Genomic DNA, 144,179 nt, shown 5'->3' on the forward strand with positions numbered 1-144,179 from the left:
GGTAACCTGGTTATTCAATGTAATTTTCTCCTTTTTCTCTAAAGATTTTCCCAAGCACAGACACTAGCTCATGAAACCTGGCCCTTGTTATTTTTATCCAGGAGAAGCTGACAGTAAAAAGTGACGAACGAATTGCTGGGGGAAGTGGTCCAGAGCGTGTAAAATCCGGTCGTAAAAGCCAGTGTGTTTGCAATAAAATATCTATACATAAAGGGAGGGAGGGAGAAGCAAGGCTGGACACAAAGCAGAACAAGTAACGTCTGGACCAGATAAAGAAAGCGTAAATCCAGCTTTCAGTGCAATAATATCCCTTGTCACCTCGGTCTTGGTTCCCTCGGGAGGAGCTCACACCCACACCAGTGACGAACGTGGGACTGGGGTTTGACCCAGAGGGATGATAAGGTGCTGTTGGGTGAAGAGACATTACTTGGAGCCTCCCAGGGCCATGGGCAGAGCTGGCAAAACTCTATATTGCTGTCTACAATGCTAGGAAGGGTTTTTCCCCTTTGATGATGAAGAACAGTGGTTGCTGCAGGGATTTGGGTTTGGGAAGATGGTCTGCAGCATGATCCGTGGGCTACCAGGGCAGGGTAGCCAACTACATTGCAGGGTCAGCAAAAGAAGGTGAGGAAGAAAAGGCTAAGTTAGCTAAATGCATGAAGCAAGAGTATTGTTAAGTTACTCCCAGCTTTTTGTGGCTACTTTGAGCCCTTTGCTGGGTGCAAGGCTCAGGAGAAACAAAGTTTGCTCCAGTTCTGTTGGGGGACAGGGAAAAGGCCAAGAACTAGGAGCAGGAGTAGATGGAGGACATACCAGCACAGAGAGAGGTGAAGGACTTTTTTACTTACATCCAAGAACAATGGCATTAGAGAGCAATGAGCAAACTGCTGGTGAGGTTTCTTTTTGTCCAAGGAATGAAATTGATACTGAAAACAAAACTGAGTGCCAGGACACCTGAGACCCCTCCCTAGGCTTGACCAAATGCTTACCTCTTCTATTTCAGAGGCAGAGGAGAGCTCCAAAGCAAGCCTAGGAAATAATGTCCTCTCATAGGGCACAGTGGTGCTGTCTTGAAGTTTCAAAACGGGAGTGAATCTTCCATAAGCACGCAGCCATGAACATCAGAGCTGGCACTGGGGACAAAGGATGGTGATTCCTGGTGTCAGGCGTTGTTCTTTTGGGGTCCAAATACTTGTAGTCCTGGCCTGTGCTAGATCAGAGAAGTATCCATCCAGTACGGACAAGGAAGAGAAGACTAATGAACAATAGTAAGACTCTGGGATGACTCCAGCTGTAAAAAGCCCAGAGAATCTAAAGCAAGGAAGGAAATACTTTCTTTCCTTTGGCAGCCCCTTCTGAACTGCAGGATGTTTAACTTCTAAATATGTCTCTGCTACACTCCAGCTCATGGAGTAGCCTTGGGTGGCTGGAGATGATGAGGGTGTGTGAAGGATGGGAGGAGAGTTTATGGTGTCTGCAGTATTGCTGCCTGCATTTGGGCTCTGCAGGCTGGTGCATGTGGCCAGGTGGGATGGGATTCACTGGTCTGGAGGCAGAAAGGCCTCAGGACGGGGCAGAATATGAGATGCAGAATAAAAGCTGAAATGCAGGACAGTGTAGAACATGCTCTCGAGGTGGCTACTATGTTTGTTACTATGCCTCAATCTTACCCAGGTCACAGCTGCTGGCAAAAAAATGTGAAAACACAGAGGACATCAGATAGAGAGAGAAGATACTGCCTGGAACCAGGGATTTTAATTTGCTGTTTGAGGACCTTTCTGGAGCTCCATACAATGTGAGATGGAGCATGGATGATTCATTCTCTGCATGAATGCATGTGCATGTAAAACTAATCTTTTACATAAAACTGACACGATTTCTCTACATCAAGAGCTGGGAGGCCTCTGCTTCTGGAACCAGCAGGATCTGCTTCATGTTTAAAGCGGTCTTGGTTGCAGCTGTTTTCTCAGCAAGTGCGCAGCTCATTGTGGATCTCCCGATCACAGAGTCTTGTGAATGCAGATAAGGATTCTTATGACTGGAGAAATTCACAGAAGAAAATATAATGAGGTTTATTAGGGGGAAATAAAACTCTTCTGACTAAAGTGGTAATATTTTGGAGAAGATTTACTGCAGTCCAGCCTTGTTTTCATGCTCTTTCCTGGGCAAGTGCTCACTCTGGTGTGAAACAGAAGTCTGATGGAGCTAGACCTTTCGTGTCCTCTGTAGGACAGACCTCTGAGAAGATCCCTATGAGACTAATTGATGTCAGTTCTGCAGGGTGCCCATGATCATCAAACCAGCAGAGAAAGGGCCGAGGTCACCTGTTCTCTCCATGGGCTGCCACCATCCCAGGCTGAGTCTGTGTCAACCAGCAAGAACTCCAAAACTTGCTAGCTGCATTATTGCAATTTGGAGGCAACATTTCATAGAATCATAGAGTAGTTTGGGTTGGAAAGGACCTTCAAAGCTCATCCAGTCCAACCCCTGCAATGAGCAGGGACATATTTACCAGCTCAGGTTGCTCAGAGCCCTGTCCAGCCTGGCCTGGGATGTCTCCAGGGATGGTTCATCCACCACCTCTCTGGGCAACCTGGGCCAGTGTTTTATCACCCTCATTGTAAAAAACAATCTCTGTAGCTGCCTACAGAAACTCAGCTGGTATAAACCCTTCAGAGCAGGAGAATGTCGCCTCTCTACATATCATTTCTAGCCTCTGAGCTGCTGGCTGAGGATTGCTAATGATTACTCTTGTGAAATACAGTATCACAAGGGGCTGGAAGCGAGGAACTCAAAGCTCTTCAGTGTTAACGTCAGTATCTGACATTGACCTGCGATACAGCCATCTGTCTTCGGAGCAGCTGGGATCAGTTCACATTACATGTATTAGAAGAGTTTATTTAGGGACTTCCAGGCAAAGAAACCTTACAATGTTATGAGATGGTGGCAAATCCTGTAGGACCAGACAGAGTGATCCCTTGGGAATCATAGAATGTCCTGAACTGGAAGGGACCCACAAGGATCATTGAGTTCAACTCCTGTCCCTGCACAGCACAACCCCACAGTTCACACCATGTGTCTGAGGATGTTGTCCAGTCTCTTCTTGAACACTGTCAGGCTTGGGGCTGTGACACCTCCCTGGGGAGCCTGTTCAGTGTCCAGCACCCTCTGGGTGAAGAACCGTTTCCTAATGTCCAACCTGAACCTCCCCTGGCACATCTTCCTGCCATTCCCTTGCGTCCTATCATTGCTAATTGGATAGCCAATGATAGGAGTAATTTATGTTTATTTTAGCCTATCTTTATCCAATTAATAAATAACACTGGGAGGAAGGAAGTCTTTATTAAGGAATAAACCTCCTTTCCTTGTTCAGCTGAAGAATTTAGAGATTGCAATAAATATGCTTTTGAATCCAGAAATGGTTTTTCAACAGAAGTAAGGCGGGCCAACACTAACACTTCAAATCTAGTAAAGACAGGCACACTAATATCATCAAGCCAAACCCTTTCATGTCATGTTTCTACATCAGATCGAAGATTGCTGGGTATAACCTGAAAGCCCAGAGCCTTACCCAATCACCTTGGCAATGAAATGAAAGTCTGCCGTGAAGGTCTCTTTTGAGGTAGATAGTAGTAAAATTGTCTAGAACAGACTGGAATGCTTTCTGATATTTTTTTTTTTCCATCAAAAAATGCTGATTTAATTGAAACTGACACTTTCCATGGGAACATACCAACCTTACTTGAGAAAAGTTTCTCAGGTCCCACATTGAACTTGCGGTCAAAACCAGAGAGGAAGGGAGTTTGTGCACAGTTTTATCTGACCCTGGCGGATATGGAAATCCCATAGCAGGGGGATGACAGAGGTTCAGATCCCTGCTGCAGTGAATACTGGCTTTTACAAAGAGGAGCAACTCAACACAGGCATGACAGCAACATGTCCTTGCAGTGAGGAAGACTAACCATGTACTGGGCTGTGTTAGTCTGACTGGGCAAGGCTCTGAGCAACCTGCTCTGGCTCAGCTCAGCTTTGGGCAGGGTTGGTTGCCTTCTAGTTGGGATGATTCTGCAACAACGGGGATAATTATGGGCTTACTTGTGGCAGTGGTTGGAAGTTGGGTAGTTGAGTTGGATGAGGCTGAAAACAAAGATGTGAACTATGGTAGGCCAAGTGACCTGTCTACGGACTGGCTGAGTAAAAGTAACTACATCTGTCCCTGTCGTGGTTTAACCCAAATTAGCAATACAACCACGACAGCTGCTCACCCACCCTCTCTCCACCACACCCCCCCCCCCACAGGAGAGAGAATCAAAAGGGAAGGGAGAAAATTGGGTTGAAATAAACACAGTTTAATAAAATAACAAAATACTGATACACTACTAGTAAATACATATATAAAATAGAAATAAAAGATACTCAAGGCAATTCCTCAAGAACATGCTGAGCAGCTAGTCCCAGGAAATGGCACCTGGTTCCACAGCTGATTCCAGAGAGAGAAAAGAGAGGAAAAGGGCAGAAAGGCTCAGAAGCCTCTGCAAAAAATGGCAAAAGGCCAGACTAAATGTCCCAGCTAAAACTGCCCTGGCTCCAAGAAAAAGATCAAAGAAGAAGAGACAACAGAACAGCCAACCAGAAGGTCCCAGCTCCCAGCTCTCCTTAAATAATTATCATGATGCTAATGGGATGGGATACTCTCATTGATCAATTTGGATGTCAGTCAAGCTCTGCCCCATCCATGTCTCACACCTGTGGGCAGAGCGCTCAGAATGTCCTTGGCTCTCAGACCAGAGCAATTAAAAACAGGAGGTCTGTGCTGGGGTATTATCTGCTTGTTCTCAAACTAAGTCCAAATAACGAGCATGCTAGCTATGAAAAAGAAAGTTTTCTAACTACACGAAAAAAATTAATTCGTTTTCAGCCAAACCAACACAGTCCCGTTCTCTCTGATTTTCTGTGGAAAACCTGATGAGTTCATATTTTTTTCTCAGTCAGATGTTATTCAGAAGTTGTGAGAATAAGGAAACCTTTTTATTAAAGATGATTAAAGGAGTGGAGCATCTCCCGTGTGAGGAAAGGCTGAGGGAGCTGGGGCTCTGGAGCTTGGAGAAGAGGAGACTGAGGGGTGACCTCATTCATGGTTACAGATATATAAAGGGTGAGTGTCAGGAGGATGGAGCCAGGCTCTTCTCGGTGACAACCAATGATAGGACAAGGGGTAATGGTTTCAAACTGGAACACAGGAGGTTCCACTTAAATATGAGAAGAAACTTGTTCCTGGTGAGGGTGGCAGAGCCTGGCCCAGGCTGCCCAGGGAGGTTGTGGAGTCTCCTTCTCTGCAGACATTCCAACCCGCCTGGACACCTTCCTGTGTAACCTCATCTGGGTGTTCCTGCTCCGGCGGGGGGATTGCACTGGGTGGGCTTTTGAGGTCCCTTCCAATCCCTGACATTCTGTGGTTACCCATTCTATTGAATAGAGAGGGAGAGACGACCCTGGGCAGCTACCTACCTCCATGCTGCCTGCATCCTGCCCTCCATGGTCCTTCACTGAACTCTTCCCCTGGACAGATGGTGTTCACCCTGTCATGCAGGGGATTGGCACCACCTGCAAACACATCCACCTGTCTGGCTGGGGAGATCAGCAGGGTTGTTAGACATGTCATGCCTAAATTCCTTGAGAGTTTCCAGAAGAGTAAGGTGGACGAATTCCCAGCGTAGTCCATCATCAATTTATGTAGCTTGGATCCATAACTGCTAAACAGTGAGTGACCAGGGTTTGTTTGACAGCCTGGTCTAAACCTTTGCACATGTTAATGTTATAACATATTTTTGTTGTGAGGCAGAATCCCCCTGGAATTCGGCTGTGCTTGCAAGGGGCAAATGGGGGATAGAAATTTCTGCTGGCTGTGACCAGGCCTTTCAAATCACCATGGCAGTTGCTTATTGTTGCAGCAGGCAATGGCAAATGCCATGTCATACTGAGGCCAGACTGGTTTTCCCAACCCAGACATCTTCTCCCTGCCTCCTCCCAGGGCCATCCTTCACCTCTGGGTCGGAGGGAGGCCAGTCTCTTATCTGACCAGATAAATCACATTCTCTGTCTGGTTCAAATGGAAATAATATGCCTAAAATGCTGGACAGAGGAGGGCCAGGCTGGAAAGTTGCGTATTTCAAAGAACACAGTTCAATTTGTGTGCCCCCAGCGTTACAACGGGGCCAACCCCAGTTGGCTGGCTGCTGCTTTACAGGTCAGCGTGTTGGAGACTCGTACAGAGAAAGTTTAGTTTTCTCAACTAATGTCTCGTCAGGCCTGTTTTGTGTCCGGCTCTGCTCATCACGCCGCCTGTGTCCACACAGGAGGTGTTTCCATACACAGCCCTGCTCATGCTGCATCGCAATCCAAGCTAATATATGGGCAGGACATGAGTCAGGGCTCACGACACGAGCTGTACCTCCCACCCACAACAACGGGACAACCTCTTCGGGTTGCATGGCTGTGATTCCACGTGGCCATGGGGAACCTGGTATGTGCAGGATCTGGATTGTCTAGCCACCAGTTCTTCCTGTCCAGGAATGAGCTCTGTAAATTCAATTGCTGTTTACTGAGCAGCTCTCTGACAGGTTCTGGGAGCACTGGGAGTATATATCAGGGTGACGACAGGCTGATTGGGGTGGCTGCAGCCTTTCCCCCAGAAACAGGCCCCTGGCAGCTGCTGGAGGGGAGCACCAAAGCACTCAGAGACAATGAAATTTTAGCATCACTGCAGGGTTGGTGCTGCAGCATGTTGGGGCAGAGATCAGTGACCAGAGACACTTGCATTTGTCAGGGCTCTGTACAAGCTGCCTTTAACCCACTGAGGTGGGGCATATGAAATGATAGGATCATAGAATTGCAGAATTATAGAGTAGTTTGTGTCGGCAGGGACCTTCAAAGGTCATCTAGTTCAAACCCTCTGCAATTAGCAGGGGTGCTGGATGAGCAGTGGTGCCCGTCTCATTTTTTACAATGAGTGTGGTGAGAGCCTGTCCCAGCTGGAGAGTCTGTGCATCCAGCTTCACAGGAGAGGTTAGCTGGTCTTTCCAGTCCCCAAAGTCCTTCAGATGCCACCATCAGCTGGAGTTCAGGGGAAGTCCTGCTGTGTTTCTAGTAAATGCCAGCCCAGGGACAGCTAATGATGGCAGAGAGGATGTTCTCCATCTGTTTGACGCTTTACGATAGATGTGGGAACGAGGTGGGAAGTGTTTTATCGACCAGCTGATAAAAGAAAATTGACAGGGGAAATTCCCTCCTGGGAATGTCCAGTGGGGGAGTTTCGCACCGTAGCTCGGCATTTAATTACAGCGTTCATTTAGCAGCCCTTGGCTGCCCGTCCCTGTCCATGTGCCGTCCCAGTACAGCTGCCTGTTTGCAGGGAGATGGGGTGGGAATGGATCTAGATGAAAATCAACCTTTTTTTAAGTTATCTATAATTCTCCCCCAAGGTGGGGTCAGTTCCTGGTGCCTTCTCCGAAGTAGCCATTGACATCTCAGTGTCCTCGGGCTGAAAGGACTGAGCCCAAGCCAGGGATGGTGGCTGGAGGGGACATGCTTGGGGACATCTCTCTGCTCCCTCAGGCTGAACAGTGGTGGGACAGCCCATCCTTGGGCTGGTTTTGCTGTTGGTTGTCATGTGCAATGCCAAATTTAAATAATTTGTAAAATGGCAAAGCATCCTTTGTGCTGGCTGCTGTGTGTACTCTGTGCACTGCTCCTGTAGGGTGCTGTAGCGTGTTTTTTCTCTGTAGTTAAAATAGTACAAATTTCAGCGTGGAGCCAGGTATATTAATAGGAATGCCCTCATTGTAGCTGCTTCTCCATACAGCAGGAGCTTATAATGGGGGAATTGATCCACCACTGAGTCAGCGCTGGGTGTTTCTGCAGTTCTGCAAGGTCTCTGCCGATTTTCCTCGATGCTGCGTTTTCTGTTTGCTGCAGCCCGGCTCTTTAGGAGCAGCATGAAAAAGGAGATGGAGAAAATCCCTCCCCAGGGTGCAGCTGTGACGGTCGGGGTTGGGAATGGCTGGCTGCCTCCCTCCCAGGCTGAAACCAGCTCGAGTGCCCCTGGGAGCGGGGAGGCTGGGACCACCGTGGCCTCCTCTGGCCGCATCTCAAAGCAAGAATTTAACCCGGTCAGCCGAGTCATTTCTGACAACCTCTGTTTCCAGCAGACCAGGGACACACAAGATATGTCCCACGGCTCTCCTATAGAGCCTTTATGTGTCCCTCATATGTGTGGACAGACTTTTTGGCAGGGCCTGTTGCGATAGGACAAGGGGTGATGGTTTTAAACTAAAGGAGGGGAGATTCAGGATGGACATGAGGAAGAAATTTTTTACACTGAGGGTGGTGAGAGCCTGGCCCAGATTGCCCAGAGAGGTGGTGGATGAACCATCCCTGGAGACATCCCAGGCCAGGCTGGACGGGGCTCTGAGCAACCTGAGCTGGTGAAGATGTCCCTGCTCATGGCAGGGGTGGCACTGGATGAGCTTTGAAGGTCTCTTCCAACCCAAACTATTCTATGATATGATAATCTTCAACTAATCAGTTTGCCCACAGTCCTGTCCAGCCTGGCCTGGGATGTCTCCAGGGATGGTTCATCTACCACCTCTCTGGGCAACCTGGGCCAGTGTTTCACCACTCTCACTGTAAAAATTTCTTCCTCATGTCTGGCCTGAATCTCCCATCCTTTAGTTTAAAGCCATCACCCCTTGTCCTAGCACTACAGGCCCTGTTTAGAAGTCTGTCCCCATCTTTCTTTACCCCCCTTTTAAGTACTGAAAGGCTGCAGTAAGGTGTCCATGGTGCCTAGGGTAGGCCAATGGACAGGACAGTTGATGGTTTGTGCTGTTCATCCCTGATCCTGCTTTGTCACCCTCCATCCCCACTCTGTTCTGACCCCTTATATCCAGCTGTGCTTTCACCTCTATAAATGGTTCCTTGTTCTGAACACAGTGATAGCTATTTTCTCTCCTGTTGATTCCTCCCAGGATATTGGCAAGAAAGAGCAGAGGGTGCCTAAGGAGTCATTGACCGTTCCACTGGGATATATCTACATGGCTCAGGCGCTCCCACAGGCATCAGCCACTAACACAAAAAAATTCAAATTCAGAGACGCTTCAGAACTTGCCTTTTCAGCTATTTCAGAGATTAAGATGTGCTGGCACCGCCATCTGGTGCAAGTTTCCAGGAATAACTGGCTGTGAGCAGCTCAGGCATGAAATACCTGGGATTCTATAGCTGGTCAAAGCAAAGCTCATATTGCTGGCCCCAGCCCAGCACTGGCAGGCTGCATGGCTCAAGGAGAGATCACCTTGCACTTTTGCATTTTCCAGCCTGATTCTCTTCTCAGAAATATTTGGGACATTGAACAGCAAATTGCTGAGTGGGATGGAGGAAAGAAATAAAAGTGATTTGCAATGGAGGTCAGATCCCTATTTTCACAGGGAGCATCTGAATCTGTGGATCTGCAAAAAATTGGCTAATTCTTGTCTTTAAGATGGATGATCATTTAACTCTTGTATTTAAGACACAGAGCTGAGTGTTGCCCTGGAAAGAAACAGTTTCGCTTCCTATTTATGGAGGAAAATGACTACAGAGGTTCCCATATCAGACTCAATGGCCAAATTTTAATTTTCCTCAATCTCAGTATTTTAATCTGCTTCTTGTCTGGCTAAGGGGGAAGGAGAGCCATGTTCACAGGCACCCCCAGCACAGCCCAGCTGAAGCAAGGAGTTTGCTGGAGCTCTGTGTGTCATGGCACAAAATTAAAAGCAAATGTCTGGCACTAAATGAAGTGATTTGATTTGAGTTTTCCGGGAAGAAAAACAAACAGACGAAAAAAAAAAATGGAATTGCTTGAGCAAAACCACAGCTTTTTCTCACAGTGAAGCCTGATTTTGCAAAACTTGCCTTTCCTGCTGAGCAATTGTTCCTGCAGACAATTCCCACAGCCTTTTCGGAATGGCAGGGGGTCAGCAGCTGGCGTCTTCTGGGCTGTTATGTAGTCAATTAGTTCAAACCAATTAGGCAATTATTGAGTGTTACTAAACTGGAGTTAATTTCAATAAATTGAAAACAGCTGAGGCATTTGGCATCAAAAAGTAAATCAAAAGGATTCCCCAAATCAGGTGCTTCCCTCTCTGCACTCCTTTCCAGAAACCCTATGCATGATCTTGGCCTTGGCCTTGTGAAGAACCTCATGACTCTCCTAGGCAGTGGCACATAGAATTGTCTGACCTTATCATAAAATGAAGATGAAAAGCCTGTGCTGAATCCTTTCTGCAAGAGGAAATCCAGCTGTCCAGATTGTTCCAGCAGGGAGGCACAAACAGCCAAGTTATTTGGTGGGTGAACTGAGAACCCAAGAATGGCCACCCATGTGACCATTGCGCTAAGAACATTTGTCCTTTACCTCAAAAGCCCCCTCCCCTGATGTAGCATCATTTGCAAACAAGACCTGGAGCAATTAAAGCCAGAAATCAGACACAGAAATGGGGCTATCCCTAGCTTTACAGTGCAATGCACTTATGGGACAAGTTTCCTCCAAATTGTCCCCAAGTTTCTAGGACATACAGAATAATGCAGTTGCCTAAACATCTGGCACTGTTTGAGATCCATCACAACGCCTGAGATACATATAGGGAGGGCCAGATAGACCCATAGGACATCCATGCTGTTATGGAAGTTGGAGGTCAGCAGAAATACCACGTAAGATATGATATATGTTAGGACACTAGATTGCACCCCTAGCATGCCGTAAACACCTACACGTGGACAACTCTACAGCAAATCTTCAACTGAAATCCTCTTCTGTGCAGTCCTGGATATGCTGTTTTGTGCTGGACTTGGGCTGGACCCCGGCTCTGGGAAGGTACAAAGTCATGCTGTTGGCACGGGAGCAGAAGGCATTCGAGAAGTTCTCCTGTGCCCATGCCACTCTAAGGAGCGATCTGAAGTGCAGAGAGGTTGAGCTGGCAGCAGCAGACTGAGATGTGGCTGAATGTGGGTCTGAATGTGAAGAACGGGTTGCCAGAAAATGCAGTATTTCTGTGTCTTAGGTGGACCAAACCCTAATTTTTCTTCTAGCTGCTCGACAAGCTGTGGGCCCAGCCCTCAAAGTGAAGGAGCTGGCTTTTAGATTGAGCCTTCCTCTCACCTCCATTGCTCCTGTGGCTTGCCTTGGTTCCCAGAGTCCAACATCCCAGAGACCAGAGGCAGCAGAGTCAACTACTACTGTCATTTTCACAGATTACTCACATTCTATTTAGTTGGATTGCAGGGTTTTCAATCAGTCATATGAACAAGCCTCACAAGATCCCAAATATCCTCATCTTCCTTTTGACCAGCTGAGAAGTAATCCCTCAGATTTATTTGAACTGAAGTTCACAGTGGTAGAAGTTGATGACCTCTGCACTAAATAGTCTGTCTCAAAAAAAAAGTGTTGGCTCAAACAAACCTGGTCTTGAACAGGGTCCTTCATCATTCTGTAAGACACTGGGCAGCAAAATATCTGTTGAACACAGCGGCAAGGATTTGATTGCTTCTGAAGGGTCTGAGCTGGTCAATATGTGACCGAAGACGGGAACTGGTGCCTGGTCTCAATGTATTAATTTTCAAAGGGGAATCCCTAGGGAAAAAGCAGAGAGGGTTTGGAAGATAACAGGCTGCTAAATATATTCCAGCACAAAGCTGACAACAGCTAGAGCCACATTTGATATGCCTCTGGAATCCTAGCAGGGCTGATTTATCTTGGTGTTAGGCCTAATATACTTAAAAGCCCTTTATAAATAACCCAGGACCTTTTGCACTTGCTGTTCTACAGACTTGCTTTGTTTATTTGACTGGTTGAGCTGGGCCTGTCATTTTAAATGAAAATAAACTCCTTGTGAGAGACCTTTTCCTTTTGGGACCTTCTAAGGGACACACAGAGCAATTCTCTGCTTCTCCCCCGCTTCCCAGCAGCCCCATTAGTTCTCATCTTTTTGGATTATGAAAGGCGAAGAGGTTTGGGGAAAGGTTAACCGGGCCCCTATGGGTTATGTTTCTTCTGGCCTACAGAGCTTGCCTCCAAAGATGAACAATGAAGCTGCTTATTTTGGGTTTGAGTTTTTGAGGGGTAGGCACCCAAAGTCCTCCTAGTGCTGAAATTCACCCCAAAGGACCAAGAGGCATCCAGAGAAGACGGTTGGTGACAAACAGACAGACACATGGCCTTGGCCATGGTTTGGAGAGGGTGTAGGAAGGTGAATCCCACCTGATCCCTTGCTACCTCATCTCCTCATGGTTATTTGGGGCTGCAGGGAACCATCATGACCTGAGCTGTCACCACAAGACTGGGGAAGGAAAAGGGAGCAGGGGACAGCAGATTTGGTCTGTGAAGAGAGAGATGGAGAAGTGGAGAGCTGCCTTCTGCCCTTCCAACCCTGGTCACCACATCTCACCCTATCTGACGACTGGGAGCAACCCCACCTCTGTCTGGTATCACAGCAGGAGGGGATTTGGGGGATGAAATACAACAGGCGCAAGTGTAGAGTCTTGAATCTGGGCAGGAACAATCCCAGTTTCCAGTATAAGTTGGGGAACGACCTGTTGGAGAGCAGTGTAGGGGAAAGGGACCTGGGGGTCCTGGGGACAGCAGGGTGACCATGAGCCAGCACTGGGCCCTTGTGGCCAGGAAGGCCAATGGTACCTGGGGTGGATTAGAAGGGGGGTGGTCAGTAGGTCAGAGAGGTTCTCCTGACCCTCTACTCTGCCCTGGTGAGACCACACCTGGAATATTGTGTCCGGTTGTGGCCCCTCAGTTCCAGCAGGACAGGGAACTGCTGGAGAGAGTCCAGCGCAGGGCAACAAAGATGCTGAAGGGAGTGGAGCATCTCCTGTGTGAGGAAAGGCTGAGGGAGCTGGGGCTCTGGAGCTGGACAAGAGGAGACTGAGGGATGACCTCATTCATGGTTATCAATATGTAAAGGGTGAATGTCACAAGGATGGAGCCAGGCTCTTCTCGGTGACAATCAATAACAGGACAAGGGGCAATGGGTACAAACTGGAACACAAGAGGTTCCACTTAAATATGAGAAGAAACTTCTTCATGGTGAGGGTGATGGAACACTGGCCCAGGCTGCCCAGGGAGGTTGTGGAGTCTCCTTCTGTGCAGACATTCCAACCCGCCTGGACACCTTCCTGTGTAACCTCATCTGGGTGTTCCTGTTCCGGCGGGGATATTGGACTGGATGAGCTTTCCAGGTCCCTTCCAACCCCTGGCATTCTGTGATTCTGTTGATTCCGTGATGTTGCCATGTAAAGGGTCCCCAAATGCTGATGCTCCTCAAGGTGTAAGCTGAACGGGAAAGCTGCTGGCACTGCTCTAAGCCCTTTCCTCCTTTCTGCGCTGATGGTAAATCTATCAGCGACGGGAAATGGGTCCCACGGGCCTGATCTGCTAAGGTGAGACTGTGCCAGCCATGGCCAAAGAATGACTTGCCTTTAACCACTGGAGGCCTGGTTATCCAGCTCTGGAGACTACTGCTTTGGTGTGTGAGTGCACAGCTGAGGAGCTGAGAGGGAAGCACATGAAAAAACAAATAGATAGATCTTATAATTAAATTATGAATTCTATGCCTTTTGAACAGGGATCGAGCTCCTCTTGTGCTAACATCAGATGTGGCTTATGTCATTAATGGTGGTGAAAAACCCACTATTCGCTTTCGGTTGTTTGTGGATCTCTGTTGTCAAGCTTACAATTTGATAAGAAAACATGCAAGCCTCTTCTTAACCTGCTTTCATTGGTACTAATTTTATTAATTTCCATTGAAACTTGATAGATCTGTCGTGTTGGGTTGTATTAAATGCTATGCTTTTTATGCTGCAGAAACCCTTAATTCATGCTTTTAAAAATCAGAAACATCAGTGGTACTTTTTAGGAAGGTTCTATTTGGATTTTATTAAGCTTTTGTTTCTGCCTACCTGTTTCCTGAAAATTTAAAACTAAGATGATAAGCTGAGCTTCTCTTCTGTTCCCAGAAGGACTTCGTTTTAGTGATGACAAAGGCAGATGTGCAGGAGTGTCTTCACCCTGATACAACTTTGGCTGTGCCAGCTTAAGACCTTGGTGCTGTCTTAGAGAGGGACTGAAGCAGATCTTGCTGGATCATGGAGATGTCAAACACTGGGACAGGTTTTATGGTCTGCATCCTTGGAGGTTTTTGGGACCAAAGAGAAGAAAGCCCTGAGCAACCTGGGCTGATTGCTAAATCTGACTGTGCTTTGAGCAAGAGATTGGACTAGAAACCTTCTGAGGTCCCTCCCAGCCTGAATTATCCCATGAATCAGATGACTTCTGCAATGGTCACTGCTGGAAAGGAGAGCTCAGCTCTACCTCAGACAACTCTGCAGATAGGCTCTTACCCCCATTGAAGAAGCTGCCACCATTTTTGAGCTTGTCGAGAGATGGCAGCTTCAATGGGGAGGAATTTGGGGTTTTGAAGAATGACAAGGCAACCAAGATGATTAAGGGAGTGGAGCACCTCCCTTACGAGGAAAGACTGAGGGAGCTGGGTCCCTTTAGTTTGGAGAAGAGCAGACTGAGGGGTGACCTCTTTAATGTTTATAAATATATAAAGGGTTAGTGTCAGGAGGATGGAGCCAGGCTCTTCTCAGTGACAACCAATGATAGGACAAGGGGTAATTGGTTTAAACTGGAACACAAGAGGTTCCACTTAAATTTGAGAAGAAACTTCTTCTCAGTGAGGGTAACAGAGCCCGGCCCAGGCTGCCCAGGGAGGTTGTGGAGTCTCCTTCTGTGCAGACATTCAAACCCGCCTGGACACCTTCCTGTGTAACCTCATCTGGGTGTCCCTGCTCCAGCGGGGGAATTGGACTAGATGATCTTTCGAGGTCCCTTCCAATCCCTAGCATTCTATGATTCTATGATTCTATGATAGAATGGTTGCGGTTGGGAGGGACCTCTGGAGATCATTTAGTCCAACCCACCTGCTAAAGCAGGTTCACCAGAGCTGAAGAAGTTCATCCTCAGGCTGGGACTCCTGGGAGCCCCCTGTTTTGGGAATATATTTACCACATCTCCGTTTCTCACTATGTGTTTTTTTTCCGTTCCACCCCCTGAACTTCAGGTAAACTCCATCTGGAATGAGCTGGCTCATTTTTCGCTATAAGGCTGTTTTTCCCTGCACTTGGCTTATCTCTGGCACCAGCATTTCTGTGTTCTAATAGATCATTTCGATCAGCAGAGGGGGTGCAAGAGCAAGGAAAAAGATGCACACACTGAATATAAGGGAGGTTTGATCTCCTGAGCTGCTCTATAAGCCTCAGGTATGAACTAGCTCTGCAGAGAAGGGACTCTCCTGGCCACCTTCTGAGTGGCTCTTTCTGCGTTTTCACTCATGAAAGAGACATCAGAGTTTCTCATCAAACTTTCTTTTGTCTGGTGGATGCGAGAAACAAAAAAAAGGCAAATAGAAAAACTCTCCAAACTCAAAATCCAGGTTAAAGATTTTCATGTGGGTTATTTAGAAATCAAAAACGTTATGAGAAAAAAGTAAAAAACGTGAAAATCTCCAGTCAGCTGTTGTTTCACCATTTAAGAGAGAACAAAAGGGATGATGGGCCTTGTGCTAGCCAGCAATGTGACTTGGTGATCCTTCATTTGGCAATGACACATGTTGTCTCTGTTATCAAAAAAATCCAGGGTCCTCACATTTAGCAAGTTGCACAAGGTTGAATTTATGTGCCACCGAGGTCGAGGAGATTTAAGAACACAGCTGAGCACTTTGCTGGATCAGTGCCTCAGTCTGTAAATATTTGTTAACTTAGTCCAGTAACTCAGGGAACACAAATCTTATGGATCCGATGAATGGCTAGTGCACCAGTCAAGGCACTTGACCCTTTCTTTTGTTTAACCAAAAAAACTTGACTTCAAACAATTATTCAAATGTCTGTTCTTTGTTAATCTTTTCCCAGTAATTATTAGCCCAATAAGCAAGCACATCATATGGCTACCTATAAACAGGAGGCATTATTACCCATTCAATTTGCAAAGGAAAAAGCAGAGAAAAACCCCATGAGCATTTGCATTATATAATTAAGATAAAAGCCAAAAACTCAAAGGTCTTTACTCACATCTATCTCCCTCACCATGTGGTGGGACCATTTTTCAGTGTCCGGGCACCCATGAAAATCCATCTGGATTTACGGTGCTGGAGCTGGATAAACCACAGTTGTTATTCCCTCTCTGAGGGTTGGATCTGTTTTACCATTCTCACAGTTCATGACAGCACAGGATGATGAAAGTTCTCAACAACGATTATTCGGTGTATTCAATTGGCCTGCAATTTATGCCCTCATTTTTCTTTTTAAAGAAACTCATGAAAGAGAGCTTCCAACTTTGCCAATGTACTTGCCATTCACTTGGCCCACTTGGGTGGTGGTCAAGTTGTCCTTGTCCAAGTGTTATAGGGTCTGCTCAGGGACAGTCCACTCCAACTGCAGCTGCAAACACCTGCTCCCAGGTGCTCTCAGTCTTTTTTATTCCATTTACCCTTTTATTTTCCCCACTGTTTGCTGGCAGGGAGGCCAGGGGGGAGGAAAGAAAGGGAAATGAGTCTGCCTTGTCATGAATTACGTCCATTCTGCCTTGCTCTCTTAACTCAGCCTCTTTCAGTCCAGGGAGCTTTGCCTTAGGACCATGCCCTGGCTATCTTGCGTGGGGAAGCCCAGTGGTCCACAGTCCCTTCTGTGCAGGGTGTGATGGTGCCTGCACAGTTCCTGAAGAGGGCATTGATGCACCATGCACGGTTGGGTTGAGCTAACTACAGCTAGACCTGCAGTTTTCCCATCCCAGCCCTACACCCCAGCCATCCCTACCATTCCATGTGCTGCCCCACCACAGCCAGGTCAAAATTGTGCCCCCAAAAAAGGGCTCAGGCTGCTCCAAAAGAGGAGAACTGATTGGCCAGCAGATCAGTGGTTGTGTTGAGGTTACACCTCAAACCTCCAGGCTTCGCTTACTCTGCATCCGTACCCTCACCTGCCGACTCCTCCTCCAACTAAAAGTGACTTTTGCCTCCTCAGGTTGCTGAAAGGATCTGAGATGCCTCCACAAACCTTCAGCCCTGAATGAGATGTTCCTACATGTAACTCTGCCTCACTTTGAAACCATGTCTTGTAGCTCCTCCTTTCCTCCCGTCTCCAGCATGCATCCCACCCCAGCCTGAGCCCAAACCCAAGGCTTGCATCTTCCTACATCCACTTCTACTTTTTATTTCCCCCTGGTGCAAGGGGAAATGCATCATAAACCAAAGCATGGCTGTCCAACACTGTGAGGAAATTCCCCAGTGAGGTGCACGCTTTCCTCATGGGGGGCAGGGCTGAGAAACCGTCCTGAGTCCATTTTTTTCTTGGAGGGGGTTGAATTCCCATCTTGTCCATCCCAGCCAACAGCAGGGCTGGGCTCAGAGCAGTTCGTGTAGGTCTGCAGAGCAGACGCTGGTCTCCATCACCCCCAGGGCTGGCGGTCCCCAAAACCATGCCAGTCCCAGTGATGGTTTATGGTCTTCCAAAAGCTCTGATCACAAGGCAGGACTGCAAGCCACCAGGGAAAGCTTTCCAAACCCAGCAGTGATGCTCTTGGCACACCAAGCTTCTTTTGTACCACACCCCAGCATTTTTTCCCTTGTTTTCCTAAAGAAACAAGATTTATGTGAATCATCCTGGGCAGTTTCGACCCAAACGATGTTGAGCTGAAGAGCCCTCGAGGAGATCTTTTTCCTTCCAGATTTGCAGGGGAAAAGCAGCCACTGCCCCTGAGGAGCCTGGCACCAAGGGGGCCCTCCCTGTGCTTGGCAGAACCTCACTGAAACCACACAAAAAAAAATGGGGGGAGCTGTGCCCCTCCATCCACAGGAGCCCCTCAACCCTGGCATTCACCTCTGCCTGGCCACTGCAGCAGCCTCAGGTGTGAAAGGTGTTGTTTGGAAGCCTGTCCAACACCAGCTGATCTCCCAGCTGGAAACACACCGAGGTGGCTTTTCAGGAGAGCAGGGTCCTGCCCTGGCTGAAGAGAGTGGAGGCTGGTGGGGAGGCACGGATATATGGTGAGCAGGAGACATTGGGGTGTGTTGGGAGTGGGGCAGGTGGCAACATGGAATTGTGGCTTTGGGGTGAGGTGCCACTCAGACAATGCATCAATCTGTTGGCATGGACCGTCCCTTCCTGTTGTGGAGGAGAGGGCTTGTAGAAACCCCATACAACCCCATATTGCAATTGTCCTGCTTCCAGCTTTTGTCTCCTACCTCTTAGGGGTGTTTGGTGTAGGGTTCCAGGCCAGCTTGGCACTGCCTGTCCATGCTGGATGCAGCTGAGCCCCTCTGTGGTCTCACAGAGGAGACCTCATGGCACCTCCTTCCACCACCAGTGGGACAGGGAGGCTGGGATGGCCTCTGCTTCCCAATAGGAAGGCACAAAGCAAATGCCCCATTCGGTTAGTCCATCAGATGGGGCTGCACACACAAGTACTGAATTCCTCTCCCTGGGGTGATGGCTTATTGCCACAGGAGACGATAGGACCAGGCAAGCCCAGCTGTGTGTGACAGGAGGAAGAGAACTGAAAGGGCACGATGCTTGGATTCATCCCGACACGTTGTCATCTCCCCCCTGGATTTATCACCCGCTGCTAATTAGAGGCAGCCGGCTCCGTCTAATGTGGACAAGCCTTGGCTGGGTGCTCGCAGTCAGGGAGAGCACGGCTTACCACATCCAGGAGAAGGGCTCTCAGACGCTTGAGCTCAGCTTGTGTCCTCAGGAGCTCGCGAGCTGAGCTGGGGTGTGGTGGTGGGGGAATGTGGAGGGCAGCAAAAGTGAGGCGGGCTCTGCCGGGGCAAGTGCAGCCCAGAGTTAAGCTTTTCTTCTGGCAGCCAGCACCAGACATTTGCAGCGGGGTTATTCTTTCTTTTTCTTCTTTTTCCTCCCCAAAGTGTCCCAAATAGGCCCTGGAGGGGAGAAGATTATTTAAACCTGACATGTTCCCTTCTGTCTTTCCAATGTGGTCAACCCCGAAAGGCTGCAGATGTTCTTCCACCTTTGCTTGCTGTCCCACCTGCCAGGAACTGCAGAACCCACCTTCCACCGACTCATCCTCCCCAGGACCACCCCCACTGGATGGAGGCAGAGTAAACCGCCCACCCCACCCCGAGGAGACCCCCATTGTCTTCCTCTCTCCTGGGGAGACCTGATGACACAGCTGGGGCTGTGGCTGTGTGAGCTGTGGCAGGGCGGGGAGGAATCTTGGATGAGATGCAAGGAGTGGGATGCACCAGTGGCGGGGTTTGGTTTGGCAGCCTCTTCCAGACAATAAAAGGTCAGGCTGCGGAGAAGCTTGGTGTTTTTTAATTTCCCTGGCTTTTGTTCAAGGCTGCGTCCTTAAGGACGGGGATTCTCTACCCTGGTGGCAGGCTGAGAGCATGGGTGGGCGGCTGGCTGCTTGTGCTGGTTGTTTTTTTAGCGTGCAAAGGATTTTGCTCAAGCACAGCCTGCAACAGAAGGCTGGGGTGCGTGTGAGCTCAGGGTGAGATGGTGGTGGAACTGCGCTTTGGGTCTGTCTTGAGCCCAGGTCCAAAATATGAGGCATTTTTTCTTTTCACTGAGGTTTTGGGGACTACCAGGGAACCTGGTGGAGCAGGAATTTGTGGAAGAAGACACATATTGTGGAGGAAGCTGCACATGTGGAATAAAATGAGGGCAGGTTCTTGCCAAACAGCCCAAAGCAGAGCCTGAGATGAAGCAACAGGAGGGTCCTTCTGGAAATGGTCAAGTGGGGTTCTCTGCTGTGGTCTCAGTGAGTCAGCTGCTGGATTTGAGGTTTTAGAAATGGTGCTGTTGCTTCCTAAACTTCTCAGGGCAGAGACAGCTTCCTACAGCTGTGTATCACATCCAGCCTGATCTCTGCCATCCTGAGGGTCAGAGACCACCACACACAGAGGGGGCTTTGCAGATCACCCTGGCCTCACATCTTCAACAGCTCAGAGAGGTCAGTTAAGCTCTCACCAGGGGTATCCTACCAGGCTCCACACAAACACCTCCTCTTCATGGACACTTTACAAGGCCACAGCAAGATGCCCTGTGAGCTTAGATGATGCCATTACACCTATCTTATAACTGAGCTTTCCTAAAATCTTCAGGATGCAATAAAGAAACCAGTTCTTGGATGAGGAGCAGCTGTTTCAAGCTCAACTCAAGCAAGACTGGAGCTTGGCTCCTTGGAAGATGCAAAGGCTTTGATGCATGGGCCAATATCTTCTCCCTGTCTCCAGTACCTGTACTAAGGTGGTGCTGAGCCTCAGGAGCCTGCTGAGCAGCTCAACTGCCTTTATGGGTCAGTCACATCCAGGAGTGATGTCAGGCTCATAATAACAGGTTGATTGTTAATAATAAGTGTCTGAACTAGAATTTGATTCATGAAAACAGAAAGAATAGAAACATAATAAATGCCAGTCAATGTGGTTTTATGGAAAAGGGGTCTTGTATAAATTTGATTTCATTCTTTTAGGTCATAAGGTTGATTCATAAACATAACTGTATATGCAAGATGCTTGCAAAATTTCGGATTTGTACAGTGTGGCATTCCAGTGAGGGAAAAAAGCACCAGACATCAGTAGAGTACGTGTTAAATGACCCAAGCACTGGCTAACTGATAGATCTGAAAAAGCAGTGATCAGTGGTGAATCACTAGCGACTGGATCCATTTCTTTGGAGGAAAATCCTAGGCCCAAAGCCATGCAGCCTTCTCCAACAGTGAGCTGGAAACAAAGGCAAAATTACTCCTGAGGAAGCTGAGGGGGAAGAAAAATTACTGGAATGAAGTGGATGAGGACAGACAGCCATAGGGACAGCCCTGGTCAGCCCCTCTTGGTCAGCAGCTGTTTCCAAGGCCAGGCTCGATAAAGCTCTGAGCAACCTGATCTGGGTGAAGATGTCCCTGCTCATGGCAGGGGGTTGCACTAGATGAGCTTTCAAGGTCCCTTCCAACCCAAATTATTCTATGATTCTAAGAAATTTGCTTCCCAGGTGTGTCACTTGGCTACAGCTGGGGTAGTTACAGACAGGTGTCTCTACATTACAAGCTGTGTTGTCCCAGCCTAGCAGGTCTGCAACACAGGAAGAGCACAATATATTTGGCCCTGGTATTTGGCAGCACCAGGCGAATTTTCATGATAGCCCTTTACCACAGCCCTGGTTTTGAGTGCTGAGCATCCACCCATTGAAAACAAATGCCTTGAACCAGGCACCCCGAAACCTGCCCATCCTTCTCTGTCACCCACGACTGCCTGAGCGCTGCAAAACAAGCTGGTGCTGTTTGCCTTGAAGCTCAGAGCTCATTTAAATGCATTGCTTCCCCTGTCTCCACCTGATATCCAGACGAGATGCCCTGGCACAGGTGAGTCAGCCCCTGGCTGAAGTCAGCAGCGCTGTCATCCTCACAGTTATCTCTGCGAGGCGGAGGCAGCTCTTGCGTCTGTCGTGCTTCTCCCAGCGCTGAGCCATCAGGTCTCTAATCATCTCCCGCCCACGGTCCTTGGACTCAGCCCCGGCTTGGCCGTGACACGTCCCCGGAGGCTGCCCGGTTGCTGTGGGAGAACCACGCAGCTCCGTGAGCCCCAAGGGAGATGTTGCAACAGAAACCAGCACCTGCAGGCATTTTCCACAGCCGCTGATTTTGCAGGGAACTCCCTGGCTGCGTGCAGCGCACGTAGCTCTCTGTTGGGATGCAGGAGAGACCATCAATTGAGCTTCATTCCTTTTTTAAAAAATTATTATTATTTTTTTAATTAAGGATGCGCTGACGAAGCTCCAGGTGTCTGTTTGGCAGCCGCGCTTTCTCCTTGGCTGCTGACGCCAACAGCGGGTGACTCAGCCCTTTCCAGGCTCTGTGCAAGCCTTTTCCTCTCCTGCCACTCAAACGTTTGCTCTCTCCGACAGTTAAAACCAGTTCTGCCCCGAGGTGCTGCCCGGTGAGCTGCTCAGGCAGGGCAGCACAGCTCCCTGCTGCGGTCAGGGCACGGAGCAGTGATTTGCAGAACCCCCTTTCTGAGCCATGTGGGTGGTTGTGTATGTCTGGGCAGAGAGTTTCTCCTTCCCCTGCTTGCTCTGTTCACAGGAAAAGCTCCCAGGGCAAAACGCACCCTTAGCGATCCACGTTCCTGTACCTGTGCCAAGCAGTGCCTAATTCTCCACTTGACTTTTAAGCTACAATTGCTGTGAACAGCTTAATTTTCTTCCCAAGCTCTGCCCTACATTTTCATACCTACGAGCACAGGAGTTCCCAGATACCGCAGTGCAAGCACAGCAGCACCTCCCAGCCTCCTGTGCCTCGTGCCCAGACCCACAGGGTCCCCCAGGTCCTGGGAAGAGGTAAGATCTTCACCCCTGCAGCCTCCCATCACTGCACAGGCTCTACCTGATGGTGCATAGAATGGTAGAATGTTTTGGGTTGGAAGGGACCTTCAAAGCTCACCCAGTCCCACCCCTGCCATGAGCAGAGACATCTTCACCCAGATCAGGTTGCTCAGAGCCCTGGCCAGCCTGGCCTGGGATGTCTCCAAGGATGGAACATCTATCATGGACATCTCCCTGGGCACAGAGGGAAGTTGGTAGAACCCTTTCAGATCACACAATGTCCTCAGCTGGAGATGTTGCAAAAGGGTTGATCTCAAGCAGGATGACAGGAGCAGTGATGAGAGCCATGCTGTGCCCAAGAAGAGACAGTGTTTGCTCTGGCAGCCAGCAGGAGTCCAAAACAAGCAAGGAGACATTTCATCATGGCTCAGCAAGTAGCAAACAGGGAGAATGGTGGCCCTCACAGAACATTTTTTACCCAGTCTCGTAAGCCTGGGCCATGCCTCGTCTAAAACTTCACTGAACACTCTGCAACCTTTGCCTCCATGGCTCTGCATAGAGCTGACTTTCTTAGGTGGTTTAGTAACACTGACATCATGTTAACATCTGAGACATGGGTCTTCTCCCAAGGCTTTGGGTGTCTCCAGTGTGGATGTCTCTGTGTGAGCTGGACATTTGAGGACCCTTTGCATTGGTGGAGCTCTGAAAGAATTGTCCATGCCAGCATGAGATCAGTCCCTCCTGAATCTCCAGTATTGACCCTTGCCTTGATCTCTGTTGAGTGGAAAGTCAACCGGGGATGAGACCACACTATGGACACCCACCTTGATCTGGGTGGATCTAACTAATTCTGGTGTTGGCAAGACTGAAGTCACTGAAATACGTGCCTGTGATGGGGATGTGGGTACCCATGTCCTCTTCTGAGAAGGGGGCTAAGGCACTGCAGACCTTATCATGTAATTATTCACAGAAATATTATTATGGCCTTGCAGTACTTAAAAGGGGCTGGTAAGAAAGATGGTGACAGACTTTTAACAAGGGTCTGTAGCGACAGGACAAGGGATAATGGTTTAAAACTAAAGAAGAGGAGATTGAGGCTAGGTGTAAGGAAGAAATTTTTGACACTGAGGGTAGTGAGACCCTGGCCCAGGTTGCCCAGACAGGTGGTTGATGAACCATCTCTGGAGACATACCAGGCCAGGCTGGACGGGGCTCTGAGCAACCTGAGCTGGTGAAGATGTCCCTGCTCATGGCAGGGGTGGCACTGGATGAGCTTGGAAAGTCCCTTCCAACACAAACTATTCTGTGATTCTAAGATCCTAGGACCTGTGAGTGACCAATTCAGACCTTTCCAGACAACCCCAATTCGATCGGCTTCCATACTGCTCCTCTTGGGCAGGGCAGGAACCTGTGCATGGAGCGTTAACAGCCCAGCACAGAGAGTCGGGGCCTGGTCTGCAATGGGGTGCACATTTTTAGGTGATGGAGGGTGAGGAGGAATGCAGGCAGGTGGGAGACAGCGTGTATGGGCAGGAGCGCGGGCAGATGTTTCTTCAGCACACGCGACCGCGTTCAGAAGTCCCCCTGGCCCTCCTGGTTGGGAGGCGAGGCAGTAATTAACCTGATTGAAGGCCCAGTTGCTTGTTGCACAACCCTGCAGGCAGTGACCCTTGCAGACATGTGGTTCAAAGCCTTCCAGGAGATAAAGATCTGCCTTGCAGAGCACTTAAGAAGTGCTGGGACAATCCAAGGACAGCTCTGGCTGTGCTACCCCGCTGTGATCTGACCTGCAGCCATCTCCTCTTCTGAGCCGGCATCTTGACAAAAAGTCTTCCTGAGCCTACAGCAGCACAAGGGGAGTTTCCTCTCCCTTTCTCCACCCAGCCCCTTGTAATTACTCAGGAGCTCACACAATTAGTGTCAGCTTCCCTTGCTAACCAGCCTGTTCATGCAGGCTCCTGCTCCTCAGCCTCCATGGAGCCTCTGGTCTTTGCCTTCCTGCCTTGGTCATGGAGGCCAGAGTTAAAAACCCAACCAGTTTCATGCACAAAGACTGTTTTCATGCCCTATGGGTGGTCTGTGCCAGTGGTGAAGCACTGAGCAGATCTTCAACGGGTGAGGTGTGTGTGATGTCTCCTCTGGGTGGACTCTTGGGTGTCTAACCAAAGTTAAGCCATGCTCTGCTGGACATACCACGTAAGTCTGCTATTTTTGTGGGTCTTGTAGGAATCTTTGTAGGTGTCTTTAGGAGCTCTCATGCCCTGTGGAATTAAATCAGTCCTTGGATTTAAATTCTTGGGATAGAGAGATGGACAAATGGGCCTTACAGAACCTCTTGCAAATTTTTTCATCATCGAGACTAATATTGAACCATCACTCTGGCAGTGGAAGCATAAGGAAAGCTGACCATACTCTTGAATTAGAAGCTGAAATGTCAGTGCCCACCTTGCAGCATCCTTGCAGCAGCTTCCCATGCAGCAAAAAACTGGCCTGTGCCCCCCTGGCCTAACCCGGAGCTGAGCTGGTTGAATGTTTTCCCATAGAAGAGCTTTGCTATGGACAACACTCACTCACTGGAAGAGGGTCACAAGCTCCCCCAGATCTGCTGGCTCTGTTGAGTTGTGGTGGTTCCCAAGGGCTTACCTCTTCAGCAGCCTGGCTGGTACCTCATAGTGCCTGGTTCCTCCAGGAGTCTCAGCTACAGGGCAGGACTGAGGGGTCTGAAGTTGGAACTAGATGGTCAGAATGGGTAATTAAGCCATCTCATGTCTTCCAGATCAGACTTCTTTTCCTAGCAGGCCCTTCCTGCAGAAAATATTGAGTCCAGGTAATTTCAGCCTTCATCCTCATCCAGACAAGGGAAGGTATTTTCCCGTAGATAACATATGCCAGTTACTGCAGAAATACTGTGATATCTGCCATGTCTTTGAGTGTCCCATGTCCAGCCCAGCTCAGTTGTCTCCACTGTTTTAACTTGCTCAGTTGGTCCTGAGCCTGGAGAAGAGTTAGGCTGGACCACAGCTGACCACAAAGCATCAGTGGGGTTTGGGATGAAAAATACATTACAGAAGCCATCCATTCTGACTTTGGATGGAACAAAATATCTGTCCTGTTCCTAGAAGTCCTTCAAGGGCTTGAACACCATGTCCTTCCTTTAAAAGTCCACTTTGCCAGCAGAAAGTGTATCCTAATATTGATCCTCCTATCCTATCCTATCCTATCCTATCCTATCCTATCCTATCCTATCCTATCCTATCCTATCCTAATCCTCCTCCTCGCTGGTATGCTGACCAGTCCACCCAGTCTTTACATGTCATGCGTCGCTCAACTGGGAGATGCTTCCCCAAGACCTCCATCACTGAGCAGCTGCTCTCCACCCAGTAGATTTAACTTTTAAACTGGTCAATAATAGAAGAAGCAGCAAGGGAGGAAGAACCAGCCATCAGAACCTCAACTGCAAGGTCTTCCTAACCCAGCTGACCCTGGCAGGTGTGTTCACACTGGTGGATCATGAATATTTAGGAGCTGGTTCCTCACACTGTTGCTTCATTCCAAAGCCCAGACCTGCTGGTCACAGTCGATCCAGGAATTTGGTGTGTTTCTGGTGCAAGCGCTGCCCACTGTACAAATGTCCCAGAGTGGTCAGGCTCTTACATGTTGTGATTTATTAGCCATGGCCCCTTGGGGACCCAACTGGGACCCTCAGTTGAGCAGGTTGTCCAACGGCACCCTACAGCCTTGCTATGGGGTCAGCTCTTTCCATGCAGGATAAAAGGCATCTCTGAGCCTTACAACACCTCGAACTGCGTTGGTTGAGACATGCTAGACACAGGATCAGGGTGTGTGTGGGCTCTGCTTGCACCAACGATTTCATGATGAAGTGGGTACTTAAAAACCATGACGCACTTTGGTAAGTGAGCAATGCAATTAGTTTGCTCAACCAAGGAAAGTTTGCTGCTGCAAATCAGCTCTGGGGTCCCTTTGCTGCCAGACCCTACTCTGGACATGACCTTGCTTGGACTGTTGTTGGTTGGACTTTCTCTGGCAAAGCGCTGGCTCCTGACCCTGCTGTGATTAGACTATGCTGGAGGGATGCTAGAAGTGAGGGATGCCTGGCCTGGCAATCACTACTGAAGATCTGCACGATGTTTTGCTAAGGAAGAGCTGGAGATGGATCGTGAAGTGATTATGTTGGATGGGGCAAAGAGCAGCCCACGGGGAATAGGGCTTTATGTGAATACATGGAGCCCTGGGTGCAACCCTAGCACCTGCCTTGGCACTGGGCTAATCAATTCTCTCTGCCTTGGGCTCCACTTTATATAACTTGGCTGTAGCCCATCATCATAGACTGGATATTAGGAAAAATTTCTTCATGGAAAGGGTTGTCAGGCATTGGAACATGCTGCCCAGGGCAGTGGTGGAGTCACCGTCCCTGGAGGGGTTTAAAATATGCATAGATGAGGTTCTTAGGGACATGATTTAGTGCCGGTGTTGGGCTAATGGTTGGACTCAACGATCTTGAGGGTCTCTTCCAGCAAAAATGATTCTGTGATTCTATCTAAATGCAGTAGGTCCAGCCCTTTCCCAGCCACTTCTGTTGTCTGTCCTGGGAGTTCCCAGGAAAGAGGAATGCAATGAGAGGAGGAAAACAGAATCCCAGAATGGTTGGGGTTGGAAGGGACCTCTGGAGATCATCCAGTCCAACCCACCTGCTAAAGCAGGTTCACCAGAGCAGATCACACAGGAATGTGTCCAGGTGGATTTGAATGTCTCCAGAGAAGGAGACTCCACAACCTCTCTGGGCAGCCTGTTCCAGGCTCTGGCACCTCAGAGGCAAGAAGTTTCTCCTCATATTCAGATGGAACCTCCTGTGCTTCAGTCTGTGCCCGTTGCCCCTCATCCTGTCATTGGGCACCACTGAACAGAGTCTGGTCCATCCTCTTGACACCCACCCTGGAGATATTTATAAACACTGATGAGATCCCCTCTCAGCTTCTCTTCTCCAGCTGAACAGCCCCAGCTCTCAATCTCTCCTCATAAAGATGCTCCAGAACCCTCATCATCTTTGTAGTCACTGGACTCCCTCCAGTAATTCCTTGTCCTTCTTAAACTGGGGAGCCCAGAACTGGATGCAGTTCTCCCAGGGAATGGGTGGGAAATGTGGCCAGGACACATTTGGGATGGGACCCGAGTGGGCTGCGGTCTCCAGCCAAGGGGAGGCAGCAGGACCCTGACCGCCCCCCCATGCACCCTCCACTGTCCCTTGGCCTGAATTTGGCTCTGCCATTGTCACCTTCATCTGATTAACTCCCCCATTAGCAGCACCGCAGCACACAGGCATGTACAAAACAGTGAACGCTTTTTATTTCGCTGCTGGAGTGAAACTGCCATAATTTCTCATAAAACTAAAAAAAAAAAAAAGTGATTACTAAAAGGCATACATTTTTTTTTCCTTTTTACACAAGATGTAAGTAAACAGACAAGTTTCTTTTTTTAAAAAGGTTATAAAGTGTCAAGATCCTATACCTCATCTGCATATTCAAAGTGATGCCATCTGATACAAAAAGCATTGGGTATAATAACTTAGCTATGGCTCAGACCAAAAAAAAACAACAACAAAAAGTAATCTGGGCTTAATCTACATACTACGATGAGTTAAAAAGGAAAATACGCAATGCTTTGTTGCACAGAAAGGAACAGAAGGGAAGTCAAGAGTTCATTGGGAGATCAGCATCTAAAGGGAAGCCCAACGCAGCAAAACAACCCAAAACAACCCCCCCAAGCAGAGAAACCAGCTACGTTTTGATTCCACCAGCCAGAATTCCATCAAAATCCACCCATCGAACTGCACCTGCCCAGCCCGCGGGAAGCAAATGAGATATAAGATCCTGGAAACTGCATGGAAGTCACAAATCTCCCCGTGTGCTTTCCCACTGGGACTAATGAAAAATGAACAAAACGAATGAAAATTTAAAAATAAAGAAAAAAAAAGAAAGAAAGAAAGAAAGAAGAAAGCGACTTGTTCTATTGCAGATCGAGCAAGACTCTCAGCATCCTCGGGAAATCTGTTACTCGTAATCCTCCTCATCTGCAGCTCTCAGCCCAAGCACCACAGTGTCAGCCTTATTGCAAGACTCCTCATGTGAAGTTAAAAATGTAAAGTCTTTAAATACGCATCACCAGACCTTTCTTCAATAAAAAGCTGGCCATTTGTAATGGCCACATTGCCTTCCTCCCACCGCTGTCCCCACCACGCGCCCCATCCGACTGGCAAACATGGATAACAGAAGGGACACAAAAGCCTCCTAAGGGTGTGAGGACACAACTATGAGTTCCTGCTCAGATTTATTCCCCCACATGAGGTTCAGCCATGATTGATTCCCGGGCAAAACCTACAAGCTCTTGGTTGGATGGTTAGGGCATCTCTCTTTGCCATCTCTTGGGTCTCCAAAGCTCTTTCTACCAGTTTGGAGCGCTGTCCCTGCGAACTATGGAGGGATGGTGGGTTTCCATAGAGGGGGTGAGTGAGATGGATAGGGGTGAGAAGGTATAAAACACAGTTTGTACCTCTGCTTCTGCAGATAAGGTGGTTGGTTTGTAGCCAAAGCCATGGGGGTGTCTGTTCCCTATGACCCAATGGAGACAACTGGAGCAGTAAGAGTCAGCAAATACATCTGATTTATAAGGCTCTCCTTTCAACATCTTGGCATCCAAGGTGAAATGAGGATTACTGTACAAGGAGAGACCCCCAAACCATGAGCCCTTGGCTGGTTAGGCCTTGCTCTGGTGCTATGTGCCTACTGGGTTCCAACCTTCCCTCTTCCCCAACTGTCCCAAGATTTTTGTGATGGAACTGGGCTCTTTTTTGAAATTCCCAACCCCAAACCCAGTTGGATAACCCCAGCCCATTATGTTTCCATAAACTTCTCTAGGTTGAAACATCAAGGAGCTGGTACTTCAGACAGAAGAGTCCAAGTCTATATAAAAAAAAATCCCAAATATTCGGCAGTCCAACCCAGATAAACTTTGGAGTGGGTTCAAACCCTCCATGCAAGGACAGGAGCTCCTGGGCTGCTGAGGTGTCCTGTCCATGGAGCAGCGCATGAGAGATGACAGCAAATTCTAGAGAGTGGAAAGACATAGATAAAAACAAGAAAAAAGAAAGAAATTGAGGACAAGCAGCATGATTTGGGTTTGTTTTTTTTGCAGTGACTCACAAAACTGAAGAGTATCAAGATGCTGCTCTGCCAGCCCGAGGCACTCAGGATTTGGCCACGTGGACTGTACCAGGTCAAGAAGTTCTCTTACACTAGAAGTTCTATTTTTAAGGTGGTTGGGTTGATGCTACATAAAGTGAAGGAGCACCGCAAACTCCTCGTGTTCCCCCCAAACAAGCCCAGCAAGCTGAGATTTGAGTGTACTCTCAGCAGAGCGCAGCACCGAGCACTTCCATGAGCACTTCCACCATCAAACCCTACACGGAGGAGGTGACGAGTTCCTGTGGCCGAAGGAGGCTTGAATTCAAGCCCTAATGTCCCCATCCTGATCTCAGCTCCAAAACATCGTGGCTGAAGCCCTGGACCCCTTGCCCTGGGCAATCTGCTAATGTGACGCTCCCACAAGCATGGGCAAGGAAAATATTTCTCTTCTTGCCAGGGCAGAAACATCTCCAAGCCTACAAAGTAACAATTCCCACTGCTTTATCCTGAACTCTCTGCAAGTTGTGGCACAACGTGTTGTGACTGGAGAGCACATGGGATGAGGTCTCCTGGCTAAGAGAGATGAGGGTTGTCCCCATTGCAATGCTGAGCCACCTCCTACCACCCCTGGGGATGAAGCAGCACCTGTCTGAGCAGCAGCAGGACACAACAGGACAGGATGGGGATGGTGAACACACCCAAGAGAACTGCTGCAATACAGGATCAGGTCTTTTTATCAACCCAGTTTCTCACTGTTCCCAAACCAATGCAGAACCTTCAACCACTGCCACCTTCCCCATGAGGCATAGGAACCAACAGCCTGGAATGGGGAAGGAGAAACTCAAGGAATTGAAGGCCGTGTCGTCATGTGGGGGCTTGGACAAGCACGAGGTATGCAGTATGGCAGCTCCAGGGCCATGCGTGGAGGGTCTCCACTTTGCTTGGAGCCACAGCGCATCCCATGGGATGGCCATCCCTGCTGTGCAGCAGGGCTGGCTCCCATCAGGAGCGGAGGAATGGCGCTGCAAATGGCTCCGAGCTCCTCTTCTGCCTGTGCGTGGTGGTATGAAGCCACCCCCTACCATTCTGCCGGTAACGAAGGTGTCTAACCAGCCTTCCTCACCATTTATCCTAAGAGATGAATCCTCTGAAGCAAATATCTCTGGACACTATGTTTTGGAAGGCACACAAACCTCTGGAGATACCTAACACAGCGCTCTGAAGGCATCTCAAGTGGGGTAGCCTAAGACCATGAGATGCTGGATGACTATTTTTCCTTGTGCCACCATCTGTGATCCTCTGCAGCTGAGGAGGTGAGCAGCAGCGAGCCCAAAGGATACCTGGAGCATCCCTTGGGCCACATGTTCGCCCTGGTGACAATGGATGGCAACCAACTACGACCCAGTGCTGGAGATCGGTCTGGGGTCCACGGGTCATCTCCCCGGCTCCACTGGGCAGGGATAGGAGAAAGAAAGTTCAGAGGACGTGCAGAAGACAAACAGGTTTGTGGGGTTTTTTAAGTTTTTTTTTTTCTTTAATTAGCAAATTTCTTCTTATCCTTGTCAAAAGAAAAAAACACCCCCACACCCCCTACGTGCCCACCGCTCCAGCTGCTGCAAGCGTTCAAAAGGCAGAAAGTTGAGAGATGTTTAATGTCCTGGCTTGGGGGCAGCTCTGAGTCCACCCCACCAGGGCACGCGCCGGGGGGGTCCTGGGGTGACAGGTGCCATGTTAAGATTTGGGAAAGGCAGGTGCAAAATTTGGTGATGTGCTCTTGCCATGAGCATCCAAAATCCCCCAGGAAAGCTGCAGCCCAGCCCCTTTGCCAGCAAAAGCGGTGGTGGAGGACATGGACGTGCCCCAAGATGCACATTGCATTCCCAGGGTGCTGCAGCCAGAACTGGGGGTTGTGCCACGGCTTGGTGATGGGGACACGGCAGGAAAGAACCCACCAGCCTGTGCATTGAATTTGGAAGCTATAAATAAAGAGTACCCCACACTCTGGGGGACCACGTGCTGTCCCTGCACCCTGGCAAAGCTGGGTGCCCCAAAGCTCCACCATGGTCCCCAAATTTCCCAGCGCCTCTGCCTTTGCTGCAGGGAGCCCCCAATGAGCCCCACCTGTAGCATCCCAGTTGGCATCAAGGCAACGGGGAGATGGGGAGGTGGGAGAGGAGCCAGGAGAAAGGGAATGGTGCTGGGGAGAGAATTAGCTCAGCCCTTTCCATGGCCACAGGACCAGCACCAAGCTACAAGCCTCCTTCACCTCTCCCTACCATCACCATCCTCCCCCCGGAGGCCACTGTACCATCCCCACCTTCGTTCCCGTTGCTGCAGCCCTTATTTATAGGGAAGAGGTGGGAAAGGGTTTTTCTGGGGGTGCTCCAGCCCTCCTGCTCCCCATCCCTTCTCAGCTGGCACAGCCCTGCCTGCATCACCCCAAAACAAGCACCATCTCTCTCAGTGCAACGAGACAGGAAAGGGAGGAGGAGGAAGGCGATGAAGAACCATCACGTGAGCTCACTGCCTGCTAACACCTCATGGATGTAGCTGGAGAGAGCAGCGTTTTTTTGGGGATCCGGTATGACCGTGCTGTGGGTGCTGGAACACTCTGGTGGTGCTCCATGTCCCCCCACCCCAGCCCTGTCAGTGGGGTGACACGTGGGGTGCACGGGGCTGGCCGAGGGGGTGGAGGGGGTGGGATGCGCGTGAGTGCCCGGGGTGTCTGTGTGCACGGATTTTGGCAAGAGGTCATTGAGGTTACATGATGCAGCATTTGTTCTTGTGGTTATGAGGGTCCTTAAATCGGAGTCTCTGCTTTGGTCGGTATTTTTCCAAGTACGTCAGCTGCTTGCTGTTGATGGCTCCTCTGCGCTTCCTATAGGAACAGAGAAGAGCCAGTAGAGTCAGTGGTGTGGCAGAAGACCTCCCCACCCCAAAACCACCCTTGTTGGGGTGCTGAACACCCCTGCCTAGAGCAAGAAGGAATTTTGGATGCTGCAGCTGTGTGCATCCTCTGGGAGTGGAGAGAAGCACCAACCCCAGCAACTTTTCTTGCTTATCCACCCCACAAGTCTTAGAACATGGAGAGAAAGGGAAGAAACACATGGAGAGGTTGCCCAAAGTGGGGTGTTTGCCAAAATCTCCCCAAGGATGTTCCCAGATGCCTCCCCAGCATCCCACAGCCCTGATGCAAAGGCACAGGGTGCTTGGTGCTGCCCCCCTTTTTTTCGGTGCCATAATGAGAGAAAAGCAACGCTGGTGCCCCAAAACACACCCAGAGGCACAGCAGATCCCTCCGTTTCAGATCCCCCAACACCGATACACTGCTCGACTTACTGTCGGATGAACTGGATGGCATCTTCGTACTTCATCCCGCTCTCGATCAAGGCCAGCGCGACGAGGACAGGAGCACTGAAAGGCAACAGAAGCAGTGGTCACTCCCCAGGCATGTGGCCCAGGGGCTGACACTCCATTGTGGGGCAGAGGGGACATGTCGTGGGGCTGTATGGGTGGCATTGTGGGCAATCACCAGCCCTGGCTTTTCATTTGTAATTTCTTGCCATTTGGCTGCAAGCGCTGTCCCAAGGAGCGGCTGATTTTAGGGGAGAAACCCTCAGGATGGGACTGGAAGCTGTTTATTATGTAGAATGTCCTGAGTTGGAAGGGAACGACAAGGTTCATCGAGTCCAACTAGTGGATCATCGAGTCCAACTCCTGAGCTGTTTGCTGCTCTTCTAATGAGCATGAGGACATTGGAGGCAAATCTATGGGAAAAGTGGATGTAAATCCACATGCAAAACTTGACCTGCAGTGGGGGGAGCAGTGAAATGCAGCAGCTCTCAAAAAGCATTGGCTCCCAGTTGTAGCAGGAGGCATCCTGTATCCAAAATAGCGTGGTCAGCAGGACAAGGGCAGTGATGCTTCCCCTGTACTCTGCATTGGGGAGGCCACACCTGGAGTATTGTGTTCAGTTCTGGGCCCCTCAGCTCAGGAAAGAGATTGAAGTGCTGGAGCGGGTCCAGAGAAGAGCAACAAGACTGGGGAAGGGACTTGAACATAAGACCTATGGGGAGAGGCTGAGGGAGCTGGGCTTGTTTAGTCTGGAGAAGAGGAGGCTTAGAGGTGAGCTCCTCACTCTCTGGAACTACCTGAAGGGCAGTTCTAGCCAGGTGGGGATTGGTCTCTTCTCCCAGGCAGTCAGCAATAGGACAAGGGGCCATGGGCTTCAACTCTGCCAGGGGAAATGTAGGCTGGCTATTAGAAAGCAATTATTTGCAGAGAGAGTGGTCAGGCATTGGAATGGCTGTCCCAGGGAGGTGATTTTGCAGTATTTCCACAATGAGCTCCTAGCAAAAGCAAAATCCCCATGTGACACGGGTAGGACAGCACCAAGCAACCTTGGTCCGCCCCACAGTGCCCAGGATTTGGCCATGAGAAGAGAAAGGAGGAGCTCATAGAATCATAGAACTATTTTGCTGGAAAAGATCCTCAAGATCATCAAGCCCAACTGTTAACCTAACACTGGCACTAAACTATGTCTCTAAGAACCTTGTCTATGCATTTTTTAAACCCCTCCAGGGATGGTGACTCCACCACTGCCCTGGGCAGCCTGTTCCAGTGCCTGACAACCCTTTCCATGAAGAAATTTCTCCTAAAAAATTTTCAGGAAAATTTTAGGGGCAACAGCTCCCCACCCCATCAACGCCTATTCCTGCTCATGTCTCTACTGCATGTAAAACCCCGCTCTAAGGTGGAAGGAGAGCAGGAGTGGTTTACAAGGTCTTCCCACTTCTCCCTTTCCAGGTGGGGTGCCAGGCTCTGACTTACCGCCCCAGCCCAGCCACGCAGTGCACGGCCACGCAGCAACCGGGGTCTTCGCAGAACTTGGTCTTCAGCAAGTTGAGCCAATCTTCCACTATCTTGCTGGGAGGAGGCGCTCCATCATCGAACGGCCAATCCTGCAAGGTGGAAGAAAATACTGTCAGACCCTGGGGAAAAACTCATGGGGATTGTTTGTTGCTCAAGGTGATGGCGTTTGGGACAAGGGTGGCTATTGCCTGTCTTCTCCCCATTTGGATGGCAACACCCCATCCTCCCCCGCAGCAGGTTCTGTCTAAAAACAGAGTTGGGAGCACAAAGCCACTTCATAAGAAGTTTGAGCAAAAGTGGCTTGGAGAGATGGCTGAAAGCTCAGGGCCTGAGGTGGTGCCAAATTTCACAGAACCACAGAACGGTTGGGGTTGGAAGGGACCTCTGGAGATCATCCAGTCCAACCCACCTGCCAAAGCAGGTTCACCAGAGCAGATCACACAGGAAGGTGTCCAGGTGGGTTTGAATGTCTCCAGAGAAGGAGACTCCACAACCTCTCTGGGCAGCCTGTTCCAGGCTCTGGCACCTCAAAGGAAAGAAGTTTCTCTTCATGTTTAGATGGAACCTCCTGTGCTTCAGTCTGTGCCCATTGCCCCTCATCCTGACGTTGGGCACCACTGAAAAGAATCTGGTCCATCCTCTTGACACCCATCCTGGAGATATTGATAGACATTGATGAAAAGCACTCTCAGCTTCTCTTCTCCAGGCTGAAGAGACCCAGCTCTCTCAGTCTCTCCTCATAAGGAAGATGCTCCAGACCGCTCATCATCTTCATAGCCCTCCATTGGACTCCCTCCAGTAATTCCTTGTCCTTCTTAAGCTGGGGAGCCCAGAACTGGACACAGAACTCCAGATGTGGCCTCACCAGGGCAGAGCAGAGGGGGAGGAACAACCTCCTTCGACCTGCTGCTCACACTCCTCCTAATACACCCCAGGTACCTTTGGCCTCTTGGCCACACGGGCACATTGTTGGCTCATGGTCAACCTGTTGTCCATCAGAACTCCCAGGTCCTTCTCCACACAGCTACTTTCAAGCTTTCTAGCCTTCTGCAACACATAGTATGGAAGGTGAATGAACAAGTCCTGAAAGGATGCTCTGGGAAAGCCCAAACACCACCCTAGAGAGAGTTGAAGGGATGGAGACCCCTCCAAATGGGTCACTTAAACAGCATCCTTCAGGAAAGGCTCTTAAGAGACAAAGAAACAAGGCCCATCTTCTGAGCTTCATCCTCAAGCTGTAGGGACTCAGCGTTGGAGCTCGGTGATGAAGTGGGTAAAACGGGTGCTGCATTAAGCACCCCCCAGCCCTGCGACCTGCTAAGGGGGAAAAGTGACACCCACTCCTTGCTTGCGATTGCTGCAGCATTTTGGGGAAAGGATGGTCTCTCCCCATGGGCACTTGCAGCCAGTTGAAGCTGCACGTCTCTCCCAAAATGAGGATTTCTCTCCCAAAAATATATTCAGCAGGAGAAGGGTGGCCACTGGCAGGGCAGCAGTGGGAGAGAGGGACAGGCAGGAGAGGGGACATGGCATGGTGAGTTGCGGTGGTAGGAAACACGGGGCCATAATCCTTGTGTTTGTGGAGTGAGTCACTGGGCTGCTCTGCTGAAATCATCCTTGGTGTGAGATGGTGAAAGAAGCTGCTGAGAGTCACTTCAGTGTTTGAACAGGTAATGTGATGATGGGGCATCCACAACATGCCCTCTTTCAGTTTAAAACTGTTTCCCCTTTTCCTGTGGTAACAGACCCCGGTAAAAAGTCTGTCCCCATCTTTCTTATTGGCCCCTTTTAAGCACTGAAAGGCTGCAATAAGGTCTCCCTGGAGCCTTCTCTCCTCCAGGCTGAACACCCCAGCCCTCTCAGCCTGATCTCCCAGCAGAGTTGTTCCAGCCTCAGGTCATTTCTGTGGTTCCTCTGGCCCCTCTCCAGCAGGTCCATGTGTGTCCTGTGCTGAGGACCCCAGAGCTGGACCAGCACTGCAGGGGGTCTCACCAGAGCGGAGCAGAGGGGCAGAATCACCTCCCTGACCTGCTGCCCACGCTCCTTGTGATGCAGCCCAGGACATAAGTGGCTTCTGGGCTGCAAGTTCACATTGCTGGCTCATGTCCAACCTTTCACCCACCAGTGTCCCCACATCCTCTCCACAGGGCTGCTCTCCAGCCCTTCATCACCAGCCTGGGTTGATACCGGGGGTTGCCCTGACCCAGGTGCAGGACCTTATGCTTGCCCTTCTTGAACCTCATGAGGTTTGCATGAGCCCACTTCTTGAGCTTGTCCAGGTCCCTCTGGATGGTGATATGATATGATATGATACATACAGATATGATATCCTACATACTATTCTATATGTAGGATACAGCTGTCTTTCCCTAAAATATACAGCCTACAGACACATAGCATCTATACCTAGAGAGAGCTGCATCAGGAGGATCTGTACCTAGAGAGACATAGGATCTATTATGTACCTACATCCCTATATCTAGGATATAGCGCTCTCTCTAGGATATACATTATGCACAGAGAGCTATACAGAGAGGATTCACAAGCAGAGGACCACCCAGGAGACACGAGGCGCTTCCAAACCCTTTTCTAAATAATGAGCAGAGCCCCACTTTCCAGCTGGAGCCCAGCTCCCTGGCAGGGCAATCACGCCTGACATCATCTCCAATTACTTATCAGCCAAGATGCAGCGCAGGCAGCTGCCTGCTCTGCCCTCTTGCCTTCTCCTGCTCGCTGCCTGCTCCCTTTCATCCCCCACAGCTGCACCAGCCGGCTGCTGGAAGAGCAAAACCACCACTTATTCCCCAAGATAATGTCGGGGGTAACAGGAACCATGAGCATCTTTCACGTGGCATGAGGCGCTCTCATCCCCTGGATGCTTTAAAACCCGAGTGACAGGCAGGGGAGGCAGCTGCCGAATCAACCGTGTGAGTCACAGTTTCGGGTGCGTGGGCAGCGCTTTCCTTTTTTAAAGCACAGCCCCAGCTCAGCACGGGGAGCTCTCCTGCCTCGCCCCCTGGGATGAAGTTTGGCTTCAAACCCTGCTCCCACGCAAGAGCAATGTCGCTTTGGTTTATCTGAAATGAAGCTGTTTAACAGACCCCAGGGATGGGGGTATTTAAGCCCCCACCTCTGCCCACCCTGCTGCCCACCTACCATGACGGTGATGCCGTCCTTCTCCAGGGGGGTCTTGTCGTAGGTCACTTCGCACACTCGCACAACCGTGGTGGCACCGTATTTCTTCAGGTCCTGGAGAGGGAAGGAGAACGAGTGGGCTGAAAAAACCCTGCCAATAGCAGCCTAGTTAACCCCAACATATCCAAACCCTGCTACAACCACACTGCCCCCTATTGACCCTCAAACAGAACTGCAGCCCATCTCTGGACCCTTTAGCAAACCCCAATGTGGTCCACACAGACTGGGAAGCACAAAGAAATGTCAAATCCAAGGGCACCAAAGCTGCGTGGCCACAGTAGGACTTTTACCGAGCATCTTCTTGACTCCTTGGAGTTGCAAGCACCATAGAATCACAGATTCATAGAATAGTTTGGGCTGGAAGGGACCTTCAAAGCTCATCCAGTGCCACCCCTGCCATGAGCAAGGACATCTTCACCAGCTCAGGTTGCTCAGAGCCCTGTTCAGCCTGGCCTGGGATGTCTCCAGGGATGGTTCATCCACCACCTCTGTGGGCAACGTGGGCCAGCATTTCACCACCATCATTGTAAAAATTTCTTCCTCGTGTTTAGCCTGAATCTCCCCTTTTAGTTTAAAACCATCACCCCTTGTCCTGCTGCAACAGGCCCTGCTAAAAGGTCCATCCCCAGTGTGGCCCTTTATTTTTAAGCCCCGACGGCTCCACCAGTAGAGATTTTACACCCCAGGCAAAGAAACATCCCTGACACAGGTGCTAATCCCCCAAAAAGAGAAATTATTTGTGCCCTGTGAGGGTGTAGCTCCCGTTGCAGAAATGCACAGAGGTGGCTGGGGGGTTCATAGCAGACCCTGCTGACCACACTCAGCATCCTGCAGATTGCTCAGGGGCTCATTCTTGACCTCATTGCCGTATCCCATCATCACTCCAATGCGCTGCAGGCTTGGGTGTGGGATTTGGGCTGTTTCCAGTGCGGCTTATCGCCCACCGCACAGATTGCCCCTGGATTATGTGCCGGCGTTACGGCCCCGCCGGGCACTGTGTGAGGTCGTCTCCTTCCATGATCCACCTCCTTCCTTCCTCGTGTGCTCTTGTCAGACCACGGCAAAACCCCTGTACACGAGACAGCTCAGCCAAAAATCCAGGAAGCCAAAGGAAAGGCGAATTTTCCCTCTTTCCACTGTGCTGTCCCCATTGCCTTGTGTGCAGCATGCAGACTATAGGGTGGCCGTTCCCAAATCCCAATCACCCTCTTGCAGCTCTCACTTTCTTTTTTCCGGTATGCATTGGGAGGGTTTCCTTGAGCTCAGAAGACACCTTTGGTGCCAGCACATCAGACCTCAAAGAGGTTTAGGTCTAAGGCCAAAAACTCCTTGCCAGGCTCATGCGTAGCCCCAGGTCCCCCCATGAATGCAGCATCATCCCCAAATCCCTCCTTTAAAGCACAACCTGCTTGTGCCAGCTCAACAGAACCTGCAGGATGATGCCTTTCCCCCAAGCACTGATAAAAAGAGCAAGTCAAAGCCTTTCACCCCGTACCATGGACATGCATCCATTAAATCCCCTCCTAACACCCAGGCAAGGCACCGTTGCTGGTTCACACAACACCGAGTCCTCCGGCTCCTTGTGTGTCACCCAACACCCTGCAGGCATTGGAAAGACTCTGGGATATTTGGGATGAAAAGTCCTTGTTAAGGAGATGCAGGGGAGGTTGCATGTGCAGCCCTGTGCATTGCTGCAAAGCCCCTTGATGTGCTGGTGGAGCTGGATGCAAGAGAAATTAGGCAATTCTGCTCCATCTCCACCACACTTGGGGTCCTCCAAAACATCCCATCCTGAAAAGCTAGCAGTGATTGGACCCATCGCCCTGGGATGCCACAGGGGGCCGTGGTACCAAAGGGGACGTTCTGCTGCCTCATCCTACAGAGGACCGATCCCTGTTGCATCACGACACCAGCTTTTAGCCCCAAAATGTGCAGCTGGGCCATGGTCTCCCCCTTCCAGCCTCCCCTCCTTACCTCCAAGAAGGTGTTGAGCGTGGCGTTGGTGGGGTTGTGCGTGATTAGGAACCTCATGTTTTTGTAGCAGACCTCCACTGGCGCGGGGCGGTTCATTCGGGCCATGGTGGGACGGGAGGAGTGAGGTGGTGCTGATGGCGAGGGGGGAAAAAAATCCAAGACAAGTGTGGCGTGGAGGGGGAAACAAAAGAAGCAATAACCCCTCTGTACTTAAAAAATAAAACAGGATTGAGAACTCAATATACAGACGTTGTGCAAATAATCCCAGCTCCTGGGTGCGTGCTGGCTTGCTTGACACACCGCGAGCCCTCCCAGGGAAAAAGCCAGAAGGGAAAACAAAATAATATTAATGATGATAATAATAATAATTAAAAAAAAAATAAAAATCCCTTTGCTGTAGTGTTGGCGTCCTCGGTGTGTGTGCGACGGCGAGCGGCTGCCGCCTCCGGTGCCGTGCGCTCCCTGGCACTCTAGAAAGGCCTCTGCATGTGTGGGGTGGCGGTGGCGGGAGGGTGACCCCCGTCACGTTACCCCATCGGGGTATGTGGAGTACTTGGGGGTGGCACGGGGGGCCGGGAGTCTACGGGGCGGCGTCGGCGGCGTTGGGCAGCGGTCCCTCGCTCGGGCGATCCATGCACGGAAGCCTTGAATGGTTGAGTCGGAGGGTCGGGGTGCCGGGCGAGACGAGGCGAGGCGGGCGGGCGCTGCTTTAGGGGACGGGCTGCCGGGGGCTGCGGGGCTCAGAGCTGCTCCTCAGCACCTCCATAAATCCCAACAGAGAGCGAGGCTGTTGGGGAGAGAAAGGAAAAGGCGGTGGTGAGGGTGTTCTCCCTCCCCAGGCTGGCTCTGAGGAAAAGCGCCTGGCCGGTGCGGGGTAGGGAGGACACGGTGCCCGTGAACGCACCAGCACCCGCAGCATCACAGACTCATAGAATGGTTGGGGTTGGAAGTGACCTCTGGAGATCATCCAGCCCAACCCACCTGCTAAAGCAGGTTCACCAGAGCAGATCACACAGGAATGTGTCCAGGCGGGTTTGAATGTCTGCAGAGAAGGAGACTCCACAGCCTCTCTGGGCAGCCTGTTCCAGCGCTCTGGCACCTCAAAGGAAAGAAGTTTCTCCTCATATTCAGATGGAACCTCCTGTGCTTCAGTCTGTGCCCGTTGCCCCTCATCCTGTCATTGGGCACCACTGAACAGAGTCTGGTCCATCCTCTTGACACCCACCCTTGAGATATTTACAAGTATAAATAAGCTCCCCATGACCTTAAGCATCCCACATGAGCATCCCTGATCATGCTCATCTTTGCAGAAGGCAGCAGATTAGAAAGCAAGGCAGTATTTAAAGAATCACAGAATAGCTTTAGTTGGATGGGACCTCCAAAGCTCATCCAGTGCCACCCCTGCCATGAGCAGGGACATCTTTACCAGCTCAGGTTGCTCAGAGCCCTGTCCAGCCTGGCCTGGGATGTCTCCAGGGATGGTTCATCAACCACCTCTCTGGGCAACCTGGGCCAGTGTTTTAAAAAAGAACTGAAAAATCTGAAATACTGTCTGAAAAGCTGCAATGGCACTGTGAAGTAGTGGGGGTAACACGCACTTCCCCCATTGAAAGAGAAAAGCACATGAACAGGGAAGGAGCTTTACTCTCACGCCACCCAATACCAGCACCTGGCTGGTGTATTTAAGCACCACAAGCTGACTCCCCCCGCACCCATCCCTTCCCCCTGGACCTCACCTTTGTGTCCCCAAAACGCATGAGGTGGCAGGGCGAATATTTCCAGCCTGAATGCCGTGTTCTGCCTGAAAACAGCCGTTGCTGCTCCTAATCAGCCACATGCTCCCGGCGCTGCTCGAGCAGCTCATGTCCACCAAATGCACCTCTAATGCTCTTAGGCCAACTAAGCCACCCACAAATAAGCTTTCTTGTGGCGCGGGAGGAGCAGAGGAGGGGGCCAGGGTCATTTTGCCAATGCTGATGATGGATGTGTCCCCCTGATCGCTCAGCCACATCCCCACTGCTGCCAGCGCATCACTCTGCATAAAGCTCACAGCACCTTTGCCTTCAAGGATGGTGATGGGAAGAATTAAAAATCAATTCCCACTGTGGAAATGCCAAAACCTAGCAGAAGATGGGCCTGGGTGGGGAGGTGAGGGTGCTGCCAGCCCTGCTCAGGGAACCCATCGCATGCCTGGGTCGTCACCTGCCAGACTCTTGTTTTGAAACTGGTGCCTTCCCTGGGTCAGCGGCTGCTTAGCGCCATGTGGTCAGAGCCTCAAAATAGACCATAAGCACATAAGTAACCCGAGCCGGGCCAGCATGCACCCCCTCGCCTCTCCTCCTGAGGCTCCAGAACCCAGAAACCTTCCCCTCTGGGTTGTTTTTACCCCGATGCAATGAGACAAAGTGGGAGCAGGGAGGTGTGCTGAGCACCGACCAGCTCATCACAGCACCCAGGTGCTTACAACGGGCTGCTCCATGGCTGAGCACCATTTACAACCCACTCCCTGGCTCCTGCTTCACCAGCAGTCCCCAGAAATGAAAAAATCAAATAGCAAAAAGTCAAACAGCAAAGGAGAAAAAACGCCAGTGGGACATGGGGCTGTGCTCTCCTCAACGTGCCCAGTTTGGCTGCTAAAATAGTGAATTTCCCCACTGGCAGGGCACTGATTATTTATTATTGGCAGCATGTGCAAGCCCTGGCACTGCCTTGGTGCACTGTGCATCCCTATGCCCACGGGTTTCCAGCTGGGATTTTTGGAAAGGAACTCAGAGGGGGCTATGAGAAGGAAAAGGGACAAAACTCAAAGAGATCTTGGTACTGAGCTCCTCTGCAGACCCTTTTATGTCCCTGTCCCTGAGCTGCCTCAAACCCCCTTGTCAATCACATCTCATCACTCCTGACTCTTTTTTCCTGTAAAATATCAGGTAATGCTACCCCAGAGCCAGAAGGACATGGGACAGAACCAGCTCTGTGGTTTGTGACAGTGACTCGTGGTCAAACAGCACTGAGCTGGAAAGCTGATATTGCCCGAAATCACCTCCTTGCAAATCCAATTTCTCTGAAGCAAAGGACCCAAGGGCCTGCTGCTTTTCCTTTTAACACCTTTGGTTCTTGGCTCTTTCAGTTTCCACAGCATTTAACAACGTCTTGCCTTCTGCCCCTTCAGCCTTGATGCACCACTGTGAGAGGTGTTTGCAGTGCACAAGGAAAAGCAGCAAAATATCACTTTTTCCCCACCCCAAACAACCTCATACCCCATTGTAATGGACCGCAGGGTCGTGTTACTAAAAACCATGTCTACATTTAATTGTGCCTTGGATTAAACCCACCCACTGTGCAACCCCACGGGACCGGGAGCTGCTGTGAGCCCCAACCCCAGCATCACACACTGGAAGCGGTATCTTAGAGAATCATTTTGGTAGGAAAAGATCCTCAAGATCACCGAGTCCAGTGCCTAAAGTAACGCTGGCACTAGACCATGTCCCTAAGAACATCATCAATCTCATCTACTTGCTCCCCATCATTATCCAACACACGGCCCAAGCTCCATTGGTGCTCTGCATCCCATGTAATATTTTATTCCTTTGGGTATTCTTGCTGCCAGTAACAGAGGTTCAGTGGGAATAGCCTGTGTATGAGAACAGCGAGTGCTCCCTTTCCACAAGGTCTCCTCTCCAGTGGAGGCATTATAAATATTTTGGCAATTGCACATCCCAGCAATTCAGCCCCAAAGCCCATAAATCCCTAATGGATATTCAATTGCAAATCATCCCCAGCTCTAGAGGCTGCAATGTTGATCATCATATTAAACATGGCAGAAAAAAATGTAGAAAAGGGTGTTTCAGCTAATATTAAGAACCTGTCAAGTGAATAAATATCCTTCTGACTGCAGTACTACAGGGGATCTGGATGAAGCATGTGTGGATGCAACAAGCAAGCCCTGGATGAGGATGCTCAGCACCGGCCTTTCAGGCTCTAACCCATTGGGATGAAGCCCAAGGAAGGAAATCCAGCACGGATGACCGGCAGAGCTGGGTATCCTGCTGTCACTGTCCCCCTGCCATGCCCAAGGCTGGGGAGGGATGGTTTTAAACTAAAAAAGGGGAGATTCAGGTTGGACATGAGGAAGAAATTTTTGACGCTGAGAGTGGTGAGAGCCTGGGCCCAGGTTGGCCAGGGGGTGGATGCCCCATCCCTGGAGACATCCCAGGCCAGGCTGGACGGGGCTCTGAGCAACCTGATCTGGTGAAGATGTCCCTGCTCATGGCAAGGGGTTGGATTAGATGAGTTTGAATACCCCTTCCAACCCAAACTATTCTATGATTTACCTTTGAATTTCCACAAGGATAATACGACATGGTAGGCTGCTTCCTTGAGAAGCCCCCAAATAACACACACACTATGTGAGCCACAGTGATATTTTTCACCATGATTGTGGAAGTTCCTCTGAATGCACTCTGGTGTGGCAAGAGGGCAAAAGAGGATCCTGCTCTGGGGGATGGGAACTACTGAGCCACCACCTTCCTGACTGCGCCCCAAAGCACAGGGGATCATGGGATTCTCCTAATTATTCCTTTGCAACGCAGCAGCTCCATTACAGAATCACAGAATGGTTGGGGTTAGAAGGGACCTCTGGAGATCCAACTTCCCTGCTAAAGCAGGTCCATCCAGAGTAAATTGCACAGGAATGTGTCCAGGTGGGTTTGAATGTCTGCAGGGAAGGAGACTCCACAACCTCTCTGGGCAGCCTGTTCCAGGGCTCTGGCACCTCAAAGGAAAGAAGTTTCTCCTCATATTCAGATGGAACCTCCTGTGCTTCAGTCTGTGCCCGTTGCCCCTCATCCTGTCATTGGGCACCGCTGAACAGAGTCTGGTCCATCCTCTTGACACTCACCCTGGAGATATTTATAAACATTGATGAGATCCCCTCTCAGCTTCTCTTCTCCAGGCTGAACAGCCTCAGCTCTCTCAGTCTCTCCTCATAAGAAAGATGCTCCAGACCCCTCAGCATCTTCATAGCCACTGGACTCCCTCCAGTAATTCCTTGTCTTTCTTAAACTGGGGAGCCCAGAACTGGACACAGAACTCCAGGTGTGGCCTCACCAGGGCACAGCAGAGGGGGAGGAACAACCTCCCTCCACCTGCTGCTCACACTCCTCCTAATGCATACCAGGTACCATTGGCCTCTTGGCCACAAGGGCACATTGCTGGCTCGTGGTCAACCTGTTGTCCACCAGAACTCTCAGGTCCTTCTCTGCAGAGCTGCTTTCCAGCAGGTCCACCCCAATCTGTACTGGTGCCTGGGGTTGTTCCTCCCCAGGTGCAGGACCCTGCACTTGCCTTTGTATAATTATCGCACCCTTTGGCCTCAGCCATCCAGGGATAGACTTTGCAACATCAGGGATGGGGCTGCTCTTCCTCCCAGCACCTCCAGTCAAAAAAAAGGCCAGGTCTTCCTTGCTGGGGCCAATGACAGGTCTTGGCTCAACCCATGAGCAGCTGCCAGACCTGACAGCTACACTGCTGATACTCAGGATAGTAGGACGCAGCTGGTGAATTCAGCTTTTCCTGCGCACAGCAAAGGAAAAGGAAGCTCTGCAGAGCCAAATTGTCGCTCCATGGGGGCTTTAGCAGCGGGACTCAGAACAAAGGCTCTTACTCACCCAAACAATATGTATCTCACCCGTATATAAATATAGCTATCTCCCGAGTGAGCACATCTCCCGTTCAAAGTTCACCTTCAGAAAAATCTAAAAACACACTCATCTGTGTTACATTTGCTCGACCTCTCTCCTGGTTTCAGCCCACGTATCAAGACACCGACTGACCTTTTCCCCTCATGGCTGAAAAAGTCCTCATCCTGCTCCTAATCCCACCTGCATGACGAGCATTTCTATCACCTTGATGAAAACCACGAGTTCCTGAGGAGTCCCAGTTATTTCCATGTAGGAGTTTTGTGCACATCTACCAGTTCTGTGTGTGACCACAGCAAGCAGGTCTATGGGGCCTGGTCACACACAAGGACACCTACCACCAGCAGCACCACCACTGCCACCACCTTCACTTAGGGAGATGAAGCTGGTGAAGGGTCTGGAGCACAAGTCTTATGAGGAACAGCTGAAGGACCTGGGGGGTTCAGCCTGGAGAACAGGAGCTGAGGGGAGACCTGATCTCTGAACTGTCTGAAAGGAGCTTGGAGGGGATTAGTCTCTTCTACCAAGTAGCAAGTGACAAGAAATGGCCTCTAGTTGTGCCAGGGAAGGTTTAGATTGGATATTAGGAAAAAATTCTTCACAGAAAGTCTTGTCAGGTGTTGGTAAAGGCTGTGGTGGAGTCACCATCCCTGGAGGGGTTTAAAAGGCGTTTAGACGAGGTTTTTAGGGACATGGTATAGTGCCAGAGTTAGGTTATGGTTGGACTCCATTATCATGAGGGTGTCTTCCAACCACACTGATTCTACAATTCTGTGATTCACCAGAACGAGCAGCACCACTACCACCACCACCACCAGCACCAGCAGCACCATCACTGCAACCATGACAAGCAGCACAACCATTGTCACCACCACCACCAGCACAAGCAGCACACTGCTGCCACCAGCATCACCATCAACACTGTCGCCACCACCAGCATGAGCAACACCACCACTGCCACCACTAGTAGTAAAACCATTGCCACCAGCACCACCACCAGGGAGCAGAGGTCCCTAGAGGCACAGACCCACGGCGCCATCCCCAGCCCATGACCGCAGCCGGGGTCCAGCCAGAGGAAAGCCAACACACCAAGACTTCCTCCGGCCGCATCCGCGCGGAAGGAAACAGGAAAGATCCAGGAGGAGAGTGACGGAAACAAAACACCCCGCAGGAGCTGGTGTCTGGGGACAGAGGTCTAAGTGGCCACTGGCACATCCTGCTCCAGGTGCAGGGTGGAAGGAGCAGATGAGGATGTCCTGGGAAAACACCGTGGGGAGGCTGAGGGGCATCTGCCACCAGGGACAGAGCAGTACCCAGCACCACCTACGAGGATGCGCTGCAGGGTTTTTCCTCTGCGGGGTTATTTTTCTGTTCTGCTTCTTTTGCCACAGGGGATGTTTTTGGAACAAAACAGCGAGAAGGGTTAAAATCGCACGGGTGCAAAGGGAGAGCGATGGGGAGCTCTCGGCAGCCCACCGAAACGCACCTGCAAGAGAAACCAGTTCAAGCAACTTCCTCCACGTCTTTTTTGCTGTGTGGTAAACACTGGCTCACATGTAAATTCACGGAAAATTGCTGTATGCCTCCTGATTTTATAGCCCTGGTCAGATTTAAGGAGTTTGGTGGTTAGGCAGTGAAGAAACAAGCCGGCATGATGTTGGCATGGAGATTCACAAGCAGGAGGCACTTGGGAGACTGGGCAAGAAGAAGAAATGGGGATCACGAGGCAGCCAGCCAGCCAGATAACAAAGAGCAGAATCTTCCTAGTGCTGTGTAAGCTGGGAATGCACCAGAAATCCCCGTAAACACGATCAACCTCTTTTATCTTTTATTCACACCTTTTTTCTTCGAAGAAAGGCTGAGGCACAGCGTGGGAAGTGCCTAAAACAGCCCTTTGGGAGTTGTTTTTCTGGCTTTGGAGCTGGCCCTCAATCCTGATGCAATGTGGACCCCATGTCGGTGATGGCCATGGGCGCTGGGGCTGTGTCTCCCATCACATGCGTGTGGGGCAGCACAAGATGCTCCAGCCATCCCTCAAGGGACCCTTTAGCTGTGATTTTGGGTTTTATCCCCACATGCAACCCCTCCCAAGCAGCCTGAATTTGGAACTTCTTTGCACTGTAGGACATTTAGCTGCTAGGAAAAGCTCATAAAAAAAAAAAACACAACAAGGCACCAAACGTTCAGCACTGGGGGGGAAAAGACCCTCCCCAGCCAAACGCAGGCCCCTGCCCATCCTTCCCACCCGTCCCCAGCAGCGGAAGATCATGGGCAGCCGATGGCAGCCCCGCTTGCAGCCAGATCTCGGTTATATGACCCGGGATATCCCCTCTGCTGCCTTCCCCCAGCAGCCCTGAGGAGCTCACAGCATCCGCGCCAACGTCAGAGGGTCTTCCTGGCTGCGATTTGAAGGGAAAGGAGGAAAAAAAAAAGAAGAGGGGGGTAGAAAAGAGGCAAACTCCATAGGGCAAAGTAATAGGATGGTTTGGGATGGCTGTCTCGCAAATCTGCAGAGGGTGCGCCTTTGAGGGGCTTTTTTGGGGTAGGGTGAAAGGCTCGAGCTCCCCATGCTCCAGCACCCAATGCAGAGGGAAGTAAGGCACCCCAAATACTGGGGGTCAGCTCCCCCCCATCCTTCATGGATTTCTTTTGTTGAGAGGAATAAGGAAAAAAAAAGCAATTCTGCCTCTGATGGGGCATTTCCAGGCTTCTCCCTGCCCAAGAGCATCCTTGGAAAGATATAAATGCCCAAGTAGCATCCTTGCCCCAAAACACATGTAGGGGGTGAGTCAAACCCAGTGGTCCCCCCCACAAGAGAACTGCCACCACCACATGCTGCTTCCACCCCAAATCTCCAGCGTGGCTGAACATCTGTTTGTCTTTTCTTGTGGTTTCTCAAAGCATTTTGAGTGAATTTAATACTTGTGGCCACTTATGGGGTAACCACCAGGACCCCTCCGGGAAGGGCACAGAGGGGTTGTCATGACCTCTCCTTCAAAACAGAGCTTGAGTCCATGTTGGAGATGCTATTTTTGGGAGAGGTGCAGCCCGCATTTAGTTTTTCCACTGCTCCAGCCACTGGTGTTTTGGCCCCTGGCCTTCAACCATCCCATTTTCTACTGGACCTGAACTTTGCTATTTGGCATGTCCCTGCTCAGCAGTGGCCACCTGATGCAAAGATGTCCCTATGTCACCTGGTCCTACCTCCTCATCAAGCCAACGGCAGGCCTGACCAAAGGGCAGCCCTTTTTGTGTCATCAGCGTGTCTTGCACAACGCCCAGCGCCAAGTGGCCGCAGTGGCTTTGATGGGACATTTGTTGACGAAGAAGGGGGCTCCAAGGGACTCAATCTACCCAACAGGTGGATATCGACCTGCAGATAGTGCTCCATGACATGCTGGGGACGGCAACAGGGAAGACAAGAAAAAAATGCTCTGCCTGCGATGAGCTTCATAGAATCATTTTGGTTGGAAGAGACCCTCAAGATCATCGAGTTCAACCATAACCTAACTCTAGCACTGGACCATGTCCATAAGAACCTTGTCTATGTGCCTTTTAAACGCCTACAGGGATGGTGACTCCACCACTGCTCTGGACAGCCTGTTCCAATGTTCCCATGGAAAGGTTGTCCCTGGTGGCATCAAGCTATAGGCAGCATTGACCAGAAAAGCCAAGCTCTGAAGAAAGGCAGCTCTTCCAAGTCAATGGCACCAGGCTGAGACAGGGTTGGTGGGTCCTTGAGCTTTCTCTACCATCCAGACCCTGGGCTCTCAGGGGTTGTCCTCCCAAACCATTTCACCCTTGCTCCCCAGTATTGCATCTACACATTTTACCCCATGGAGACAGGGTCACGTCTATCATGACAGGCTGCTGGGGGGTGGAAACACCACCGTCCCTCTCCCTCGTGGTGAGCACTGAAGCACTTCTGAAGGCCACCACCAGCCCACGGGGACAGTGCTGCATGGAAAACCTTGGGATGGCTCCTCCTCGTCCTCACCAGCCCTGACCGCGGTCACCTCCCAGCAGAAAGCCCGTCTTGAAACAGCCCTTCCAAGGCTGTCCCCTTTCCAGCAGGATGGGATAGAGACGCTGCACGCAAGTAATACATGCCACCCCACCCAGGGCTACTAATATATGGAGAGAAGCTGCGGGAAACATGATATGTGTCAGCCAGGATAATGAAAAGTCGTGGAGCAAGCAAAAGGAGATGGAAAAACACCCTGCTCCTGCATGGGGTGCTGCAAGGTCCAATGGTGCCCAAGCATCCTGCAGACCCCCATACGCCCAGCTCCTGGCTCATCCCACCCAGCCCCAGTCCTGCTGAGAAGGTTTTCCCTGCAAACCTCTTCCAGAAACCTCCTTACCTCCAGCAAAAAGCCACGGCACAGCTCCCTGGTTGCCGTGGGACCACTGCTCTGCAAAGGCGACACATCGACAAAGCTCCAAGGACAAAGGCGGGCACCTCTGAGCTGCCAGTTTTGGATGCACAACTATGGGAACGGCTTGATCTTGTACCTTCTCCTACGCCCATGCACCCGGCCACCACCAGCAACAGGGACAAAATCCTTTGGTCTGAGCCGCTGCTGCTCTTGCGCAAAAGCTGTGTCAAGGGACACTGTGTCACTAGGCGCCGAGGTGTCCCCTGCCTGCAAGAGCTTGCAGAGCAAATAAAGGTGGTTTTCTTTCAAATAAAAGATCAAAGGGAATGAAATGCCGAAAGTCGCAGCTGTTCTTGCTGGTGGGATGTCGGTGACTCCACTCGCTGTGCAGAGCCCACCTGGTGTGTAAAGCATAGCCCCTTGTCCTCAGCCCAATTCACACTTTGTCAATACGGGAGATGGGGGACCAAAGTGGGAGAAGGAGAAGGGAGGAACGAGCACTGCTTTGGAGGAAGGACATTAAACCAGTGCAGAGCTCGGGCTGCTCAGGGTCTGCAAACTGGGGAGCTCCTGAAACTCAAAGTCCCCTGGAAGTGCATCTTGCATGGAAATAAAAAGCAGAGAATGTGTCTGTGGCTTCCTCTGGCTCGTTAATCAGTGGCCATCAGGGATTTGTAGAAATGGGTTTGATGGATGGGCTATTTGATGGATAAGGAATTGGCTGGATGGCAATCACATCTGAAGATCTGCAGTCAATAGCTCAACATCTAAATGGAGATCAGTAACAAGCAGCGTCGATCAGGGGTTCATACTGGGACTGGTACTTCAATATGGTCTTCAATGTCTTTATTAATGACACAGATAGCGGGATCAAGTGCACCCTCAGGAAATTTGCAGATGACAACAAACTCAGTGGCGCAGCTGATAAGCTTGAAGGTATCACGGTATCACGAATGGACTGAGAGCAGCCCTGTGGAGAAAGACTTGGAGGTAGTGTGGGATGAAAGATGGGACCTGACCCAGCAACACATGGTTGTAGCCCAGAAAGCCAACCGTACCCTGGGCTGCATCAAAATGAGCAGGTCATCTACTCTGCTCTCATGAGACCCCACCCAGAGTACTGTGGGGTTCCCAGTACAATAAAAACCCACGGACCTGTTAGAGCGGGTCCAGAGTGGCCACAAAAATGATCCGAGGGCTGATCAGACAGGTTGAGAGAGTTGGGCTTGTTCAGCCTGGAGAACAGAAGGCTCCGGGGAGACCTTATTGCAGCCTTTCATTATATAAAGGGAGCCTGTAAGAAAGACTTTTTACCAAGGCCTGTAGAACAAGAAGCAATGGTTTTAAATTGAAAGAAGATATGTTTAGACATAAGGAAGAAATTTGTTATGAAGAGAGTGGTGAGACACTGGAACAAGGTTGCCCAGAGAAGCTGTGGAAGCCCCATCCCTGCTCCAGCTCAGGCTGGACAGGGTTCTGAGTAACCTCATCTAGTGAAAGATGTTTCTCCTCACAGCAAAGGAGTTGAACTAGATGGTTTTTAAAGGTCCTTTCTAATCCACATCATTCTCTGATTCTATTACTGCCCGAAGGCCAGGGTGGCCAGGTGGCACCATGGACCTTTCCCTGGGTTCTTCATGTTGGCTTCCACCAGCTCCCAGTTTGCCTCTTCACTGAGTGGGGTCCAAACTGGATTTGAGATTAACCAAGGGATTGAAAAACCTTGCTGGAACAGAACTCTCTGAGCATTAGGGAAATGGGGTGAAAACTCCTTAGACCGGAGTCGTACAATGCTGCAGCTTGGGACATGGTCTTAGGCTGCAAAAATGGGTTTCTTCATTACAGTCAGGCTGGTTTCCCTCCAGGCTATGAACCATAAGCAGAAAACAAGTTACCAGCACTATAGATGAGTACGTTTTAAACCACATCCTCACTTGCAACGCAGTGACGCTCTGGCACGCCAAGGCTGCTCCCGGCCACTATTTGAGGCAAAACTGGCTAAAAAAGGAACTGATGGCAAACTATAGAGATCCTGGTGCTTCTTGTCCCTTAAATGAACTGTCTTTTGAATACATGAGATGAATAGACATCTAATCATATGCCTCTTATTCACAGGAGGGATTTCTAGCAGCAGCTTTCTAGAAGCCAGCAGCAAACACTCTAAACGTCTCAGAAAGAGAAACTGCAACAATCTGCATGAGCAAAAAACTGCTCCAAATAGGAGATGTCAGAGATGCTGCTATATGGTCCCCATCCCAGCAAGGAAAACAAGGAGGAGGCTGTGCAGCAAAATTCAACTGGCCACGATGGAGAGTACTGAAGGAGAAGGAGCGTGTCCTCAGGGGAATGGCAGAAAGAGAAGAAAAAATGAGATTAAAGGTTTACACGCAGGAATCCTATCACATGCCGCTGCCAAGCATCATGTGAACACCGCAACAAGCGGGGATGCCACGTCCCACCAGAATGGTACACCCAGGAAAAACAAATAAAACAGCTGGACATTGCAACCCCAAAGCACCTTTCTGGACAACGTGGAGGTGAAATAGTCATTGCACGGCGCTTTTTGGGTCAGAGGAACCCGCAGACAGCAACGCTGTGCTTCTCCGCCCCGAAACACCGACAGGTTTGCAAGAGAGTGTCTGACTGCTCGACGCTTACTCATGAACACACTTGGGCTTTGACTTTCTTTCATCAGGGTATTTGCATAAAACCGGCGTTGCCTTTAGAGAAATGCAAATTCCCTACAGAAAGGGAAGCGTTTGAATGTGCTGGCTGCTCAGACGCGCTGGGCAGGGAAGCGATGCTTTTATCACTTGAAAATTAAATAAAGGCTGAGATGTGAAGCCTCCCCAGCCTGCTCGGCAGGAAAACTTCCCCAGCTCCTACGGCCGGATCCAGCAGGGATGGGACAGGCAGGACGCGACGTTTCATCCCTGCTTTGCACATCCTCCCCAGCCCCAGGGGTAAGCTTTAATGGCCTGGAGACACGCAAGCTGCTCCGCTCTGCTCCGCTCCCGGATGGTTTCAGAGGCGTTTTGACACCCCGGCGTGGGTGGCATTTCCTGGCCACCCTTGCTGTGCTGGAGTAGGCTCTAACCAAGCTGCAAGCAAATGAGTTTCCCTGGATAAATCAAGCTGCAATCCCATATTCAGCATTTATGATGAAGCCAACAGGCAGCTATTGATAATAGTAAATGTTTTTGGAGGTGCACATGGCTCTGACTCTCAGCGGGAGGAAAGACAAAGGAGGCGCATGAAAAAGTAACCCTAATAACAAAAAAAAGCCAAAGTTGCTTTGCAGGGGAAAGGCTCTTCATATAAAACCTAAGGGAGAAGCAAACCCAGGGAGCCTCATCCCGGTGACGGTCCAACCACAGAACTAGGGTTGGAAGGGACCTCTGGAGATCATCCAGTCCAACCCACCTGCTAAAGCAGGGTCACCAGAGCAGATCACACAGGAATGTGTCCAGGTGGGTTTGAATGTCTGCAGAGAAGGAGACTCCACAACCTCTCTGGGCAGCCTGTTCCAGGCTCTGGCACCCATCCCACTGGAAGCTCCTGGAGACCAAGCTCTGCAAAGCCGGTGGGACCAGCCCTGTCTTGCCATGGGGCATTGCTGCTGGAAGCAAGAGCACAGGGCAGAATTCCCTCAACATCACCAGCTGCATGGGCCACAAGCAAAATGGGACTGTGCCTGGATGTCTGCCCCACCACCATCCTTTGTGCCCTCTGGCCCCACCGCGCTCACCAGGTACCACCGATCCCTTACCTGGACTCCTTGCTCAGTGGCACTGGGTGCTAATCACAAAATCATAGAATAGTTTGGGTTGGAAGAGACCTTCAAAGCTCATCCAGTGCCACCCCTGCCATGAGCAGGGACATCTTCACCAGCTCAGGTTGCTCAGAGCCCCGTCCAGCCTGGCCTGGGATGTCTCCAGGGATGGTTCATCCACCACCTCTCTGGGCAACCTGGGCCAGGCTCTCACCACCCTCAGTGTAAAAAATTTCTTCCTCATGTCCATCCTGAATCTCCCCTCCTTTAGTTTAAAACCATCACCCCTTGTCCTATCGCAACAGGCCCTGCCAAAAAGTCTGTCCACACATATGAGGGACACATAAAGGCTCCATAGGAGAGCCGTGGGACCTATCTTGTGTGTTCCTGGTCTGCTGGAAACAGAGGTTGTCAGAAATGACTCGGCTGACCGGGTTAAATTCTTGCTTTGAGATGTGGCCAGAGGAGGCCAGGGTGGTCCCAGCCTCCCCGCTCCCAGGGGCACTCGAGCTGGTTTCAGCCTGGGAGGGAGGCAGCCAGCCATTCCCAACCCCGACCGTCACAGCTGCACCCTGGGGAGGGATTTTCTCCATCTCCTTTTTCATGCTGCTCCTAAAGAGCTGGGCTGCAGCAAGCAGAAAACGCAGCATCGAGGAAAATCGGCAGAGACCTTGCAGAACTGCAGAAACACCCAGCGCTGACTCAGTGGTGGATCAATTCCCCATTATAAGCTCCTGCTGTATGGAGAAGCAGCTACAATGAGGGCATTCCTATTAATATACCTGGCTCCATGCTGAAATTTGTACTATTTTAACTACAGAGAAAAAACACGCTACAGCACCCTACAGGAGCAGTGCACAGAGTACACACAGCAGCCAGCACAAAGGATGCTTTGCCATTTTACAAATTATTTAAATTTGGCATTGCACATGACAACCAACAGCAAAACCAGCCCAAGGATGGGCTGTCCCACCGCTGTTCAGCCTGAGGGAGCAGAGAGATGTCCCCAAGCATGTCCCCTCCAGCCACCATCCCTGGCTTGGGCTCAATCCTTTCAGCCTGAGGACACTGAGATGTCAATGGCTACTTCGGAGAAGGCACCAGGAACTGATCCCACCTTAGGGGGGAATTATATATAACTTAAAAAAAGGTTGATTTTCATCTAGATCCATTCCCACCCCATCTCCCTGCAAACAGGCAGCTGTACTGGGACGGCACATGGACAGGGACGGGCAGCCAAGGGCTGCTAAATGAACGCTGTAATTAAATGCCGAGCTACGGTGCGAAACTCCCCCACTGGACATTCCCAGGAGGGAATTTCCCCTGTCAATTTTCTTTTATCAGCTGGTCGATAAAACACTTCCCACCTCGTTCCCACATCTACCGTAAGCGTCAAACAGATGGAGAACATCCTCTCCGCCGTCATTAGCTGTCCCTGGGCTGGCATTTACTAGAAACACAGCAGGACTTCCCCTGAGCTCCAGCTGATGGTGGCATCTGAAGGACTTTGGGGACTGGAAAGACCAGCTGACCTCTCCTGTGAAGCTGGATGCACAGACTCTCCAGCTGAACCTCCACGAGCCTATAGAACTGTGGTGAGCTGGATTTGGATGGATGAACCCATGAAGCCTTCATCTAACTCGACCGTAAAGGAGGACTTGCCCCAAATCTACTCCCAGGTGACCAGTACAGCACATGAATCTTCTGCTGGGGTAAGAATACGAGATTTTGGTTAATGCCGAGGATTAACTCTGAGCTCGCCTGCTTTGCCAGCACAACTGCAGGCAGCAGCTGGACAGGAGCATCATCATGGGTACCAGCATCACCACCTCCTCACCAGCAGCTCGTCCTGGACATCCCCCTGGATTGTGGTGGCAGCCCCAAGGACCAGGAGAATTCCCAGCAGCTGGAACTATAGGTGCAATCCCTTTGATGCCAGGGCACTGATAAAACCCCGGTCCTTGACCCGTCCATTTCAATAAAACAAACAAGAGCTCGGCAAAATCTCTGCTAACTTTAGCAGATGATAATTTTAGCAGCTCACTGGAGGAACTGCTGCTCAGTTGTGTGGTACGATACCATTTTAACCCTAGCAGCACTTTAGGCATATATTCTGATTTTTTGTAATGCCTGAAGACAGTGATTTTTGAAGTAATAGAGGAAAGAAATCAGTATTTTAAAGGGATACAGGGGAAAATAGCCTTATTCTGCAACAGTCTCCCCCCCAAATTCTGCAGTAATAAGACTGGCTGGCAAAATCTTGCACCCACATTTGGGACACTCCAGCTGCCGCCTTGTTAACTCCGGGAAAGGAGTAAGCTTACGTGGCTGTCCTGTGCAAAATGTATTGCACGTTTGCCATCATTCAGACAGGCTTAAAATGAGCTATTTTTTTCAACTTTGATTTTTGGAAGGTTGTTATTGAGGCCTTATGTTTTAGCAAAGGTCAACAAGACGGAGGATGCTCAAGAGCAGCTCAGGGATCCACAAGACATGTTCATGTGGGATGAATCCAGCTTTATAATACCAGACTTTAAGTGAAACTTTTGGTCTCCAAACCATGCCTTTTTCAATGAGTTCATTTTCAGGAAGCTGTCCTACACACTCTCCTCAAAAAAATGTTTGTCTCTGGCTTGCATCCATTAAATCAGATAATTGGGAGTTTATAAGTTCATAACTTGAACTGAAGTTGGAAAGTTTCGTCTCTCACTTTCCAGGGCTGATTCATGGCCTGAAACGTGGGTTTGCTTCAAGCTCGCTGTCATTTCAGAGTTCATTTGCAGTTTAAAGCGATGCTCTGCTCCTGTCCGACGTCTCCTGCGCTCTCGCCCCAGCTCAGCACTGGTGCGTACTGGCACGGCTTGTATCTGCGCTCCCCAATGCCCACGTGGACCCCCCTGTTGACCTTGATCGGGAGAAATGCTGGATTTGCTCCTTTGCTAGAAATTCAGAGGGATGTCAAGCAAGGGTTTTGGTCCTTGTGGGCTGTTCCACACCTGCGCGATCATCCTTGATGCTGAGCACAAGCAGCAGAGCCAGGGCACACCACTTTGGACTTTTTACTTTTATCTTATTTGAGCTTTTCCAAATTGAGCCTTTTCTCCTCTGCTACACCGATACAAGAATTCCAGCTTCTTTATTTCACTGAACCCAGCTGTATTTCTGCTCTGCAAAGTCAATAAGAAGAGAAGCCAACTCTTTGGCTCCCTCGGAAGCTTTGCAGTCCAAGAAAATCAGACGAAACATTTGAATGCGCTCAAGCTTGTTCGTCAACAGTCTGATTTCTTAGGGACCTGACCCTGCGTTCACGCTGACCGACGCTGCACCGACAGCAATATTTTTGGGTCCTGTGTGAAACACTCCTGCAAAAGCCCCACTGCCAAGTCTTGCAAAAGTTCCCAGGCTTGAGGGGCTGTCGCTGGATGGGAGGAAGGAGCATCCATCACAGGGTTCATGTGAGTTGCTGAAACGTCTCAGGTTGCCAGGGAAAGGTCAAAAGTGGGGAGAGATGAGCACCACTTAAATACAACTCGGTAAAAGCATCAAAATACATACAGGCGAAACTACCTCCAACCTCCCAAAGTGTTGGAAGCATCACCATGGGCATCTCACCACTGATGCCTTCATGGACACCCTGCAGATGAGATGGTCACCACACTCACGCGTCCCCAACATGTCTTGATGGACAGACAAGATTCCTGGTCCCGGCTACTTGGATTGTACTCCTCTTTGGAAATTTAGCTTCTAAAGTACACATCTAGCATTAAAGGATATAATTTCCTCTCTCTCTGCCCTGCCCAAGGTCACCAGAGGACACGAACCCACACGTAGGGCATCCCAGCCCATCCTGGAGACCTCCCTTCCCAGATGTTTCCTCTCAGCTCCAAGCAGCACCAAAATGCTCCCTTGAGGTCCCTCACATGATGGGAAAAGCAGCCCTCAACCCCAAAATGTGGTCATCACCCCAAATCCTCCACAGAGGTTTGTCCACAAAGCCCATCCGAGGCGAGACGCTCGGTCGTGGCCCAGGATGAGGCATCCGGCTGAGCCCACAAGGTGGAAAGTTCAATTGACTGCTGTTTATTTGGCTTTGCAGAGAGCAGTCGCCCAGCCTGAACATAGGCCAAGCACCTTCCCATCGCAGGAGGGAGTCTTTAAATAACCACCACTGGTCAGGGCTTTGGTTTACAGCTCTGTCGGACGGAAAACCATTCCTCACACCATGTCTTATTCTGCTCTTTCCTGAGTGTAAATAGCATCTGCTCACCGTTCTACCTCCTAGGTCTTCATCTTCATACCCACCAGTCCCAGGTGCTTCATGGAAGCTTGCTAGAAGCAGAAAAATATGTCCAAGCATAAGCACAAATACATATTTGGGCTTTTCCTCGCTTCTGCAAGACGAATTGTATGTCCCACAGTCAAAGCTTCAATTTACTTTTGTGTAAATTAGCAGCTCCTTGAGGTTCGCCTCGCCCTCCCTGTCCTGTCATTAAGGTCCATTAAGGAAGAAATTTTTGACACTGGGGATGGTAAAATACAGGCCCAGGTTTCGCAGAGAGGTGGTGGATGCCCCATGCCTGAAGACATTCCAGGCCAGGCTGGACGGGGCTCTGAGCAACCTGAGCTGGTGAAGATGTCCCTGCTCATGGCAGGGGTGGCACTGGATGAGCTTTGAAGGTCCCTTCAACCCAGACTGTTCTATGATTCTATATTTTACAACTCCCCATACTTCAACATCCACCTGCAGCCTTTCTTCACCACTACAAGGTGCTCCTCACCTTCCCACCACCGGGCTAGGGCGTTGTCAGTTCATATGGTTAAAACCAGGAATAAAGAATAAAAACCCTCCTCCTGGTAGTAGCAGAAAATGCCAAGAACCCCCCAAAAAGGCTTTCTTATGTATTTCCCTGGGGGATTTGAAGCCAGAAATCTTGTTGGGTCACGCAACAAATCCTGCTTTACTTATGGAAAGTTCCCAAACGCTGTTTACTGGGAATCCTGGCTACTTTGGGATTTTGGCAATGCAGGCTCACCAGGACTCTGGGGAATAGAAATTAAGGTTTTTTTTACCTATAGCTGTCATTAACAGATTAACCTAAAATGACGGCTGGCAAGAGGAAGCTCCATAAACAAGCAAAATAGCTTTTTACAGTCAGAAAACAAGACCTTGCCCTGACCTCCTCCTGGGCAGGTTCACTGTCAAAACAGTATTTTATTTTAAACTGCACTTGTAAAAAGTAAAAAAGAGCTGCTTCCTTGACACTTAAGTCAGGTAAGGACACAGCAGGCTATTCTGCCTTATAAATAAGCCTGCTCTTGTATACGCGTGTTTTAAAATAAGCTTACAAAATGTAAGCACACAGGCTTTCACAAAAAATAATTCAGCTGTGCTGAAACCATTTAATCAGGGCTGAGACAGAGATCTGCGCAGGGGATGATAACTTAGTCCCAAAAAACCCCTTAGAGACAGATATAACACTCTCACAAACAGGCAATTCCATTTTAAATTTTCTCAGCCGTCCCATACTTTGAAGGGATGTCTAAAAAAATGCAAAAAGGGTCAAAATATTGTATCAAAAGGATCAAAATATCCTGTATCAAAAAGAGCGTGGTCAGCAGGACAAGGGCAGTGATCCTTCCCCTGTACTCTGCATTGTGGAGGCCACACCTGGAGTATTGTGTTCAGTTCTGGGCCCCTCAGCTCAGGAAAGAGATTGAAGTGCTGGAGCGGGTCCAGAGAAGAGCAACAAGACTGGGGAAGGGACTTGAACACAAGCCCTATGGGGAGAGGCTGAGGGAGCTGGGCTTGTTTAGTCTGGAGAAGAGGAGGCTTAGAGCTGAGCTCAGCACTCTCTAGAACTACCTGAAGGGAAGTTGTAGCCAGTTGTAGCCAGTGACTACTACCTGTAGACCAGTTGTAGCCTGGTCTCGTCTCCCAGGCAGTCAGCAATAGGACAAGGGGGCATGGGCTTCAACTCTGCCAGGGGAAATGTAGGCTGGCTATTAGAAAGCAATTCTTTACAGAGAGAGTGGTCAGGCATTGGAATGGCTGCCCAGGGAGGTGCTGGACTCACCGGCCCTGGAGGTTTTTAAACTGAGACTGGACATGGCACTTAGTGCCATGATCTAGTCAATGGACTGGAGTTGGACCAAGGGTTGGACTTGATGATCTCTGAGGTCTTTTCCAACCCAGTCGATTATGTGATTCTGTATTTTTCTAAAGACTGTCTCTGGAGCTGCATTTTTGCCTTGGTTTCAAGGCATGAGGTTACAGATGAAGAAGTTAGGGTAGGAAGGGTTCCTTCCTACCCATGCGTACGTGAGCATTTTCCATGCTGCCCACCTTCTTTGCACCGCTGAAACAGGTAATTTTTCTTCTTGTCCCTGTTGTCTACGCTCCACGAGAGGAGCCGACCATCAGGAAATCTAGGCTGTAAAAATAAAACACAGTCTTGGCTTCAGATGGAGCAGGTGCAAGGGGAGAAACTATTTTTAAGTCTCATTCTGCAAGACGGGGACGCCGGCATCCCGCTGTGCGGGGCTTGCCTGAGTTTAGGAGATTTATTTGGAGGTGGCGGAGGGGTCTGACTGGTGGTTAATCCCGGCGCTGGGCGCTCGGGGCCGAGGGAGAGGACATCAAAGCATTCCTGCATCTGCTGGGGAAATGGGAGAGGTGGCAAAAAGTGGCTTTGCCTCCTCCCTGCCCGGCTCATGGGGTGACAGACGGGCGCAGACATGACGCTTGCAGCTCTCCATGACCCACGGAAGCTGTTGAGATGTCTGAGCAAACTCTTGGGACCGGATTGTCCTGCTCGCTTTTTGGGTTTCCATCCTGCCACAAGCACAAATCAGGTAAACCATGAGTTTGCGTCCCCGTCTCTTCATCGCGGCAATGAGGAGATGCACAACGCAATAATATGACCGCATTGGAGACCCAACACTGGCACCAGTTAGAGAATACATGTGTGACTTTCTTCCGTGACAGGCAGACCCAGACAAGCACCCTTCAGGCTTTGCACTTCATTCCCTCTTTAATTAACAGATAGAGAAATGGCAGTTGCTACGTTTGTGGAGCAAACCAACTTCTGGAGGTATCTCCCCATCCCTTATGGGACAGTCACATCCCTAATTTAAAAGACATAGTAGGATAACCCCCAGCATTGGTGTGCGTACATCCATTGCACTGGAAATTGATTATTTTGATCTTTTTCTCATGGGACTATTCTTACACCTTAGGACCTTTCCAACCACCCATTGGCACCATGTTGCCAACCAAAATCCTAGCTACAAGGATGGAGGATGACAACCTTGAAGAACCAGAGCTTTTGTAGGATCCTACAGGCTGAAGGAGACAGGCACAAGGAGCACATCCCGATAATGGTGGAGCACTGCATGGGGAGTTTCACAGAATCACAGAATGGTTGGGGTTGGAAGGGACCTCTGGGGATCATCTAGTCCAACCCACCTGCTAAAGCAGGTACACCTAGAGTAGAGCTTGACTGAGTATCGGTTTGAGGGGATACTGTAAGGTGAATACTCTAATTTGAATAAAAGCTAGAAAATCAGTTTGCACTGAGGGCTGCTTAGAGTCTTCTACCATTTGTTGGGGACTCTTTGTGTCCCTGTGGTAGGAACATAGTGGCAAGTGCAATGGTCTGGCCATCACAGACCAGCCACCCAGGAGTCAAACGGCTGGTCCATCAATCCCAGGGCAGATTCAGGAAGGACCAGCTTCCTTGATGACGGAGCAAAAGCGAAAATTTTGGGAATTCGCCCACGATGAGTAAAATACCAAGTGCTGATGAGTCAGGGAAGCTGCAAGATGAGCTCCCAGTGAGCTCACGAGACCAGTGGTTGGTGTCCCCGTGTCCATCCTGGGATCCATGGTAGAAGCTTTTCTTGCTGTGGATGGAGGATGATTCATACCTCTCATGCACAGGCTCTACAGCAATCCAAGAGTTAACATCTGGTCTTGGAGATGAAGAGCACATGAAAGATTTAGCAGGACATGACATCTCATAAAGGGTGGCTAAGGTAACTTTGTCAAAGGCCGGCATTCAAGACTTCTCCACCCAAGGAACCAGACAGCCCCAGGCAGGCTGCCCTGGGGGACTTCTGGGTACACCGCATAAATCTCCAACCTCATTAAAGCTCCAAAGACCACAGAATCCAGCTCCTGACCTTCTCCAGAGCAGAAAATGACAAAACGTTTCCTGTTATTTATAGCAGCTGGAGAGCCTGATGGGAAAACCCCACTTGCGAAATGTGGGCTGCTTGCCACACGGTTCCTCTACAGAGAACGGTCAAGCTGATCCAAATTCCTGCCCCATGGACTTCTCCACCCCTGCGGCCACTTCACCCCTGGCAAGACCGAGCCGAGAGGCTGCGCAAGAGGACCGGGTGTATGGATTTTGCTCTTGTTGGCTCTACTGGCTCATGTTCGCTTGGCACAACTTGAATTTGGCAAGGCTGAGCATCCCAGGAGAGAAGGCTTCGTCCGTGGGGGTACAAGGACCTGGCAAACCGTGAGGAGCACTTTCCACCTGTATGAGATGTGTCCAACCATACCTCGGACGCATTTGTGACAGATTCACAGAATGGCTGGGGTTGGTAGGGACCTCTGGAGATCATCTAGTCCAACCCACCTGCTAAAACAGGTTCACCTTCAGCCCTCTAAGGAAATTGAGGAGAGGGTACAGCCCCTTTGCCCACCTCCACTAGATGCTATCCACCTCCTCAAAGCACAGCAGACACGCACCGACACGTTTATTTTGCTGGCAGCCCTGTTTCCAGCACCCTGGCATGCACCAGAGGTGCTTTCCAGCCCTCTTAGTCACGCAGATGCAGGAAACTTCGCAGCCCAAGGCGAGTTCTTCCAGCAACAAGAACGAGCTCTGCCACGGGATCGTCGGGCGAGAGCCTCCCAGCACCGGCCCCGCTTGAGACGAGCGTTCACTGTCACGCTGTCGAGGAGGATTCCCATCGCTTCTGTCTTGGGCCAGCGCCAGCATGGGTTTTCTGCTCGCTTCCAGGCCGAGGGAAGCAAGCTGTTCGTCATGTGCTGCCGTGAGATACTGCGAACAGACTCGCCGGCCGCGATAGGAGCAGCTGGCTCTGGAGTTTGTCGGTGAAGCTGCCGCCATGGTGGATGAGGGGACAGCTCATTGCAGTTACAGCTTCCTCACAAGGGGAGGAGGAGGAGCAGGCACCGAACTCTTCTCTTGAGTGACCAACGACAGAACCCGAGGGAATGGCAGGAAGATGTGCCAGGGGAGATTCAGGTTGGACATGAGGAAAAGGTTCTTCACCCAGAGGGTGCTGGACACTGAACAGGCTCCCCAGGGAGGTGTCACGGCCCCAAGCTTGACAGTGTTCAAGGAGAGACTGGACAATACCCTCAGACACATGGTGTGAACTGTGGGGTTGTGCTGTGCAGGGACAGGAGTTGGACTCAATGATCCTTGTGGGTCCCTTCCAACTCAGGACATTCTATGATTCTATGGTTTCCTGCTGTGATGGCACCCAGGGCCAGGTACCAGCCGCTGTGGTCCACAATAAACCACTGGGCCAGAGAAATGCCATGGTGACACCAAGCATCTCCAACAGCAACGTGGCACCCAGCAACTGCTGAGGTTTGGGACCACACTGGGAGCAGCACAGGTCACCCTCCTGAACTTCACCTTCACCACAAAGCTGTTGCTCTTACCAAAGCAGTGATGCCATGGGTAGGATCCAGCTTAAGACCAGAAATCTGGATTTAGGGACTCAGGACTCTCATTATAGTCAACAGAGACCATTTCACCTCACCCTAAAGCAGTGACCTAGGGCCTGGTTTCTCAGTGGGCTTCTCCTGTCCTTCTCTGACTGCCGCAGCTCCACCATCGGTGAATCCCCGTGCTCCTGTGGCCACTGTAGGAGACTGAAAACCCTCCACACCTTGTTCTCACCAACAAAACCCCAACCCAGAGCTACAACCAAGACCCCAGGTGTATCTCCAAAGATCCCAGCCACATCTTCTCCCAGGGAGATCTCAGCCCTTGTGATGGATGAGCTCCTTTAAACATCCCCAGGCGGTTTGCCTGCAACTCCAATTAATAACACCGTATTTTGTCAACAAAGTCGGGTCAGCAGCAATTCATAGAGCTCACGCTAGTTAATCTTTTTCCACCGAACGAGCCCAGGGATATTTTTACTCCCTGCCCTTGAGAAGTTTATTTGTATAGGACCCGTCCACTTACCAGCTTCCGGTAATGAAAAGACACGCAAGGAGCATAACCGCTTTCTAATAGCCCGGGAAAACTTTATGGCTGTGGCTGGGGCTCCCCAGCACCGGAATTAGAAAAGCAGAGCACCTGCCAAAGCCGCCTAAGAGAATCCAAGAGGTTCGTAATTAGCCTGGGAGAGAAACCAGGGTGAGTACAACGGCCCAGCCATCACCCCCAGATGCAACAAGATCTGCTCCAGAGAACTTGTAGGTGTTCTCGCCAGAAGCAAAACACGTGGACTGGGGTTGTGAAGCCTCACAAGACCCAACAGAGAAGGCATATTGGAGAAAGTCATCCCCACTTTCTGCCCTTTCCACATCACAGGAACGTTTTGGTTGGAAAAGACCTCTAAGATCATCCAGTCCAACCATTAACCTAACACTGCCAAGTCCAGCACTAAACCATGTGCCTAAGTACCTCATCTAGACATCTTTTAAACACCTTCAGGGACGGTAACTCCACCACCTCCCTAAGCGGCCTGTTCAATGCCTGACAACCCTTTCCTGGAATAAATTTTTCCTAATACCCAATCTGAACCTCCCCAGCGCAACCTGAGGCCATTTCCTCTCATCCTGTCACTTGTTACTTGGGAGAAAAGACCAACCCCCTCCATGCTCCAACCTCCTTTCAGGTAGTTGCAGAGAGCCATAAAGTCTCTCCTCAGCCTCCTGTTCTCCAGACTAAAAAAAAACCCAGTTTCCTCAGCTGTTCCTCATAATATTTGTGCTCCAGACCTCTCACCAGCTTCGTTGTCCCATCACCCAAGAAGAGATGACCCAACATCAAATCAGACCAAGCTCCACCACCCAGGACCACATCTCATCATCTGATGCTCCCAGCATCTTGAAGCATGAGGCCAAGAAAAAATAGACTATCTTAACCTTTGCTGGCGAGGATTTCATGCCTTACAGAAGCCGAAAGACTGTGGAGGAGATTTCTCCACCTTCCTCCCGAGATGTGTGGGATGCATCTTTCACCACAGGCTGACACAGCTCACAGAAGTTTCTGCTCCGGGCAGCCCAGAAACCTTCACCGAGATTCAAAAGGGTTGGGGAAAAAAAAGCGATTTGACCCAGACTCCTGCACTGCCTGGGTCCTCCTGGAAAATGATTTACAGATGCTGCAAGCGGCTGGCGTGTTCCTCACCCAGACAGAACAAGCATCTGGCAGGCCCATTATTTCAGAGACATTACTGCCTTGCGTGGAGGGTGTGTTCTGGAGAGCCTGGAGATTTATTGTCCAGATATAAAGTGACTGAGCTCTGTCTCAGGAACACCAGGAGGGAAAAGCAAAGAGTTTCTTCATAAAAAAAAAACAACCCTGCTTATCACAGTTGTGATTATTTGCACACACAAGGGAGGCCAGGAGGGTAAAGGCACCCCAGGGTAACACGGGGAGGTGACACGGGGCTGGCTCCAGTGGGCACTGCTAGGAATGGCTGTCCCAGAAAGGAACAGAGAAAGCTGTGCCTTTTAACAGCAGTTGGGATATTTTCTCCGGCGCATTCCTCTCCCTCCAGTAATCTTGTGGGAGTGTGGAAAGATTGGTTGTGAAACCCAGTTCCTCCCTGCTGGCAGCTCTGCGGGGACGCCAGCGGCCTTGGACGGGGGATGGACAAGAGTCCATCACATTGCAAACGCCGAGACACCGATAATTAAACTGGATGGCAAGGAGAAAGCCTTTCCCATCATGTACCTCCTCCCTGCAGCAGGATTGACTCTGGTAGAGCGTCTCAGACTGGGGCAAAGGATACAGCCAGCTCAGTGATGCAATATTTACCTCTTCTTGAGATTTGGGTGAGGTCATACATTTGCATCACTTTGGGTTGTATTTGCTCAGTGACAGAAAGTTAAATCTTCTGCATTTCGGAGTAAATCCCACTTCAGTAGCTGGAAGAAAGGCCCGGTGGGGTGTACTGGCTACCAGGTGGCTCCTCCAAGCCAAGCGGGACCTTGCGTGCTGCCTGACATCTCCATCCGCCCCTCTGGGACACTGGGTTGCATCTGGCAGCGGTTCGCGGTGACGCCGGTGACAGCCACGCGCCAGACCGAGCCCTGCATGCCCGCCAGGGTGTGCGTCCGTGTGACGTGCCTTCACCCGCCTCTGCTTTCAATTAGAGCTGCTAACCATTTTAGCAAGAAAACCCTGAACCAAGCGCATCCCAGAGTGGGCTTGCTAACGCTGGCCAGATGTGCTGCTGCTGGCAGGTGCCACGGCGGCCACAAGCGTGCAGGTGGCTTTGCAGGGGGAAACTATGAAAAAAAAATGAAGTTATGGGTCATTGCCATCAAACCAAGTCTTCCTGGCTCAGGAAAACTGAACTGAGCTGGTCCTGGATGCTTTGCAGACTGGGCTTGGGTGAGGCTCCAGGGCTGCAATGGTTTTATTTAGGGCATGCAATAACCTTTGGCTCCTGTTGTATGTGCCTTTGCCAGAAAGACATTTGGTCTGGCTGGGTTAAAACTGGCAGTAATTACATGCCAATGCCTCCTCTGTAGCGAGGAAGGGCAAAACGGAAAAAGAAAACCGCATGTGCATCCCCCGGCTTGCTGGTTTGTGCAGAGACAGCCCTTTGCTCTCCCGTGAGCTGAAATCCAGCTCGTGCCCAGCGATGGGGCTCTGGAAAACTTATTGAAAATACAAGGAGGAGATGTGGAAATTGCTCCTGGTGTCACGACGCATTTCGTAAGCAACCAGCCGTATCCCCTGAGGCACACTCTCCGCCTTGCCCAACCATTAACCCGGCGAGCAGCCTTCCCCGCTTCCCCAAACGCAGGCGCGAAATTCAAAACAGATGTTCCAAAACTCCTGGTCAAAGACATTCCCTTTCATCTGGCAATTGCTCCTTCCAAGGGAGAAAATCTTAAGGGGTTCTCAAACCCTGTTGAATGATCCAGACACCTATTTTTGTCCTTTCTGAGCTTCAGAACATCTTTGGCTTTGGCACCTGAGCCACCTCACCATAGAAAAGTTTGGGTTGGAAGGGACCTTCAAAGCTCATCCAGTGCCACCCGTGCCATGAGCAGGGACATCTTCACCAGCTCAGGTTGCTCAGAGCCCCGTCCAGCCTGGCCTGGGATGTCTCCAGGGAAGGTTCATCCACCACCTCTCTGGGCAACCTGGGCCAGGCTCTCACCACCCTCAGTGTAAAAAATGAGGTGGGCACCAGTGTGGACCCAGTGCCAGCCCAGAGGGTGCAAAAATGAGATGCAAAAGGTGAAATTAAGATGTTACTTGTACTAATGGCAGTGGTAACACTTCCACCTCAAACTGCAGCAGGAGGAAATCCCTGGTCCAGCTGCTGTGGCTATGGCCCCCCCCAGGTTTTGACTTACGCAAGCCTGAATTTAATTGAGGTACATTTGCACTGAGGATTTCCTCTTGTCCTCTTCAGCCACTGCATTTCTAACTTTGGCAAATAAACAGGCACTCCTCAAACCTCAGGCTCTTTATTTCTTGTGGCTCCTTCCCCTTCGTTTCTAAGAAATAAACAGGAGCAGGAGGGTGCAAAACACACACTGACCACCACCGGCTTTAAATACAGCAAGAAATCAAATAAACGGGGAGAGAGGGACGTGGAAGATGGACTGCAGGGAGAAAACACCCCGCTGCACCCAGCATGAGTGCTGGAAGCTATGGATGCTGGTTTAGGTCGTGAAGAAACACGATGGAGAAAACAAAACCAGCTGTAGCGCAGACGAGCATGGGATGCGATGCCCGCCCGTGCATCGGGGTGGAAAGTTAATGCCCAACCTGATGTACTAGACAACCACGGTTTGAAGAAGAGGAGCTCAGGGTTAAAAATCACTTAATGTGGAAAGATGAGATGGGCGCGGCTGGTTTCGTCCAAGTAGCTGCTGCTGATGCTCAGTATTAGCATCGCCCTCCCCGACAGCAGAGACGAGTGTTTGGGGGAATTGTGTTACACCAGCCAAGCAGCTTCGCTGAGAGCCACGAGAGACGAGAATAATCCCACTAATAACCACAGAGCCCAGCTCCTCCGTGATGATACCAGTTTACAGGTGGTTTAATGAGGGTGCAGCGTGATGGAAGCACACTGCAGGGGAATATAAAATCCTGCCTCAAACAGACAGATGCTGATGCAGATTAGATTAGGTAGGATGAAAACAAAATAAACAAAAATAGGTTCCGAACTAAAAGAAAACTTGGAGGAACTACGGAGCTGGTGACTGAAGACACCCAGAACATCTTTCTTTCCAACGATGGTACCAGCCAAGCTCCGCCTGACCCAGGAGAAGACAGGGGTCCGAATTGGGACAGGCAAACCAGAATCTCAGCATCACCAGGAATAAACACAGAGATTCCAAAGAAGGTGCACAAAAGAATCCAGATGCAAACGAAACCCTCAGCAAAAATGTTGAATGTGGCATGGACAAGAATGGGTGGGGGAAATATGACTGTAAAATTATCATAACTGGGGTGTGGGGAAAGTCAACACCTTGCAGCTCTTCCTAGACCCGAGCAGGCTCTTAGCCATCACCCAGAGTGCAGAATTTCGCAAGGTTTCATGCACAAAGCCTCAAACCCCCTCAGTACGGTTTGAATTATAATATACTGCATCCCGGACAGTCCAGCACATCTGCAAGGGGACCTGCGGTGAGGAGCCGCTTGCATATTTAGCTCTGATGAACTTAAGTGTTGTAAATCCACTTCAGCCTTTGAGCAAAGCACTTGGCATGGGAAACTTCTGCTTCAGAAGAGCGAGGCTGAGATTAGCATGAGATTAGCACGGCGGTCGTGCCACTACCCGAGGTTGCCAACCAAAAGTGTGTTACTGAAGGCTGTATTACGAAAAAAAAACACCCTCAACCTCCACCAAAATGATTTTTGCATTGCAAAAGAGGAGTGTGCTAATTAGGTGATGGCTTTGAATTCAAAAGACTTTGTTATGGGAAGAGGGTCTGGGTGTCCTTCTGCAGGTTGGGACCATCCCTACTGAGGATGTCAGTGGATTGTCCTCTGTTATTGGGAAGATGAGCTGCAAATTAAAGTCACTGGGGCTGTCTCCACCACCAGGATGGGGAAACATGGATGCCCTTATGCCACCTCCATCCCTTCTCAACCAGGAGCGCTGGGCTTATTTAGGTTGGCAGACCCACGGCACTCGGTACAGCCTGCCAGAGGAGAAATACCAGAGCAGGGAAAAGAGCCATCTGAGCTAAAAGCCAGCATGGGTACAAGAAGAACAAGGCCAAATGGGTACAAGTCATCCACAAATAAATATAAGCTGGAAATGAGAGCAGTTTGTATCCGTGCAAGCAGCAAGACTCCGGCAGCAGCTTTCCCAGAGGACTCACCAGGGTCAAATGGCTCATTAGTTTTAAGAAGGAAGCTGGCACGGGGTTTACATCGCTGCTGCCTGTAACGGTGGGGGAGACCAGTCTCCAGACCAGCCAAAAATCAGTGGTGACTCCAGGGTTGGCTTCAGCAGGATGTGGGTATTCTCCTCCAGCTGCATCTTGCCCACTGTACCTGCATCGGCGGGGTATGGAGGGATGCAAATCGCATCAGCTTGCTCTTGGAGACAAGGAAGCTACACACGGAGAAAAATAAAAAGGCACGGCTCTGTTTTTCCAGCTGACAGGAGCTTAAACGCTGGCTGGGATTTGGGCTCGGGGCCCTCCGTGTAATTCAGCTTGGCTTGCTTTAAGACAGCGGCTCTACTCCCCAGGCGCCCTAACGAGCATTTCGGTAATAGCAGGGGGAATCAGACCTACTTGTCAAGCGTGTTGCTATTTGTGCAAATGCTCTGTACCGGAGGGAAGCTTGAAGAACAAGTCCCCTTTTTATAGCGCGTTGTATGCTGGCAGTGAGCCTGCAAATTAGAAGGAATTCAGAGAGGAGCAACAACAACAAAAACAACGACAACAAAAAAGCCCGAGGGGCTGCAGGGATTAGTTTTGGAGAGAAAAAAAACTAAGTGTGTGGTCCAGTGGATGCGACTTTGTGCTGGGACTGCACCCATTGGTGTCCCGTGCATGGCAAACCTCCCTATGCAATTTGCAGGTTTCCCTACTTGTCCTTAAGAAGCAAGATGTGTTTTCTCCCACCTCAGGAGACAGCTCTGCCACGTCCACACAGAAATAAATACATTAAAAAGAATTACATACACGATAGAAAGTTAAATAAGAAGGTGACAGAGTAAAGGACAGCCCATGAACAAAATCGATTAAAGCTGGAAGCAGATGTGCTACGGCAATAAAAGGTGCACAGGGAGGAAAGCCCTGCTACAAAAAGGGGTTTGTTTTACCCCCAAACCAGCTCTGCTCATCCCCAAACCTGTTGAATGCGCACTCAGAGGTGCAAGCTCCCCACCTGGATGTGGTCCTGATATCAGCATCCCTATCAAAGGTCATCTAGTCCAACTGTCCTGCCACCAGCAGGGACATCTTCACCAGCTCAGGTTGCTCAGAGCCCCGTCCAGCCTGGCCTGGGATGTCCCCAGGGATGGGGCATCCACCACCTCTCTGGGCAACAGTGGGGATGACATAAATTTTCCTGGTTATTGACCAAAATCCCTGTTTTTCTGCCTGCCACATAAGTTGTAATTTGGCACTGATAGGGTGCAGGAAAGGAGGGGACGCAGAGGCTGAGAATCTGGGCCGGACAATCCTCCCCTTAAATGCCCGCTAATGCCACCTTAAAAAATAATGAACCAGGGGCAGGGGAGGTTATTGGTTTGGTATGAGAATTTTCATAAGCATGAGAAAAAAATGAAAAAGACCACACTGCTCCAAAGTGTTTTGTTGGTTTTTTTTAAGCAAGTCAGGGGCTCTGGAAGGGCAAAGCTCACTGCAGTTTATTTTCTGTTGTGCCCGTGTTACCAAGCAGAGCCGGCCGAGGAATGTTCAGCAAGGGGCGCCAGGCTGGGGTAAGAGCTGGCGACCAGGTGTGACACCATGGCGATGGTCACCGAGCCTTGGCACTACCTGGACCCAGGACACTGCTCCTCAAACCCATCTTTTCCCAGTTTAAGGCAAGCTTTGCTTCCAGCAGCACCCCATTTCTGATCGCTGTGTTGCACACACAGCTAGTAAGTATAATGTATACATCAAAAAAGTGTTTTCTAGAGGTTGGGATGGTCAAGGCAATTTCCTCAGTGCCTTTCCCCGGCATGCCAGGGCGCAGCGCGGTAGCCGGCAGCTCCCAAAACCCTTCTCCGGAAAAAGTTCAAACCCTCAAATACTTGGAATTGCTCTTTGAGGGAATTTATTTTAAAGCCGCTTTAACAGCAGCTGGGAATTACCAGGGAGGCACTTTGCAATTTCCCAGCTGCTGACCCCGTTCACATGAAGGGGGCCCCAAGCGGTCACCCAATTCGGGGACATGTGCTGGGCCGGCAATGCCCAGCGTTGCACCCTAATCTTCCCTCACCCCAGGCTGCAGGAGCGGCATGGACAAGGTTGTTGTGCACGGCAGAAGCAAGAAAAACTAACAATTCAGCATTAAGGGCATGAGCTTGCTTACCTTGGATGCAGTGGGGTTATTTAAGACCCTGTTCCCACCAGGGCTTAAAACTGCACCCAAACGTGTTGCTTCTTCCTTGGAGCAAGAGCGGAGCTGGGAGGCTGCGACCCTCCAAAACCAACAAGCCAATGTCCCAACGTGGTGGTGGCACGTTGCTTTTTAAGAAGTATTTTGTTCTTAACAACAAAAAGGATTATAGAGCAAAATCACCAATGGAAGCCTGCGGTGCTGGCAGGACTATGTTTAGATTGGATATTACGAAAAAATTCTTCATGGAAAGGGTTGTCAGGTGTTTAACAGACATTTAGATGAGGTTCTTAGGGACATGGTTTAGTGCCAGAGTTAGGTTATGGTTGGACCTGATGATCCTGAGGGTCTCTTCCAACTGAAACGATCCTATGGCTACAAGTGATAGGTCCTGTTTGAAGATTGGAAGATGCCACCACCAGAGCTTGTGGTTGTTTCTCTTGCAAAACCTCAGCAACACCCTGCCCACCCTGTTGCCCTGAAAGGGTTAAGGAGCCCTTCTGCACTCCACACCTACACAGGGACATCTTGGTCACCCTGGCCACATGGACTCAAACCCTAGAGATGAGCTGGTAGCCCTGAAAGTGGTGCAGGCAGGTGGAACGGGTCTGGCGACAGGTAGAGGTGGCCCCAACCGCTACTGGATGGGAACCCACCTGTGCCACGCCACCAGCCAAGTCACCTGAAGCCAAGGGGGCCCCAAAGCCACAAGCAAAGGTTGGGTTGATAGGCATCAACCCCCATGTCACGGCACCTGTGGCTTTCTTCTCCCTGCTGTCACGCTTGAAAGACACTTGTGGAAAAACACAGCAGAAAGAAGAGGGTTTGAGTGGCAGGCTGGAGAAGGAAGGGGGGAAGAAAACAACTTGGCAAGGAGGGAAGGGCTGAAGGACACAGGCGTTTCCATTTTGGTGCAAAATTCCCAAGGGTGCAGCTTGGAGCATTTATTGACCAACTCACCCGCTCTCGACGAGCTGGCCTTGCAAACCGCGGCGGGGAGGGACGCTATTTCTGGTCAAGGCACATTCGACGGCGATGCTTTATTAACTCTATAATCAACTGGAGACATGCACGGGACTCAAAACATGCAGGCAGTGACCATCCTGGCTCCGCAAGCACCTCACCTGCATTGTCACCCCAACATCACCACAAAAAAAGCCATCAAGTGGTCTTGTGCAATGCTTCAGGGAATCAAAATAGGTTGGCTGGAGAGGTGGTGGATGCCCCATCCCTGGGGAAATCCCAGGCCAGGCTGGACGGGGCTCTGAGCAACCTGAGCTGGTGAAGATGTCCCTGCTCATTGCAGGGTGGTTGGACTGGATGAGCTTTGAAGGTCCCTTCCAATCCAAACTATTCTATGATAAAAGAAAAATAAAAGGGCGGGGTGAGGGGGGAAAGAAAAAAAATCAAAGTCCAGCCAGGCATGTACAACCTGCTTCAAAATGTCAAGGGGTGCACCCTTGACTCTGGCAATGCAGCTGATAGGGAGGACTGAGTTGCTGCTCTCAGTGTTATAAGGAAAATTAATCATAGTCATAATAAAATAATAGAAAAAAAAAATTAGATGCAGCCAGGTCAGGTTCATTAAGGGTGAAGGGCAACCGTTTAACTCCAAACCCAGCTGTTCTGGTTGCATTGATACGATCTCCCCCAGCACAAGTCTGTGCGGGAACTCGTCATCCCCCCCCCTTCCTTGCAACACGATAACGCGCCACATCGCCCCCAGCTCTCCAGTTAAACATCTTATTAACTGCAGTGACGTAAAAGAGGAAATCGCCGAGAACTATCACCAAGATGAGAGAGAGCAACGTTTACCATCGATCGGCTACGATACCTCTGCAGAGGTCTGCACTTAAAAAAAAACCCAAAACATCCAGCCCCTCCTTTTTCCCCCCCTCCTGTAATCACTCTGTGTCATGGGAAAATAAACCTGACATGCAAACTGCTCAGATACAAGAGACTCGCAGGAAAGATGTTTTTAAGATTAAAGAAAAAAAGGACAAAAGAAACTTGCCTTTCATTTAGTTACAGACCCCGCGCAGCTGCAGCCACCCTCTGTGTCATATCCATCCCTCGGAGATCAGGCAGGGTGGGGAAGAAAGAAAGAAAAGAAGCAAAAAAGGGAGGGAGGAAGAGAAGCGATATTGCAGCTGATGAGCCGCCAGAAGGCTGTTGGCAAAGTGGTCCAGCAATGATCTGAAATTCAGACGGTCACGTGTGGATCCTGTCTGCAGCCCCGGCTCAGCGCTTCGCCCAACTGCACACGCAGCAATTCCCCGCGTCAAGACCTCCCGTCCCATCCTCGCCCGTTTTCCAGCCCGTGCCCCATCCCCAAAGCCCCCCAGTGGGTTTATTTTTTGCACTGCACCAAGGGCTTCGTGTCAAAGACGCTCCGGACGCAAAGGTGGATTTTCTGTCGTGTGAGCGCGGGGCACGCTGAGAAGCATCACTAAGCCGCAAAACCACCCTTCGTTTTAGGTTTTCCACCTAAATTCCGACCCTGCGAGCAGAGGTGTCTTCTCCATGATGTGCATGGTAGCCATCACCCCACTATCATGTGGGGCTTGTGGTGGGGGGGTTCCCATCGGCGTGGAGAACACACCGCACGTGTTCCTGGGGCCGGGTTGTCCCCAGGCAACCCTGGGTGCGTCCCAAACCAGCCCCTGAGCTTCCCAATTGCATCAGAGCAGCCAGGTGAGCCCAGACACCTCCAGGGCAAGGTGGCAGCTGGCTTTTTTTTCCCCTTTCTTAATTTAATTTAATTTTTTGCTTTAATTTTCACCCGGGACACCACTTCACACACAAGGGATGCTTCAGGTTTATTCCCGCATCGCCTTGTGGAGAGACCAAGCAAAAGTCCCTCTGAAAAAGCTGTGCAAAGCCATACTCATCATCCCACCCCCTACAACCTTTGAGACAACAAAAATGATCTTCTTTTAATCTGCTTGCACCCATTCTTCACATAAATTAACAAAAATTAAGATACTCAGTGCTCCACGCTGCCTTGCCTTCACTGCCTGGCCGAAGACGCATTGCACTAAAGTTTGGTACATACAGAGGGACTAAAAAAAGAGCCTGGCTTTTTATTTATTTTATGTTTTTTTAAGCCAGATTGCCTTTCACAGCAACTATATTTATAGGTAGAGCTGTTGAAATTTTAAGGGCTCCTGGCCACAGGAATCTTGTGTTCACAAAGTGGCATAACGAGGCAAAAAATGAACACTTAATGGAGCGAGGGGTGCTGCGTCCCTCTCATTTAAAATAAAATCAGAGGGGAAAACGATGCGAAATGTGCAGGGGAGCCATGCATGCTCTTATCATACACCGTAATCTGCATTTTCTAGGTTCGGCGTGTAGCGAACATGGGACTTCACACCCGCAGATCAGCACTTTTTCTGTCAATGATCAGAAAACATAAAAAAGCTTTCGTGGGTGATTATTCTTGCTTTCAGTTTGGCTATCACTGGCACACACTGTGCCTCCTCTGCACTTTGTTTTATGGTTGGAAACCCCAGCGGGTTTCAGCTCCGGAGCGGTAAAACTCGCTCTCCCTGTCCGAAGAACAGCGTCCGCCAACACGCTGCGGCACACGGTGCCCAGAAACCACGCGGTCTCAGCCCAAAATATTCGCAGTTTTCCTCATGCAACAGCACGCCGCACTGCTAAAACCCGGTTTTATTCTAATTTCTACTACAAAAGCACGTTACGCCACGTCCAAAGACGCTACCACCCCGTTGAGCACGTCTGGATGCTAAACTTCCATTTCCCTATGGCAACATGTGTCTATTTAAAACAAAACCCAAACCATAATTAAAGTTATTGATAGGAGCCAATGTTTACTGTTTGCTATTTTAATATCAAGCGCTGTTGGGTTTCAAGCCGCTGATTTCCATCGCTCGCAGGGGATGATTAAGCTGGAAATGCGCCTAAAACGCCAGGTTTTTTTTGACATTTCTGTGAGCGCTTCTGCCGTCAAATCAAAGAAATGCACTTAAGAGGCCGATCCCAGCGGATGCTTCTCATCAGGGACCGGCCTTGACTGGAAGGAGGAGAGTGATTTTGTTGAGCTATCAAGACACACATTAAAATAAAATGAAAATAGCTTCAACAAAAGATTGTTGCTTCTGCAAGCAACCAGGCTGTAAGCAGAACCAACGGGGCAACCACACGTGGGGCTCCGGTGACTCGACTATTTTCAGCCCCGTGAAAAGTTACCAGAAGTATCGCTTTCCCAAAGGAATAAATTTCAGGTTGAAGCATTTACCAAAGGTTAAAAGTCTCTTCCTCCGCTTGTCCATGTGTCAAATTTGGCGGCTGCTACAAGCATCTGACATCCCCCAAAAAGCAGCTGTGTCAGGGGCTGTGCTGCAAAAGTCCCGGCCAGCTGGCACCTGGTTAACTCTGAAGCCTAGTGACAACGTGCTATTAAGTTCCTGGATGTATATAAATATCGGGGCAGAATATTTGTGCATGTACAAACCCCTCCAGCTTTTAATCAACCTGCAGTATTTTCAACATATGCTATTAGCAACAATATGACCAAAAAATTAGAAATCATGATAAGAGTGGAATTTAAATCAAGCTCACAACAGGATAGGGAGATTAATGATATTGAGTATACAACAAGTCACCAGCCCCATTAATCCACGTTAGTCTTTTTCCAGCGCTATCAATAAATACATGGCTTCATTAAAGCTCTGTTTTCTTGCTGATCCTCCTTTAGCAAGAAGGATGCACTTAAAACCAACCCAGCAGCTCCAGACACTCAGTCATCCCATTTACGTTTCAGCTCCTTTGAGCAGAAAGCTGAAGCCATAACTGAATTAACTGGAAATTGGCAGCAGTGCAAACTTGCCAGATTCCAGCTAATTGCTTGGATTAGTAATTCCAGTCGCATGCAAAATCCACCTTACCTATGGCTGAGGAAGGCATTACATGGGGTGCCCTCCTGCTATAGGGCCCCCCTATTATTAACAGAAACACGCTCAAATATGGCCCAGGACAGGCCGTCACCGCTGCAACCGCTGATGCAGCGAGCGCAGCCCCATGCATTCAACACTATTTCCTTGCAAAGAGGTGGGAAACGTCCATTGGGATGGCAAGACTGGACAGCACAGAGTATGTGTTTCCCCCCTTGGGCCCCTACGTCCGGCTAGGGAGGGTGGTGAGGCCCCTTAGAGCCCCCAAGTGCTCATGCCCGCTGATCTGCACCCCGTGTCGCACCCAGAGGAGGGGTTGTGTGCCTGGTGGGTGCTCGGCTGCTCAGAGCTGCCCTGCAGCACCCTGCAGTGTCGCGATGGGGTGGGTGGCTGCAGCATCGCACACGGCCCCCTCCACGGGGTTATTGCACCGTGCATCACCCACCCCGTCCTCCACTGCTACTGTGCAAAGCCTTGCTTGAGCCCCATTGCTGCTACCAGGGTAAGGGCGCTGTGCAAGGCTGTGCATGACCCTCCCGTGCTGCTACCCGGGTTACTGCACCGTGCACCCCGCGTACGGCCGCCCCTGCAGCTCCCGGGACTCTCGCACCGGGCATGGCCGCCCCTGCAGCTCCCGGGGCTCTTGCACCGGCGACCCCGCGCACAGCCCCCTCCCCATGCCCTTACGGCGGTCACTGCACCGGGCACCCCGCGCACAGGCCCCCATGCAGCTCCCGGGCTAATCGCACCGTCCAGCTCCCCGCACGGACCGCCGGCTTCCGGGGACATCGCACCGCGCAGGGCGGCGCACGGCGCCCACCCCCGCCGGGCCGGCAGCGTGCAGCTGCGCGGCCTCCCCCGCACGCCGCCGCGATCGTTCCTCGCACGGCCTCCCTCCGCCGCGATCCCGGGGAAGGGGATCACCCCGCTCCGCGGATGAGCGGCACACGGTTCCCCCCCCACCCCGTCCGCATTGTTGCGCGGGCGGCCCCACGTGCCGCCGCCGCCTCCCCCTCCATCCCCCGCCGCCGCCGCCGCCGCGCCCGTCCGGTGCACTGACCTGCTCGCCGGTTCCGGCCGTGCCGCCCCGCTCCGCTCCGCTCCGCGCCGCCCGCCCAGCCCCGCTCCACTCCCCGCCCCGCACATGCAGCCGCTGCCGCCGCCGCCGCCGCTCCGCGCCCGCCCGCGCCCCCCGCCCCGGCCCCGCCCACGCCGAGCCACGCCCCCCGCGCTCCGGCACGTAGAGACGGGGAGCCAATGAGGAGGAGTCTGCGGGATGAGGAGCGAAGCGTGGGGCGGGGAAAGGGGCGGGGATAAGGGGGGGAGGGGAGGAGCTATGTGGTGGGCGGGGCTATGGGTGGGCGTGACCAGGCGGGTATTGGGCAGGGTCAGGGGAGGGGGCGAGGTAAGGAGCGAGTATGAGGTGGGGGCTCACGGGGTGAGGTGGGTGTGGTGGGAGGAAAAGGAGAAGAAGGAGAAGAATAAGAAAAAAGAAGAAGGAGAAGAGTAAGAAAAAATGAGAAGAAGAAGAAAAAGAAGAAAAGAAGAAGAAAAAGAAAATGACAAAGATGACTTGGGTCAGGGCAGCCCCTGGTGTCAACCCAGACTGGGGATGAAGGGCTGGAGAGCAGCCCTGTGGAGAAGGACTTGGGGACATTAGGGGGTGAAAGACTGGACGTGAGCTGGTGATCTGAATTTGCAGCCCAGAAGCCAATTGTGTCCTGGGCTGCATCACAAGGAGTGTGGGCAGCAGGTCAGGGAGGAGATTCTGCCCCTCTGCTCCACTCTGGGGAGACCCCCTGCAGTGCTGATCCAGCTCTGGGTTCTCAGCACAGGACAGACATGGACCTGTTGGAGAGGGGCCAGAGGAACCACAGAAATGACCCGAGGCTGGAACAGCTCTGCTGGGAGGACAGGCTGAGAGAGTTGGGGTGTTCAGCCTGGAGGAGAGAAGGCTCTGGGGTGACGTTATTGTGGCCTTTCAGTGCTTAAAAGGGACCTGTAAGAAAGACGGGGACAGACTTTTTAGCAGGACCTGTTGTGATAGGACAAGGGGTGATGGTTTTACACTAAAGGACAAGAGATTCAAGCTGGACATGAGGAAGAAATTTTTGACACTGAGGGGGCTGAAACACTGGCCCAGGTTGCCCAGAGTGGTGGTGGGTCAACCATCTGTGGAGACATCCCAGGCTAGGCTAGATGTGGCTCTGGGCAACCTGAGCTGGTGAAGATGTCCCTGCTCATGGCAGGGGTGGCCCTGGGTGAGCTTTGAATGTCCCTTCCAACCCAAACCTGCTGGGTGCAGGGAGGAGGCCGCTCATTCCCGAAGCGCTATAAGGGATATATTTAACATTTTACCGTTAGGAGAGCTGGGTACGTGCGAGGAGTAGCGGTGTCACCCAGCAGGTCACTGCCCCAGGCGTTGGCACGATTCGGGACCTGCCGTTCCTCAGCCTTTTTGGCCAAGGGCCACACCATGTGTTGTTGACCTTTGCGGCTATAAATCCCTGTCTAGATCTGCGGCGTAAAGAACTGCCATAAATTCAAAGGAATAGGAACAGAGAACCTGACGTCAGCGCGAGCTGCCTCTTTCCATTTATTTCTGATTTATTGAGGACTTTTTCAGCAGAAATCACTGCGGAGGCAGCCAAGGGCTTCATAGACATTAAAGAAATAGTAGAATAGAGCTGTTGGGGGTGACAAGGATGAGGCGATTCCTCAGGAGTCATGCACAAATACGTAGAAATGAAGGGACAGCAGATGAATATCGGGAAATCAATGGATGTACTTGCATTTAAAGGATTGTTTTTCGTCTTTTCTGAAAGGCACTAAAACATTACCCTCTACACCAGGACCATCTGACAGTGCGTTATGTTTCTGAGAACATACTTTGTTAAAAGGACTGTGAGGCCTCCTCTTTGCTTACGAGCTGACCTGTCGTGACCTACAGCAAGTCCTCCAGCAGAAGTTTAGAAAGGTCGATTTGGCATAGTGAGTGTTTCCAAGAGAAAACGGAAAAGGAGCAAAAAAAAAAGGAAAGAAAAGTTTGGAACTTCTTAATGCATCGTGCAAAAATAGTAAAGGGAACAAGCCAATTTTGCCGTAGTTTCTTAATGCGATGAACATTACACAACCACAGCGTATACGTGTAAAGACATAAAGTGGATCCTTTGCTAAACCTTTTGAGTCTGTTGACCAATTTCGAAGGATATTAGGGGCATTCCATTCCTGCAAGTTTGAGAGCAGGCAGCAGGATAAAAGGGACATCCATTGACACGCTTAGCTTTCTCCTTCCCTTTCCTCTTTCTATGGCATAGCACAAGCTTGGTCAGACACCAGCAAATTCACACCTTGCAATAGATGTTGGCTGAAAGCAGAAAGAAAACTGTTACTTCCCTTGCTATTGACATTTAGGTCTTGCCGCTTGACTCCCTGCAACTTTTTATAAGTGAGAAAATTACCTGCTACTCAAATTAATATTTTTAATTAACTACTCAGAGCGTGACCTTTGGTGGTGCTAGGATCAGTCTGACAAAGCTTAGCGAAAGCTCTGGAGGGCAGAAGCCCTCCTGCTATTGCTGGTGATGGTAGGACCGAGTGAGAAACCCGTCTGTGAATGCTTTCTTTAAAAGCAAAAAATTGAAAACTGAAAGAAACAAACAAAAAAATCCAGCATGAAGGAAAAAAAACAACTTCGCAGCTTCTCTTGTTGGTTGGGTATTTTTGGTCAAATCCTTTCTCGTTAAAACAGCATGACCCCTTTTCCTTCCACGGGGATTCCCAGGCGTGATGGGGAACCGCATTTGGCTCTGGGGGAAGACGTTTGTTTTTCTGTATCCTTCTCTGTTTGTGAACATGATAGACCCGCCTTTCTCCCAGATGCAGCGAATGCCAGTAATCTGTTTTTATTTAGCCGAGAACCTGAGAGCGGTGGTTGGCAAGCTGTGCTTTGCTTACCATTCGAAATGTCACACGGCGAATTCCAGCACTGGAGCACCATCTCAGCTTGACAGCTCTGGCAAAAGAAAAAGGGGCAACAGCGTGAGGCTCCGTCGACAAAGTGCCAACAAACCCAGCTTGATCCTGCTTGCATGGGTGAGGCCGAAGGCTTGTGGTGCCTCAGGGCATTGCTTCTCAGCTGAGGGTGTAAATTCGTACCAGTTCTGCTGCTGCTCTTTGGGAGGGGAGCTTCTGTCTGTTGTAAGCAGGAGGGAAAATGGAGTCATTAAAAACTGATGCGCGATGCAACTGGGGAACACCTTCAGGTCTCCTGGCAAGCCTGAATCCATCTCCCAGTCAAGCTCTAACCTCACTTCTCTGTATTTTAGAGAAACAGGCAGAGAGGAGTGTTTCCACAATCAGGTCACTGCCTTAAGAGGATCAAATAAGCTTCATGTTAGCTGTAATTTCCCGAATTTGAATGGATTTTCAGCACAAATGTTGACAATCTCTTGTGCATATTAGCATCCTTGAGGGTGTTTTCCAGCAAAATGCACTGAAAAGCAATGTGGAAGGATGTTAACCTCTGTGCAGACACTAATCCCAGAGGGCTGTATTTGCTTTAGTGGGAAGCCTGGCCATGTTTTAATGTGCGCTTGTCAAAGTGCTTGTGTTGCAGCTAGGACGCTTTCCTGGATCAAGCCCACGCAGCTTTCATGTTTGCAGAAAGGATGAAAATGCAACACATGCAACTGCTTTGTCTGAATTTCTGTATGTTTTTTTTTTTTCATGATCCTTTCCTACCCCCTCTGTCATTTCTATTTCAGCCAAATTCAGCTTTCTTCAAGCCAGGACACCATTAACACCAAACTGATGGAAAAAATTACCCTCCTTTTTTGCCACCTGCAGACAACGCTTCTCACGGCTGCTGTGTTAGAGAGGAAAGCAGCAGACAAGCGATAATTCTGGGCTGGAAATGTTGCAGGAGGAATCACTCCTCCAGGGTAGGAAGTGAAAAAAGGATTCTTGATATTTCAAGTGTAAATGTTGCAGAATGATCACACAGAAACACAGAATCAACTGGGTTGGAAAAGACCTCAGAGATCATCCAGTCCAACCCTTGGTCCGACTCCAGTCCATTGACTAGATCATGGCACTAAGTGCCATGTCCCATCTCAGTTTAAAAACCTCCAGGGCTGGTGAGTCCAGCACCTCCCTGGGCAGCCATTCCAATGCCTGACCACTCTCTCTGCAAAGAATTGCTTTCTAATAGCCAGCCTACATTTCCCCTGGCAGAGTTGAAGCCCATGCCCCCTTGTCCTATTGCTAACTGCCTGGGAGAAGAGACCAATCCCCACCTGGCTATAACTTCCCTTCAGGTAGTTCCAGAGAGTGAGGAGCTCACCTCTAAGCCTCCTCTTCTCCAGACTAAACAAGCCCAGCTCCCTCAGCCTCTCCCCATAGGTCTCGTGTTCAAGTCCCTTCACCAGTCTTGTTGCTCTTCTCTGGACCCGCTCCAGCACTTCAATGTCTTTCCTGAGCTGAGGGGCCCAGAACTGAACACAATACTCCAGGTGTGGCCTCCCCAATGCAGAGTACAGGGGAAGGATCACTGCCCTTGTCCTGCCGACCACGCTAGTTTGGATACAGGACAGGATACCGTTGGCCTTCTTGGCCACCTGGGCACACTGTTGGCTCATGTTGAGCTTCCTGTCCATTAGTACCCCCATGCCTCCTTCCCATCCACTGACTGTTTAAACTGAACAACTTCACCAAATTCTCAGCCGCTGGAGTTTGTGTTTTGACTCTGTGCACATGTTCCTTTGGTGAAGCGGTCATCACAACATGTTCCTTTGGGGCTTCAACATCTGGATGAGTTTTCCAGTCACCGGCATTGCATTCACCTGCACTGCAAATGACCTGGCTTTCTCCAGCTTGCAGCGGCCCCAGAAGCTGCTGTGCATTGGTTAGTGGATACATTTTCTTTCTGGGAGAGAGAAATTTCAAAAAGATATTTAAAAAAATCTATGCAATACTTCTGATTCAGATTTTATTTATCAAGTTAGCTTTTCCTCCAGGAAAGGCTCAAAATGGAGCACTTACCCCTTCAAGAAGAGTCATTTAATAGCTGGACCAGCGCTTGGAATTCACTTGAAGGCACTGACTAATTCAGCACATGGGCGAAACTGAAGTTCACTCATACGTGGTAACGCCTTGCTTTTTCCCACACTCATCAAAACCTTGTTTGCCTACTTCACAGATTCCCCAGGTATTAATAGCCACTAAAGAGACTTCAGAACAGAAAGAACTGTGCCCCGAGACTAAGAGGTTGCATTTGCATGTAAGAGAGAGGGGGGAGGTTATAAAAGGATCACTACCAAGTGCTGTAGATACTGTAGATACTTCTTCCAGCTGCCCTCCTACACAGCTGAAGCTTTCTCAGGCACATGGCACAGTCCAGGGCTTTCTTCTGGGCTGAGAACGTGGTTAAATCCTCGCAGGCACCACAACGTGGAATGGTATTTTAACCACATCAGGGAAGGCAGGATGGGTCTCCTAGGGCAGGGCTTTTTCACATGCGGTCCATGCACTACTGGTGGTCCCCAGCCTGCCTGAAGGTGGTCTGCAAAATTATTACAATTATAATACAAAAAAATGAAACTATACACAGTGCATTCCCACACCTGCAAGCCAGCAATCAGAAAGGAGGTTACATAACAGTAATAGGTAAATATTTTGAGTTTTATGTTCTGTTGATAGTTCATTCAGTGACGCTATGGTCCCCAGGTTTTGTTCTTTTTGATGAAGGAGGTTGGTGGAGGGTGCCTCGTTGCCCCATTTCATCTGGCACTGGGAACCTTGGCCAATACATGCTGCAAGAACCCTGCTCCTTGCCAGAATTTACCTGCAGCCAACCCCACATACCTATTCAAAGAGCCTCATTAAAGGACATACTTGCATAATCTCCCTTGTATGATAAGGAGCAGTGCCTACTTTCTATCTCACACCCAGGCCTCCAGACTTAGCCAGGCCTAAGGAAAGGACTATTCTGCCTAACCAGCTCTACCTGGAAGCGTAGACACATCCTGAGGACATGATACTATCAGTGTTGGGGGGGAGAGGGTGTGCCACAGGTACCCAGCAAAGCACTGCGACTGACAGGCTGATGTGGAGACAGCAATCGGAAAAAGGTGAGAAACACGGAACTCAGAAGTGTCTCTGTGCCTCAGAGGAGTTTCCTTTTTGGTTTCATGAGAATAAACCAAACCAAACCAAAACAACCTTAAACAACAACAACAGAAAACAAACATCCAACAAACATCCCCCCACCCCCACAATTCTTCAATTCTTTTGGCTGGAGTGACTTTGCTGTTTACCCTGGGAAGGATTTTCAAAAGGTGCTGCTGAAAATCGACTGAGGGAAGGCAGCTTGCCCACCTTCATCTGAACCTTGACCATGAAGCCTCTGGATTACCAGCTGAACCTCAAACAACTTGACCTGGCACCGCTGGAAGCCAGGAAGTCCAGAAGCCATACGTGGGGTAGACCTCTGCCCCCAGCTCTGATTTGTTCTTGATGAGATCTATAGGATCTCACTTAGCTAGACATACATTCATCCCTATGTGGATGCCCTTATTATAGATGAAAACACCTTTCTGGGGTTTAGTTTAGACCACTTTGGTGAAACCTAGAACTTTGGTAGAAAAACAAGAGCCTGGAGAAGCATTGGCCTTCCCAAGGAGCTTTGGTTGCATTCAGCGATGGGTGTGAAGGAAACTCATGGTTCCTGGGATGTTGCAGGCAGGGGGTTAATAAATCAATTGGCAGTGGGAATGTGGGAGGTAGCAGGGCTGTTTTTCCCTTACTTCTGGTGATCCAGCACAGGTCTGCACTGTTCCAGGAGATAATAGTAACTGGTCTTTAAGTTTAAACTGGAGAGATTCTTGCTTTCTGTCCTCATGGACCCTGGTTTAATAGTGCTGGTGGCAGGAGGGTGAGCAAACCTCCTGCTAGTTTCCTCTCCATTTCATGAAAAGCGGAGGCAGGCAAAGGTTAAGTGACTTTCCCAGGGTCATGTAGGAAATCGGTAGGGCAGGAGGCTGGTTGTTAGGACATCCTTTCTCCAGAATACGACAAGAGGTGGACCAGAGAAAGAACGGGACTTGCCCAAGGTTGTGAGATCATCCCAGATCCTGAGGCACTTGCCCTGGCAGCAAAATTATCACATACTTCCCGTATCTCCGCTGCAAGAGGTGAATGGGAAGGGGTGTGTGGGGGAAACAAGCCGGTTGCTATTAATTCAGCTGAGCTTGACTGGACATGCACAAGCAATCTGGAGAAGGAAATAGTTCTAGTTCTGTCTGGTTCAGTAGAAACTCCACCCACTGAAGCTTTCCGGCAGGAAATCGAGTTACAAACATTACATGATCTGAGCAAATTCTCATACACTGATCCTACCCTGGGGACAGGACACTTTTGTGAGCTGCTTATTGAGGCTGTAGCTTTAGATACCTTAACCCTTTCTGGAGTGTCACTCCGAGGGCATCACATCTTCTCGTGCTGGCCCGGCTGTGTGGATCACAAGCAAGAAGAGAAATGGATTTACAGCTGTTGGGGCCATTCTTCATCAATAAAGAAGTCCCGAAAGCTGTCTTTATGTGGAGGGAAGAAGGGGAGGGCTGGGGAGTCTTTCTTCTACTTGCTTTCCCTACTGAAAAACTGAGATCTGTCGACAATATGTTTCCTGGAACACCCTAAAGATGACCAAAAAACGTGTGGTTTCTGGCACCAGCCTGACTGTGCAAGTGAAACCTCTCAATGGAGAAAAGAAGAAAACTGTACTTGGACTGCTTCAGACCCATTGTTTTTTATTAGCAGAAATGCCTGAAAAACAATAGAAAAGCTGCCATCGTAAAAATTCACACCGACTACTTTAGTCAAGGGTTAAGATAAATCATAATCTGCATGTTAAATGCTAATAGCCCCAAGATTTAAAATGGAAAAACATAGGGAGGGAGATTTTCTTTTCACAGAATAGGAAGCAAAAAGCACCAGAGCTCATATTTTTCTCTTTATCCAATTACTAGTAACACAGACGAGTGTCTGACGCTGAGAAAGGAGGAAAGGTGGAAGCTGCCTGCGGTGATAGCAAGACTGTTTTTCACATGACGGCTCTTTCTGGGGACTCACAGCCGCTCGGCACAATGCTGGAGAATGGGGAGGTGGGGATGGCCCCTGCTAGCAGTGATTCCCACCAGAGACCTGGGTGTTTCGTGTCTCAGGTTTCCTTTTTGCTCCTCCAAGAAGCAGAGCATCTCCTGACGAAGGTCACGGCTTTGATCCCCACGGCTCGCTCTTGTGTTTGTGGATGGCCATTATTAGTAACACCGGTACTGCTGACTGCCCTTGTCTGACTGCAAGGCAGCAGGGGCAGGATAACAAAAGAAAATATAAATAGAGTCTTTTTTAAAAGCCTGTTAAATAGAGATAGACTTTTAGGGAGGAGAGAGAAAGAATGAGGCGTGTTACCATAGTAACTGCCAATGGTTTATTTAAGAAAGGGAAAGAAACAAACACCACAAAAAGGCGAAGTCAGGAGGAGTTGCAGATTGCTGAAGGGATCTGTCAGGATACGGACATGGAGGGGCCAGGTAAGAGCAGTGAGCTTCTCCTAAAGCTGTGCTGAAAGAATTCATACGTCTTGCGAAGTGTTCTGGAAAATGTTAACTGTGAAATGTGTGTTTCCAGTTAGGGAAACTGCGTTTCCAGCTTTTTGGGGAGAGGACGGTGGGAAGATGCATGAGAACAAATGTCAGATTGGTGAAATCATCAGGAGCAAAAGGTCACGTTACCTCTGTCCAATCTGAACCCACTTAGTGCAAAGCCCAGATCGTGCTTTTTGTTCTTTTTGATGTTAGAGGAATAGGGGAGGACACTCCTTTGTGTTGAAGTTGGAGGAATAATTTTTAATTATTATTATTTCTGTAGGTCCAGAACCAAATTCAGCCTTGGCATAGGTGCATCTGAGAAGTAGACACTATAGTGATTTTGATCCTGCTCCTCCGTCTGGATCAAATGTTTTGAAGACTTTACTCCTCTAAGTAGCTCTTGCATTTCTGTCTCCAAGTCAGGTCATTGCAGCAGGCAGAAGCTTCTTCACTTCTTCCTCCAAGCTCCCACTCCTTAAAGCAAGATCAAAGCAAGCTTTAATCATAGGATCATTTTGGGCTGGAAGAGATCATCTGCAGCGGAAAAAAAAGTGGCAAAGCCATGCAGTTTGCAAGGCGATTTCACAGGGTTCCTGGAAATGACCAGGAGATCAATTGGCCAAACAGATTGGGGCTCATGTCCTCTTCGTATATAAGTGGAGGGCGAGGAGCAGGGCTGCAAACTCCAGCTCAGAGCGACCTGAGCTTGCAGAAAGCCAAAAGCAGAGACACCTAAGGGCTGCCCAGAGCAGGTCTGACTGGCTTTAGTGGTCAGACGCGGTTCTGCACGGCTCCGGGAGCAAGACCTGCTCCCCTTCTGGGCAGAGCCTGCCCATGTCTGAGTCAGCCACAAGGGCTGGAAGCTCCAGCTCCATTTCTGACCTTTCCATCGTATCATGCTGTGGAACCTCAGGTCACCTCACTGCACTGGGTCTGCTTTTCCCACCTGTTGAGGCGAGGACCGTGTTTCAGAGGTGTGTAGTCTGTAAACTACCTGGGAGAGGGAATATCTTCCTGTTTGTTGGTACAGCGCTAATCAAAGTGGGAAGCTGATCAAGACAGGGCTTTCAGAGGCTACTATAATGTCAGCTATTAAAAACTGGACCAGAATGTCCTTTTCTGTGTGCATCAGCAAGATGGGAATCATCTTTATTGTTCCTTCTGCCTACATAGGAAAGCTCTCACCAGGTCAGGAGCAAATACCAATGACTGAAAATGCTGGCAGCTGTGGTGGACAACAGTGCTGTCTGCCTTCCCTTAACTCATCTGCTATCTTGCTTTACCCTCAAATGTTTTCGCTCAGATTATCTATTTCACAGGTAACTATTTGCATTAATTCTCCCCATGCCCAGGAGGCTGCATCCTTCCTGAAAACCGCCTGATGCTAAATACTGCTCATTCATGGGACAGTAAGATGATTTCTGCCCCAAAGAGCTCTTTAACACGAGAAAAGAAACAGCAGATGGAAAAGCAGGTGTGGTGGTACCCGGAAAAGCTGCAACGAGACTGTTCCACTCTTGACCTTAAAAGCTCAAAGACCAGAAGCAACTCGAAAGTCCCTGGGGCTGGGTTGTCTTTTACTGTTTTGTTTTTAATCTTTTAGTTTCTAAATCAATGTAAGGATTTCCCAGTTCCTGCCTCATAATTTTGAAAACCTCAGAGCTGGTACTACTGGAAGAGTTCAAACGGCAGAAGAGCCACAAACAGAGAACAAGTTTCCCTATGAGGAGAGCTAAGAATTTCAAAAAAATGTTAGTTTCTTCTAAAAACTGCACCAGCAACTTTGTCAGGGAAAGCAAAACAACTGCATAATCCTCCTGCCTCTCTGCAATGGAGAACAGACACCGTGAACTTTCCTATTTGCTTCATGATACAATGCAAAGCAATACTGTCTATATTCACACAACAGGGCAGGAGACTTTCTGTTGGGTTTCTATCAAGAGCCTCTTTCCTCCCAGCGAGAGGGAGGTGGGTCTTTTTAAAACTCTGGAGTGTGAGCTGAAAGCCCTATTTCTCCTTAGAGTAATCCAAAAGATAGTCCTTTATTTCCTTCTCCACCACCTCTCTGCTCAATGAGTGCATTGGAGTAGAAGTACCACAGCTCCTCCATGTTACCAAACCCCTAGATGAAATTTGATGCACAACTTTAAAGGCTGATGCCTCCATGAGCCCATTAGCACAGACACCTTTGCTGGGGGATGGAAATTATTTCATCCAATAAAGGCTGTAGGTTACCTAACTGAGGCCAGTTTTTGTGCAAAACCAAACCTACGTATGGCATATTTGTTTTTAGCTTTTGAGCTGAATTCTCTTCATTTTATCCCCCAGAGCAACAAGCGAATCAAAAATGGACTTCTCCACTTTCTGCCTTTTGCTGACCCTATGGAGAGTTATCCCATGTGCCCACCCATGCATGAGAAATTCAGGGTGAGCATTTTCGGAAGGTTTCACACAGCCTTTGATGTCTTCCAGCCTGGGAAACTGGTCCTCCTCCTGCTTCCCAGCTTGGAAGGTCTCACTGTGGTATCTGCAAGAGATAACGCTCCCTTTCGCTGTCAGCACTCCGGACCACTCTGACTGTTCTGTGGGACTGCAAAAGGGATATTTCCCTCCAGATATTGCAGAACGGTCCTTTCTGAGAGTCTGGCCCGCCTGCAGAACTGGGCAGTCCATGCCTCTCCTCTCCTCTCCTCTCCTCTCCTCTCCTCTCCTCTCCTCTCCTCTCCTCTCCTCTCCTCTCCTCTCCTCTCCTCTCCTCTCCTCTCCTCTCCTCTCCTCTCCTCTCCTCTCCTCTCCTCTCCTCTCTCCTCTCCTCTCCTCTCCTCTCCTCTCCTCTCCTCTCCTCTCCTCTCCTCTCCTCTCCTCTCCTCTCCTCTCCTCTCCTCTCCTCTCCTCTCCTCTCCTCTCCTCTCCTCTCCTCTCCTCTCCTCTCCTCTCCTCTCCTCTCCTCTCCTCTCCTCTCTCTCCTCTCCTTCTCACAGAGATTGAGTTATGCCAGGCTATGACCTAAGTGAAACTGCTGACGGTCACAGGGATTTGACTAATCTCCTTAGGTCGCTGTGAAATTTGTGATTCCTTCAGAATTTTTTTTATGATTTTTTTTTCCCTTCAGGCTAACTTGTGATGTAAAAATAAACTGAAGCCCACGGTGGGAGATTAATTTCCTCCCAAACTCAGGAAGGGCAGTCAGTCAACACAAGATCCTCCTGGCCCATCCCAGGAGGATGCTACTCCTGGATTCATTCCTGCAGACAGCTGCTGTCTGACCTTGCTGTAAGACTTCCTTCCCCACCGCTCTCCTCATAACCCTGATGTAGGCCCATGGGGTCTGACTACAACCCATGGGCACAACCCAAGACACTTCCTTCCCTCCCGAATCGCCTCTGCCTCAGAACCCTCTGCTAGCAATATTTCTGGGGGTAGGGAGCTGAAATGATAAAATTCTAATTTCTAGTCATTTTTGACCCACCTCCTAATGAAGGGAGAAATACCATCTCTCCAGGCATCCAACCTCCAGGCGATGATGAAGTAATTTTTCCTCTATCGTCTAAGTCTCAGAGAGCCTCTCTGCAGCCTGGCCATGTAGCCTTCTCCCAGGGTAACTGTGTCTTTTCGTTGTAGAAAACACCACTCCTCTGGTTCTCCCCACCACTCCTGCTGCCAGCTTGCCCTTGTCCTCTCCAGAACATGGAAGGGTTTGCACCATGCTTGTGATACACCCCTAGTTGACCAGCACGAGCTCACCTTTCCTGGTTCTCTGATCCTTCTTGACCCAAATGATGCTTAAGGGGGGATTCATTATACCTTATAAACCTCTGGAACACCCTGAAAAGTGTTGCAGTTTGGCATTGTGCTCTTGCACCTGAAACACTGAGGAAACACTAGACCCACCTTCCATATAGATATTTGTACATGGATCTTTGTGGTGAAAAAACCTCTGCAGACCCCTCGGTACATATGGTTGCTGCACAATGCTAGCATTAGTCAAATAATTAGGAACTGCTTTCTCACACAGATGCCAGAGCCCGGCTCATTTTTGCTGTGCTCCAGGGCTTCTCGTTTCTAGACATTCCCATGAATTAAGCTGAGCAAGCTGGCAGGGGAGAAATGCTCTCTGAATGTTGGCATGAAAAGCTCCACCACAAATTCAACTGTCATTGTCTGCCTGCTTTGAAAGTTTTAAGCCCTTCAATTAGGGAGAAATGACAATACCCAGAGTGGGATTCCTTTGCTCTTATTTTGGCATGTAAAACTGAGATGTCTGACTTCAGATGAACTAGTCATTGTTGGCTCCCTTTATTGACGGTGCAGAGAAATAGGAAGAACCAGAGTGTGATTCAATCTACAATAGTATCTGAGAGAGGTCAAATGAATCACAGACTGTGAAAGAAGCTGAAGCTGCGTGGCCAGACATAAGATTCTGCGTTTTAGATGCCTAAATTTAAGTGAGTTGAATTCCACTCCTGTGACTCAGGTGGTGGATCACAAAATGCGATGACAAGCTGACTACCCTGGTTTCATGACCTACCTCCAACCCTGCCTCTTTTTCCTGCCTGTGTAAAGGTGCAACACTGTCTTGTTGATTCATTTTATAGCCATCAGTGGCAGGACTATGCAAAGTAGCATCTAGCCGGCTGCTGAGCATGTGCTTGTCTTCTGAGGGAGCAGTAGAATCATCGAATTGTTTTGGTTGGAAGATACCCTAAAGATCATTGAGTTCAATTGTTAAACTAATGCTGTCATTAAACCACGGAATCATAGAATCATTCTGGCTGGAAGAGACCCTTAAGATCATCAGGTGCAACCATAACCTAAATCTAGCACTAACCCATGTCCCTAAGAACCTCGTCTACTCACCTTTTAAACATCTCCAGGGATGGTGACTCCACCACTGCCCTGGGCAGCCTGTGCCAATACCTGACAACACCTTCCATGAAGAATTTTTTCCTAATATCCAATCTAAATGTCCACTGGCACTACTTTAGGCCGTTTTCTCTAGGCCTAGACCATCAAGTGGTCTTACCTTGCATTTCCAGGCTGCTGTATTTTCTCTCCTCCAAGACAAGGCATTTTAGAATTAATAAAAGTGCTAATGGGTGAAGTCTAAGAAGCTCACGACTGCAATGGTGAGAGGTCAAGAACAAGCTGAGACCTCATGCTAGGTGGGGAATCTGGGGAAGAGGGCCTGGGAGAAGGGCAAGGAGTGGAATGTGGTGGAGACGAGCCTGTGAACGAGTCATTTCAAAGATGGAAAACACCTAGCACAAGGTAACATGAGAAAACCCTAGAATCACGGAAAATGGGCCTGAAAAATGGACTGGGAGGCAACATGCAATCTACCCCAGCACAGGAGGACACAGTCAGATTTCTAATGTAAATCAATGATAAAGAGGGGTGATTTTGCTAGAAGGGCATAGAGACACTTCTGCTTGTTTCCTGATGCTTTGAGTTTGCGTCCAGTGGTTCACATGGTTTATTGTGCAATGAGCAGCGTTGTCTCCCTGTGATCTGCGATGCTGGGGATTTTATTCTCACAGTGCATTACTTGAAGTTCTTCTAAAGTTTTCCCTAGATTTCCCTGGCTAGGTTATCCCTGGAAATCACCAGCTGGGAAGCAGGATTAGAAATACTTGGGTCCTCCTCCTCTGAACCTCAAGGGCATGTCATTGACACCACACTGCCCTAGGACCCTGTGTCCCCAGTGGGAAGCTGTTTCTCATTCCCTGTGATATGTGGCAGTGCTCTGCTTTTGACATCTGAAATAGATGTGCCAGACTGTGACAGGGAAAAGTGCCTTGGGCAGGGCAGACTGTAGAGAGCTGACAGGGACCAGACTCGCAGGATGGCTCATGGGTGCATTTTAGAATCATAGAATTATAGAATCGAAAAGACCCTCAAGATCATCAAGTTCAACCATAATCTGACTCTAAACTGTGTCCCTGAGAACCTCATGTCTGCATCTTTTAAACCCCTCCAGGGATGGTGACTCCACCACTGCCCTGGGCAGCCTATTCCAATGCCTGACAACCATTTCCATGAAAAAATGTTTCCGAATATCCAATCTAAACCTCCCCTGGCGCAACCTGAGGCCATTTCCTCTCATCCTGTCACTTGTTACCTGGGAGAAGAGACCAACCCCCTCCATGCTCCAAGCTCCGTTCAGGCAGTTCAGAGATCAGAAGGTCTCCCCTCAGCTCCTGTTCTCCAGCTGAACCCCCCAGGTCCCTCAGCTGCTCCCATCACACTTGTGCTCCAGCCCCTTCCCCAGCTTCGTTCCCTTCTCTCAACTCGCTCCAGCACCTCAAGGGCTTTTCTGTTGTGAGGGACCCAAAACTAACTCCAGTACTTGAGGTGAAACCTGTACTTCTCTTGGTTCTTCTGACACAGAAAGGAGAACAGGGCTCAGGGCTGTGCTTCTTTCTCTGAGCTAAGAACATGGAGAAACTGTGCACATGCCTCTGGGGATGCAGTTCCAGCTGTGCAGCTAAAATCATGGTACAGAGCAGGCACACAACGGTACTTACTGTAAAGGAAAGGACAATAGAATCTGGATAGGTGATGGTAGTGGTAGGTACCACTGTCTGGGAAAGGAAGATGGCCTTGCAACTGGTACTAACCCTGAATGACAGGCTCAAATTCAGATACAGAACCATAGAATCATGAAATCATCGAATAATTTGGGTTAGAAGGGATCTTCAAAGCTCATCCAGTGCCACTCCTGCCATCAGCAGGGACCTCTTCACCCAGCTCAGGTTGCTCAGAGCCCCGTCCAGCCTGGCCTGGGATGTCTCCAGGGATGGGGCATCCACCACCTCTCTGGGCAACCTGGGCCAATGTTTCACCACCTTCAGTGTAAAAAATTTCTTCCTCATGTTTAGCCTGAATCTCCCCTTTTTTAGTTTAAGACCTTTACCCCTTGTATTATCACAAGAAGTCCTGCTAAAAAATCTGACCCCATCTTTCTTATCAGCCCATTTTAAGTACAGAAAGACTGCAATAAGGTCTTCCCGAAGCCTTTTCTTCTCCAGGCTGAACACCCCAGCTCTCTCTGCCTGTTCTCACAGCAGAGCTATTCCAGCCCTTGGATCATTTCAGTGGCCTCCTCTGGCTCTTCTCCAACAGGTCTGTGTCTTTATGTATATATGTATGTATATATAACATGCTCAGTGAGAAGCCTCTGGTAGGATGGAATCCCTTGGTGCTGAGCAGTATACAGAGGCAGCCAAGTCTTCAGATGGGATTGGCAGCAGCCTCACAAGACACTAAGTCCTTCCCCGGCTAGTTCAATCGCTGTCTGTGGTTCTTGAGGTCCACCTGAACTCCTTCGCCCATGATCTAAGCCAGCTTCCCCCTAGAAATCATGGAGCCAAGTACATGCAGTCATTTGCTTTTTGTGCTTTATGTGCTCAGTGCTGGGAGACAAGGCCTGCTGGGCCAGGAGGCCGCTACATCCATCTTCTATTAGGACATCTTTAAAAACCAGAAAAGGCTTGCTTCTTTCATAAAGCCTAAGAGACCTTGAATACTTTAAATCATACTAGCTATTAGTACAACAATAATTAAATAATGATTAATGCTCCAGAGGGATGTGCTCAGTAGCTCCACAATCTTAATGCTAGAAATTGTCCCCTCCTTTCCGCTCATTACCCTGTTGTTGCTCGAATTAACCTTTGAACTACTGAACAGATCCTCATAATCCCAAAGAGATTTCCATGCCAGTCTGGTGGAGACTTATGGGAAAGAGCAATGCCTTAAATTGCAAGCTAGTTGGGATGGGAAAAACTCCTTTCCACTTCCTCATTCTTTGTAGCTTTGAGATACTGAATATTTGGTCTAAACATATGTTTGGCGGTGCGTTAGCCTGTGGTGATGCCTGAACTTTATCCTGGAGTACATATGGGGTGAGAGGAATATTATTCATCCGTACATGCTGTACCAGCTCGTGTGGGCACACCTTGTTTTGCCAGTGGGTGCTGAAGGCACGTAGAAGAAATTTGGATCCTGGAGGAATGGGTTGACCTCGCCTGAAGTGCTGATGGTTTGTGGTACTCCACACTATCAGTTTAACTTCAGTCATGTGAAATGTGCTCTGTTCTGGTGGTGCTGAGATGCTGAGTGCTTCGAGAAGTCAAGACTTTTTACCACATCTCATGGTGGGCAGCAAAAGGATCAAGGCACTCTGGAGGTCTGGGCTCTATGCCCAAGTGCTCTGCTCTGGGTGATGTGTCTTTAAAAGGCATTAAGATCCTGTTCTGAATGTTCTTGTCTCACACCGGTAAAATTTGAGTGGCTGTTGCTGGGATTGCTTTGCTAAGGGAGAGCGGGATCTGGCCCACAGGGAAGGCTGAGAAAACCACCTCCACCTGGAGGTGTGAGCCCAGGCAGAGGAGTTAAGCTGGCAGGAGAATCGCCCTGATGGAGGCAGTGAGTTGCACGCAGAGATTTGGAGCAGTTCAGACTGTGTGTTTGTGTCTCCCCCCGGTTCCCACGCCTCTGCACTTCCTTGTTTAGCCCAGGCCCGGAAGCAAAACTGCTGAAATGCAAGGAGGAAAGTTATTCTCATGGTGTTTCCAGCCCAAACAGAACCAGGAGGGAGAGAGGAAATCTTGTGAGAAAGCTTGACAGATTTCCAGCCCAGTCTCACTCAGAGCCATGGAGCTTCTGGTGCCTCATCTGAGCCTCTGAGTTCAGGGGTCTCACCGCATTTCCATGCACTGGGATGTCCCACAGCACTGGAGTGACAGCAATGCTGGTGTCCAGGACCTTTCTGCAGAGCCATGTTGTTCAGCTTTACTCTGCTCCAGCCCAGATTCAGTGTGGAGCAGTGGATTTCATAAAATAGAATCACAGAACCATAGAATCATTTCAATCGGAAGAGACCTTCAAGATCTTTGTGTCCAACCATAACCTGAATCTAGCACTAAACCATGTCCCTAAGAACCTTGTCTACAGGCCTTTTAAACATCTCAAGGGATAGTGACTCCTGCTGCATGTTCCCACTATGGATGAGGATGGTGAGGCTTCGGGGGACTTCTTAAAGACCAAGATGTTCCTGTCGGCTGTAATGGGAGATTAATATCTTCCTTTCTGGCAGCACTGCCTTCACACTTAGGCAGGGTATTCAGGAGATAGCCAGAGATTTTGATCAGGAAAGCGAGCTCAAAGTCCAGTGCTCAGCACTGGAACAGGCAATGGCACCAGACATCTAGGCATCTCTTCTCAGATATCTCCACATTTCCCCACATGAGACATGTGGTCCATCAGGGAAAGAGGCTGGATGAGGGGTCTGTCCTGGAGCAGCTTTTTTGAATGCAGTGTCGTAGAAGCTGGCACCACTGCAGCCTCTCCTGTCTTGCTGATGCTCCATCAGCTGTGCATCTCAGATGAGTCTTCCTGGATTCGTGGGAGCAGAGGGTGTCAAGGGGTATGATGGATGTTGCACCCAGGCACTGTCAAACATCATGCTGAGATGTGGTCAGAGCAAGAATCATAGAATCATTTGTTTGGAAGGGACCCTCAAGATCATCAAGTCCAGCCACACCCGACCCCAGCACTAAAACACTAAGAAGCACCTGCTGGTCCTTGGATGGTGCCTGGTGATGCCAGGATGGTCAGTTCTGGGCATTGCTATCTCACACAGTGCAAAACTCATTTCTGTTCTTCCTTAGGTCTTCTGGATGCCTGGTCTCATTTGTCTTGATTCCCCTCCCAGCAGCACTCTGTGTTGGTTAATTGCAGACTCTGTTTTTTTTAAAAAAAAGTGTTTCCTAATGTATTTGGCTTTAAATTTATCACCCCTTGCTGCCACTGAATGATGGTGGTAATTAGGAGTTTGCTGCATCCCCAGCTTTCATTCTGCAGTGCAGCCAATGCAGCAGCAATTAATCCTCTGGCAAACACAGAGGAGGTGAATACAGCAGCGCTGGGGACAGAGATAATCTTGGGATAATTTATAATTGCAAAGCCATGCTCGCAGCGGGAGAGACCTCTGGGAGTTGCTTTGCTTTTTGTTTCAGAGCGAAGGCTGACTGACAGGGGACCGGCGAAGGCTGGCTTGTTTGTCCTGTTGTTTGCATTGGGCCACTTCCATTTTCTGGCACCGAGGGACTGGCTTTGGGATGAATTTTGTCTCAGTTTAGGAGAGCTGAGCAGCCTGAAGCAGGTCTCAGCTGAGCAGTGGGAGAAACACAGGTTCTGATTCCACCTTGTTTTAACTGTGAGCAACTTGCCCAAAGCGGTAGAGAAAAATAAACAAACACAATGGAGGAGTTGGGATTCATGCTTGCTGTCTTACAGATCCCTAAAGAAGTTCCAGGAATGATGCTCTGCCTTTTCTTTCATTGTATAAAGACCATAGGGACCTGGCTTGTAATGTAGGTGCTTCAGTCAAGTGTGTTTGACATTCCCACGAGGCCACCTTAGTACAGGTCTCAGTCACATCCCCAGGTCCAAGGCAGCTGGCACACATAGTCCCTACAGGTTGCTGCTGGAGGGAGATGGGGCATCCTCAGCTCATTCTTCATAGCGGTCATATTTTCTCCTTGCTCCTCACCCCAGCCTTCATGGGAACGGTTGCTCTCCCAGGGGGACAGGGAAAGGCTGAGAGAGTTGGGGGTGTTCAGCCTGGAGAAGAGAAGGCTCCGGGGAGACCTTATTGCGGCCTTTCAGTACCTAAAAGTGGCCTGTAGGAAAGATGGGGACAGACTTTTTAGCAAGGCCTGTTGTGATAGGACAAGGGGTGATGGTTTTAAACTAAAGGAGGGAGATTTAGGCTGGACATGAGGAAGAAATTTTTGACACTGAGGGTGGTAAAACACTGGCCCAGGTTGCCCAGAGTGGTGGTAGATGAACCATCCCTGGAGACATCCCAGGCCAGGCTGAACGGGGCTCTGAGCAACCTGAGCTGGTGAAGATGTCCCTGCCATTCGAAGGTCCCTTCCAACCCAAAGTATTCTATGATTCTGTGATTCTTCAACATAGGCTTGACCAGGGAGCGCTGGAGAAATCCTGAATTCCCATTTCTCCAATGAGACAAACATAAGTTGTTTCAAACATGATTAGAGCGCCATATCCTGTTCCCACTGCTTTTTTCCTCTTGGGGTCTGACTTCACAAGAAATGATGGAAGTTTCTTTGGATTAGAAAGGAGACTCCTGTCAGTCCTCACCCAGTTTAGGTTAACCACCTCAAGAACTGCTTTTCGTACATCACACCTCCAGGCTGGTCAAGTGCTGACCACTGGCACTGGGAGAGCAGACAATGTCCACTGTAATCCTCTTAGGTTTCGCCTTGTTCCTCACTCTTCTTTAATTTTTCAGTTGTTGGGGAGGGTGGGTTTCCAAGAGAATCTTAGCAAGGAACAAACCAGGAGGATGCTTTGCTGTCAAATGTCAATGACCCATCACAGCTGAGAGCCCCAACCCTGCTCGGGCAGCAACACCCGCAGTCTGAGCGTGAGAGGAGGATTTGGCTTTTGTGTTTTCCCTTCAAGACTTGGAAGACCTTAGTCATATGTGAATCCATTTCACAGGTGCTCCCTGGAATAGATAAACATCATTAGCTATTTTTAAGTCATGGATGGAGATGTTTAGGCTGGACAATGTCGTGAGCCACAGCCAAAGCTACGCAGACCTGTAGTGAAACTGGTGCCGTGCTACTTGCGTGCTTGAAATTAAATGTTATCTTAGGGTCTGATGGACTAAGGTTATGAATGACACCCCCATGCTCACTGAAGGCAGTGGGAATTTTTGTCAAATATGTTTTGGATAGATTTTATTTTTCCCTACTGACCTGTAACAGGGCTATTTTATGCTGAGGATCAGGGATGAGTACGCAGAGTCCCATTAAGGTAGGCTGTACAGTGTCTGCACAACAAAATGGGATTAACAGAGGAAAATATGATAGGAGATATCTAGTTTTACAAAGAACAAGCACATGACAGGCCATCAAACAATGATTTTACAAACCCATGATAGATACTGAGGAGATGGATAGCAGTCATTAGGGGCTGGTCAAGAAGAAACTTTCGGATCAATCAAATTCTCTTTGCAAGAGTCTTTCTGGAAAGGGGAGATGCAGTAGCTGCCATGTGCCTTGGCTCCAGCAGGGCTCTCATCACTGATCTCTTAAAACAGCTAAAGCATGACTTAGATGCTTGTGAATGTGGCTTCCAAGATGGGAAGGCAATGGTGAGCACCGGTCTGTGGAGTGGATGAATGAATACAGAGAAGGATTACTCGATCTGTAGGACGTGCAGAAAGACTGAGAATGGCACTGGAGGATGAAACTGGGATGAAGGGTGGCCTTAACTTGGTAGAGGAACAGCCTTTCAAAAGTAGGATGAGATTCAGCTGGGAGGCGCGTGGGGTGGAATAAGGCAGGAACATCCAGCTGCACAAATACAGAATGGGGAACAACCGGTTTGGGCAATGGGTTACCAGGGAATGTGAGTCAGGAAATCCACCCTCTTCTGCAGTGAGTTAAGAGTGTACTGGGAGATGTAAACAAGCATATAGCCTAGCCTGAAACTCAAAGTTTAGTACTCAGAAGTGGGGCAGTGTAGTTCTGGATCTAAGTCTAAAAAAGTGTGGTGGAAAACCTGAGAAAGCTGACCTAGGAGGAAAAGTTTTAAAAAAATGGGGTTTTTAGCTTAAAGATGAGAAGTGTAGTCTCCCTGGGTCATCACAATGGTTTTTGTGATGTAAAAGGCAGCTGTAAACCAAAAGGAAATGTCAATACCGTCTGTTGAATTTCTATTAAAAATGTATGTTGAATTCTCCTGAGTTTAAATACAGCTCAGTTAACAGAAGAGCTGGGAACTGGAATCATATACACTTAATTAATGATGAACGCTGCAGGATATGAGAGCCTGCATAAAGATTTTGACTGCAAGGTGTTCTAGAAACCCTTAACTCACTATGGACATCTGCAATTTGATAAAGTATTTGCCAAACAGGAGTGGAGAGAACCACTAATTATATAGAGTACAATAACTTCTATTCCTGCCTAAGTTCAATATGATATTCACTGTCAGCTGAAACCTCTTGAGAACTTTGCTCTTTTATTGAATCTGTCTCTTTAAAGGCTATTAAAACAGAGCTTTATTATTCATTCTGAAATAGCTTGTCCAGTAAATGAACTTATATGTTTCTTTAGGTCTTACATTCAGTCTGTTATGAATTAATTTGCAGTTCCAAATGGCTTGACCTACATGAGGCAATGTTTTGGTAGATGAGTTGTTTTTCTACCTGTCTGTGCCCCTTTCGATATGAACAGATAAATCAGGGTGTGGAGTATCTGTCCTCATGGAACACGTGAAATGGTGAAGACAGGGAGCAACTGTATTGAGCACTTCTCTGGTGAATGGTCTTCACCAAAGGATGCAACCAAGGCCAACCAGGGCTTGCAAGCATGAGGCCTTGCACTCTGAGATAAAGAAATATTCTTGGCTGCTGCAAGGCTGCTGTTTCTAATGAAATGAAGAGGAGTATGAAATGCTCACTGTTCCGTCGACCTGTTGCCCAGTCCTGCTCAGGTGGTGTCAGCAGAGGAGACCCTCATATTTTCTGGCCTCAAGAGCTCTTTGCCATTCTAGGATATGTTGTAAGGGTGCCCAATGCTTTCTGATTGCGAAGGAGCATCTTTGAGCTGTAGCCCAAGTCTTTGATGGCCTCACTGGGCAAGCGGCATCTTGGGGCTGGGAGTGGTGGCCATGGTGGCAGATTCCTCAGATGCTTGGGCTGCTCTCCTGCCAGCCCTTCAAACACCTAGAAGAACTGCACAAGATGACAGCCATCAGATGTGTTAAATAGGAATGCAATAAATGAATGGTGTTTAGAAATCAGCGCAAAGCAATTTTAAGGCAAATAGATGTCAGTTTTCTGGACTGTGAGCTGTCAGGTCATATTTGCAAGAATGTCCCCAGCCGCCAGAGCCAGAAGCTCTGGTGTCCACCATGGTGTGCCTTAACATTAGATATGTAGAAGAGCAACGTATTTCCCAGGTGTTTTTCTCTCCCTTTGCTGGTGGACTTCATGCATTGAGCTACTCTGAGAAAAAACAACCAGGAGAGACAACTGCAGCCCCTCCTGCATCTCACATGGCCCAGCATAACAGCGACACTGTGCTCTGGCTTTTGTTTGTGGGTGGCAGTGAAGAGGAGTTGACAGAGCCTTGGCCACATCTGTCTCTTCCTCCTCCTCCTGTTCTTCATCCCCAGGAGCTGAGACTTCCAGTGGCTTGGCAGGAGCTCTGTAAACACGTTCCCTAAAGTGCATCCCCCCCCGCCTGCCACCACTGCAGCCAGGAATGTGGACAGGGATTTCCACAGGCTTTAATGGGGTTGTCCTCCTTCACCCATCCACGGTGACGGAGGGTGCTGGGATTCCTCCTGCTGTCCCTGGTCAGGCTTGGGGAGATCCTGCCCAACTTGGTGTAGGGCTGGGACAGCACCCAAATGGCACCAGGGGTGATTCCCAGCATGGGGCTGCTCAACTGGCTCCATCCTGGCTTTGCAGCCTGGTGGCCACCCTGCAAGAGCTTTGCCTCCCCTCCTTTTGCAAGGAGAGGTTGTGCCAAAGAGGTTTTCAGCCAGGGGAACATGGGTGGAAGGTTTCACCATACATAATGGGGGTGCTCCAGGCACCTCTATGTCACCTCTGGCTACAGTCCCCTCTGAGGACCCTTTCCTTGGCCATGGTTGTGTGGCACAGGACATCTAAAATCCATAGCACTGTACTCTTGTACATTTGTACTCTTGTTATTTCTTCTTTCTGAATCAGGGGTTCATCCCAGTGGGGAGCCATCTCCAAACCTTTCAGTCACCCCAAAGGGTGCCCAGGCACGAGCAGTGCTGTCCAGCACGGGTCATGGGCTGTGCACAGAGTTAAACGTGTGGGTCTTGGATCACCTCATGAGTCCTGGCTCTGGTGGGTTATACCCAAATACCCACCTCTGTCCTGCAAGGCCATGGGGGCTGTGGATACAGTTCTCCTATCCCACCCCTTCCAGATTGAGGTATCAAATCCTGGGCTGCAGGCATTTCTAATGGTGTGGGGAGCACCTCCAGGTGCCCGAACAATGTGACCTCCTGAGATTCCCCCATAACTTGAATCACCAGGTGTGGAGGGGAACGGGCTGTACATGACATTCCCATGTGGAGACCGGGAGAGGGGGACCAACAGCAAATGCAGTGCATGGGTGACATCTAACGTCATGTTGGAGTAACACAGGCTGTTTTTTCCAAGCTTAATCCTATTAATTGTAGGGCTTTCGGAGTGAGCAGGAGGATCAGGCCCATCTGGCTCTAAGGGGACACCTTCTTCCCGGGAAAAAAAAAGAAGGATCTTGCTTAGAGGCAGCAAGAGGTGACTCACAGCATTTCACTCCCAGCTTTGTGCCACGGAGCTCCAACTCCATCATCCTGCTCTGCACTGCAGCCGTTCTGGTGGGACCTGCCCCAGATTCTCCTGCTGGTGGACCACCACCCTACAACCTTGGTGGCATTTGAATGACACAGTTACACTGAGCCTGCTGCTTCCTTCCCACCTCTTCCACATCCTCATGCCAGACAGCCGTTGTCTCATATCCATAGCAGTAATTAGCTCATCAGGGCTAATTTTTCACTGTCAGAAGAGACCTCACCATCTTGTTTTTTAGGGAGGGTGAGTTTGAACAGCTCACCCATCTCCAAAATATTTTGGGCACGTGAGAAAGGACTGCAAAGGCTCTACTTAAAATTTTGGTCTATAAATGACTTTGCACTCGGAAAGCTGAGTTTGTGCCTTGAAAGAATGTGTTTTTGAAGTATTCTAAGAGAAATTTTAAGACTGAAGACATTTTCCTTGATAGCATCTGCTTTTCAAACACTAACATTAGTTATTTGACTTTTTGCCTTGCTTTGTGAGACAGAATGTGCATGTATGCATATATAAATATATAACTATTTAAGTAAAAAAACCTCTTTCAAGACAGAAAAAAGCTGTGAAAGAGGACTCCTTCACACTGCCCCCTCCCAGGACTGCGGGATCAGCTCCTCGTCTTTACCATTACCACCTTGGAAGATGTCCAGGCCAAGGACTATTCCCACCTCCCTTCTTCATTATGTCTTCACAATTAGACACTAATCAGCAAGACCATTTCTCTCCAATTGTCTAATTGGGGAATACAATTAAATTTGAGCTGTGGTTCCCAGCCTGCACTTAGCCTGGACTTGGTGATTTCTCTCCCAAACCTGAAGAAAGCCTTTTATTGATCTGCAGGCTCTGGTGGAGTGATGCTGCTGAAGGATGCTGTCTCTGCCCACCTCTGGCGCATTGTCCAGGAATGGTCCCACATAGGATGGACCCCTGCAGATGGCAAACAACAGCATGTTCCTGGACCCCACTGTAATTTCTGGTTGAACTCGTACAGATCTATTGAAAAATGAGGATGACAGTGAAACTGTTACTTTCCCAAGTAGATGAAGGTTCTCTTGGGCACATTGTATCTTGGATCCTCTATTTTGTAACACCTCTGGGCTCAGCAAAACTCCTGTCTGCCACCAGAAGTCCCTTCTCCATGGATGAACTGGTGATGTCCATACCTCTGGTCCTTACCCCCTAGTTTCTATCCAGGACCTGATTTTTGGCCACCTGATACCCCTCTGCTCTTTTTCCTTAGGCTAAGTCCTTTCTTCTCCTTCTTTTCCTCCAAAACCAAGTGTTTTCCCCCATCCTGCCCGCACCAGCCTGGACCAGTGATGAACCCATCCACAGCTCCCTGCTTCCAGGGCATTGCTCCAGGTGCCACCACCATGGCCCTGCTCCTGCTGGTGTCACCACATTAGCTTTTCAACGCAAATCAAAGAATGGATGGAGATTTACAGCTCATCCAAGGCACTTTATCAGCCCAGAATAACGAGAATGAGATATAACAAGGGAAAGTTTAGAGTCTTGCAGCTGGGCAGGAACAACCCCAGGTTCCAGTATAAGTTGGGGAATGACCTATTAGAGACCAGTGTAGGGGAAAGGGACCTGGGGGCCCTGGGGACAGCAGGATGACCATGAGCCAGCACTGGGCCCTTGTGGCCAGGAAGGCCAATGGTACCTGGGGTGGATTAGAAGGGGGGTGGTCAGCAGGTCAGAGAAGTTCTCCTGCCCCTCTACTCTGCCCTGGTGAGACCACATCTGGAATATTGTGTCCAGTTCTGGCCCCTCAGTTCCAGAAGGACAGGGAACTGCTGGAGAGAGTCCAGCGCAGGGCAACAAAGATGATTAAGGCAGTGTGAGGAAAGGCTGAGGGAGCTGGGGCTCTGGAGCTTGGAGGAGACTGAGGGGTGACCTCATTAATGTCTACAGATATATAAAGGGTGAGTGTCAGGAGGATGGAGCCAGGCTCTTCTTGGTGACAACCAGTGATAGGACGAGGGGTAATGGGTACAAACTGAAACACAGCAGGTTCCACTTAAATTTAAGAAGAAACTTCTTGATGGTGAGGGTGGCAGAGCCTGGCCCAGTCTGCCCAGGGAGGTTGTGGAGTCTCCTTCTCTGCAGACATTCAAAGCCGCCTGGACACCTTCCTGTGTAACCTCATCTGGGTGTTCCTAGTCTGGCAGGGGGATTGGACTGGATGAGCTTTTGAGGTCCCTTCCCACCCCTGACATTCTGTGGTTCTGTGATTCTGTGAATAACGTTTTTAAAAAAATTTCCCCGGTGTGCCATGCTGAGTGGAGGCTGGAGCCTTCACTTTCCCGGAGGTTGTTGGAGAGCTAAATTAATTTGTTAGTGTTTATATTTTCAAAAAGTGCTGCAGCGCCTCGGGGAGCCACTTACAGCCCCATCAGTGGCTCATTGAGGCAGCGGCTCATCGAGCCCAGGAAAACAAGCACCATTAGGACCAAAGCAAACCCCAACTGTTCCTTTCCTGCGTAATGACAGTAATTAGCGCTTGCTGGCACTTTGCAAGAATTAGTTAATTATTCCTCAGAGCTTCCTCTGGGAGGAAAGTCGCTATTTTTAGTGTGTTCTATACACAGGGAAACTGAGGCAGCAGATTTAAGGTTGTTGCAGAAGGGATGGAGATGGGACAGAGGCCAGTGCCGTGGCTGCAGTCCCAAATGTGTCCACTGCTTCTCCCTTTGCCCTGAGTCCACTGAAACATGTTCGACTTGCACAACCAAATCATGTGTTTCCTAGTACTGAAAGCATTTTTGTTTTTCCTTTTTCTTCAAAATGGCGCGTTTGCCTTAACCCACAAAACAAACCTATTTATTTATTTATTTATCTACCTCCATCCATTTCTGGAAAATGAAAATCAAGGATATTTTTGGCTTTCCTTTTATTGCTGCAACAAGAAGAGCAACAAGACTGGTGAGGGGGCTTGAACACAAGCCCTATGGGGAGAGGCTGAAGGAGCTGGGCTTGTTTAGTCTGGAGAACAGGAGGCTTAGAGGTGAGCTCATCACTCTCTGGAACTACCTGAAGGGCAGTTCTAGCCAGGTGGGGATTGGTCTCTTCTCCCAGGCAGTCAGCAATAGGACAAGGGGGCATGGGCTTCAACTCTGCCAGGCGAAACTGAGGCTGGCTATTAGAAAGCAATTCTTTGCAGAGAGAGTGGTCAGGCATTGGAATGGCTGCCCAGGGAGGTGCTGGACTCACCGGCCCTGGAAGTTTTTAAACTGAGAGTGGACATGGCACTTAGTGCCATGATCTAGTCAATGGACTGGAGTTGGACCAAGGGTTGGACTTCATGATCTCTGAGCTCTTTTCCAACCCAGTCGATTCTGTGATTACGCCTTTTCAAGGCAAAACTGAAGAAATCAAGACAAGGATAAAACTAAAAAAGTCCAAATGCACACACCCAAAAGTTGGGGTGGGGGGGCGCTAAAAATGCTTCATGTACAGAAGGCTATTGAGATGCAAACCCCTCTTCCCTCAAAGCCTGCAGACTGAAATCGGCTGTGACGCTGCTTAGTTTTTCCCTGTTGTTTTTTTAAGCAGCTCCAGTATTTTGCATGGCAAGTTTATTTTCTTTTTTTTCAGGCCAATAATTTATTGTTCCTATTCTGGGTTTATTCACTGGGGTTTTACTGTCCCATGAAGACTCTCAGTTGCTTGAGAAGACAGATGTTTGATAGATTTCTCTAGGTAAGTGGAAAAAATACATATATGCCTGTTTCATAAAGATGCCAGGCACAACACTGTTGTGTAATTATGCTATTAGTTTTTCAATGTACAAAGCTTTTTTGATACATTCAGCTCCTGGGACCCTCTAACATGTAATGATCTCAGGTTTCACGATCAAAAACTAAATTCTAGCTGAGAAATGCAAGCTGGAAATACAGCAGAAAGCCAAGGTTAAGATGCCAAGGTTGTTGCTGCTGCCACTGTTATTACTATTCATAAATGTCAAATTCTCCTGTGGGTTTTCAAGCAGGGCATGTGAGTTTTAAGGCCTGAGTCAGGATTTTTCAGTGCCAGCCAGTACGGTAGGAGCAAGCAGCACAGCCTAGCAGAGGTTCTAGTTGCCATCAGTTCATTTCTCTCTTGGCCCATAGGCTGGTGAATATGACACTGCTGATCATTAATAAAACATATAAATCCTAGGGTTCATATAGTCAGCTGAAAAATTTCCACTGACCTGAGCTTGTTTACCAACAAGCAGGGCTGCTGCTTATTTCCAAAAGCGTAACAGATTTTCTAAAAAATTAGTTTTTCAGTTAATTAACAGGTTATGGCATTTTGCTGAAATTATTACACATGCGGCACCCCCCTCAGGCAAATATACTTAGGATTCAGCATAGAATACCTACCTGCTCTCTCGTTCTGTGGTCTTCATATCCATGGTGCATAAGTGTTTGCCAAAATCCTTGAATCAAACATCTGCCTCCTCTAGAAAAATCAAGGCCAAGCAGGGAGATGATCATTCTATTTTCTTTGCAAGTGACCCATCTCCTTTCAATGTGCTGCAGAGATCCCTCAGTCCTTAAGGTCTTCATGGTATATGCCCAAATCAGGATCTAAGTCCTGAATCCTTTGCTTTGGCCTAATGGTGGGGTTGGGAGGCTCCTGTTAGCACGGATGAGACCCCAGGGAAAGACAATGAGGATGCAGAGCCCACTTGCTGGGGAGCAGGCACATCCCTGGCATCTCAAGTGATGGTGCTTCTCCCATCTTGGAAATGTCCTACTGTCTCTGCTCCTTTCCTCTCTCTCCCCATTGAAGGTTCTGGCTGGAGTTTGGAGTAATTTTCCCTGTCCATCCCAGGTGCTTTGGTGTCTGCACATCCAGAGCTTTCCTGGGAAGAAGTCATGGCTTGTGCTTGTGATGTGAGAGTTCCCACTTGCCTCCATCCTCAGCCTTCAGTCAACATCACTGCCTTCCCTCTCTGGACCACCTGCAGTCCTTCTTGGACACTCCTCCGTGTCCTCCCATATGTCCAAGACTTGATGCAGAGCTATATGTTATAGAATCACAGAGTTATTTAGGTTAGAAAAAAAGTTAAGATCATCAAGTTCAACTGTAAACCTAACACCGCCAAAGCCACCATTTAACCATGTCCCAAAGCACCACAGGTACATGTCTTTTAAACACCTCCAGGGGTGGTGAGTCCACCACTTTCCTGGGCAGCCTGTTCAGTGCTTGAGAACCTTTTTGATGAAAACTGTTTTTCTCATATCTAATCTAAAACTCCCCTAGTGCAACTTGAAGCCATTTCCTCTTGTCCTATCACTTGCTACTTGGGAGAAGACACCAACATCCTCCATACTACAACCTTCTTTCAGGTAGTTATAGACAGTGAGGTCTTCCCTCAGCCTCCTTTTCTCCAGGCTGAACCACTCAGGTCTCTCAGCCACATTTCATCAGACTTGTGCTCCAGATCCTTCATCAGCTCCATTACTCTTCTTTGGAATATCTCAATATACTTCTTGTAGTCAGGGGCCAAAAACTGAACACAGTATTCAAGGTGTGGTCTCGCCAGTGACAAACACAAAAGAACAATCACTTATCCACCCATTGGCTGAAGCTCTTGTCTTAGGTCTCCTTGTTACACATCGTGAATGTTGCAGTATTCATCTACCACTTGTTGAACACTCATGTCCCCAACGCTTGACCTTTGCTTGTGGGGTTGAGTCACAATCCTGCTCAAGAGTTACTCCACCCATTTCTTGGCCTGTGGTCCTTTGGACACATCTGGGATTAAATTCCTCATTGAGAAGAGGATTTGAACTGTTATCCAAGGCATGACAGCCAGTTCTACACCCCTCTCCAATGCACAAACATCCCATTAAAGAAGCTGTGTTGGAGAGAGTAATGAGTCGATATAATGCAGATATGTGCTTATCAAGTTTCTTTAAGCTCATTTCTTTCCAGCCTCTAAGTAGAAAGAGGCTAAATTGCTATTTGAAATGTTATTTTGTGATGTTTTTCTGCAATTCAGTATGCTTTTTCTCCTTCACTGTCCTAATTACATTCCTATTTTGACTGCTTCATGTTTATAGATAATTTTAATCACGTTGACTTGCTAGTTTATGGGTTTGAGCTGTTCTTTGTTCTTTTGGAGAATAAGAACTACAGTAACTGCTTTTCTCACTGCAAAAGGAGCCACTCTATAAGTCCGTTTAGACTGAATGGCCTTTATTGTTTTTGTTTATTTTTTCATAACTGTTTGGCTGTAGAGATAATCCTCAGACACAATCTGTGCAATTCTTCCTCAAATATTTCCTAATTTTCATCAATAGGTTTCTCACCAGTCACCTAATGTAAATCAGAATTCTCTGGGGCATTGTATTTATTATCTTCAAGAAATAAGAGCCAGCCCCTTGATACGGAAATCCAGGTATCTTGTTAAAGATAAGGACACCTCTCAAATGAGTAATTTCCTTATTTATTTAGGTGGAGAATAAGACTAACATAAGAAAAAAAAATAAATGAAAAAAAACAACAAACAACCACTCCTTTCTCCAATTTTTCTCTTGTAACCTGTGCAGCTGAGGTCTGGCATTTTCTGCACCTTTGAAGGAGGACGTAGAAGGATGGAGATACCAAAGTGGTGGTGGGCACAGGGTAGCAAGCCAGGTAGTGTAAGACAGAGAGGATTTGGCTACACACTGAGGATGCCAGTGCTGAACTTCCAGGTTTATTTATGGATTGCTCCACTGAATCTGCAAGCTGCTTTCTGTCTCCATGCTTGTGTTTTGGAGGTGTAGCTGTAGGTGTTCTCAGGTTGTTGGTGAAGACCTGTGCAGCAGGCAGACTGAAGCTGTGTTTGCATGTAGGTGAACCACGGTCCAGGGTTATTCTCGAAGCAGGTTCAGGGATTCAACATTTCCAGCTGAGACGTTTTGGAAGGGGGACAAACTTTCAAAGGCAGGTCCTGGATCCGTGCCCAGAAATGGGGCCGGGTGAACGTCAGCAGTTTTGGTTCAGGGAGGAAGGTCGTGTGAAACTGCATCTCGGATCTGCCCACCCTTGCGCTCGCTGTCGTTTGTGGTTGAACCCAAAGACCTGGAGCGAAGGGCAGAGATTTGCCCACAGGGTGCCCGGGATTTGCATCCTCTGCTGGGAACCTGCTCCTGAAGGAAGACTTGCTGATTAATGGGGTGCATGATCACTGACCTCCACAGAGTACTGGCTGACCTGTTATTACAAGACAACCTTTGATGTTTACCTCTCTGGTATGTAGGAGCTCTCTTGCTGGTCCTGCACAACATAGACTTTTTAGCAGGGTTTGTTATGATAGGACAAGGGGGGATGGTTTTGAACTAAAGGAGAGGAGATTCAGGCTAGACATGAGGAAGAATTTTTAAGCTGAGGGTGTCCCAGGTTGCCCAGAGAGGTGGTAGATGAACCATCCCTGGAGACATCCCAGGCCAGGCTGGACAGGGCTCTGAGCAACCTAATCTGGGTGAAGATGTCCCTGCTCATGGCAGGGGAGGCACTGGATGAGCTTTGAAGATCTCTTCCAGCCCAAACTATTCAATGATTCTATGATCCCTCTCCTTCCCTGGCAAGATCTCTGCCCTTCCAGTTTCATAACACTGTACGTAGATCAGTGCCTGCTAGGTTGATTCCTGGTTTTCACCTACTTCCCAAAGTTTGTTTTCTTAACCAGTAGGTTTCAATGCTAACCCAGAAACAACAGGTTCCTTTTGCTCCTTTACTGGGTGTTGTTGGTTATGTCTCAGAGGGTGGAGAAAGGCACATCAGCAACAAGATGGATTTGATGAGTGGTAAACAGGAGATGCTTGCTGAGGATGCTCAGTGGTTGCAACATATTCAAGAGGAGTGGCATGGGAAGCTTGCAAACATCTATCATCCCTGAGTGAGTTCTGGATACTCAGCAATACAGGGCCCTGCCTTTCTCTGAGATGAAGGTGGGAAGCTGAAAAAAACATCTCTTTCCACACATGGTAGCTATTTTTCTGTTTTATTAACTCACTACCCTGAGCTTATTACCCAGTAAAAGGGAGCATGCCCTCCTTTTCCTCCTTTGATTAGACAAATTAGATTTGCCAAATAAAGCTTTCCAATGAAAACATAAACTATCTTTGATATAGATTTCCACCCCTAGTAGTTGATCTATGATTCAATAAAAAATATACAAAACTTTAATCAATATGAAAGGGAAAGGCAAATGATTTTTCTTCAAATAACTCAAGGAGGAATCTTTCCTTTATGCATCTGCCTAATGTACTAGTCATGTCTGTTGAGGCAATGTATAATGAAGAAGGCACTTAGTATTGTTTTTGCTGTTTAAGTTGAGAGGCTTAGCATGTTATTTTGGAGATGAAGACGAAGAAACAACCAGATCGATCTGACAAAGTGTGAGGTTGATATGATTCTAAAATGCAGATGTCTCCAGTTGGGTTGTTTTGCTTGTGGTTGCAGTCAACGGAGCTTGGACGAGTCCCAGCATTGGCCTGGAATGATGGAGATATCCAGCTGTGGGAGCTGGACCTCAGACCCTGGAGATACAGACCGTCCTCCCAGTGTGGAGCAGCAGGTAGTCAGCCCCAGGGTGCTGATGTGCCACCCCCACCCCACTGCTTGTCACCAGTCAGCCACAGCCCCAGGGACTGCAGGCACTACGGGAGCAGGGATTTGAGTGGGTGAGGGCTATTGTGACTTTTTTAGCTTCCCAGCTCTCCCCTCAGCCTGAACATCTTTTAAATGGGCCACCAGTCTGCTTGTAGGAGATGGTACAGAGGACATTACTTGCATGCATGTTTTTGTGGTTTCTACCATGGTACCACATTTCCACCTAGACTGTGTGGTGCATCGATATTGCAGAGGATGGACTGTAGTAATATTATGGTGATAGAACCATAGAATCATTTTAGTTGCAAAAGACCCTCAAGATCATCAAGTCCAGCTGTTAACCTAACTCCGGCACTAAACCATGTCCCTAAGAACCTCATCTATACATCTTTTAAACCCCTTTAGGGATGGTGACTCCACCACTGCCCTGGGCAGCCTGTTCCAATGCCTGACAACCTTTTCTGGGAAGAAATTTTTCCTAATATCCAATCTAAATCTCCCCTGGTGCAACTTGAGGCAGTTTCCTCTCGTCCTATGGCTTGTTACGTGGGAGAAGAGACCAACCCCCTCCATGCTCCAAGCTCCTTTCAGGCAGTTCAGAGATCAGAAGGTCTCCCGTCAGCTCCTGTTCTCCAGCTGAACCCCCCAGGTCCCTCAGCCGCTCCCACCACACTTGTGCTCCAGCCCCTTCCCCAGCTCCATTCCCTTCTCTCAACTTGCTCCAGTACTGAGTGATTCCAGTCTCCAGAATCGCTCATCAGGGTGTATTTTGCTCACCGATATCTGACTTCATGCTGATGCCACCTTCACTGGCGGAAATATCAGTGAGTTGCCACAGAGTGTCTGATGTGCAGAAACCATCTCGAACAGCATCACTGCATCAGTCTTTTGTACTCAAGAGACGATTAATAAGACAAACATTGTAGGAGGAGTTCCCAGTTGCTGTGTGTGAGGTGTGGACTGTGACACAGTTTAATCATCATGCTCCTGATGGGTGTTACCTAGTGGTATTGTCATGGAGAGAAGATAATTATGAGTATACTGAGAAATTTTGGTTAATATTTCGTATAACATTCAGGAGTTATACAAATGTGCTTTAGGCAGCTATAGCAGAGACAAGGAGCCTGAGGCCAGACATATGCTAAGTCAGGTACAAATGCAGCACTGGTGGTAGGAAACAGGAAGGAAATGACCATGAGGAGGAGAGCAAGGCTGGGGAATGCTAATTTTAAATTATCTAGAAGCCTTCATAAAATGCTTGTTTCCTTCTCATCGAAGGGCAGAGGCTAAGAGAGATGTAAAAGGTACTTTCAGAACTTATATTTGATACTCATATTGCTTTAGACAGTGTAAGCAACAGAGAGTACACGGACGGAGATTCCATCTCACTTAGAAGAAGAGACAGAAGCTATCCGAGATACTGCTACAGCTGCGGAAGATCTTTGTTCTGCAAAACTGTAATAAAATCTGACATCATAGTTTCCTGTAGCTGTTGTCCCATGATGCAAGTCTATCTTCAAACAAATATATTATTTCCTTCTTTAACCTTATCAAGTGATCAAGCTAGTTCTTATTTTATGCCATATCTACAGGTGTGTGAGTCCTTTGAACAGAGCTGTTGGTGCCTTATTGATTCTCTGCTAAATGAAAGAGATACCACATTGCTTTGTGGTATCTAAAGGGTACTGAGATGCATGTGTATGTGAGCTCTGTAGCAGGGTTTGATATATAATATCAGAGAAATAAATGTCTTTTGATAACTTGCAACAGCTAAGCAAACTCCATTATTCATTGAAGTAGTGAGGCTCATGTCTAACCATCAATACCACCAATGTAACAAAAGCCTCTAGGTTTATGAGTGTCTTTTCCAGATGTTCAGACTTTCAGGACAAGGCATGATCTGCACTACAGACTGTCCCACCAAACATCAATGTCGTCGGCATCCCTTCAATCCTTTGTAGGTCAGCAGCTCGCTACCATAATGGCCTCGTGAGACACCTCAGGGAAAACTCCCCATGGTTTTTGTTCCAGAATCATGGATCCTCTATCTACGCTGAGCTAGCACATAGATATGTGAAGTCTATGGTGCATCATCAAGTGGTCTTGTTCCTGCCCCGTGAAGGGCAGTGGTGCTTGTCTCCACCACTCAACTCTGCATCTACAACATTATTCAGAACACGCAGCTATCTTCAAAATGCAGTGTTAGAACCCCTGCTTAATTATTTCAGGAAGATTCATTTTTGGAGGTTGATACAAACTCTAAATTAGAAATCACATCCACTTTTCATGCCTGAGGATTCATAATAAGAACTACGAGAGCTCCCAGGCACAAATAAGGGTGCGGGTGAATTTCTCATAGTGAAATTACCACTGAGGTTATTATTGACTAGCTTTTGTTTTTCTTGATCATTAATGTTGTTCTGCTTCTCTGGACAGCTTATTGGCAAGGAGCACAGTTAGCATCCTATGCAGCAAACACATGCGGGAGGCAATATAAATGCAAAATGAGTTAAGTGAGATGCTATTATTTAATGCAGACTTGCAAGCTTAAAATGTCAGGTAGGAATTTTGCTCAGAGAAAAGAAGCAATAACTGACCTAAAAGGATGGGTTTGTTTACCCGCTGGGTTATACCTTACGAGATCATTTACATTGTCACTATGTACAATTCCTTACTGGAGCATTTTATGTTATGTTTTCACTAGTGTAGTTCATGGTGCAAAGGTAAGATTCATTTGCCAAACACAGATGTCTAGTGCTGAGATGCCCATCAATATGCAAAAATCTCTATGGACCAGGTAGAAATAGCACAGGACTTATGAGTGACCTACCCCTTCCTGGATCAATAACTCAAAGGCATTTGCATGAAAGTGAGTAATTCTCCAGGCTCAGCTGACATTGTCCATCAGTAGAAGGACTTGGTTGTTATAGGCTCCTAATGCTATTTGACATGGTACATAGAATCACAGGATAACAGAATCATTTTGGTTGGAAGAGACTCTCAAGATCATTGAGTCCAACCGTTAGCCTAACTCTGACATCAAACCACGGCCCTAAGCACCACAACTACACATCTTTTAAATCCCTCCAGGGATGGTGACTCCACCACCTCCCTGGGCAGCCTGTTCCAGTGCCTGACGACCTTTTCTGTAAAGACATTTTCCTAATTTCCAGTCTAAACCTCCCTGGCACAACTTGAGGCCATTTCCTCTGGCCGTGTCACTTGTTATGTGGGAGAAGAGACCATCCCCCTCCATGCTCCAAGCTCCTTTCAGGCAGTTGCAGAGAGTGATAAGGTCTCTCTTCAGCCTCCTTTTCTTCAGGCTGAACCCCCTCAGTCACTCCTCATCACACTTGTGCTCCAGCCCCTTCACCAGCTCTGTTCCCTTCTCTGAATTCACTCCAGCACCTCAGCATCTCTCTTTGATAAAGACTGATCCAAATCCATATGAAATCATCAAAAATCTGCTCACATGACTAGTTCAGCATGCTTGTGAGTCTAACTGCAGCCACTGTTTACATTGCTTTCATGAATGCTGAAATACAAATGGTTTGATGTGAATTGAGGAGTATGTGAGGTCCAAGTGCCTGTTCATGCAGCATGGGCAGATGAACAACAGGCAAAGTGCAGTCCATGGGAAGATATCTGAGCTTGGCTTTCTGTAATCACAATGTGTTTCCTTTGAATCTGGGTTACAGTCAGTCTTAACCACCTCCAATGTAGACTTGGCCAGATCACATTCATCATCAGACCTGCTCTTTGCCTTGCAGTTTGTATAGACTCCTCTAGATCTTGGTATCAGGGCTATAAACAGGCTTAAACCTCTCCCCATTCTGTTAGTGGGTAAACCTGCAGCAGAACTGGAGTTTGTAAGTGGGACTGGATGGGAGGCTGGAGGGAGGAAACTTTTTTTTTGTGAAACAAACAGGTGAAAATTCCAGACTTTAACTACTTATTAGTTTAAGTATTAGGTGATAACTATTTCTAAAACACGTCACCTTTAAGGAAGGTCTCATTAATCATTTGTCTTGCCAGTGATAAGCACATATGCTATCTACCCATACCCAGGACAGACTGGCACAGTATGGCCACCATTCACAGTAATTTGATAAGAAAAAGAAAAGCATATTTATCTCAGCGACAATAAGATGTAAATTAGAGGAATTCCCTTTCACCCCACTCACAGACACTCACAGAGTGTTCCCCCTTTAATTACTTGCAAATAGCAGCTTATTCAATTAAGAATTAGAGCTGAAAATAAACTCCTCCTCTCCTTCAGCTCTCCCTTGGTTCCTTCTGTTTGGTATCAGAGATAAGTGAAGACCTTTCTCCTCACAACAGCCTACAGAGTCAGCAGCATTAACCTTGTTTTACGGAGGCAGATCTGAAGGACACGGAGAGATCGAGCGACCTTCTCAAAGCTGCAGAGGGAATGAGAAGCAGCACAAAGACCTGAACCTGCTCCTCAGAGGGCTGGCATTGCTTGTCAAACCAGCAGAAAGATTTTTTCCTTCCTTTATAATTTGAAAAGCAACGATAACAAGGTTCTCTGCATGGACAGCTGGAAATTCCTGGAGGTGGCAGCGGCAGAAATGGAGATTTCTCCTGTTTCTTCCTGACTGAAAGGAAAATCAGTGTCAGTGGTATAGGCGATGTAGTGATGTTGTGCTAAGCTGTTCCATTCCTACCCAGTTAGTACATATATCAGGGGCAGAATTTTGCAGTTCGTTGAACAGACAATAGCCAGGAATGCTGTGCAAACGATAGCAGGATGCTTGTCTAGCCCTGTCTAACCCTGTCTGACTATGCCTGAAAAAAATCCATAGTTGTTTTTTCGATCTATCAGTGCTTTGTAAACCCCTGAGCTTCTTGCTGTGCTCTGTGGTTGAAAGTGATCCAAACCCTGGCTCAGAGCACTCTGACATTTACTGCTGCACGGTGGGTGTCCAAGTCCCCTGAGTAAACCTCACTTCTGTTTGAAAGAGTCACAGCTGGAAGGAGACTCCAGACTTTGGACACACACTGTATTTCAAAGGTAGAAACCTTCCTGCTCCTAACAGTGGTGTACCAGACACCCTGTATGGCTGTGAGTTACAGAATCGCAGGATCCCACAATGTCTGGGTTTGGAAGGGACCTCTGGAGATCATCCAGTCCAACCCACCTGCTAAAGCAGGTTCATCAGAGCAGATCAGACAGGAAGGTGTCCAGGTGGGTTTGAATGTCTCCAGAGAAGGAGACTCCACAACCTCTCTGGGCAGCCTGTTCCAGGGCTCTGACACCTCAAAGGAAAGAAATTTTTCCTCATATCCAGATGGAACCCTCTATGCTTCAATCTGTGCTCACTGCCTCTCATCCTATTGTTGAGCACCACTGAACAGAGTCTGGTCCATCCTCTTAACACCCACCCTGGAGATATTTATAAGCATTGATGAGATCCCCTCTCAGCTTCTCTTCTCCAGGCTGAACAGCCTCAGCTCTCTCAGTCTCTCTTTATCAGAAAGATGCTCCAGACCCCTCATCATCTTCATAACCACTGGACTCCCTCCAGTAATTCCTTGTCCTTCTTAAACTGGGGAGCCCAGAACTGGACCCAGAACTCCAGATGGGGCCTCACCAGGGCAGAGCAGAGGGGGAGGAACAACCTCCCTTGACCTGCTGTTTACACTTGAAAAATGTGGATATTTGGCACCGCTGCAGGTCTGGGGATGTAACACCAGAGCCATTTCTGGACTGCATGGGCAGCAAATAAAATCTGGCAGCCTTGGGCTGGCTGTGCCTGCTCTAACAATGCCTGTGCATGGCTATTGTCTGCACAGGCACACACCAGCAAATCTCTTTTTCTATTTGCAACTCCCTGTGTTCATAACATGTGTTTCAAAGTCACTTTCCCAGAACAGGTTAACAAATACAAAAAGTCAAATGCTGTTCTGCTTGCAGGAGAGGAGGAAAAGTGTAACAGCTTCTCCTTCCCTTTTCTTCGATATTCAGTGCAAGAACAGATGTGGATATAATGTATAATTCCATGGGAATGCAGCTGTAATTTTGCGTGAATTAATATCCACTTGTTATCCCGCCTACTAGAGGGGGAGAAAGATCCTTCTAGCTCGTTTTAGCAGACACCTGGCCTGTTTTTCTTTGCTTTCCTGGTAGCAGGATCCCTTACCACTTTTGTGTGTGCAATTAAAGATGAAAAGAGCATCTAGGATTTTTTGGCATGAGCTGGGTGGAGGGATGCAGAAGAGCTATGGCAAGGCAGGATGTTCTTGGAGCTGGAGTTTTTCTTGGACGTCAGCCCAGGATTTTTTGGAACGGGAGACAGTTTTACTGAAAGGTTCACAAACTCCCGAGGACTGGGCCCAGATTTCCCCTGCCAAAGCTCCACACAGCTCTACTGGGACAGACTGGAGCATAACATAGCTGTAAATATTCCAGGAGAAATTTTGGCCCTGCAGGACTCAGCTTTGCTGTGTTTGTCCATCACTGCTGCAGGTGAGGTAGGACTGCAACACTGTATGGAAAGTGGCCGTAGTGCTGGGTTGTAACTGGTAACTGTACTCTGCAGGGAACCCTCTTGGTGGAAATAATTCACTCAACACAGATGACTTACAAAGTCTGGGGATTTCATCATACTATCATCTTCTGTGTTTTCTCAACTGTTTACTGTCATGTTTTTATCCCTTCCCCTGTTCCCCTCATTGCTTGTGCCCACTACTCTTCCATGGTACAAGACTTGTTTCCTCTAGAGCACACCAATTGCTTTTCCGATGCATTGGGTTCTGCACTGTGGAGGATACAAAGAAAACTGGGGCCTTGTATGAAAACACACTGTAGGGCAGGGAGAGCTGAACCTGGCTAAATCTCATCTACGGCACTCACTGAGCAGAGGTTTTGGAATAAAAACTACTCATGGCAAACTAAGGGTTGTTTTGGAGAGCACTGGCTGGTTTATTGCAAAATACCTTGAATCTGAACTCATGTTTATGCATCTGTGGAAGATCAAGGACTGGGGCCCTGGAAGTGACTGGAAAGCTAAATTATATGATGGTAGAGACATATGAGACCTGAGTCCAAAGGTCTTTGCATAACACTCTTGACAATCATAAGGTTGCTCCAGGACCGACTTGAAAATACAAAGAGAGACACTGTATATGAAACAGATCTCCTTTCTTCACTTCTCTTCTGGCTGAAAGCCCATTGCTTTCATTGAGTATCTCTCTCCATTATGATGTCCTACCTACATTTCCAGTTCTGCTTGCAACTCCCAGTGTACAGCTACATTGCCTGTCACCCTTCAGGTTTAACCTGAAAACCAACATATACTGAACAGAGGCATTCATGCCTCTGGATGTGTTGCATTTGGCTGGGGAAGAAGCAAGGACCATGGCAGGGATTCTACCAAGAGCTGATATTCCAAAACTGGTATCCTCTGAGGTCCTTGTGGAGATGTCCCTGGTGATCAGGGACAGAGGAATTACCAGACAGGGTCAGCTAAATGTCTTTGACAGTATCCCATAGCACATACCTTAGAATCATAGAACAGTTTGTATTGGAAAGGACCTTTAAAGTTCATCCAGTGCCACCCCTGCCGTGAGCAGGGACATCTTCACCAGCTCAGGTTGTTCAGAGCCCCGTCCAGCCTGGCCTGGGATGTCTCCAGGGATGGGGCATCCACCACCTCTCTGGGCAACCTGGGCCAGTGTTTCACTACCCTCACAGTAAAAAAATTCTTCCTCATTTCCAGCCTGAATCTCCCCTCCTGTAGTTTAAAACCATCACTCCTTGTCCTGTCAAGGACCCTTTGAGATGCTACAGACAGTCCTGCTGTCATGGGATAGTCTGCCAGTGAGGAGGTGTTCCTCCAAGCCTCTGTTAGTTGAATGTTATCACGTGCTCTGAGCCACGACCATTTCTCAGCCTTGACAAAACTCTAGAGACTCTGCTTTAAATCATAAATAACAGAAGTCTGGATTTCCTTGTTTCTCATGTAGAATGGTTTTCCAAAAAGGCCTGAGGCACTCTGGTATATTGGCAGATCTGTAGCATGTTCAATTACAGGTGAATCAGTAATGGATATAGTTGTACAAGCTTCATGAGGTTTGGACATCATAGCCGAAATTCCTGTACTAATCAGACTCACATTACCGCTTCTCTGGTTATATCTATTATTGGATTTCTAAGGTATTTTTTCCCATGCTTTGTTAATTGCCAAATGGAGGAAATTAAGTTACATCATTCCAGAGAATAATAACTTCACTGCTTGGTTTCCATCATATGTAATATGCTTTATAATTTAGGCACATGCTGAAGTTCTTTGCCAAATTATAGCTTTTCTGAGCAGAGAAAGTGCAGTTTTCTGCACTTTTGCTATAATATGCCTCCTTGCTGATAATACTGCTTTGACAAATGCGCCTTTCTGCTTTCACTGATTTGATTGATTTTATGCTCAAGTTCTAACTGCGTTGGAAGAAATTACTCATTCTGGTAATAATTTTGATAAGCTTATCAAGGAATTTTCTTCCAATATATTTACACTTTTAGGCAACTCTAAATGATCTATTGTTCTAAATTCCTTGGACCCCCACCTTACTGAACTGCAGTGGAATTTAAATAATTTATAATGCTTGTAGATGTGGTTGCTGTAGAGTTGGCAGTAAATATTAATCCTGCTATCCCAACCTTCTTTTCCTTCTTGAGAATACCGAGGTTTTTCTTAAGTACATTATACCTTTCCCATGTTAACTCTGTGTTAATCACGTAAGCCATTATATTTTGAATACATGACTCAATGCCTTGCTAGGCTTGTGTCTAAATGAAAAAGCCATTTATCAAAAAACATGCCTTAGGGAGAGATAGCTTTTTCATTTAAATTAGGATTATCCTATTGTTTGACAGATCCCATTAAGACCATCTACCCAACCCAACCAAAGACCTTCATAACAATGTGAAATGGTAATAATAAGGCAGGCTTCTGTTTTACTGATTCAGCCACGGGGATATAATTAAGTGAACATCAAAACTTGTTTTAAGAGTGCTGTCTAATAAGGTGGCCTATTCTGCTTTTATAGGCTTAGTTGATTCCATTCTCCTGTGGCTCAACATTTCAGTGTAAATGGTAGTATCTGAATTTAAAACAAAACTGTTTTTTTAACAGTAGTTTTCCCAGCCATCTATGTGCTTTCTTCCTGATGCCAGATTTTGTTTTGTTTTGTTTTGTTTTTTTTTCCCTGGGAGTTCCTTAGCACTAGAAACTCCAGATATCGACGTCATCATTTATTGAGAAAGATTTGGAGTAATCTGGGTATTCAGATTTATCAGTGTTTCCCATCTGTGGCCTGCTGCAAGGTCCATAATGCCCTCTCCAGGACACTCACTGCTCCAGCCCAGCTACAGCACATCCCTGAGCACTGAGCATGTGGGTAACTTGTCCACCATCTCTGCCTTGGATACATCCCTCCTCCTGCTATGTATTTCCCCACTGATGCTTCTCTCTGGTGATCAATGATAAGACCTACGGGAATGGCAGGAAGATGTGCCAGGGGAGGTTCAGGTTGGACATGAGGAAAAGGTTCTTCACCCAGAGGGTGCTGGACACTGAACAGGCTCCCCAGGGAGGTGTCACAGCCCCAAGCCTGACAGTGTTCAAGAAGAGACTGGACAACGTCCTCAGACACACGGCGTGAAGTGTGGGGTTGTGCTGTGCAGGGACAGGGGTTGGACTCAATGATCCTTGTGGATCCCTTCCAACTCAGGACAGTCTATGATTCTAACAGAGCTTTCATCTTACTCTTACATGATTTTATTTAATCCTCTATTGGACGGTGTCATTCTTTCTTTCTCAATCAGCTCTTCTGTCAAAAGCCAATAAGTATTGCATTAGATAGCTTGTCAAAGTCATCTTCTTTCAGCTTTTTTTCTCCATGGCATTTTTTATCTTCATGTTCATGCCGACGTCCATGTTTGTGCAGCATCTAGACTACAACCCTGGCCTCAGTCTCTCCTCTCTGTTTTTGTGGAACAAGCATCACCTACTGGCTCTGTTAATCAGCTAGGACACATATTCCATGTAGGACAGCAACCTCTCCTTGTATAATCTTCTTAATGGAAGTTGGGTATACATCTTCAGCGTTATCAGTTACTAGTTTAGTTGGTCCTTTTTCGGAGTGAGAAGATGTAGACATTTTTATTGACTATTTAGTCAAGTTAGCCTTTCCAAAATTTTTAAACTAATTTGCTATACTGCTGAAGGAGAATGCTACCTAACAAAATAATTTGATTCCATCTTTTGCTGCCAGTGGTATGTTGCTTGGCGTTTTTACCGTGGCTCCATAGAGAGAGAAGTTACGAATCATACAAAGAAATTGTGAATATAAATCACGTATTGCAATGGATACATTTTTGCCAATCTGTTTGCACAGGCGGAAAACAATTTGGTGTCTAAAACAAGCCATGGGTTCAGTAATGTGCAAAACAGCAGTGTCAATCAAGAGTACTGAAGGAAGAGAAGAAGATAACTTGGCTGCCTGCATTAATATGTGAAGTCCTAGTGCCCCATCACTAGGAGTGAGTTAGAGGAAACTGCCTTCACTTGAGGGACAAAATGAGAAATCTGCTAAAACCTCCTCTAAAATTTCCTCTTACCTCTGATAGTTTTAATGGGAGGAAATGGCTCCATTCCTGATGCTTTGGCAGTGACACAGCGGTTCATGCCCTTGGTGCTGGGTTTCTATTTCAGCCCTAAGCAGGTTTTTGTTCTGCAGTGCAGCAAGGTCATTAATCAACAAATCAGCAGAAACACCGTGAAATCACTCCAGTCACATCTGAAATGGAGACTAAATCCCACTTTGTAGGTGATAACACTTCTGAGACCAGTACATTGGCAGCAAAGTGCTTCCCAGGTGCAGAGTCCGTGCCAAGAGGTGGCAGTACTGTCATTTTGTCATTTTAGGTGATTACAGTCACCGACCTCACTGCTGCTGTTGCTCAGGGAATGGAGCACATTGTGAGAGCAGTTGGGAGCTCCAAAGTGTGACCTTGAAGGTTTCACCACAGTGGTGTCTGCAATGCTGGTGGCATGTCTCTCTCCTTCTCCCCACCGCCACACTCCTGTGAGTTAAGGGAAAAGAGCAAGATGGGCAAAAAGGGGACAGAAACATCTTCGTTACTTTGATGGTTAACATGGGCATGGAAAAATACCCCTATCGGTGTTCTAGCCAGAGTCAAGCTGACAAAGCATTTCCTTGCTGCATCTTATGAAAAGTATTCACTCCTCGGGTATTTTTTTTGTTCCCAGATCAGGCACTTGGAAAGTGTTAATCCTGGTCTCCACTAATGCCCTATATGTGCCTGCTGCCTCTGCTGTTTTGCTCTCATCAGGGAAGCTCAGACCTGTCAGACATATGATGGCGTTTAAAATTTCAAGGGGGGCTCTGCAGTCCCCAATTTGAAAGGTTTGAGAGGTTTCCTAACTGAGCAGGAGAGGGCAGCAAAACATAGAGATTGAGAGAGAGCAAGAAGGAGATCCCCTTTGCAGAGCTTGCAGGAGTTCATTTAACTGTTTCAGGAAGGGTGCACTTTTGTGGAGTGGGATTTGGGGTTGTCCAGTGCCATGTATGGCGATGTTACTGCAGATGGGACAAAGTTGCTGGGGTGGGCAGTTTGCTATAGATCACACACAGAGCAGTCCTCCCAAGAGAGGTCATCTGTACCAGGCTGAAGTGGGAGTCTCCTTGATCCTTAGAGGGTGATCAGAGATGTGGAAACCATGATGACCTGTAGAGAACAATGCTTACGAGTCAACCACCCCAGAAAATTGCAATATTTCTGGTAAGAAATGTGAATACAGTGCCTGGGAGAAGAACGAACCTCTCTTTTGTTTCTCACCCCATGACACGCAGCCAAAAGCTTCCAAACCACTGATAAAGGGGATAAGGGTGAAAGTTTCAACAAAAAAAAGACCAAGATCTTGGCAACAGTGGGAATAAACACAGTCCATATAACAATTGGTGTGGAACAAATGCAGAGTGTTGAGAAATGCAGTTACTGTGGCAACCTGGTAATAATAGATAACAGCAGTACAGAGGTGGAAATAAAAGTGAGAACAAGGGAAGAATTTAGAAATACAAATACGTTAATCAAAATCAGGAGTAATAAAAACCTCGTCAGAGCATTAAATCTGAAGCCATGCAACAACATCGTTATGCTGCTGGTGTTTTATTTGGCAGAAGTATGGCCAGAGACAACCACTCCTGAATAAAACAGCAGAGTTTTTATGTATGGTGTGGATGAAGGATATTAAGAGTTAAGTAGGCAGAAATGGTTACAAATCTGAAAACACAGTTGGACACCAGAACATCCTGAAGTTACACCCCAGAGTACAGGAAAGTGCCAGGAGGGGGATTTATTGCACTGGGACAGCGGTAAAAATTAACAGAGGGATTCCCAGGGCTGTGTTCTCATGAGATATAGCAAGAGACACAGCGTTATGCACAGACCTGGCTTTGAGCTTAGTATGTTAGTCTTTAGACTTCCAGGTGGAGACTTAGGCTGAAGCCTCTGCAGACTTCCAGGAATCAGGTACGAAAGGCCCACATTCAGCAAAGACCACGTTCCCGCTATACTGAACATACAGATTTTCTCTAGATCTGATTACTGGAATTTGCTTGAACTGAAAAGTAAAATGAAATAAAAACTCTGTGGGTAAGACTGGGGGGGACACACTGCCACCATCCACTAGGCCCACAAGGAGGTTGTTCAGAACAAGGCTGGTCAACCTTCTGGTGATATTCATAGAATCATAGAATAGTTTGGGTTGGAAGGGACCTTTGAAGCTCATCCAGTTCAACCCCCCTCCTGCCATGAGCAGGGACATCTTCAAATAGATCAAATTGCTCCTAGATTGCCTTCACATCCTTACCAAAATCAATGTGAAAACTAACCCAATTGCTGTTATGGTTTTCCATTGCATTGAACTAAGAGTCAAAAACTGCTCTCCGTGCATGCTGTAGAAAAATAGCACCTGATTTTCCAAGTCAGGAAGCCAGACAACTTATTCCAATGCAAAGGGAAGGTGGTACAATGAGGTCTGTAGATCAGCAGGAAAAAGGGCAACCATGGCCAGGCAGTGGGCAAATTAATTGTCCTGGCAGCTGAATGTGATTAGACATTATTAGTATAGTACATTAGTTTTGATGGTAAATAAATGCTCCCTTCTGTGGGAACAGTTGCCATTTTGAAAATTGCTTTTGTGGCAGAATGAAACTTTAGTGAAATGAAAAAAAAAGCCATCAAAACCATCAGTGATTGTACAAACATTATGTTGAGAAGTAATCAATACTATTCAGAGAAAATATGAAATATACTCATTTTCTTTCATCTCAGCCTATTTTCAGGTGGCTCAAGGAACTGTTGCAATAATAGGCAAATATATAAACACAGTATTGAAAAGAACTCAGAATCACAGAAAGACAGAATGGTTTGGGTTGGAAAGGGGTGAAACAAAAGAGAGCAAGAAAGTCAAAATGAAACCTCTCTGCTTTACTGAAACAAAACATTTCAACATCAGACTGAAATTAGAAAGTCAAAACCATACCCTTTTCTCCAACTTTCCCATCAGATATTTCACCAAATTCAACTTGTTTCAGCACAATGTCTCCATTTCCATGAAATGTCATTTACAAGTGGAAAGTTTTTGTGTGATGAATGTTCCCAATTTGATGTAAATATGGCACACCTGACAGGTGGCATCTTTGTGGCCAACAGAGTTGGACAACTTTGGGAAAGGAGTCACAGCAGCTTTCCCAGCTCAGCTCCCCATGATGTGTATCCTGCCTCTTGGGATCAAGGATCTTCATGAACAGACTTTCCACTGCTTAGCATCAAAGATTATGAGATACCAAAGCTATTCTCTGATTTATCAGGCTTGGTGGAGTCTCACCTTGCCTGACTTATGTCAGATCAATTCAACTGCATCCGTGGTCTGAAATTTCCAACATGTAAAGTATTTTATTTTTCTTTTTTTGTGGTTTAGAAATCTGCACTGCCAGAATTAATTTAAGGAAGGAACATGTTTAGTAAAGCAGGGAGTTTCTGCTGTGGTTGATATTGTTTTCCTGACATGCTCATTTGAAATTCAGCTAACATACTCTTTTTGCAGCATTTGCAAGCAGGGAGGGAAGGACTGCCATTTCAGCAATAGTAAGTGCTATCATTATTAATAACAATCTATATTTCAATACTGCTTGGAGGCCTCAAATAAGATTAGTGGCTCATTATGTTAAGCTATATGTAAATACACAGGCACAGAGTGTTTTGTAAAGTAGCCTTTATCTAGACTAACAAGACAAAATAAGGGAGAACAAGAGGAATTTTTTATGACTTTGAATTTATAGAAGGGGAACAATTTATATTAGTTATGATTATGAATAAAACTAGCCAAAAGAGACAACTAAAGTTTGGCTCTTTCAGGGCAAGGTGATCAGCTGTCTTGTGACAGTTTGTTGTTTTACAATAATATAACCTTAAGTTACTGCCAAATCCACCCCAACCTTACCACTGAAAGCAACTAGACAACAAGCTTTTTACTGAGACATGTAATTCATATGAACTTCCTACTGAAATATTTAGGTGTTGTCCCAGGAGACAATTTCTGTGGCATCATTCCCTCCATATCTCTAAGAAAGAACCACAGAAGTCGGCTTACTTATGTGAAATAGCAAATGAAAAATACAGCAAACAAAGTGTTCAGTGTATTTTTTTTTAACCCTAAAGCAAAATTATCTAGAATAACTTCTGCACATTCTCCTCCAACCACAACCAATATGAGCCCAAAACAGCCTTAACTGCTTGAAATTTCTGTGAGGAATAGTCCCATCAGTTATATTCTTGCAAATCCAGCCTGTGGCAAAGTCAGAATCTTGGCATGTTTTGTGTGTGCAGCACAATATACTGAAACAACCAACTGACCAACCAACCCATCCACACTCACATTCCCACTTGTTCAACTCATGCTGTGACCCTGTATGCATTGAAAGGTTCAATTTACAGATTGACTTTCTGGAGCAAGATTTGTGTCCATTGGTGCCTGGGAACCCTACATCAAATCCTTTATTGCATTCCTGTCTCTTATCCATTTCTGTCTTTGCACATGATAGTTGAAGTGACGTAAAATAAAGCCCTTCAGAGGCAGGGGAATTTCACACACCGGTGTCCACTTACCATAAAACTTCTTGGCAGTTGTACTACTTTGATTTAATTGCTCTAGGAAATGTGAGTTCTTTTTTTCCTAGAAAAATCAAGCAAGTACAAGCCGCTGTGGTCCTGGAGGACACTGCTGGTTTTCCCTGATGACCTTGTGCTCTTCATGTCCCAGCAAGTCTGTTTCTGATGTGACATGAGCACTTGATCTGGAAAGGAGAACTGAGCCTCCTGAAAAGTGAAGGCAGGATAAATCTTTGTAAAGGGTCAGTGCACTCTGTGACATGGATAAATCAGCCCTGTTGCTCCAAAAAGCCATTAGATGAACAGGTGAAATGTTTAGGGACAGGCAGGAGGAGAGAGTCTGTGACTGTCTTTAGTGGCATTAAAGCTGTGTTTCCTGTGAAAATTCATCTCTCTGCAGCTTTCCCTCCACTCAGGGATAAAGAGTGTCCCAGCATTTCCGCAAAGAGAAAGAGTTAGGCACAAGTTACTCTATAATTATTTTCTATATTCTTATTTGGAACACATTTTATCTTCACCAAATAACATCACCACCAGCCAATTCCCTTCCAGCTCCTTACTCCCCCAGCAGCAAGAGTGCAAAATGAAATGGACAATTCTTATTTCCCACTCTGTTAAGGTTCTATAGATCTCAGGTTTAAAGGTCAAGGCAAGCAGAGCTCCAAGACATGCAGGAGACGGAGGTGAGTGTGCAGAGATCGGCTGCTGGAAATGAGGTTTGTACCTGTTGAGGTGGTGTTGCATAGATCCACTTTCCCTTTGGCTGACTCCTTCTGCTTTTGAAGGCTGCAGACCTGCCCCCGGCTCAAGGATGACACTCTAGCTTGATTTATTTCACTTTTTGAGTGTGCCTTGACAGCCAGCTCCTTCCTTTCCAGTGTAGCAGATTCACTTATTCTGCCCCCCCCCAGCCTCCAAAAGCAACAGAAAATTCTAGGCTGATGGACCACTATGGTCATGGACATGCCCCTTTGTCTGACAGACAGGGCCTTTGACCAATGAGACACCTCTGTTGAGAGAAGTTTCTGGACCATTACCATAAGTGATCACAACTCAGATTCAACTTAGGGCATAAATGGAGCCCACTGGAGACCCCCATTGAGTTTGTCTTTCTTGGAGCAGTGGGTGACTCTACCCGTAGACTGTCCATCCAAGGAACATTCACTGGGGACGGAGACACCTTGCCAATCTGGTAAGTGATCTGGGTACCTTTGAGAGTCCTCACTTTGATACAGAGTGGGAAGATGTGAATTTTGAATCATCACTCCAGAGTTTTGGGATCTAATCCCCTTAGAATCGTAGAAGCATTTCAGTTGGAAGAGACCCTCAGGATCATCAAGCCCAACCATAACCTAACCTAATTCCAGCACTAAACCATGTTCCTAAGAACCTCATCTATATGCCTTTTAAACCCCTCCAGGGATGGTGACTCCATCATTACCTTGAGCAGCCTGTTCCAACACCTGACAACACTTTCCGTGAATGATTTTTCTTCTAATATCCAATGTAAACCTCCCCTGGTGCAACTTGAGGCCGCTTCCTCTTGTTCTATCACTTGCTACTTGGGAGAAGAGACCAACACCTTCCATGCTCCAACCTCCTTTCAGGCAGTTGTAGAGAGCGTTAAGGTCTCCCTTCAGCCTTCTTTTCTCAAGGCTAAAAATCTCCAGCTCTCACAATCGCTCCTCATCAGACTTGTGCTCCAAGTTTGGATTGGTTGTGTAGCAATTGAACGCCCAACCAGTAACTGAACCCGTGTTTTGTAAAGTTGTCGGAGTGCTGAATAATTTTGGATAAACCCCGTTTGTAGTTGGTTTTCTGCTAAGCAGCTCTGGTTTGAATAAAGTATATTCAGAGCTTGCTGTTTGCCTAAATTGACTTTTGGGGTGCCTGTGTGACCTCAAGTATTTGCAAACAGGTGGCAGCACTGGTAATTACATCCCATCTGTGGTCTTCCCTAAGGGCTGGGCCTGGAGAGCTGTTCATTGAAAGTGTGTTAATTTCTTTGCCGTTTCTGTCATCAAAGACTACTCAAGGCTTCTTAGCAAGAGGCAGAACTGATCAACGTCTGGAGCTGAGCTGCTCCTCCTGTGGGAAAAAGAAGAGCAGGAAGAGCACTGCACAGTGGGATGGAGATTTGTGATAGAAAGCTCTAGAGAGCTGGACCTGCTGCCCCACCACAGAAGTGAGAGATTTGGATTTATTTTGGGGAATAGCCACAGCTCTGAGACATCTCTCAATGGTAGCACATACCCTGTTTTCCATGGCAAAAGAAGCCGCAAGCTATGGCAATGTCACAGGTGGTGTATGGGGACATGCAGCCTTATTTGTCCATGTTGAAGGAGAGAAGGTGGAGAAGAAAAGCAGGGGCTTAGGAGGCAGAGGTGAACAAAGTTGCTGTAACCCCTATTACTCTTTAGTTTGATAAGCTCTCAAAAGCCATGTCTTTGGCACATACCCAGAAAATGAATCTGAATTGTTCACATCTTCCAAAACCTTAGTTTTAAAAATTCAAAACTTTTGAGCTGTCAAGGGGTGATGGATGCTTACAGGAAAATGGAATCAAACTGGAACAATGGTGAAAGTGAATGTTCTTGAACCGTTCATAAAATTATGTTTCTGCAGAGCAACCAAAAGGCTGGGTGTAGGTATGTCAATTGGCTTCCTCTTATTTTTGCAAAAGCAAGAAAATGTCTTGCTGAAAAAACAGCAAAATCCAGCTTCCAATTCCCATTTTTTTTTCTCTAATAAATGAGTGCTGATATTTTGTTTTCTGCTCGGCTTGGGGGATCAGTGCAGAAAACAGAGTTAATTTAACTAACTGGGACAAAATAACAAATTTATTCCTTAACAAACAAAGCAAAATATTCAAGCTTATGGCTAGTAGCAATGGTTCAAGAGGGCTTGAATCCTGGTATACTCCCTGGAGACAAAATTTTTCTGAAGAAACAAAAAATAGCAACAGGCAAGAATTTCCTCTCTACAGAGAAACAACACTCAATCAGTTTTAGTAGATAAAATGTTTTCTTAACTCCTATGGCATTTCACAATTGATGAATGTTTCCAAAATAGAGATAGTTAAAATATTATCTCTTTCCCACAAGTCTTTTTGGCTTATACTCTGGCTTTTTGCAGTTGTGACCCAGGCAGTTTAAATTTATAATCTCACCTCTCCACCGTCTATGCTGAGATGACTAATTAATGTGGCTGCCATGCGTAATTGCAGTAACAGATATCTCGTACCCTCACAATGTGTTTTGATGTATTTTGATATAATTTTGAACCAGGGATCCAAAAGAAGACAAATATTGTTTGTGTTAGTCAATGTTTTCCTTCAGCTGAAGAGCAAGCATAAATGATCTTGGAGTATCGTAGCTCCATCTGTTAATTAAAACCATAGGAATGATGCAGGATGCTTTTCTACCAGACCATGTCTTCAAAATTATTTGTGATTATTAAAGACCAGATGATGGCTGTACAAATAGAAAGATGGTCAGAAAAGAAATGGCCAGAAACTTGCCCTGTTTTTTCCTTAACTCCTCTTCAAGAAAATGAACAGAAAACCAGGGTTTTCTCTCAATATTTCTCTGAAGTATAACCACAAAATTATGGTACAAAGAAAAATGGCAAAATGCATTTTGGTGTTAAAATAAGCCACTGATGCCTTGAGAATCAAGTTTCTTCCAAGAACCTGTTTTCAGCTACATCAAACACGGGGCTTTTCCGAAATCTACAACAACTACAGTCACCAACAGCAGGACTCTTCACCAGCAATAGATTGTGTGCAAGAACCCGCTGGCACAAGAACTTCATTTTAGATTCCCAGCAAGAGATGTTGTGCCTTGCCCACCTTATTTCATATATTATATTTCAGATTATTTCAAATTCTTTTGGGAATTTTGAACTTGTGGGGAAAAAAGAGTCATAGAGATGCCAAAAAGAACAATGAGTTTTCCATATCTAAATCGCAGAGACCATTTAGAGGGAAGTTTGGCAGGGACCCCAGACATCAGTCTGAGTGTTGAGTTGCTGATGAGAAAATGTGTAGACCAATGATGTGCACCCTTCTGTTGATAACCTAGCAGTCCAGTGGAAGTATAGATATTTATTATTTAAAAGAAAAAAAAAAAAAAAGAGGGAAAAAAAGAAGCATTCAACCACTGAATGCTGTGAAACCATTTAATATGCAAGTGCTGGAGATGGGGCATATGATTCAATAGTACAAGATACCACCACGCTGTTTTGCGAATTTATCTCCATGCTTTGCAGATGGGATGCTGGATCTTTATTGGCCTGTAGACTGTTTTTTCTCAGGGCTGAAGGAAGGACAGCCAGGTCAAGAGGTAAAAGCATGTCTAGTTTTGTGAAAAAAGCAGACATCCGGGGGAAACAAGCTTTTGTGTTGTAAAGCTATTATGCTCATGTCTGCTGCCATTACTTATGGAGGAAGTCTTTAATGCATAAGCTGTGTTACTTTACGCACTTTAAAATTTATCTTACTGTCATACTGACCACCAGCAGTACTTCACCAAAGCTTTCAACATCTGGTGCTCTCCTGAACCCTATTGGCTATGCCACTCCATTTCTGGAGACACTCTGCAGAACTCCTGCCTTACTTGTCCTTCACTCTCATCTTTTCCATCATTAGGTGTTCCTGCTTCGGCAGGGGGATTGGACTAGATGATCTTTCGAGGTCCCTTCCAATCCCTAACATTCTGTGATTCTGTGATTTTCATGCTGGCCACAGCCTCTTCAAACTTAGGTTAGCCATTGGACTCAATGATCCTTGTTAGTCCCTTCCAACTTGAGATATTCTATGATTCTATGATCTTTTTTTTGGTATGCAATGTACTTTCTTGAAGTCTTCAAAGATCATGCGCTGTGCTTGCGGTTTTCCAAGAGTGAAGCTACAAAGGAGAAAAACTTAAGAACTGAAGCTGCATTCTCTTTCCTTTCATTCTCCGTGGGTGGCTTTTAGGCATGTCTTCAAGCAGGCAAAGTCAGGATTCTGTGTTAGCAACTCACAACTATCTAATTTTGGTCCTGCTTGAGAAGAATAAAGGATGAGACATTCTTCCACGTGAGGAGGGGCTGGGACTGTTTGTCTTGGAGATGAGAAAACTCAGAGGGACCTTATCCATGTGTATAAACACCTGATGGGGAAGGTAAAGAAGACAAAGCCAGATGCTCATCAGTGATGTCCAGTGATAAGATACAGCAGGCAGAAACTGAAATACAGGAAATTCCATTTAAACATAAGAAAATACTTAAAATATATATATATACTTATATATATACATACATATATATATAGAGAGAGGGTGGTCAAACAGTGGAACATGTCACCCAGAGAGGTTGTATATCACCCTCCTTGGAGATATCCAAAGCTCAGCTAAAGAAGCTACTCTAGTTGACCCTGCTTTGATCAGGGGATTGTAGCAGGGGATTTCCCTGCCAATCTTGTCAGTTCTATGATCTTCCCATAAAAACATCCCAAATTATTTTAAAGTAGAGACTCTTTATATCTGAAGATTAAAGCAGGTGAATGGGAAGAGGGAAACCATTAAAATGAAGGTTTCATCTAATACTCCTTAAAGTCTAAAAGCTTTCTTTTTTCTCTTTTTCTTCCTTAATCAGAGATTAAATGGATTAGGACCATAGTAGTACAACAATATTCCTTATATTCCCTTGTGTACAGTGAAAACAAGGTGCTTTATCTTCAAAGGTAAATGATCTAAGGGCTTTTCCCTCAGTAAATCCATGACAGCCTCAACCTCTCAGCCCCTGCAGCATTGTTCTGCTGGAGTTGCAGTTAAATCAGAACCACTTTCTGTAAGCACCGGGCACTGCTTAACAGGACAGACTTTATTTTAGAAGAGACTTGAAAAAGATTTTGAAGTCATTTTGCAAATGCTGGCATATCAACAACGATTTCTTGTCGAATTCTCTGTCCAAAAGCCAACAAGCAAATAAACAAAAAAATGCCACAGCTGGGTGGTATCCTTTCTTCCTTTTCTTCAAGCTTACGTATCTATATTCTTATATAAAGTGTCTATGCATATTCCTATATACGTGTCCAAAAAGCTAACACTGCTTTTTATTTGCAGGTGATTGCATTCTAATGAGTGATTTAATTTAAAATTAGGTAAAATTTAAGAACTGGAGACAGGTTTTCTGCTGCTATATCTGTTTTTAATAATCCTTTCATTCATCATCCCGGTGTTGTGGCAACACACGGAAGATGAAGGGCTGTTGTTCACAGCCTGCTCCTCTTCCTTTGCGTTCTTTTGATATCCGGAATTAATTTATCCATGATGACAGTGTTTTTTTATTGGATAAATTTGGAGTGTAAGTCTCTTTCCATCACTGTTGGTTAATGTACTGCCATTGCTGGACGTGAATTGCATCATACAGCTACTTTCAGGGAATTCTTGAGTCAATAACCATCCATCATCCTGGCAAAGTCACAGCCCTTACATCTCTGTTAACTACAGCTGGTGCAGCTCTGCAGTAGAAAAATGGGCTTGCTGAGGAGTTCCAACTCATTTTTCTGAGGACTGTAAAGGTGATGATGAGAGTCCAAAAGCAGAACCTGGTTTGTGATACCAGGAATGAGCAGAAAGCACTGGTAGGAGATGGTCTAATTGGATTTTTTCAGTGGGAAGGTGGGATGCTATCACTCCAAATTGGCCAAACATTCTGCTGGAACTTTATGATTAATATCATACACAGCTCCTGGAAGCTCCTTTGTTGGATGGTGAACGTGTCACTATGACAATGCAATCTTATAGTACTTCCTCCACTTGGAGAATAGGAGCTACAGTGGGGTGGTTGCTGAGGGTCCTGTTCCCACTTGTGAGCAATAAGGATCTGCAGCAGTTTAAAGTTGCTCAAGCAGGAGACTGATGATCTGACTCGGGCTTATTTTCTGGCTATTCTAAAGCAGCTCTAATTGTAATGGAAAGTGACAAACTGGTGAAATGAGTGACCTATGATGTCTTGGCACAGAGCAGAAAACAATGAGGAGTAAAACACCTTTCCTGTGTCTTATCCTTCAACTGACATCCACTGCTTCCCATAGGGCTGGTACGCTGGAGGCACTTACCCAGCAAGCACATTAGTTTCTTGGATTTTCTGTTACTAAGCATATGTTGCATGTCAACAGTGACTTGGGTACAATCCAAGTAAGGAAGTTCCTAAAATTGACATAGTCACCAAAGCAGCATTTTTCTCTATGAGCTGTCCTTATACTCCTCTTGAATTACTCTGTACTCACCATAGAATCATAAGATGTCCTCAGTTGGAAGGGACCCACAAGGATCATCGAGTCCAACTCTTGTCCCTGCACAGGACAACCCCACAGTTCACACCATGTGTCTGAGGATGCTGTCCAGTCTCTTCTTGAACACTGTCAGGCTTGGGGCCGTGACACCTCCCTGGGGAGCCTGTTCAGTGTCCAGCACCCTCTGGGTGAAGAACCTTTTCCTAATGTCCAACCTGACCCTCCCCTGGCACATCTTCCTGCCATTCCCTTGGGTCTTATCATTGATCACCAGAGAGAAGAGATGAGCACCTGTGTCTCCTCCTCCCGTTCTGAGGAAGTTGTAGCTGCGATGAGGTCTACCCCCAGTCTCCTCATCTCCAGGCTCAACAAAACAAATTACTTTAGCTGCTCCTCATGCGGCTTCCTCTCCAAACTCTTCACCAACTTCGTAGACTCTTCTGGACACTCTGTAGTAGTTTAATATCTTTTTTATCCTGTGTCCCCAGCCCTGCACACAGTGCCTCAGATGAGGCCACTCCAGTGCAGAGCAGAGCGGGACAATCCCCTCCCTGCCCACCTGGCCATGCTGTGCTGGATGCACTCAGGACACGGGTCTCTCTTGGCTTCCAGGGACACTGTTGGCTCGTGTTCAACTTGCCATTGACCAGAAAACCGAGATCCTTCTCCACAGAGCTGTTTTCCAGCATCTCATCTCCCAGTCTGTATATATAGCCAGGGTTGCCGTGTCCCAGGTGCAAAATCTGGCACTTGCCCTAGTTGAACTTCATGCATTTGGTACTTCATGCGGCCATACCCTGGGATAGGACACCAAGAGCTCTGATCTGGGCCTGTGCAAGATGTTCCTGAGTGCTTCAAAGGCTGTAAACAAATGGCAAAGAAATATCGTGAATCCAATGTGCAAGGCTTGTGCTGTGTGTAACTGGCATCTTGACCACTCCTGCTTCCAAGAGGGACTTTATCTCCTCCAACATCACCTCTGCTTTGACAGGAATCTGTATAAAAATCCCCCCAAAACACAAAGGGATTTGAGGGTTCACAGTCTCCAGAGCAGTGGCAATGAACAGTCGGTAAGTTGAAATCTCACTCATATGATATTCATCTAGTATGTAGTCTTTGAAGAGCTTGAAATATAGCATGGTGTGTTCAACCTTTTATTAAATATTCGCCATACCTAACACAAGTAGCAGTCATTGTCAGAAGTTTTTTCTTAAGAAATTATTTCCCACTTTAAATTCCAACAGAAATGGAAAGATTCAGAGCTGAGAGAGACATTTCCTTTTATGAAAATGCTGTTACTGGCAGTCCTTAAAGGTGGGATCAAGGGATTTAATAAATGTAATTTGCTTTTTATTACTGCTCAGAACTGGAGCTACTTTAGAGTGAAATGGACATGTGCTGTGAGAAAGTGCTGCTATAAATCTTTTGCTATCAAAGAATTCTGCCCCAGAGAGGTATTTTAGAGCAGTGTTTTGAAATGGTAAGGGTAAATCTAGGCAGTGATTTGCAGTAGCCATGTGTGTCTGCACCCCTTTGCTCCTTTAACCCGGTAGATCACATCTCATTCTTATATCTTTGAAACAGCTGTCTGGCCAAATTATCTGGGAGCCATTCCCTCTGATATCTTCCCAAAGAAAATTGATTAATTAGCACATTTATTGAGTGTTGCTCCTGCGCTGCCATAGGTCTTTGTTGTGCAGAGGGAAGATAGGCCGTGTTCCAAGCCATTCCTTCAAAGCACCATCTGTAAATTTTAACTGCGTTAGCTAAAGGCTGCAATTCTCACACAGTCAAGAGTAGCTTTCTCCTTGTTCATCCTCTATTAAAAGGCATTTTTTGCTATTTGTGAAACACAATATCATCCAGAAAATCACAGTTACTAAACTGAACAACCGGGGAAGAGATGTCTCAGAGGAAATTTGAGTTATCCGAAACCAGTGTCAAGATTTTTGCTGCAGTGGGGCAGGATACAGCTTGAAACCGCTCTGTGTCTGACAGGCAGCAATGAGTCTCTGGGAAACAAGAAATACAGCACGACTGAGGAAATATTGGACTCGTAAGGAGAAGCGATGGAGAAAATGCTGAGAAAAACACACCTGCTACTGGAATTGCTGATCTGTGTCATTTGCAAAATCCTGAGGAAGATTTTGATGTGCTTTTTTATATTTTTTTTTCCCATTCAGCAAATTTTTCACGAGCCTGCTTTACTTGCAGGTTGTTTGCCAGAAGCCTGTGATTAACATGTGGGATGGATCACTACCTCTCAGTATCTTGCAGCCTCTGGAGTCCTCTGTTCCAGCGCCAATGGCCGGGCAACGTGGCAGACAGAAAACCGTGTTTCCATCTTTCTCTGATGAAGAAAGAAACACTGAGGTTTCATTATGAATTGCAACTGGTCTGCGTTTTGCCATATTTGGTTCTCCTGTGGCATTGCATTGGCCCTTCTTAGATACTTGCTTAACATAGGCCAGGGATGGTTCACTAAAGTCATTGGGTCCAGCAGCTGGTCCAGCCATGTAATAGAAAGTCAGTGCAGAAATGGAGTAAGAGTATTCACTCTAGATCCTTCCACTTCCAAATTATGAGTTTCCCAACAACTCACAAATTTAATACTTTTAGTGCTAAAACCCTAGGAATGGTGACATGCTTCAGGAAGAAAGAAGGGCATTTCCATTGCCTGAGGTCCTTGCAATAACCTGGAGTACCTGGGCTGTAAATCCCTGTATGATTCTAGGAGGTGGAGAGTGATTAAATTTCCCTGTGGTATTCTGAAGGTCATATCTTGGGTAAATACATCTGAACAGGAAGAAAAATGGAAAGTAATATCAAAACCAGTTTTACCCCAATTCATAAGGGTGCTTTAGAAAATCCCTCCAAAGCTTTCTTTCCTTAAAGTGAGTCTTGTCTCTTTGTCTGTCCAGCAAACAGACTCTTAGGCCATCTTTTCATGAGGTGCTGAAATGAAGCACTGTTCTCCTGACAGTGGAAAAATTCATAGTGGGAAAAGACCAACAGAAGAATGACCTGGAAGGGATAACGTGACAAAGACAGCATTTGTCCCTTTCTGTACTGCATCTTGACTATATCCTGCTGATTTCTGAATTTTTCTTTGAAGGAAAAACACACACCTGCTCTTAGAATTTGTGTTAAAAGTCTCCAGATTGGCACTGATATAACAATTTTTGTTTTAAGCAAAAACTTGTATGGATTTGCTTAATTGTAAAGCTCAGACAAGGTGTGATGGATTAGTGCTCTGAACATTAGATCCACTGAATAAAATAAACAGATACAAAGGCTCAGGTGCAGAGAAAGATGTCTTAGGTGGATGGTCCGCATGGTTTTATAATCTCATTCAGATTGCTTATTAATTATTTATCACTGTTTTTAGAAGGACATAAAACTTCAGCTAAGGGGCTAAAGCAATGGAGATTTATCCTTCATCTCATCATAATAAGCTCCAATAGTTAATTGTCCTCTGTTGAAATAAGTGTCTTGTTTCTGTTTCAAACTTTGTGGACTTTCAGATTGAAAATAATACCTAGATCTGTTTATTCTTAAGAAAATTCCTCCAGCAGAAAGCTTCTGGTGGGGAAAGACGTTGCAGGTCATCATAAAGTCTCTTTTTCCAAAAGAAAAATGAAACTAAGTCTTTTCACCTGTCTTGCTTAAGTGGCTGCTCTAATGGCAGAAGGGATTGCAAAGGATTATAGGAAGCTAGCTGGGCAGTGATGGAAAATGAACAGGGTGATGCGAATTTAACTGAGATGAGAATGTGCTCTTTGGGCTTAGTGTCACCAGCGTGCAGACAAGCAGTTTGGAGAGGTGGCTTTCCTCTTTGTGCAATAAGTTTGGAAAATAAGGAGGTTTCCTATTTTGAGAAGTTTTACTTAAGTGGGCAAATAATCTAACACAACAAACTCCAGGTTTCTCTGTTATGGCATAAAAATATGGCATACACGCAAAGATGTTTAACAGTGTGCCTTAGGAAATGGGAATCCTTCCCTTTCTAAAAAGACCTAGAGAGAGAGAGAACTTTGTACTGAGCAAAGCAACTAACAAGCAATGAAATCTCCCTTTCCCTAAATGCTGCTGCAATTCTACAGTCGAGAAATTGGAGAGCTCATAGGTTGTCAAAAAGGATATTCAGCAGTTTCACCGTCCTTGGTGCCTCATCCCTAATATATTCATTGCTGTCTTTTCAGATAGTGACGTGTTCTGATTGCCCTTGTAGGCAGTGTACCTTGTACAAGGAGGGGATGGCTGGCACCACCTCAGAGCTAAGCTGCCTGGCTGTGTAGCAATCAGCCTGTGAAAGCCGAATCCAATGAATGACTTCCTTCAGACTGCTCAGAATCAGGCAGGGATGTAATTGAACAAGGGTAATAATGTACTTATTGATCCCTTCAAGGTCTCCGATTTCCTTGAAGGCGAAGGAAGTAATGAGCCTCGAGGAGCAATAATGCACCTTGCAGTATTGAAATAACGGAGCTCCCAGCTCTGAAATGTTTGATTCCTGCTACCCCTGGAAATCTGCTTCTTCCTCTGGCATGGAGTATCAGCAAGAGACAAAGCTAGGCTGCATATAATAAGAGATTTGCACTTACAGCCCCTGTGTACAAGGACGTGCGAGTTCATGTTCTAAGCATTTGATAAGGATGGGAGCTGAGCACAATGAATGTCAGGGAAGAAGATCATGAGGTCAGGGTGAGGCAGTTAGAATCATGTAATGAATCAGTGGCTAATGCATCCAGGCTGCAAAAGCCATGTACAAAGTGCTGCGGCTGGTTTGATGTGATTGCACTTTGAAATGAAAACTGATTCCAGGCACTTCATGTGTTTCCTGGCTGCTCCTTATTACATGTTTCGTCACGGGAGGGAAGGGATCTTTGCACAGGAGTTAGCAGGGCTCATTTGAAGAGCTTTAAACTAGATTTGAAGGGGGAAGGGCAGAAAACCAGGCTCACTAGAGATACAGCTGGTGGCAGAACACCAATATTTGAAGGACAGTGTGCTAGCAATGTTCTTCATTCTGCCATCTCAGTGGAGATAGGAGATGGAGATCCACATGGCAGCAAAGACACAAGGGTTATTGATGTGTTAGAAACTGTGGAAGGACCTGAAAATGGTCACACAGGAACTGGGGCTTTTCCTCCCAAAAAAGTGAGGGGTCAATAATAGACTTGGCAGCATTAGGTTAATGGTTAGGAGTCGATGATTTTACAGGTCTTTTCAAACCAAAATGATTCTGTGTTTCTGTGTTTCTATAATATAGCCGTCACCATACACTTGTGACACTTGGCTGTTCTTTACCATAAATGATGCTTGGCTATTTAATGAACAGTGAAGAATGGCAGTCATCCTTTCTCCATTACAGATACAGTTACAGAAAAAACACCTTTCCTTGCCAGATGTGTGCTTATAATTTCTCAAATGGTTGCTTCTAGCTTTGATTTCATGTCACAGATGCAGAGTTTCCTAAAGATCAGAGAACGGACACGATGAAGTGCAAATGGCACTGGCTTACTGCCCCTTGGCTTTTAAAAATCCCTCTGTAAAACAATGCCATCTAGCACATCATCGTGGTCTGTATGTCTAATCCCTGCCACCTTGACTGGAAAGATAACTGTGTTAGGGTTCATCTTTTTCTCTCGGGTTTCTCCAGTGTCTGGCGTCTTGTCTGTACTCAGAGCAGTGAGTTGCTCATAAGAAAGGTAGTTTCTTATATTTTTCTGCCCACTGTGATACCAACTGAATATCCTCTGTATTAATTAAAAGCAGTAGTCAATCCTTTATGACTGTATGGACTTCTTCTGCATAAGCCTCAAATAGAGAGATATTCTCCACCCTTCCCCCTGGGATAAGACTTGGATAATAGCTGGCAGGCTGCAGTGCCACTAAATTGGGATGATACCTGTTTCTTAGGTGATCTGGTGATTCACAAAGTCTTAAACATGGATAGGTATGTCACACAGCTATTGCAAAGCAGTTCCTCAGCTGCTGATGTGAGATTGCTTGGTTGGTCATAGCATCATCAACACTCAGGATACCCATCACCCAGGAGGCTCTGCACCATGAGTTGTTGTCTGTCCTAGTTGTATGAATCATGGGAATTATCCACTCCTGCACTATAAGAATGGGAAACTGAGAATGACAAGCCAGTCAGAGTCTTCTAAGCCATAACCTGCACTTCCCTCTGGTTTATGAGACTAACTAAACTACTCGAGGTCATAGCATTTTGAAGTGGTAGTGTTTCCTTGGTTAAAAACAAGGACTCTTCAGGAAACTGAAAAAAGACATATAGTTTTTGCAACATTGGTTTTTGAGTGTTTGATTTTTTTTTTCTCTTGTCTGATATTGACATTTCAATTTATGCTAATTTATACCACTTGAAAAGCCCAAATAAACCACTTGGGCGGAAATGAAGAGAGGGTGAGTGTAAGGAAATTAAAATCATAAAGTTGGTGTCTGTGCTAAGATAGCACTTGAGACACAAAGCATTTGCAATCACTGTAGCATGCATCTAGTCTGTATGATACTTAATTAGTTTTTCAACAAGTGGTTATGAGTTCCTTTGAAAATTTGTGGACCTTTGTTTACTGCCAACCAGCCTCCTCATGTCCACACAATAAATAATCATAGAGCTGGGGCCATCTGGAAACCTGAAAACGGGATATTTTTCAAGTCTTGATAAAGAAGGATTAAAAAAAAAAAAAAGACAGAAGGTATCAAAACATTCTCCCTTTTCCTCAGTTATTTCAGATAGAAAGAACTGTGGGAAGTGTCTTCAGATGGCTGGTTTGATCCATTGACTATTATTTTTTACGGTACGAACAAAAACTTTGCGTCAATGAGCAAAAGGGCTGAAGGAAGTGGTTTCCAGATTGTTGCTCATGAGGCCACAGTAAATATTCTGAAATTGGATCTGAAGAAGGAATGACCATGGACGATCAGTTTGAAAGGAGTCACAGTCCCTGTGGCCAAAACTCTTGAGAAGAACTCATTTGAGATATTGATGATGAGACACAGATAACAGAGATACAATTCTAGTAACAGAATCATAGAAGAATTTTGGTTGGAAAAGACCTTTAAAATCATGGGGTTCAGCCATTAGCCTAACACTCTTCAGTCCAGGCTGGCACATGCTCATCCAAAATTTGTTCCAGCATGTGGTTAGAGAGGACTGGGATGAATGTCTGTTGCCAAAATTTCTTTGCTAACAATGCTAATCCAAACAATCCAACAGATTGCCCAGAAAGGCTGTAGAGTGTCCATCCTTGCAGTTATTAAAAAATTTAATAGAACAAAGCCCTGAACAATCAGATCTAATCTCAAAACACTTTTTTTTTTTTTTTTTTTGAGCAGGGGTTTGGACAAGAGGATTTATTGAGGTCATTTCTGACTTAGATTTTGTTATGATTCTGGCAACCATGTGCATGGTTCTTAACAGAGGATGCACTGCAGAAGGTGCAGGGAGGGACAGCAAGGACAACAAAAAGTAGTGCTTCATAAAATAAAGCTTTTGTAGGTCAACCGTGACCTATTCTTGTCCCAAAGTTTACCAGAAATGATTCCTAAACACAAACCTTGCACATTATAACAAGCAATACTCTTATCCCGTGTAGTTGTTTGTATCTATTGAGCTTGTACAGATACCTGCAGATAAAAGGATATATCAAACATGAGGATCAGCAGGAGATGCACTTCTCACTGGAAGATGTACACAGTTGTGAAAGATGAAGTTGCTCTTTGCTGAGGCAACAAGTTGTTATTTAGTCAGTTAAGTGCTGGAGATAACCAATGCAGAGAGGCATTTTTCTCTCTAAATTCTTGTTTTAATTAAGAGGAATAACGAGACTGTCACCTGAATAGGAAACAGATAAACCAAAGCTGGAGAGGAAAGCTAAATGTGTTCAAAGGGCTGGGAGATCCTGGCTCTGAGGACAGTGGTCTACACGGATGTATCCTCCACAGTGGAGGATACACAAGGATACATAAGGAAAGAGTTTTTGTCAAACTGAATAACAGAGAAGTCAGTAAATCAAGTGCATAAGGGGACAGAGGGAGAGATCTTAATGTTTGCACATTAAAAAAATATTTCTCTGTTATTTCTTCATACAGTTTTTTTTGGTGACCATTTTGAGTTTCTTACCACAGGTCAGTGAGAATGCCAGAAGTCCGGATGGAGTGAAATAGCAGTGGCTAAATTAAAAGGGGAAGAAAATCCACCAAAAGTCATTAAATGCAAAGATCACGTCCCTGTCAGAGGAAGTTCCTAATGCTAGAAAATTATCACTGTGTGCTGGCCCTGAACCAAATAACTGTTCTCAAATTATACTAGGTCTTGCTCAACACTTTTGTTCCCCTTATTGTTTAATATATGGTTTAATACATGTGTCTAGAGCTGATCTGCTATGAAAGACATTAATAATATCAAACCATTTTCTAGCAGTCGCATTGCAGCCAGCACAACTCTGGAAAAATTCCCCAGAAAATACCAGAGAGGTGACAACAGTGCTTTTGTTCAGCACAAACAATGAATTTTTGGTAGAAATTGCCAGCTGATGAACAAACGTGTCTGATTATATGAATATAGTTACTTCCCTTATACATCTATGTGTTAGGAATGGGGTATGCCAGTACCTCTGAGGAACTGGACGCTAGACCGCTGCAGGAGGAACCTGAATTTTTAATCCCAAATATGCCAGTACCTCTGAGGAACTGGACGCTAGACCGCTGCAGGAGGAACCTGAATTTTTAATCCCAAAGGAGCTGGACTGAAATAATCTCACTAGGTAAACTGAAGCTGTGCAGCAAATCTCCTCTCCTGTTGAGCCGGAGGAATCGCTGTAATGCCTTTCAACAATATTTCAGCACAAAACCTAACCCCTTTACATGGCGATTAATCTCACATGCCAGACCTGAGCGTACTTGAAAGCCTTTAGTGGAGACAACACAGACACAGAGGTTGCCCCGAGGTCAAAGCCCGGTGCTGTGGAAATGAAATATTTACATAACCTTTTCTTTCAAGAATTTATGTGATGTGCAAATACGTTCATTCGGGCTGCTTCCTCAGTGCTTTGCTGAAGCTGCCAGGCGGGGGGAAGCAGTGAAACGTATTTCTGAGAAAGAATATGATTATCAGCCCTAAATAGGCATATGGTAGGGCTGTGATAGGGAGTACACGGCACAGGTGCCCCAGGGAGAAAGCAACTAGATGTGGCCATCCTTCTCCGGGGCTGTGTTCCTGTGATAGGGCATGGGCACATGTTGCATTGGTTTAGCAGTTCAATTGCTCCATTTTCCTGGACATCCTGGGCAGCAAAGACACGTACATCAGTAATGTGCAGGGGTTTTGTCTCTCCTTGTGGCTGCGGATGGAGGAGGATGGCTGGGGCAGTGTGATACTGGGTATTTCCCACTCATTGTGCATTTTGGAAGGTAAATGTATCTCCTGCAACACGACTGCTACTCCTGCTCACCAAACCAAAGCCCAACTCAAGAAATTTCTCTATAATTAAACTCAAGGCTAGGAAGCTTTTGCTTTGGGCTCAGAACTTGCAGCTACTGCATTTGTGCTGAAAGTGTGTATGAAAACAGCATTGCTGGGCTTACTTTTGGCCCATTTTCAAGCAGAATTGTGTCAATCTCTCAGCTAACTCCTCCTGAAGAGTATGAGTTGTCGAGTTTGTTGACTCTGATGCCAGGCTACACCAGCAGGCAATGCGGCCCAGGATAAGTCTGAGCCCCACTGTGACTGTGGCACAGTGGATTAATATTTTTGCATTGCCCACAGGAAATGTGTGGCTATATTATCACTAGAAACATTCAAGGCCAGGCTGGATGGGTCTCTGAGCAACCTGATCTGGTGAAGATGTCTCTGCTCATGGCAGGAGTGGGACTGGATGAGCTCTGAAGATCCCTTCCAACCTAAACTATTCTATGATTCTATGATCTCAGTAAAATCAGAAGGGTGTTGCCGTAGTGTAAGAATGATTCAAGGAAGAAAATGCCTGGACTGTTTTTTTATTTTCTCAAACAACTTGTCTGACTGCACTGCTAGTGTCTGCTTAATAGCTTCTTCTCACCTTCCTTGCTCTCTTCCCACATTTTTACTTCCCTGGCTTACTTCCCAAGGTATATTCCTATTTACCAGGACAAAATTAGACCTCTGCAAAGCAGAGTCTGCCAAATCATCTTGTACCCTATGGCATGGAAAATCATCTACAACTAGCACTTACTGCTGTGTGCTTGAGTGAGCTCTGAATTTTAGGGAAGCATGAGGTGTGTTTTTAAATATGTAGCTAAAGAGATTGGTGCTTGCAGTGATGGAGGAACAGCAAAACTTTGTGGCCCTGGGTATCACAGGACTAGGAACTGAGTGGAGTTTTCGTTTTGCTCTATGCTTTTCTTTTCCAAAAATGAGAAAGCAGCTTGTTGGTTCCTGAGATTTGGAGCTGAGGCTTTTGTGATGATTATTCCTATTTTCATCTGCCTTCTGGGCATGAACGTTGAAAGCATTAATGTACTGAAGGCCTGGATCATGGGCCCAGCGTCTGGCTGACACAAGCAGTGGGCCCAAAGCTTTCATTGGAGGTTGTGATAAAGGCGGTTGGATAGTTGGTGAACAAATCACAAGAGCCAAGCTCATGTTTTATTTTTTTATGAGCTACCTGGTGTTTTGCTAAAGGTATTTTTTAAGCCAGACAAGTATAATCTGAAATGCAAAAAAGCAGAGGCATTGCACATGGCTGCTGTACTAAACTTTGTATGACTGTCTTCCGCGTGTTACTGAACTTCTGATGATCCTCTGCCACTCAGAAAGACAAATTTTGATGACATTCCTGCTCTCAAGCTACTCAGGTTATTTTCTTTTGAAATACCTGTTATACTTCCCCTAAATTTTCTTTCAATCTCCTGTCTGTAACTGGAAAATGCTGCCAGTCACATCTACCCAGAGAGTGACTATCAGTGCAAGTGTGCATTTTTTGTTTTCTTCTTTTTTAAAAACTAACCTTTTCATTATATTTAATATGCCCTTATACTCAGTAAGAAAATATTGTTCCTTATTGATTTTATCTGACCAAACCACACACGTTAGTTTGTATTTATTTTTCTTACTTCCTGGAATTTTCAAAGCAGTGAAATAATCTCTGACATATTTACTCTTCTGTTTGTGCATGAGAATCAATAGTTATTATACCTTAAATGTTTCAGAAACATTCTTAAGTGTGAAATAATCTAATCCCTACTTGATATTGTATAGAATGAGTACACCTCCTAAAAAGACATTTTCTATTGAGAATTTGCTTTGAGATGTGCCCTTTATAGAAATGCATTCTTAGAATTAGAAACTTGAGAAGACTGCAAGGAATCTCACCATAGGCAAGGAAAAGAGAAATGTTGAACCCTTGGCATGTGTGAAAGTTGTGTGCATAATATTGCTTTGAAAACCACCAGAAATAGTAATTGGCTGCTACTAGGTCATCTCAGAAGATGGTTCTGAGGGTCAAGAGGGATTTTCTGTACATGTAACATGCCTGGAAGGTCAAATTCATTGTTCTCCAGGCAACTGCTGTGCAAGTCAAGTTACCAAGAGTGAAGAAATCTAAAATATTAAGCAGTGTTGGTTTAGTGCCTGATCAACATGGAAACTGGAGTTGCGTTGGTAAGATCTTGAGCACATAGAGTGTAGGCTACACATTCCTATTTCACCAGCATTTAAGATCATTACATCTGGGCTGGAATGCTGCTCGCTCTGGAAAAATCCTCCATTTACTTAATTGCTGAG

At 47.7% G+C, this 144,179-nt stretch overlaps 1 protein-coding gene across 2 annotated transcripts; it reads right to left on the minus strand.

Annotated features, from left to right (window-relative positions):
* Nucleotides 1-27,785: 27,785 nt before the first annotated feature.
* On the minus strand, nucleotides 27,786-77,442 carry PTP4A3 (protein tyrosine phosphatase 4A3). 2 transcript variants are annotated; one of them, XM_065054496.1, is made up of 6 exons: nucleotides 77,290-77,442; nucleotides 39,684-40,470; nucleotides 37,671-37,763; nucleotides 34,473-34,603; nucleotides 32,982-33,056; nucleotides 27,786-32,520 (listed from the first exon to the last, which is right to left on the minus strand). In XM_065054496.1, exons 2-6 carry the CDS (start codon nucleotides 39,786-39,788, stop codon nucleotides 32,403-32,405), a joined length of 522 nt encoding a protein of 173 aa, XP_064910568.1. In that variant the 5' UTR covers nucleotides 39,789-40,470; nucleotides 77,290-77,442; the 3' UTR covers nucleotides 27,786-32,402. The 2 variants fall into 2 exon arrangements, with proteins under 2 accessions (XP_064910568.1, XP_064910569.1); XM_065054497.1 differs by lacking the exon at nucleotides 77,290-77,442 and adding an exon at nucleotides 49,744-49,881.
* Nucleotides 77,443-144,179: the final 66,737 nt, after the last annotated feature.

The sequence above is a fragment of the Columba livia genome, chromosome 2, assembly GCF_036013475.1.
Source record: "Columba livia isolate bColLiv1 breed racing homer chromosome 2, bColLiv1.pat.W.v2, whole genome shotgun sequence".
Lineage (NCBI taxonomy): Eukaryota > Metazoa > Chordata > Aves > Columbiformes > Columbidae > Columba > Columba livia.

Coding starts and splice junctions, on each gene's coding strand:
- PTP4A3 (XM_065054496.1), bottom strand. CDS start 39,788: ATGGCCCGAATGAACCGCCCCGCGCCAGTGGAGGTCTGCTACAAAAAC. Junction 37,764..39,683: donor CGCTCAACACCTTCTTGGAG/GTAAGGAGGGGA, acceptor TTCCCTCTCCAG/GACCTGAAGAAATACGGTGC. Junction 32,521..32,981: donor GCCATCCAGTTCATCCGACA/GTAAGTCGAGCA, acceptor CTGTTCCTATAG/GAAGCGCAGAGGAGCCATCA.